This window comes from Hemiscyllium ocellatum, chromosome 7, assembly GCF_020745735.1.
Source record: "Hemiscyllium ocellatum isolate sHemOce1 chromosome 7, sHemOce1.pat.X.cur, whole genome shotgun sequence".
Classification (NCBI taxonomy): domain Eukaryota; kingdom Metazoa; phylum Chordata; class Chondrichthyes; order Orectolobiformes; family Hemiscylliidae; genus Hemiscyllium; species Hemiscyllium ocellatum.
This window is the reverse complement of record NC_083407.1, coordinates 21,575,421-21,690,180: the sequence shown is the minus strand read 5'-3', so window position 1 is coordinate 21,690,180 and position 114,760 is coordinate 21,575,421. Positions and strand designations below refer to the sequence as shown.

The window sequence follows — 114,760 nt, the reverse complement described above, 5'->3', positions numbered from 1 at the left end:
CATCTGAGAGCTTGTCAATTTGGGGTATCCAAATAATAAATTGGGGAACCTTGTCCAGGGGCTGATTCTAACAATACTTGGTTGCATTAATATTGTATATTGTTTAATGCAACATAAATTGCAACATAAATTTGCCTGAAGTGGGAAACCATGTGGGACATTTTCATAAAACAATTCTTTATAATTTTAAAACAGTGTATCCCCAAGAGCACATTCATTAAACATTAACTTATGCAAGTTAATTGGGTAATATACAGTTGTTAATGTTATGTCCTGTGCAGGAAGCTAACTGTTGATGGCCATGAAGCAGCTCCATTCCTGTTTCCCCTTGCACTGCTCTATCAACTGTTAACAAACTTCCTCTTTTCAGTTGTCGTTTAGATATCATTGGATGGCAACAGGTTTTGGAATGCAGTAAAATATACAGAAAGTACATTTGCAGAATTTACTTTGGAGTGGGGGTCTGTTATTTTCTTCAGATTGTAAAGGAAAGAAGTGAAGTACGTAAAAGATAAAATTCACAGCAGAAGGAAGCTCATGGAGTCAGCAAAAGGTCAATCTCCCAGTTTATTTCCCAGTTAATTAGTCCAGGGTAAGTGTTTTTCTTAGCTTTTACATCCCAAACTATGGAGATAATTGCTTATGTTCTTTTTTTCTGGTGCCATAATTCCGAAACTCAAGAAGAAGATTGCCAAAAAAACTATCTTTAAAACAATACATATTTATACGGCACATTTTGGACAGGCACCAGCCATGTTAAAAAAGTTTTATAGCCAAAGAAATAATGTTAAAAAATGCTCATTATTGTATGAAAGCAACAGTTAATTTGTGCATAGGAAACACCCACAATTAGTAGAGTGATAACTATCATATAATCTGTTTTTGTGATTTTGATACAAAGATAAACATTGACAGAGACACTAGAAATAATTACCCTTATGCTGCTCTTCTTCACAAAACACAGAATCTCTTAGATCCCTTCAAACAGGGAAACAATTTACTGTAATTCTCATCTGAATGATCCACTCTTCCAACAAAACTCAAGTACTTCACTAGAGTTTCAGACTTGATTGGCAGTAAAGATATAGAGTCCCGGATAACACCAAACATCATTCCTGAAAACTAAAATTATAGTTCAATTTAGGATTGTATCCTGCTGTTCTAAGCGCCAACTAAACTTCAAGGTTGGAATCAAAATGTTGCCTCATGTTGTGCATGTAGGAAAAGATCTAAAAACGTTTTAATCAACTGAAACAAAATATTAGATCTGAAATTGCATAGCAGCTTCTTGTGCTTCTATAGAAAGGAAAAAAGACTATTGACCTTTTGGGTCATAATCTTTCAGGCATATTGATTCAGGTATCACGTTTAAAATGGCATTACTTGTCTTTTCATAATTCAAACTCATTTTGTTGTAAAGTACTAGCCTTTTTTCATTTAATATTGTATATATGGATTAATTAAAATCAATGGAAATGACTGTGAGGTTTTAGTGGTTTAATTTGTAAATATGCCTGTATTTCCATTCATTCATTTACTGTTTTCTTAGATTTTACCACAAAGATTTTATTTGGTGATTCATATACTAATTAAAACTGAAATTCATGAATATTCAAAGCTACAAATTAAATCTTTCACACAACTTATCAGTTATTGGCAGAGAGTCAAGAACCATTGAGTTCAGAATCTTCTTTAATGAAAGTTGTTAGGCCTCATTATCAACGAGCTCTTTTCAAGAAAATATGACTTTTTTCACATTTGGCTCTCAGTATTTTTTACTTACTTTACAAATTCTCAAAAATGCAGTCTAAATTGAATTAATTAGTAGGAAGAATACAATATTTCTTTGCACTCTATGGATTTGATTAATACAGCAAATAATCATGATAATTAGAATAAGATGCGGCAGGAATCAGTATCTCCTTAATTTATATACTTTATTGAATTTACAAGTCAAAATTTATCTAGAGCCTTTGCTGCATGCATTAACTTTAAGATCATGTAATATTTACAAATTTGTGTTGATTTCGAGTTGGCCATTGTAAATGTGATTATATAAATTTAGAATTGGAACAATTTACATGAAATATGCATGAAATTAGGTATTGTTTGTAGTCAGTCTCCTGTAGTTTTGCACAAGATGGTTTTGTACAACAGTATAAAATGAATGATAACAAATGATCAAGTCCGCTTACATTATTTATGATTTTTGTTTTTCTTGACTGCAATTGGTCTGGACTAATTAAATAGATGAATTCAGGCATAGCATCGCTTGTTAATCTGAATATAATTGAAAAGTAAATGTCCATTGGGACTTTAAACCTGTACGTGCTCAATGAAAGGATGTCCATAAACAAATATATGCATGGATATGGTATGATGAATGATCGTTCACTAGTGACCATGAAATCATGTAAAGCTTTGAATTATTCAATAAACAAGCAATTCTAATCTGACAAAGATCATAATTGAATTTGAAAAATGCAAGGTATGGACTCTAGCTTGGAAAGTATTTGCTAGCTGATGGTAATCTGACAAGTCAAATCCCAGAATTACTCCTTGCTTGCTCAATTTCACAATTTTGCAATTTGGTTACATGGTGAACAGATATTGACGACATTCACCAGAGGCTGCCAATGTACTTTTAAGAAAGGTATGTAATTTTATTGTCCAAAAGAATAGGAAAAAAAGCTATGCATGAAATAATTTGGGGATGTTACAGTTTACTGGGGTAATGCATTGGAAATCATGCTGCACCACTCCGAGAGTCATCACAAAAGTTAAAAGTGATTAACCATTAAATGGTCCTGTATCATTTATGCTAAAAGGATCTCTTCATGTCTTTTTTTCATTAACGAGAAAATAACTCTTTGTAATCAGAAGCTTCCATATACCTACAAAGAGACAAGACAAAATGCAAGTATAATGAATGGGGAAGGGAATAAAGACAGGGAAACACTATTTTGGCACCAGTCCAGATCATAGACGTCATTTAGTTGATTCATTTTGGCTTTCATTCAACTCCTTCTGATTCCTTACTAATGATACAATGTTGTGAATACACCACACCTTAGCTTTTAATTCACCGATTGAGGATTCACCCTTTCAGTGCCTCTGTGGATGGTTTTCTCCTTTTCGTTTCAACAAGGGAATTTCACAGAGAGAAATTTACAGGGAGACAAGGAGTGACAACAGCTACCAGGAATTATTCTATTACTTCTCTACACAGGAGGCAGAGCAAAACATTTGGTGTTTTTTCTTTGTAGGCTAAAATCTAACCAAATTTGGAATATTGTGTTCAAATCTGGGCACCTTATTTAAGGAAGGATCTGAAAGCCCTAGTGAGAGTTCAAATGAGGTTTACCAGAGTAATACCAGGAATGAGTGACTTTATACTGAAGGAAAGATTAGAGAAATTGAATGTATTCTCCTTGGAGCAGAGAAGATTAAGAGATTACCTTACTGAGGTGTTCAAACTTATGAACAGTTTTGACAGGGTAAAGAAGGATATTCTGTTTCCTCTGGTTGGTATGTCAGGAACTAGGGTTCAAAATTTCAAGATTGTCAGCAAGAGAGCTGGGAGTGAGATGAGGAGAAGTCTCTTCAGACAGAGAGTTGTTATGATTTGGAATGCGTACCCTGGGATAGTGGTGGACTGGATTCCATAGGTCGTTTCAAAAGAGAGCTGACTATATATTTGAAAGTGATTAACTTAAATGGCTACAGAGATAGGGCTGGGAAATGGGACTATCTGGGGAGCTTTTTCAGGAATTGACACAGACGCGACGGGTTGCATGGCCTCCTTCTGTACTGTAAAATTCTATGTGATACAAGGCTGTAGCTTCTTGACCAGGAGCCAATCAAGAATTCTTTTATGCTGAACTATTGTGAATCCCACAACTGGCCAATTGACAAATTAATCAAGTGACAGTTCTGTGCTGAATTGTTCTGAACACACAATATATCTAACATTGTCTCCCAGTGCTCAAATAAGGCAACATTGTATATACAGCTCACAATATATTTCAGCAACCTGGTTTTAAAACTGCAAACATCTTCCACAGTTTCTTTGGTCGAAAGCAATATGCTTGGGCATGCTTTAGTTCACAGTCAAAAAAAGTCAAAGATAGTCTTTACCGAAAGCTGTGATAAACAGGGAAACGAATAGCAAGCAGGCCACCACCTTTAATTTATCAACAGCTCCAGAAGCAGACATTTAATTGGCTGTTTGCTGTTGGCAGGGTGCTGTCCTGGGTACCTCTGCTTTTCAAAGCAGTGCCGCCATCTGCTTTTGGCCTTGGCATTGGACATTGACCATTTTCACAGAATCAGCCTTACATTCATGAGTCTATTGTTTAAGTGACTGATATAAATTGTGAATGACAACATCACTTACCTTTCTAAGATCCTACTTCTGCCACCCTACCTTTACTCCTCTCTGTTTTCTATGTTTACAGGCAGCTAAGTGGTCCATTTGTGTGTTGTAAACTCTGATGAAAACACAGCAGATTTTAGAACCATGTGTCAGTGTGCTCACACCCGCTAATCTTTGCACTCCCTTTTGGATCTTCATCTCCAAATTGAATCTACCCGTAAAACGGTTACGTTTCTGTTCCATTTTCAGATGGTGATCTGCCTCCTGGTGCATTTCTAGAAGTTTCAGTTTTAAGTTCAGATTTGCAGTTTGTGTATTTTGTTTCCATTGTGATGAATTATCACAACTGCAGCTTTAAAAGAAAACTGAAAGATTAGGAAATAGATGCCAAGCAGAGTACAGAAGTGATAGATTGACGCATATCTGTTTCTCACCTGTAGCTACACTTTTAAGACCATGTTTTTCAGTGTTGCTGTGAAGAAGTACAGCCAGTGTCTGACCTGAATCCTTATTTATTTGACACTTTTGCAACAGCAGGGACAAAGAAAAAGAGAGGATGGGGGTGGAGAAGAAATAAATCAGAGGATATGTTTAGGGTCTGTAAATCATTGCCTAGCAAAAGTACCCTAAGTATTTACTGACAAGATTAATAGTTCTTGCATATGGCAGGGTCACAGGTTAATGGGTCATTCATCATCCATGTAATCTTTCTTTCAAATGCTACTCAGGTTTTCTGTTCCACTTTGATTTCTTTCATTTGAAGGCATCCACTTAAAACAACAGGAAACATGGCTGCCCCAAATGATTCCATTCAAGGTCAGAATTATGGCTTCGGAAATTCTCCAGTGTAGTGTGATCTGGATTCTGATTTAACAAACACTCTGTCGAAGGGTCTGTGAGATGAAGGTAGCCTGAGATTATAGAGAGGTAAAAACAATAAATGACAATTGTCAGCATTGAAGTTCATTGTCTCAGCTGGCCAATGTAGCAAGTTATGTTACTGCTGTTCATTCATTCATATCAGTTTTATTGTGTTGAAAATTCCAGGTACATCTTATTTGGCCATGGTGTTATTGTGAACTGAAGATAGATTACCTCCTTTTTCATGCCAACTACAATAACAAGATGTTTCTTAATCCTATGATTTAATTTGTAATTGCGCCAGCACTTCTGATAAAAGAATCTGCTTCTGATTGAGAAGCAGATTCTGTAAGGACCAAAGGACATTGGAAGAGCCCAATCATGTCTGGTCCTTTTTCTCACCAGAAACAAATTATCTTGTCATGGGTTTCACACCATGTTATTTAATCTCTTGAGGACTGATTCCACAATATGTCTCCCTATCCCTGAGGTCATAAAATGAAACTCCAGAACACGTACATCATTCATTCTTGACTACTTGCTTTTCACATGGTGACAACTTAATGGTTATATTACCTCACCACCACCTCTCTTGATTTGTCCAGTGTTGCTAAATTATCAGACTTCTCATCTCACATCCAGTATTAATTAAATGAACTATTGTGTTCCATTGAATATTTGAGTATCTTATGCTAATCTTTTTTCTTGTAGCTTTTAAAATATAATACTGAATACTACCTTAATTCTATTGGTTTGGAATATGTTTCATATCTTCACTGTTCATCAAAGGTAAAGCCTCGCTTGATCTTACTGCTTTTGCATTCATAAATCCCGAAACTTACATTGTCTTTTCTCCATTAAAACTAATCCAAATGGCCTTTTTTAGATGAAAGTTTATAATATTATTTGGGAACTTGTGTTTTTTCTATTTTGCAAGGTCTTATTACTAAAGAAGCTGTACTTAGGTACCTCTGTACCTCAGATGGACTGTAAGTGGTGACGTATAAACTTTTCACTATACTCGTTGAGTATATATGACAATAAAGTTAATTAATTCATTCTAAGGGAGAGGTAAATTGTTTTTTGATATTAATCCTGTAAAAGTGTTTTTTTTAAAGATGAGAAACTGATTTTATTTAGCAGTGGGTCAGAAGGGTATTTCCAGGAAACCATGTGACCAAAGCTAAATGACTAGATAAGATACCTGCTGATGTGATGACTGTCTTTGAACTTTTAAGTCTCCAAAAAAGAAATATTAGAGACCAAAAGCAGGTCTAGATCAAAAAGACTGATCCAGAGCACCAAATAAGCAACTTAAAAGTAGTCAAGTAGCTGGAAAATACCATGAAATTTGATTTGAGTTCAGTGAGGAAAAATCAATTAGTGAGTCTGTGTCTGAGTTTTTTGGAAAGAGTCATTAATGAAGAAATGGTGAATGTGTAACAATTTTCTGAGAGGAAATATTTGCAATAGTATAAATTGAGTTAAAAATGTTAAAGTTAAAATAGGAGTGGTACTTCATTGTCTGCAAAGAATATTACTGGGAAAAAAAGATTGATTCCTTTTAATTCTGAATTAACAAATATATCATTGAAGAAACTGTAAGAGAAAGGCAGTATGAGGTCACAGAAAGACAAAGACAATAAGTGGCCTTTATAGATATAACCATTTATTGCATCAGCTGGCCAATTCATTAAATTATGTACTGCTGTTCAATCACTCACGTTAGTTTCACTGAGTTTATTAGATTGCAAGTACATTTTAGTTAGCCATGGTGTTATTGTGAACTGAAGGTACATTATCTTCCACTGTATGTCAGTTACAATGACTAGATGTTTCTTAATACTATGGCTTTCCTTGAAATTGTGCCAACACATTTTAATGAAAATGAATGAGTCTTTGAAACAAAATCAGATTTTGAAAGAACCAAAGAACCTTGAGAGTGGCCAACAGGTGGTGAGGCTGCAACTCCAGGGACAGCATGCCTGAATGAGCAGGAACCAACAGAGAGGAAGAGGTTTCCCACAGGCTGGTGGTTAGGAGGAGGATGTCCTGGGCTCATGATTTGGACTTAGATGTGGGGCGAATCCCTATTTGGAGCCCCACACCAGGTTTCTCTGGGCTATCTCGCTGCATGACAGCAATCCTCCATACGTGGGCAAAATGCCAGCAAAGATGGGAAGCCACTATTAAGTGACTATTTAAGTGCCTCGATTGACCTAGCAGCAGATAGCCAAATAGCCAACTTCATCACCGATGGCAACATGGCACGGTGGTGAGAGATTATTTGACACTACTCACGGCACCTTCTCCCAGCATGACACCAAAGGATCCAGGAAAATATAGCCCTTACTTTCTAAATTTATGGATGCCACATTTGTGTCAGGGGAACTGATGGCTGATGGTCAATACTGAAGGATGCTGCAAAGAATTGTGAAAAGACATTAATAAATTTTCAGAATAGATCAATAATTGGCAATTGTATTTCAGTATTGATAAATGTGAGGTATTATATTTTGGTAAGATAAACGGGGAGGTCATATATTACTTGGAAAAGAAGAATCTAATTGAGCTCCAGGACTGCAAAGTACAAATGCGCACTAAACTAAAAAAAGGCAACACTCCATCATAAAAGGAAAACCAAGCACAAGGCGTTTTTGGCCTTTTTCCAGAAAGCGAGAAGTGAAAAGTAGAGAAATTATAACAAATATGTAGGGAGTTTTGAGAAGTTTTGTAGCTCAGGTTGAGGTTCTTGATGTATGTTTGCTTGCTGAGCTGGAAGGTTCATTTTCAGACCTTTCCTCGCCACACTAGATAACATCTTCAGTGACAAGAGTGTGGTGCTGGAAAAAGCACAGCAAGTCAAGCAGCATCCAAGGAACAGGAGAATCAACATTTTGGGAAAAAGCCCTTCATCAGGGCTTTTGTCCAAAACATTGATTCTCCTGCCCGTCGGATGCAACCTGACCTGCTGTGCTTTTCCAGCACCACACTCTCAACTCTGGTCTCCAGCATCTGCAGTCCTCATTTTCTCCTAACATCATCAGTGAGCCTCTGGTGAAGCGCTGGTGTTATATCCCACTTTCTATTTATGTGTTCAGGTTTCTTTGGGATAGTAACGTAATTTCTTGTGTTGGTGATGTCTTTTTATCAGAGGGTGGTGAGTGGGGTCTAAGTAGATGCGTTTGTTGATAGAGTGCCGGTTGGAATGCCATGTTTCTAGGAATTCTTGTGTGTGTCTTTGTTTGGCTTGTCCTAGGATGGATGTGTTATCCCAATCAAAGGGGTGTCCTTCCTCCTCTGTAGGTAAGGATACTAGTAATAGTGGGTCATGTCTTTTTGTGGCTAGTTGATGTTCATGTATCCTGGTGGCTAATTTTCTGCCTCTTTGTCCAATGTAATGTTTGTTTCAGTCCTTGAAAGGTATTTTGTAAATTACATTTGTTTTGCTTGTTGTCTGTATATGGCCATCTTAATTCATTAGCTGCTATTTTAATGTGTTGGTGGGTTTATGGGTTACCATGATGCCAAGACATTTGAATAGTCTAGCGGTCACTTCCAAGATGTCTTTGATGTAGGGGAAAGTGGCTCGGGTTTCCGGGTGTGTTTTGTCTGCTTGTTTGACTTTTTGTTGGTGAGAATTCAGCGGACTGTCTTCATTGGGTACCTATTCTTTTTGAATACGTTGTATTGGTGATTTTCCTTTGCTCTTCATAGTTTCTCTGTGCTGCAGTGTGTGGTGGCTCGTTGAAATAATGTTCTAATGCAGCTTCATTTGTGGGTGTTCGGATGATTGCTTCTGGATTTCAGTGTTTGGCCTGTATATGTTGTTTTCCTGTAGACTCTGGTTTGAAGTTCCCCATTGGCTGTTCGTTCTACTGTGACACCTAGGAATGTCAGTTTATTGATGTTTTCCTCCTTTTTGGTGAATTTTATGCCAGTTAGGGTATTACTGATGGTCTTGAAAGATTCCTCTAATTTGTTTTGTTTAGTGTTGTCAAAGATGTCATCCACGTAGTGGATCCAAAGTTTGGGTTGGATGGTTAGCAGAGCTGTTTGTTTGAGTCATTTCTGCCTCTGCTAAGAACCCTGATGTCAGAGATTCCATGGGTGTTCCATTGGTTTGTCTGTAGGTTTTGTTATTGAAAGTGAAGTGGGTGGTAGGACATAGATCCACTAGCTTGAGGATGTCCTTGCTGATGAAGTTGGTGGTGTCTGGTGTATGTGTCTTTGGTTCTTCTAATAGTGTAAGCAGTGTTTCTTTGGTCAGATTGATATTGATGGATATGAAGAGGGCTGTTATGTCAAAGGAGACCATTATTTCATCCTCTTCTTTCTTGGTGTCTTTGATGGTGTCAGGAATTGTTGGGTGCAGTGGATGGAGTGGTGTGAGTCTCCTACTAAATGTTTTAGTCATTGGTGTAGTTCCTTGGCTTATTTGTATGTTGGTGTTCCAGGTAGCGAGATTATGGGTCTGAGGGGACCTCCTGATTTGCAAATTTTGACTGGGAATTTGGGACAACACATCCACCCTAGAACAAACCAAACAAAGACATGTATGAGAATTCCTAAAGGCATGGCATTCCAACCGGAATTCTATCAACAAACAGATTGACTTGGACCCCATCCACCACCCTCCGATAAAAAGGACAGGAAATAACATCACTAACCCAAGGAAACCTAAACACATAAATAGAAAGCTGGACATAACACCAATGCTTCACCAGAGGCCCATTAATGATATTACCTAATATGTATCATTGGTTATCATATCTTAAGTTGTCATATTATTAGGATACAAAGTTAATAGAAAAGTGCAGAACAGATTCAGAAGGATAGTATCAGATATAGAAAGTTAAGTTTGGAAAGGGTTGTGTCACTTTTTCCCTTACAAAAGTTATCAGAGGGTTAACCTAATAGAGATTTTTATGGATGTTTTTGATAGCGTTAGTTGCAAAGAGAAGACTTCCACATGTGGAAAAGAGCAAAACTGGAGGTTATCAGCATGATGTAGGGAATTCCTAAATTGGATATTCAGAAGAAAATTTGTTAGAGAAAGCAAAAAGCATTTTGCTAAAAACAGGCAGGATCCGAACAACTAAAAGTAAGGCCTTGCATAGTTTTGTAGAACAGAAAGACCTAGGGGTTCAGGTATGTAATTTTTTGACATTTGCAATGCATATAGACAGAGTGGTTAAGATGGCATTTCGCATATTTACCTTCATTGCTGAGACCTTTGAGTATTGGCATTGGGAAATCATGTTGAGATTGTACAGGATGCTGTTGAGTTGAAAATGTGTTGCTGGAAAAGCGCAGCAGGTCAGGCAGCATCCAAGGAGCAGGAGAATCGACGTTTCGGGCATGAGTCCTTCCTCAGGAATGAGGCTCCAGCATCTGCAGTCCTCACTTTCTCCAGGATGCAGTTGAGGCTTCTTCTGGAGTATCATTTTCAGTTCTGGTTGCCCTGTTATAGGAAGGATATTAAGAAGCTGGAGAGAGCTCAGAAAAGATTTACCTGGAGATTGCAGGGAATAAAGTGAGGACTGCAGATGCTGGAGATCAGAGACAAGAGTGTGGTGCTAGAAAAGCACAGCAGGCCAGGTAGCATCCGAGGAAGAGTAGAATCGATGTTTTCTGGAAGGTTTGAGTTTTATGGAGAGGCTGGGACTTCTTTCACTGGAGCAGAGGAGGTTGAGAGGTGACCTTATAAAGGTTTTTGAAATCATGAGGGGTACAGATAAGGTGAAAGACAGGTAATGTTTTCCTATGGTGGGAGAATTCAAGACTAGAGGATATACTTTTAAGGTGAGAGGGAAAAGTTTCAAAAAGGACATTAGGGGCAACTTTTTAACACAGAGAGTAGTTCATGTATGGAATGAACTTCCAGAGGAAGTGGTGGATGTGGGTACAGTTACAAATTTTAAAACAAGTTTGGATAAGTACATTTGAATAAGAAAGGTTTGGAGGGATATGAGCTAGGAGCAAGCAGTTGGGACTAGCTTAGTTTGGGATTACAGTTAGCACGGACTGGTTGGACACCTTTGTGATTCCCAGTGACAATGTCTGTAGTAAATGGTGGTTGCTGGAAGAACTCTGGCTCAGAGTCAATGAGCTGGAGTCTGAGCTTCAAACATCTGGGAGGGAGAGAGTTACCTGGATACTGTGTTTCAGGAGACAGCCACCCCACTTAGACTAACTGACTCAAATTCAGCTCATGGTCAGGGACGTGAGGGTGTGGCTGAGTGAGGCAGGTAGCGGGATTTAGGAGGTAGAGTTGCAGGAGCCTCAGCCTCTGTCCTTTTCCAACAGGTTCAAGAGTTTTGCTTCCTGTGCAGATGGGAATGGGGACTGCAGGTTTCATTGAGCTGATTGACCACAGCACCGTGGTGCAGGGAGCCATTCAAGTGGGAGGGAGAGAAGAGAAATATTATTGTAATTGGGGACAGTATAGTTGGAGGCATAGACACTGTTCTTTGTGACCAGGATCGAGAGTCCTGAAGGTTGTGTTGCCTGCCCAGTGCTTGGGTTCGGGATATCTCATCTGGCCTGCAGAGGAACTTGGAGTGGGAGGGTAAAGATCCAGTGGTCATGGCCCACGTAGTTACCAATGACATAGATAAAACTAACGTAGAGGTTCTGCTAAAGGAATATGAACAGCTGGGGGCTAAATTAAAAACAGAACCAAAAAAGTAATAATCTCTGGATTACTACCTGAGCCACGAGCTAATTGGCGCAGGATCAATAAGATTAAGCAGGTAAATGTGTTACTCAAAGATTGGTGTGGGAGAAATGGGTTTGAAGTAATGGGACCGTGTCACAAGTATTGGGGAAGAAGGGACCTCATTCGAAGGGACATTCTTCATTCGAGCTGTGCTGGGACCAGAGTCCTAGTGGATCACATAACTTGTTATAGACAAGGCTTTAAACTAAATGGGGAGGGGAAAGGTTCAGTTATAGGGGAAGTTAGAAAACCCAAATTAAAGGAGAAGGTAAGAGTTTAGAACTCTGAAGAGGTTATTCAAATCTCCAGCACAGCCATAAATAGGACAGAGTGAATGGAAAGGTTTGAATCAAACTTCAAGCACACTGGACAAATGACAACGAGAAGAGGGATGGGTAATACAGGACTGAAGGTATTATGTCTGAATGCATGCAGAATAAAGAATAAGGTAAATGAGCTTGTGGCATGGATCAAAATTGGCACAAGCTCATTGTGGCTGCAAGGGGATCAGTATTGGAAACTAAATATTCAAATTATATACATCCTGTTGAAAAGATAAGCAGGTGGGCAAAGGGGGGATGGTTGCCTTATTAGTCAGAAATGAAATTCAATCAATAGTAAGAAACAAAGTAGGGTCAGATGGTGTAGAATCCATGTGGGTAAAATTGAGGAAACGCAAAGGTAATAAAAACATATTTGAAGTTATGTACTGACCTCCAAAGAGTAGTCAGGATCTGGGACGCAAGATGCACCTAGAGATAGGAAAAGCAAAATTACAGTGATCATGGGGAGTTTCAAGTATGCAGGTGGACTAGGAGAATCAGGTTGGTAGTGGATTGTAAGAAAAGGAATTTGTGGAATGTCTACGAGATGGCTTTCTGGAGCAGCTTGTGGTGGAGCCCATGAGGGAACAGGCAATCCTGGATTTAGTATTGAGCAATGAGGCAGACTTGAGGGAGCTTAAGGTGAAGGAACCCTTAGGAGGCAGTGATCATAATACGATTGATTGTTCTTCTGCGTTTTCAGAGAGAGAGGATAGAATCAGAGATAACGGTATTACAGCTGAATAAAGGCAACTACAGAGGCATGAGGGAGGAGCTGGGTAGAATTGATGGGACAGGAGCCTAGCAGGAAAGACAATGGAACAGCAATAGCAGGAGTTTCTGGGAGTAATTCAGGAGACACAGTAGAGATTCATCCTGAAGAAAATGAAGTATGGTACAGGGAGGAGGAGGCAATCATGGCTGACTAGGGAAGTCAGGGATAACATAAAACAAAACAGAAAGCATATAATGTGGTGAAGGGCAGTAGGAAACCGGAGGATTGGGAAGCTTAAAAAGATCAACAGAGGGCAATTGAAAAACGAAATAAGGAGAGAGAAGAATAAATGTCAGGGTAAACTAACAAATAATATAAAGGAAGACTGTAAGAGTTTCTTTAGATATATGTAAAAGGCAAAAGTGGACATTGGGTCACTGGAAAATGACATGGGAGGTATAGTGATGGGGAACAAGGAAGTGGCAGAGGAACTGAACAATTAGTATGCATTAGTCTTCACTGTAGAAAACGCGAGTGTTATCACAAAAATCCAAGAGAGTGAGGGGCAGAGCTGAGTATGGTGGCCATCACCAAGGAGAAGATGTTAGAAAAATTGAATGACCTGAAGGTGGATAAATCACCTGGACCAGATAGACTACATGCCAGAGTTCTAAGGGAGATAGTGGAGGTGTTAGTGGTGATCTTTCAGGAATCGCTAGAATCAGAGGGTCCTAGACTGCTGGGAAATCACATATGTGACACCCCTGTTTAAAAAAAGAATAAAGCAAAAGGCAGAAAATTACAGACCAATTAGCTTAACCTCAGTTGTGGTCTCTGCCGAGGACATGCAGGTCCTCGACCTCCTCCACTGCTATTCCCTCACCACCCAACGCCTGGAGGAAGAACGCCTCATCTTCCGCCTTGGAACACTTCAACCCCAGGGCATCAATGTGGACTTCACCAGTTTCCTCATTTCCCCTCCCCCCACCTTGCCCCAGTTCCAACCTTCCAGCTCAGCACCATCCTCATGACCTGTCCTACCTGCCACTCTTCCTTCCCACCTATCCACTCCACCCTCCTCTCTGACCTATCACCTTCATCCCCACCTCCATCCAAATATTGTACTCTTTGCTACCTTCTCCCCACCCCCCTCCCATTTATCTCTCCACCATGGAGGCTCCCTGCCTTCAGTCCTGCCCAAAACGTCAATTTTCCTGCTCCTCGGATGCTGCCTGACCTGCTGTGCTTTTCCAGCACCACACTAATCTAGATTCTGATTTCCAGTGTCTGCAGTCCTCACTATTGCCTGGTACGATCCTGGAATCCATTGTGAAGGATGAGAGTTCTGAGTACCTGGAAGTTTATGGTAATATAGGGCAAAGTCAGTATGGTTTCATCAAGGGGAGGTCATGCCTGACAAATCCGCTAGAATTCTTTGAGGAAGTAATGAGCAGGTTGGACCAAGGAGAGCCAATGGATGTTATCTACCTGGAGTAAGATAAGGGCCCATGGCGTCAGAGACAAGGTGCTAGCATAGAATGAAGCTTAGCTTTCTGGAAGAAAGCAGAGAGTGGCGATGAAAGGATCCTTCTCAGGATGGCAGCTGATGACAAGTTGTGTTCAGCAAGACTCAGTGTTCAGACCACAACTTTATACATTAACAATCTAGATGAAGGAACTGAGGGCATTCTGTCTAAGTTTGCAGATGATACAACGATAGGGTGAGGGACAGATAGCATTGAGGAGGCAGGGAGGCTGCCGAAGAATTCGACAGGTTAGGAGGGTGGACAAAGAAGTGGCAGATAAGCTGCAACATGGGAAAATGAGAGGTCGTGGACCTTGGTAGGAAGAATAGAGGCATGGACTATTTTCTAAATGGTGAGAAAATTCATAAGTCTAAGTGCAAAGAGACTTGGCAGTTCTAGTCCAGGATTATCTCAAAGTAAGGTAAAAACAATGACTGCAGATGCTGGAAACCAGAGTCTAGATTAGAGTGGTGCTGGAAAAGCGTAGCAGTTCAGGCAGCATCCGAGGAGCAGTAGAATCGAAGTTTTGGGCAAAAGCCCTTCATCAGGAATACAGGCAGAGAGCCTGAAGGGTGGAGAGATAAATGAGAGGAGGGTGGGGGTGGAGAGAAAGTAGCATAAAGTACAATAGGTGAGTGGGGGAGGGGATGAAGGTGATAGGTCGGGGGGGGAGGGGGGAGTGGATAGGTGGAAAAGAAGATAGGCAGGTAGGACAAGTCATGGGGAAGTGAGCTGGAAGTTTGGAACTGGGGTGAGGTGGGGAAGGGGAAATGAGGAAACTGTTGAAGTCCACATTTCTGCCCTGGGGTTGAAGAGTTCCAAAGTGGAAGATGAGGCGTTCTTCCTCCAGGCATTTGGTGGTGAGGGAACAGCGGTGAAGGAGGCCCAGGACCTCCATGTCCTGGGCAGAGTGAGAGGGGGAGTTGAAATGTTGGGCCACAGTAAACTTGCAGGTTGAGTCAGTAGTTAGGAAGGCAAATGCAATGATGGCATTTGTTTTTAGACGACTTGAATCTAAATGCAGGGATGAACTTCTGAGGCTCTATAAGGCTTTGATCAGACCACATTTGGGGTATTGTGCACAGTTTTGGGCCCCATATCTCAGGAAGGATGTCCTGGTCCTGGAGCGTGCTCAGAGGATGTTCACGAGAATGGTCCCAGGAATTAAGTTAAAAATCACACAACAGGTTTATTTGGAAGCACTAGCTTTTGGAGTGCTGTTCCTTTATCAGATGGTTGTGGAGAATAACATTGTAAGACAGAATTTATAGCAAAAGTTTACAGTGTGTTGTAATTGAAATTACATATTGAAAAAGACCTGGATTGTTTGTTAAGTCTCTCATCTTTTAGAATGACCATGTTGGATTCAATTCTTTCATATGTAAATCGCATAACGTTTTTTAGAAGTTACATTCTCAAGTGAACATTAACGATTGGTGCCATGTTGGCCCCGATAATGAAAACCTTAATGTGAGGAACATTTGAGGACTCTGGGCTTATACTCGATGGTGTTTAGAAAGGTGAGTGGGGGATCTAATTAAAAATATAGAATAAAGCATGGTCTGGACAGAGTAGATGTTGGGTAGTTGTTTCTATTGGTAGGAGAGACTGGGATTTGAGGGCACAGCCTGAAAGTAAAGGGAAGACCTTTTAGAATAAAGACAAGGAGAAACTTCTTCAGTCAGTGAGTGGTGAATCTATGGAATTCATTGCCACAGACAGCTGTAGAGGCCAGGTCATTGAGTATATTTAAGACTGAGATAGATAGATTCTTGAGTATCAAGGGGATCCAGGGTTACAGAGAGAAAGCGAGAGATTAGGGTTGAGAAACGTATCAGCCACAATTGAATGGCGGAGCAGACTCGATGGGCTGAATGGACTAAGTTTTGCTCTTATATCATATGGTCTTATGGACCAAGGGGTCTGTTTCCATGCTGTATGAATCTATGACTCTTTAATCTAATAGTGAATGTGTGTAACTCACTACTAAAGGAAATAGTTCAGGTGAATAATATGAATTCATTGAAGGGAGGTCAAATAATTATGTGAGGGAGCAGGGAATTGAAAGTTCTGTTGACTGAGGTAGATAAGCAAGAATAGAAAGACATTATGCCAGGGATATTTAACTTTTCCTTCATTAATGTGGATACCACTAGCATTTGTTGCCCATCCCTGAATGCCCATGAACTGAATCGCTTGCTAAGCCATTTCAGAAGGAAGATACAATCACCATTCTGTGGGTCAGGCCAGACTAGGTAAGGACAGCAGATTGCTTTCTCTAAAGGGCATTAGTAAACTAGATGTATTTTTACAACAATCAATGTTAGTGTCACAGTTACCATTACTGAGGCCAGCTTTATGTTCCAGATTTATTAACTGAATTCAAATTTCACCATCTAGCATGGTGGGATTTGAACCAGCGATCCAGAATATTAGCCTGGGCCTCTAGATTACTGCTTCCCCATTAATTAAGAAAATATCTCAACAGAAGGGTAGAAGGCAATTGACACTAAGCAGGAAATGGAAGAGAAATTAGGAGTGATTAGGAGTAGGATCCAAGAAGACATTTGAGATGGGAGAGAAAAAAGTAAAGAGGAGCAAGATTTCAGAGAATCTAGTGAGTTTAAGCTGAAGAAAAATTTAAAGATTCTAGATTAGTTTGTCCTGTGCAAATGGTGAATTGAATTTCAATAATAGCATTTACAGCATAAATTTCATTGTCTTTCAACACAAAAGGTAAGGCGAGGTTTCTTTTCAGAGTGATGTCATATTGAAAAAAAGTTAAAACATTCCTCATTGGCTCAGATTTATTATTTTCCCTAACATGTAACCAAAAGTGAAGTAAAAATAAGAAATGCAAGAACTATTCAGGCGATTGATCAATGTATGAAGTGTGGAAAAAGAGTATTTTAACAAATCATGATAAAGAGATGATGTTATTAATTTTTTCATGTTGTACTTGTATTTCCTGTGTTTGCTTAAAGGAGTCTTTTCTTACTTCTATTACATCAATTATGGACTTTGAAAACCACAATTAAATAATGGTCCATAAACCTTGTATTTCAAATAAATGATTTTCAATTGGCTTGGCTGGTAGCTGATATATTCATATTGATTCCAGTGGTTTTCACCTGTACAATCTAATTAACATCAGCTTGTGTTCCCAGAAGGTTGCTAAAGCAAACCAGCAGCAAATGCCCTGATCCTACATGGATTGGATAATTTAAAATAATCTCTATAATAACCATTAATGTAGTTAGTTATACAGTTTATTTGCGAAACAAATTTGTGCAAGAAGAGAACCTTGGGCAATGTGATTACTCTGTGAGGATTTTTGTAAGGACCCTCTACACTTGTGGCTTGTCACAGACACGTGACCTCAGGTACTTTCAGTTTATTTAAACAGGAACTGTTAAAATACACAATGGGAAATGTAGTGTCAGAATTGCATGGCTGAAGTTGTGTGGATTTTCAGAGCTGTAAGTGAAACTAACTACTGTAAGATCAGCAAGGAAATACAAAGGTAGCAATCTACAACTTTGAGTTACTGGGTGAGTTGGAATAGCTTTTAGCTTTCTAGTACATAATGCTATGGAAATGGAAAATGATATAACATAGAATTGGAACTTCTTGCAGTCTTGGTGGCAAAGCAGTGAACTAACTACAAAATTAAGCAAAAAAAAATTAAGCAATCGTGTTATCAATCCTGGACAAGGAGTGCCACAAGTTGTAGGACATAGTAAACCTCACCAAGAAGCAGAAAAGCCAATTCGAAGACATTTTGGAGGCCTTGGAGACACAGTTTGAACCCTTTTCTGAAAACTATTTGTCTAAGAACCAGCAGAAAATAAGGCCAGAGTACTGGACGTAAAAGTTGCAGAATGCACCATACAAGAGGAAAATAAAGTGTCTCTAGTGTGGGGAATACAGTGCTGTAGCTTCAACGTGCTGTAGCTGCAATGTGCTGAATCACATTCCACTGAAATGTTTAGCTGGAAACAAGCAAGGCAAGCCTATAAAGATAGCTGCTCGAGAAATGCCAGATACTGAATCACACTGCACCATAATCCAATGAATCACACTGCAGCATAAAACAGGTATTGTCAGATCTAAACATGATAAGTAGCTTGTGACATTTAGAATTAAGACTGAAGAAGTTGCACACCAAGAGAATGTGAAATATCAGATAGACAACAATGCTTTCTGCAACATGACAAGTTATGTGATGGAATAATATTCATCCTAAGAGGACAAATTAAGCTGGCAGCCCGATGGAATGGGAAGAACAAAGATCTGGTGTTCCACACAGTAGACAATAAACAAAACCTACTCATGTCAGCTGAAGCAAATTTAAAGCTTGGACAGGTAACCTGATTGTGGAAGATGAGATTTTCAATGTTTCATAGGCCACTATGCTGTTTAGTGCTGAACAGATTTTAGAAGATTAGAAAGATATTTTCACGTGCTTTCCTGCTTTGTTTTATTCACTTGTGGGTTATTGGCACTCCAAGCTGGCCAGCATTCATTGCCCATCATTAAGTTGCCCTTGAGAAGGTGATGGCGAGCTACCTTCTTAAACCACTGCTATCCACATGCTGTAGGTTGACCCACAATGCCCTTAGGAAGGGAATTCCAAGATTTTGACCCAGTGAAGGACCAGTATTATATTCCCAAGTCAATATTATATCACAGTAAATGAGAGTGTGACGATAACCTAACTCTGGCAGGGAGAGTTCCAGGTCTTCTGAAATCCAGCCTGAAATCTAAGATTAAGGAACTTGAAAAGAAGAGTGTAATCAAGAAAGGGTCACCTATAGACCGATTTAGTAGCATGGTAGCAGTGAAAAAAAAACATGAAGAGCTGAGTTATTTGTTTAAATCCAAAGGATCTAATAAAGTTTTGAAGCGATATCACTATTGCTATGAGCTCAGCCCTTGGTACCACTGGACAAATCAATCCTAGAATGAAATCTGGCTTGATAGAGCAGAAGTTATTTATAAATTTTAGTTTAATGTGGTGGTAATTCCCTGAAATATGTACATTCAATGCTAGAGATTTTAATAAACAAACAGAATTTTAGTACACAAAAAAAACTATCTAGGTACGGAACACAAAACATAACAAAACAAAGTTTTATCCCATCTCCTGACATGGTCCAACCAGAGTTTGGAGAAATTGCCCCTTTTAATGAAATCTTTGACTTAATTAATGGTATTTTGCGGTGAACTGCGAAGTCTCCTTACATGAACATTTGCAAAATAGGTTAGACTTTCTCAACATTCAATAAATATCTTTACTCCCTTGACTAGATGTGTAAGGAAATATCTTTGCTTTTATGATAAAAAAAAGTTCAGAAACTCTATTATTCTGATTCACTTCATGATTCATCAAGGAAGAATTTTCCTGACTGTCTGGAGTTATCTGTCATTTCTTAGTATATTCCAAGAAACCATGTTTTTTTGTACTATGCCAAAGTTTTTGTAACTATTTCCTTTCCACCCACCTTTCATTTCTTTTCTTTTTCCATCATTAACAAATCCTTTGTTTTTCTTTCATTGGGTCTCTGCCTCTGTCAAAAGTACAAAAAGAAAACTAACTTTTCAACACTTTTCAATCTGAAGAAGAGTTCTGAACCATTCCCATCAATCATTGCCCTCCTCCACCTGGCAGAGCTCGTCCTCACTTTAAATATCTCCATTAACTCCTCTCACTTTCATCGGTGTAAAAGGATGGTGATAGGTATCCACATGGGCCTCAGTTATGCCTGTCTCTTTGTGGAGTCCAGTACTAATCTGGCCCAAATCCATAGCCCTCATCGATTTTGCTTCCCTCATGTGCCTGCAATTGGAAAGGTTTCCCTATTTTGCTTCCAATTTCTACCCTGCTCCCACCTTCAGTTCCTACGTTCCCTTCCTCGACATCTCTGTTTACATTTCTTGGGGTAAACAGGTCACCAATATCCATTACAAACCTACTGACTCCCACAGCTACTTTGACTATACAACCTCACACCCTGCTTCCTGTAAAGAATCTATTCCAATCTTACAGTTTTTCCATCTCTGTCCCATCTGTTCCAATGGTGCCAGCTTCTACAAAGGGCCTCTGAAATGTCTGAAATGTACACCTTCTTTCTCAACAGAGGATTCCCCAGTGCTGTGGCTGACAGGACCCTTAGCTGTGTCCAACCCATCTCCCACATGTCAGCCCTCATTTTTTTCTTCACCCACAACAGCAACAGGGTCCCCCAGTCATCACAATCCCACCAGCATCCACATCCAGAGGATGATTAGCTGCCATTTTCATCACCTCCAGTGGGATGCCACTACTAGACACATATTCCCCTTGTCAGCCTTCCACAAGGATCATTCCCTCCAAAACACCCTGGTCCACTCCTCCTCCACTCCCAATACCTCTATGACACTTTCCCATGCCATCGCAGAACGTGTAACACCTGCCATTTACTTCCTCCCTGTCCACTTTCCAAGGTCCTAGAAACCTTCCAAGTGAAGCAGCAATTTACCTACACTTCACTCAATCTAGTCTACTGTATTCACTGCTCACAATGTGGTCTCCTCTACACTGGGGAGATGAAATGCAGACGAGGTGACTGCTTTGCAGAGCACCCATGTCTGTCCTCAGAAATGACCCTACACTTCCAGTTGTCTGCCACTTCAACATGTCACCATCTAGTGGGGTACTGCAATGCTACAGTGAGGCTCAGTGTAAGCTAGAAGAACAGCATTTCATTTTCTGCTTATGGATTCTGCAGCTTTCAGGACTCAATATCAAGTTCAATAATCTTCAGGGCCTGAGCACCTTCTACACACACACACACACACACACACACACACACACACGACCTTGTCATCACATGGGCTACTACCACAACCATCTCATTGTCAGCTACTAATGGTAATTACCCTAGGCTGATCTTTACCAATTCCTTTATCTTTCCAACTGTTGTTTTTGCTTTCTGAACTTCACCTCCACCTATCATTTACTCCTCCCCCATCCCCTAACCCACCTTTAGCATATTTAGCAATCTTTTTGTAGATCAAACCATCAATTCTGTCCCTTTTTTTGTAGACACTGCCAGATCTGCTGAGTATTTCTGGCATCCTCTGTAGTTTTACATAAATAACAAACTTCTCATCACCTTCAATCTGCAAACCATTCATGAAATTCTGGCACAACTTGCAAGCCAAAGGCCTTGATACAAATGTCAGTTACTGGCAAATAGCATTTCCACTGGTCTGGAAGAGTATCAACACAAAAAGCATGAGATAATCTGTGAGCTATAAACTACAGTTGATGATCTGCTGATTGTGGATATGAAAGCACAATGGAATCACAATTACCACAGTCACAACCTAGTGTGACTGCTAGAGAGGCAAGAGAGGAAATAGCAGGGGTGCTTGTGAAAATGTCCAATTCTTCTCTGGCCACAGGAGAGGGGCAGAAGAATTGGAGGTCAGCCAATTGGCACCATTGTTTAAGAAGGGAGCGAGAAATAATCCAGGAAACTACAGGCCAGTCAGTCTAACCTCACTTGGGGAGGGGGGATTACTGGAAGCAATTCTGAGGGACAGAATTAATCTGCATTTGGAGAAGCCCTTGCTGTTTGGGGCTTATATTAATGATTTAGATTTGAATGCAGGAGGGTTGTTCAGTAAATTTACAGATGATACAAAAATTGTTGGGGTACTAAATAGTGAGGAGGATATAGAGGGGCTAGATAGATGGGCTGATCAATGGCAAATGATATTCAATCTGGATAAATCCTGATGCACTTGGCAAACAAGGCAAGGTGGGACCTGAAAGCTGACACCAAAAAAAAATGCAACTGAAGGTAACTGAAGTCAGGTACATAAATTATGTAATAGCAGTGAAAAGCCTTTTCACAAATGCTGGCAAGATGAGAGTTGAAGCAGAGACACAGCCACTACCAATTATGAAGGTAATGCAATGATTTGTTAGACTCATGAACCAGCCCATGAACATTTTGCCTTATTTGCAATCAGACTGTGAAACTATATTTAAGCTCGCTGCTAAGAACATGCAGTGGTATTGAGGCACAGTGGAAGAGGCAGCTTTAATTGAAATCAAATAATGAGCACCAAATGCCCAGGAAGTCATCAACCCATCAAACTCATTGAACATGATGGACAAGCATCTTGTTCTGATTAAGAACCCGCCATGGGTATGATAGAATCTCCAAGAAGGAACATCACTTCAGGAATTCGCAGATACCAGACAACCTGCCAACAGAAACTCTCGTGTGCCATTAAAATATTTGAATGTTTTAGAAATTAAGAATGAAATGTGTGTGCAGAGACTGACAAAAGTGTGATTGACTAGAATTAACATAAAGTTTTGTTCATCGGTGGTAATTTTATGAATGATCATGTATATTTGATAACTTGTAACTGCAAATGATAATTATTATTAACCTATGAGTAATTCTTTTGCCCTGATTATGAAAAGGGAGATGTTTGGCAAAATGTGTTTGCACGGATTCTATACATTATTATCTGCCATAGTCATGTGGTCTTGTAGAAGTTGCTTTCACTCTAGTTTAAGCAGAGCTGCTAAAACTCAGTACATGAAACATTATCCACCCTTCACCCAAGGATGATGCCAAGAATGGAGTTATCAAAATTGGCTGGATAGACTGGAACTCTTTTCTACTGGAGCGAAGGAGGTTGAGGGGTGACCTTCGAGAGGTCATTTATAAACACATGATGGACATTGAGGAGGTGAATAGCAATGCCCCTAAAATGGGTGAGTTCAAAACTAGGGGGCATATTTTTAAGGTGAGAGGAGAAATATTTAAAAAGAATATGAGAGGAAATTTTATTACACAGAGTTAGTGTATGGAATGAACATCCAGAGGAAGTAGTGGATACAGGTACAGTTACTATGTTTTAAAGACATTTGGATAAATATATAAATAAGAAAGGTTTGGAGGTGTGCAGGAAGGTGGGACTAGTTTAGTTTGGGGACATGGTCAGTGTGGACTAGTTGGACCGATGGGTCGGTTTCCACACTCTATGACTCTATGACACCTCTGCAAAGTTAGATTTGAAGTCCTTTCTCAAAGACAATATTCACCTGACACTCATTTTCTGTGCTCACAGTTCTGTTTGGCTTAGTGTCACAGTAGTGCAGTACTGAGGAAGTACTGTACTGTATTGTCAGTGCTGTCATCATTAATATGAGGCATTAAGCTAAGGGCTGAAAATGTGTTGCTGGAAAAGCGCAGCAGGTCAGGCAGCATCCAAACAGCAGGAGAATCAACGTCAATTCTCCTGCTCTTTGGATGATCCCTGACCTGCTGTGCTTTTCCAGCAACACATTTTCAGCTCTGATCTCCAGCATCGGCAGTCCTCACTTTCTCCTCGAACATTAAGCTAAGGGCCCATTTGTCTGCAAATATGCATAAAAGATCTCATAACACTATTTGGAAAATGAGCAGTGATGTTATTTCCAGTGCCCTGACAAATATTTATCTCTCAATCAATATCACAATAACAGATTGCCTTCGAATTACTAAAATGCAGTTTCTGGGAGTTTATTGCGCTCATATTGACCTACATTACAATTCTGACTATACTTCAGAAGTGCTTCATTGGCTGTGAATTGCTTCAGGATGTTCTGTGAATGATGCAATTTATCGAGATTGAATATCATTTACCAATGATCAGCCTGTCCATCCAGTCTATCAATATCCTCCTTACTATTTAATGTCCCGCCAATTAAATCCTACTTTTTATAACCCTTTCCAACACTTTATCCACAACCAAAGTAAGGCTCACTGCTCGACAATTAGGATTGTCTCTTTTCTCCCCTTCTTGAACAAGGAAACAACATTAGCTATCCTCCAGTCTTCTGGCACTATTCTTGTAGACAATGACAACATAAAGATCAAAACCAAAGGATCGGCAATCTCCTTTCTGGCTTCCCGAGAGAATCCTAAGATAAATCCCATCTGGCCCAAGTGACTTACCTATTTTCACACTTTCCCGAATTGATAACACCTCCTCCTTGTGCACTTCAATCCCATCTATTCTAATAGCCTGTATCTCAGTATTCTCCTTGACAATATAATATTTTTCTACTGTGAATAAAAATATTCATTTAGCAGTTCCCCATATCTTCTGACTCCATGAAAAACTTCCCACTAATATCCATGATTGGCCTGCATCTTACTCTGGTCATTCTTTTATTTCTGGCATACCTATCGAAAGTCTTAGGATTTTCCTTGATCCTAAGAACCAACAACTTCTCATGTCTTCTCCTGGCTTTTCTTAGCTCTTAAGTGCCCTAACTGAGCCTTCATGTCTTATCCTAACAGAAGTCTTCTTTTTCCTCTTGACAAGAGCTTTGACTTCTTTAGTAAACCACAGCTCCCTCTCTTGACCACTTCTTCCCTGCCCGACAGGTAGATACTTATCAAGGATATGTAGTAGCTGTTCATTGAATAAGCTCCACATTTCAATTATGCCTATCTGTTGCAATTTCCTTGCCATTCCGATGCATCCTAAATTTTGCCTAATCACATCATGATTGCCTTTCCCCCAGCTATAATTCTTGCCCTGCGGTATATACCTAATCTTTGCCATCACTAAAGTAAACATGACCAAATTATGGTCACTATCACCAAAGTGCTCACCTACCTGCAAATCTAACAGCTGGCCGGGTTCATTACCCAGTACCAAATCCAGTGTGGCCTCGCCCCTTGTCAGCCTGTCTACATATTGTGTCAGGAAACCCTCCTGCACACATTGGATAAAAACTGACCCATCTGAAGCACTCAAGCTATAGCATTTCCAGTCAATATTTGGAAAGTTGGAATCCCCCAAAACAACAACTACCCTGTCAATCTCGCTTCTATTGAGGATCACCTTTGCTATCCTTTCCAGTCCTGAGCGGTGCTGGAAAAGCACAGCAGGCCAGGCACATCCAAGGAAAATCCTTTCCTTTCCTCTACATCTCTGGACCTATTAAGAGGCCTATCGAAAAATCCCAACAGTGTGACCTCTCCTTTCCTATTTCTAACATCAGCCCATACTACCTCAGTAGACAGGTCCTCAGACGTCCTTTCTCCCCCTCTTTTACCGCTTTCCCTGTTCTCAGTGAAACATCTAAATACCAGAACCTGCAACAACCATTCCTGTCCCTGCTCTATTCATGTCTCCGAAATGGCCACAACATCAAAGTCCCAGGTACCAACCCATGCTGCAAGTTCCAGATGCTCCTGGCGATGAAGTAGACATGCTTCAAACCAACTGCCTGCCCACAATTTAGGTTCCCATCCCCCTGCTGAATTAGTTAAAACCATTCCAAAGATCATTAGCAAATTTCTCCCCACAGGTTATTGGTACCCCTCTGGTTTATATGAAGACCATTCTGTTTGGGGAGGTCCCACCTACCCCAGAATGAGCCCCAATTATCCAGGAATCCAAACCCTCCTACCTGCATCATCCCTGTAGCCACGTGTTCAACTCCTCTCTCTCCCTATTCCTCGCCTCACTACCACGTGGCACAGGCAACAAGCCAGAGAAAACAACTCTGTATGTTCTAGCTCTAAGCTTGCATCTGAGCTCTCTGAATTTCTGCCTTAAAACCCCATCTCTCTTCCTACTTTATGAAGATGTGGGTGTACATTTAAAAGAGTTAAAAGCAGCAGAACTACCAGACACAGCACCAAGTGTTCTCAATAAGGTAACAATGTCTGTAACACTGGGTTGAACAACTCGAGCAGTTTGTTGCCTGGAGACAAAAAAAATTCAAATCCGGCCAATCAGTTTAAATTATACCCCCTAAAAAAAACCAATTTCCAATCAAGTTTGAATTGAGTGTATTGACAATCTTAAAAGCCAATGACAATCTGATGCTATGCGATATAAGACCTGGGGAAAATTGAACATTTGAGAGGAGAACTGACAAGCCCAGCATATAAACAGACTGCCTGAAAAATAGCTGTCTTAAAAAGGTACCTTTTTGATCAATAACCTGTGTGGAAGAAATTCCTAACGAAACGAAAAGAAGACACAAGAAGATCCAAATAGAAGAACGAAAGCTGCCTGGTTTTGAGATAAGAAATGTTGTTTCCTAAATGTTAATTGAGAGTTTTATTGGACTAGCATTATCAAAGGGAAGGTAAAAGATAGATGAGAGAAAGAAATTGTTAGTAGTGGTTAGTTAATTATTCTCTGCTATACTTTAAGAAATAAACTCATTAATTTTTACTTTACATAGTTCTTGGCCACTCCGAATTTTTACAGATTACTGCACAGGATAAATCTTTTACTGTGTTGCTGGTTTTTAATTAAGTAGGAGAGTTTACTCTGTGTCGTAACAGTCTGGGGGCTCAGGGTCGTGATCTGAACTGGTTTAGGTGGATTTGAATAGATTTTTGGGAGTATGGAAAATCCCAGCAGATTTAACCACTTGCAAGTTAGTGTTCTAGAACTTTAAATAAAACACAGGTGAGACAATTTGGTTAATTTTGGTGACTTATAGAGTCATAAAGATGTACAGCATAGAAACAGACCCTTTGGACCAACCTGTCCATGCCGACCAGATATCCCAACCCAATTTAGTCCCACCTGCCAGCACTCAGCCCATATCCCTCCAAACCGTTCCTATTCATATACCCATCCAAATGCCTCTTAAATGTTGCAATTGTACCAGCCTCCCCCACATCCTCTGGCAGCTCATTCCATACACGTACCACCCTCTGTGTGAAAAGGTTGCCCCTTAGGTCTCTTTTATATCTTTCCCCTCTCACCTATGCCCTCTAGTTCTGGACTCCCCAACCCCAGGGAAAAGACTTTGTCTATTTATCCTATCCATGCCCCTTATAATTTTGTAAACCTCCATAAGGTCACCCCTCAGCCTCCGACGCTCCAGGGAAAACAGCCCCAGCCTGTTCAGCCTCTCCCTGTAGCTCAAATCCTCCAACTTTGGCAACACCCTTGTAAATGTTTTCTGAACCCTTTCAAGTTTCAGGTAGGAGACCAGAATTGCATGCAATATTCCAACAGTGGCCTAGCCAATGGCCTGTACAGCTGCAACATGACCTCCCAACTCCTGTAGTCAATACTCTGACCAATAAAGGAAAGCATACCAAGTGCCTTCTTCACTATCCTATCTACCTGTGACTCTACTTTCAAGGAGCTATGAACCTGCATTCCAAGGTTTCTTTGTTCAGCAACACTCCCTAGGACCTTACCATTAAGTGTACAAGTCCTGCTAAGATTTGCTTTCCCAAAATGCAGCACTTCGCATTAAACTCCATCTGCCACTTCTCAGCCATTGGCCCATCTGGTCCAGATCCTGTTGTAATCTGAGAAAACTCTGGTCCGAAACATTCCTGCTCCTCAGATGCTGCCTGACCTGTGCTTTTCCAGCAACACACTCTCAACTCTGATCTCCAGCATCTGCAGACTGCACTGTGTCCTAGCCAAAAAAGTATTGTACCATCTATGAGAAGGTCATTATATTTACCTTTACTATGTTGGAGGCTGAATTTCCTCATTGAAGTATGACTTAAGTGGGACATAAACCAAGCACGAACAGTACTATTATGTAACATTTCTCTTGGTGCCCTTCCTCTGCTTTCCAGAAAATTGCTCAGCAACGTTCCAGGCTAAAATGAAAAATCAATGCTGCTATGTTGTGTTTAGGTTCTTAAGTCCTTCATCAAAGCAGATAAGGTTACGCCATAAAATAATGCAGTCTTTCTTATCCCTCATATATCATAGATCACTGGTTAAGTGCTAAGATTAGACTTGTTGAAAACGAGGTAAAAGGTAGAGAACCATTAAAAGTAACAGAGTTTGTTTTGTTAGATAAAGAATAAAAGAAAAAGGTTGGGACTATTAAATTCTGTGTACCCTAGATATCGAGGGATATACAGAATTATATTAAGATAAAAAGGAAGGCTTATGGCAGGAATCAAAACAACCGAAGTTCTAGAGGAGTATAGTTTACAGGGAACTTAAAATGGAGATAAGGAGAGCTAAAAGGGACCATGAAAGGATACTAGCAGGTAAAGTAAAGTCTACTGGAACATGAAGAGAAAAGGAAAATGAAATAAAAAGTAGGGCCCATTAAGGACCATAGCAGGTTCTTTGTGCATGGAGCCAAAGGATGTAGGTAGAGTTCTCAATGAATACCTTGTGGATACACCAAGAAGACATACAACTAGGAACCCTCTCATGCTAAGGTCATAACCGTCCTAACGGCAGAGTTTCCAGAGTTTCTATTTATTTGAGTAACCAACAACACCTGGTTCGCAGTCCAATCCTCTGGTACTGACAATTGCTTCTTCAGCATACCTAAGCAATTCACACCACATTTAGATTCAATCCCTTTTAGCTCATGTCTATATGGCTCCTCCAAGATTTTCTGGAGTTCTACTAGGGACAATGTAGGAACAGAAATCAGGGAGAATTAATACAATTCTCAATTGATAAAATTTAAAGAAATTAGCATGAACAGAAAGGAGGTTCTGAGTGGTCTGGCAGGCTTAAATGTGGATAAATGTGGCCACAGGAGAAGTGTCAAAGAACCAATGTTCAACCAACATGGCACTATTGTTTAAGAAGGGAACCAGGGGTAAAGCAGGAAACAACAGGCCAGTCAGTCTAACCTCACTTGGAATGAAGGGGGGGGGGGAGTTATTGGAAGCAATTCTGAGGGACATATTAATCTGCATTTGGAAAAGTCCTTTCTGCTTGGGGATTATATTAATGATTTAGATTTGAATGTAGGAGGGTTGTTCAGTAAATTTATGGGTGATATGAAAATTGGTTGGGTACTAAATGGTGAGGAGGATAATAATTGTCTGGATAGGTGGGGTGATCAGTGGCAAATGATACTCAATCTGGATAAATCTGGATGCACTTGGCAAACAAGGCAAGGGAATACATGATGAATGGTAGGTCCCTGGAAAGCACCAAAGATCAGAAAGATCTTAGTGTACATGTCCATCGGTCCCTTAAGCTATCAGGATAAGTGAGTAAAGAAGTTAAGATGGCATATGACATACTCACCTTTATGTGTCATGGCATAGAGTTAAAGAGTATGGATGTGATCCTGGAACTGTATAAAAAGCTTGTTAGGCCACAGCTAGAATATTGTTTGTGATTCTAAAACCCACATTATAGGAGGGAGGTGATTGCATTGAAGGGGATGCTGAGGAGATTTACCAGAATATTGCCTGGGCTGTAGAGTTTTAGCTATAAAGAGAAATTAGACAGACTGGGGTTGTTTTGAAAACAACAAATGCTGGAGATCACAGAGGTTTGGATAGCATCCATGGAGAGAGAGTAAGATAATGCATCAAGCCTTCATCAGAGCTGGGATTGTTTTCCTTCAGACAGAGGAGATTGAGAGGGGACATGATTGTCGTGTAAAGTTATGAAGTGCACAAGTGGAGTAGACAGGAATAAACTTGTCCCCGGGTGGAGGGATCAGTGACAAGGAGGCCTAGATTTCAGAGAAGGAGGGGAAGGTTTCAAAAAGGAAGCCACTTTTCATCTGCACTAAAAATATCTTTGAACTAGTGATAAAAATTAAGAAATGGAATTACATGCAGTTTTCAGAGCTTTATGTCTGAATTTTGCCCCTCTTGGGCAATGTTTGAGTTTGGACTCAATTGCATGGCTGCGGAATGCCCTGCCTGCCAATGTAGTTAACTCAGCTACATTAGGGAGATTGAAACAATCCTTAGATAAGCACATGGATGATGATGATGAGTTGGAGATACCGGTGTTGGACTGATGAAGGAGCAAAGCTCCGAAAGCTAGTGTGCTTCCAATTAAACCTGTTGGACCATAACCTGGTGTTGTATGATTTTTAAGGATGATGATAAGATAATTTGGGAGATGTTCGCAGGTCGGCGCAACATCGAGGGCCAAAGGGCCTGTCCTGTGCTGCATTGTTCTATGCTGCTTCTGCAGTGGGCAATCTATGATATAGAAAACAGTTTGGCTTCAAATATTTCTGCAAGTGCATTTGCATTACTTGCTGAGCAAAATCTTGTTCAGATCATCTAAGCAATTATGCCTCCAGGCCCTGCCTGAGCCAGCAAAGCAAAACTGATTCAGAATTGGAACAGGCTGAGGCACGCAGTTTCTGCTTTTGAATGGAAAGATACAGTTGATAATCAGCAATTATGTTTTTCTGGTCGGTTCAGAGGGCAATCAACGATCTGACATAGCATTTTTGGCCAGCTCTGAAGCAGCAGCACTCTTTCAGCACGAGTTCTCAGCTGCAGCTGGCAGCAGATGTCTTTTTAATGCGTTGCTGTTGATGAGGGGGCTGTCCTGAAATCTCTATCTTTGAGCAATGATGGCATAGCTGATGTTGTTTGAAGTTAACAGAATATAATTTTTTCTAGATTTCCTACAGTGTAGAAATAGGCCCTTTGGCCCAACAAGTCCACACCGACCCTCCGAAGAGCAACCCACCCTGACTAGTGCATCTATCACTACGGGCAATTTAGCATGGCCAATTCACCCACTCAGACACAGTGAGAATGCCACACAGACAGTTACCTGAGGCAGGAATTGAACCTGGGTCCCTGACGCTATGAGGCAGCAGTGCTAACCACTGAGCCACCAGGCAGATTCTGTAAAGAATGATTAATCTGATAAACCACCCAAGCAGTAAAAGCAATAATCAAGAACATTACTGAGGTTAAAAATAAAATTAATGGTTTAGATTTAACCAAAAAAACACCTTATTTTTCTGTACAATTTGTATTTAAATCACCTTTAAAACAATGCCACCTGAATGAAGACAAATTATTTGATTCTTTTTGCTGGAGGAAATAAATGGTGCTTTTAATTTGCATATCAACAAAGTAGCAATTGGTATGTAAACAATCACCTAAACTATTCAAAGTAGCTGTATTTTTAAAAAAGTCTTTTTCTTTCCCTCTTTCTGTCTTTCTAACACAAATACTCAATCATTCTCACGTGAAAATTTCTCTGAATAATGATTGCCCAACTTGTCCTTCTATTTTTCTTGAAACAGTTTTGAAAAAAAGAAAGGAAAGTGTTTTAACAATGAAATGTTCCTGATGTATTAGGAAAAACATCACAATCTCTGTCCTTATCTAAGAATCACTGCTGCAGATAAAAATATCAAGAGGAAACCTAGTCTTTTAATCAAAATTTGAATATTAAGAGGCACAAATGACAAGTGAATGATAAATACAATCATGTTATGATGAAATATGTAATGTTTCATTTTATGTCTTTCATTTGTACAACCTAATGTCATTAACAAACAGGATTAAGGCTTTTTACACATATATAAAACGTAATAGGATAGCCATGGAAAATGTTGGACCAATCAATGACAATAGAGGGAATCTATCCCTATATCAGAAAAGGGAGGTGTTATGAAGATGTGGGTGTACATTACCTTTAAGAGACTTAAAAGCAACAGAACTACCTGACAACACCAAGTGTTCTGAAAAATGATGGAATGTAACCTTTTGATGCAACAGTTAGTGTAGCTGATTGCCTGGAGACAAAAATAGATTTGAATTAAGCCAATCAGTTTAAATTATACCCCAAAAGAAAAAAATATCAGTTTGAATTTATTATATTGACAATATTACAAGCCAATGACAATGCTTTGGGGGTATTAGACTGGGGAAAACAGTTGAGAGGAACATCTGCAAACTGCCCAGAGAATAGCTCTCTTAAAGGTACCTTTATTCATCAGTAACCCGTGAAGCAGAATCCCCAAGGAGAAGAAAAGAAGACCAGAATACAGAGAAGAACTAAAACCTGCCTGGTTTTGAGATAAGATGCTTTGTTCTGTAAATCTTCATCAGAGATTTTATTGGACTAGATTGTAGAAGGGAAACATAAAAGATAGGTTACAGGAATGAGTTGTAAATAGTTCGTGGCCTCTTGAATTTTCACAGATTATTGCACGGGATAAATCTTTTCTGTGTTGCTGGTTTAAATTAAGCAGGAGAGTTTACCTCGTGTTTTAACAGAGGAAAGTGAACAAATTGCTTGAGCATTAACAGATCCCCTTTGTATCCCCTTTGGCCACAACTTGAGATCCCAGACGATTGGAGAATAGCTAATATTATCCCACTGTTTAAGAAGGATAATAGTGATAATCCTGGAAATTACAAGCTTGTGAGTCTGACATCGGTGATTGGGAAATTAATGGAAAAGATTCTCAGGGACAAGAACAACATGCATTTAAAAACAAATGGACTTATTAGCAATAGACAGCATTGTTTTGTGTGTGGTGGGGGGTATCTTGCCTCACAACTTGATCGAGTGTTTTGAGGATGATTGATGAAGGAAAAGTGGTTGATGTTGACTCCATGGATTTCAATAAAACATTGGACAAGGTTCCTCATGGTAGCCTGGTACGAAAGGTTAAATCACATGGTATCAGGAGTGAGCTGGCAAGATGGATACAGAATTACTTTGGTCATAGGAGACAGAGGGTAGCAGTGAAAGAATGCTTTTCAGAATGAAGGATTGTGACCAGTGGTGCTCGACTGGGATCAGTTCTGGGATATTCGTGATCTACATAAATGATTTGGAGACAAAAGTAGCTGGTCTAATTAGTAGGTTTGCTAATGATACAAACATTATAGCTGTTGCAGAGTGAGGAGGATTGTCAGGGGATACAGCAGGATATAGATTTGTTGGAGGCATGGACAGAAAATGGCAGATGGAGTTTAGTCTGGACAAACATGAAGTGATGCATTTTGGAAGGTCAAGTAGAGGTGGAAATTATAAAGGGAATGGCAGAACCTTTAGGAGTATTGATATGCAGAGGGATCTGGATATGCAGGTCAATAGATCACTGAAGGTAATAGTGCGGGTAGATAGATAATAAAAAAGACTTATGGCATACTTTTCTTCATTGGAAGCAACATTGAGTGTAAGAATAGACAAGTTATTTTTCAGCTTTATAGAACATTATGCTGGTGTAGTGATAGTGAAATGTTGAGTACAGTTCTGTTCATCTCACTCCCAGAAGGATATGGATGCTTTGGAGAGGTACAGAAAAGGTTTACCAGGATGTCGCCTGGGATGGGGGATAGACTGGCTTTGTTTTCACTGGAATGCAGAAGGTTGGAGGGGGTGACCTGACAGAAGTTTATAAGATTATGGATGGCATAGATAGAGTGGAAAATATGAAGCATTTTTTTAGGGTGAAGGGGTCAATTACTAGGGGATACAGGTTCAAGGTGTGAGGCGGGAGGTTTAAAAGAAATATGAGAGGAGAGTTTTCACACCAAGGATGGTGAGTGCCTGGAATGTGCTGCCACAGGAGGTGGTGGAAGCAGACACAATAGCAGCATTCAACAAGCACCTGGACGAATACAGGAATGGGAAGGGAATAGAGGGGTATGGATCTTGTAAGTGAAGACAGTTTTAGTATGGAAGGGCAAAATATGGTGGCGTAGGCTTGGAGGGCCGAAGGTCATGTTCCTGTGCTGTTATGCTCTTTGTTCTTTATTCTTTAATCTGGACTTCATAATTAGGCTACTAACTACAGTTAGTAATGAAAATCTTGATGGATAATTCTGTTTGCAAAAGCATATAGAGTGGTTCTATTGATTCACTTGATTTAGTCTTTTATTAGATTAGATTAGATTACTTACAGTATGGAAACAGGCCCTTCGGCCCAACAAGTCCACACCGACCCGCCGAAGTGCAACCCACCCATACCCCTACATTTTACCTCTTACCTAACACTATGGGCAATTTAGCATGGCCAATTCACCTAACCCGCACATCTTTGGACTGTGGGAGGAAACCGGAGCACCCGGAGGAAACCCACGCAAACACGGGGAGAACGTGCAAACTCCACACAGCTTTGAACCCAGGTCTCTGGCGCTGTGAGGCAGCAGTGCTAACCACTGTGCCACCGTGCCGCCCACAAAATGTTCTCATTACTGATTTCTCATATTAGGTAATTTTCAGAAGTAACATCTCTGGATTCTAAGCTTACTTATCCAGTCATAGTCAGAGAATCACCTACAATGGCTTCTATTTCCTACTACTACACCATTATTTCTCTGGTGGTCAAAGTATCTATCCTGAGGTTTCTATTCTGACCCAGAGAATGTCTTTTGACAGTATCTTTGAAATTACAACCTCTGGACACCCAGGCACAGATGTAACCATGAAGAACTCAGCTGTTTAGCTTTTATTTTACAAAACCACCACAGATATACCAAATCGCCCAAATGACCAACACTGTCCACCAAGGTACTGATGGACACTGTGTGTTCCCTTTCCAAGAACATCTTGGTACTGATGTAGCCAAGAACACATCTGTGTTTTTTTGAGATAGGAGACAATTGATTTAAAGTACAAGATAGGAAGAATTCTTAAAGGATAATGTAAGAGGACAGTGATAGATACTTTCAATCAACTTCTTCAGATGTGTTTTTATACATCAATCAGGTGGAACTTGAACACAGGCCTTTTAGCTCAGAGGTTGGGACACTATCACTACACCACAAGGGCCCCTCAGCTCTTTTTCCCCTTTTTGTCTTACATCCAGAAGGGTAATTGCACACACATGGTCGGCTGTTTTCCCATCACCAAATCACCTGTGGTACTTTTCACCTGTTATTCTCCACAGCCACTAAATCACCCGTGTTTTTTCCAATTAATCAAATTACGTGCAGAGCTCATTATGGCCAATGCAAGAACTCGGCTGTTTAGTGTTTCCTAGATCCAGCAGTGCACTTACACACAACTAAATGGTTTTCTTCTTCCCATTACCAAATCATCCATGGTACTTTTCATCCATTAACAATCACTTGTAAGAACACAACTTTAAGTAGATAGTCCCCTGTTCCCAATCAACTCTGGGATGTTCTGGTCAAGGCTTGGGCCATCATTGTGCAGTGGTAATGTCAATAACTCTGAGTCAGGTGGCCAGAGTTCAAGTTCCATCTTCTCCAGAGGTATGTAGTCGGTTGGAGAGACAGTTAAAAGTGATGAGGAATTTGCAACAGCAACAGTATGTGATGGATGGCAGTTTTAGGAAGAGGGGAAGTCTCAGACACAGTCACAAAGATGGGTTAACTCCAGGACGGGTAAGAGAGATAAGCAGCTAGTGTAGGAGTCTTTTGTGGGTATACCCATTTCAAACAGGTATGCTGTTTTGGAAAATGAATGGGATGATGAATTCTCAGGGGAATGTAGCACAAATAGCCAAGTTTCTGGTGTTGAGACTGGCTCTGATGCAATGAGGGGTACGTCAGCTTCCAAGAGATCAATTGTGTTAGGGGATTCTGTAGTCAGAGGTACAGACAGATGTTTCTGTGGCCAGCAGAGAAAAAGCAGAATGGTGTGTTGTTTCCCTGGTGCCAGGATCAAGGATGTCTCAGAGAGGGTGCAGAATGTTCTCGAGTGGGAGGGGGGCCAGCAGGAGGTCATTGTCCACATTGGAACCAATGATATAGGAAGGGAAAAGGTTGACATTCTGAAGTGAGATTACAGAGAGTTAGGCAGAAATTGAAAAAGGAAGTCCTCAAGGGTAGTAATATCTGGATTACTCCCAGTGCTACGAGCTAGTGAGGGCAGGAACAGGAGGATAGAGCAGACATATGCATGGCTGAGGAGCTGGTGTATGGGAGAAGGATTCACATTTTTGGATCATTGGAATCTCTTTTGGGGTAGAAGTGACCTGTACAAGAAGGACGGATTGCACCTAAATTACTAATATAGTGGCAGGGAAATTTGCTAGAACTGCTTGGAAGGATTTAAACTAGTAAGGTGGGGGGATGGGACCCAAGGAGATAGTGAGGAAAGAGATCGATCTGAGATGGGTACAGCTGAGAACAGAAGTGAGTCAAAACAGTCAGGGCAGGCAGGGACAAGGTAGGACTAATAAATTAAACTGCATTTATTTCAATGGAAGAGGCCTAACAGGGAAGGCAAATGAACTCAGGGCATGATTAGGAACTTGGGACTGGGATATCATAGCAATTACGGAAACATGGCTCAGGGATGGGCATGACTGGCAGCTTAATGTTCCAGATACAAATGCTACAGGAAGGATAGAAAAGGAGGCAAGAGAGGAGGGGGACTGGCATTTTCGATAAGGGATAGCATTACAGCTGTGCTGAGGGAGGATATTCCCGGAAATACATCCAGGGAAGTTATTTAGGTGGAACTGAGAAATAAGAAAGTGATGATCACATTATTGGGATTGTATTATAGACCCCCTAATAGTCAGAGGGAAATTGAGAAACAAACTTGTAAAGAGATCTCAGCTATCTGTAAGAATAATAGGGTAGTTATGGTAGGGGATTTTAACTTTCCAAATATTGACTGGGACTGCCATAGTGTTAAAGGTTTAGATGGAGAGGAATTTCTTAAGTGTGAACAAGACAATTTTCTGATTCAGTATGTGGATGTACCTACTAGAGAAGGTGCAAAACTTGACCTGCTCTTGGGAAATAAGGCAGGGCAGGTGACTGAGTTGTCAGTGGGGGAGCACTTTGGGGCCAGCGACAATAATTCTATTCATTTTAAAATAGTGATGGAAAAGGATAGACCAGATCTAAAAGTTGAAGTTCTAAATTGGAAAAAGGCCAACTTTGACGGTATTAGGCAAGAACTTTTAAAAGCTGATTGGAGGCAGATGTTCGCAGGTAAAGGAACGGCTGGAAAATGGGAAGCCTTCAGAAATGAGATAACAAGAATCCAGAGAAAGTATATTCCTGTCAGGGTGAAAGGGAAGGCTGGTAGGTATAGGGAATGCTGGATGATTAAAAAAATTGAGCGTTTGGTTAAGAAAAAGAAGAAAGAATACATAAGGTATAAACAGGATAGATCGAGTGAATCCTTAGAGTATAAAGAAAGTAGGAGTGTACTTAAGAGGGAAATCAGGAAGGCAGAACAGGGACATGAGATAGCTTTGGCAAATAGAATTAAGGAGAATCTAAAAGATTTTTACAAATATATTAAGGACAAAAGGGTAACTAAGGAGAGAATAGGGCCCCTCAAAGATCAGCAAGGTGGCCTTTGTGTGGAGCAACAGAGATGGGGGAGATACTAAATGAATATTTTGCATCGGTATTTACTGTGGAAAAGGATATGGAAGATATAGACTGTAGGGAAATAGATGGTGACATCTTGCAAAATGTACAGATTACAGAGGGTGTCTTGAAACGGTTAAAAGTGGATAAATCCCCAGGACCTGATCAGGTGTACCTGAGAACTCTGTGGGAAACTAGATAAGTGATTGCTGGGCCACTTGCTGAGATATTTGCATCATTGATAGTCACAGGTGAGGTGCCGAAAAACTGGAGGTTTGCAAATGTGGTGCCACTGTTTAAGAAGGGCAGTAGAGACAAGCCAGGCAACTATAGACCAGTGAGCCTGATGTCGGTGGTGGGCAAGTTATTGGAGGGAATCCTGAGGGACAGGATGTACATGTATTTGGAAATGCAAGGACTGATTCAGGATAATCAACATGGCTTTGTGCATGGGAAATTATGTCTCACAAACTTGATTGAGTTTTTTGAAGAAGTAACAAAAGATTGATGAAGGCAGTGCAGTAGATGTGATCTATATGGACTTCAGTAAGGCATTCGACAAGGTTCCCCTTGGGAGACTGATTAGCAAGGTTAGATCTCATAGAATACAGGGAGAACTAGCCATTTTGGTACAGAACTGGCTCAAAGGTAGAAGCCGGAGGGTGGTGTTGGAGGGTTGTTTTTCAGACTGGAGGCCTAAGACCAGTGGAGTGCCACAAGGATCGGTGCATTGTCCTCTACTTTTTGTCATTTACATAAATGATTTGGATGCGAGCATAAGGGGTACAGTTAGAAAGTTTGCAGATGACACCAAACTTGGAGGTGTAGTGGACAGTGAAGAGGGTTACCTCAGATTACAACAGGATCTGGACCAGATGGGCCAATGGCCTGAGAAGTGGCAGATGGAGTTTAATTCAGATAAATGCGAGGTGCTGCATTTTGGGAAAGCAATCTTAGCAGGAGTTATACACTTAATGGTAAGGTCCTAGGGAGTGTTGCTGAACAAAGAGACCTTGGAATGCAGGTTCATAGCTCCTTGAAAGTGGAGTCACAGGTAGATAGGATAGTGAAGAAGGCGCTTGGTATCCTTTCCTTTATTGGTCAGAGTAATGAGTACAAGAGTTGGGAGGTCATGTTGCGGCTGTACAGGACATTGGTTAGGCCACTGTGGAATATTGCGTGCAATTCTGGTCTCCTTCCTATCGGAAAGATGTTGTGAAACTTGAAAGGATTCAGAAAAGATTTACAAGGATGTTGCCAGGATTGGAGGATTCGAGCTACAGGGAGAGGCTGAACAGGCCAGGGCTGTTTTCCCTGGGGCGTCGGAGACTGAGGGGTGACCTTATAGAGGTTTACAAAATTATAAGGGGCATGGATAGGATAAATAGACAAAGTCTTTTCCCTGGGGTGGAGGAGTCTAGAACTAGAGGGCATAGGTTTAGGGTGAGAGGGGAAAGATATAAAAGAGACCTAAAGGGCAACTTTTTCAAACGGAGGGTGGTACGTGTATGGAATGAGCTACCAGAGGATGTGGTGGAGGCTGTTACAATTGCAACATTAAAGAGGCATTTGGATGGATATATGAATAGGAAGGGTTTGGAGGGATATGGGCTGGGTGCTGGCAGGTGGGACTAGATTGGGTTGGGATATCTGGTCAGCATGGATGGGTTGGACTGAAGGGTCTGTTTCCATGCTGTACATCTCTATGACTTTATGTTTGAACAGGTTGATTAGTAAATATCTTCTGGCTGAGCCTTGGAGCTCTTGTGGCACAGTGATAGTGTCCCTACCTCTGAGCCAGGAGACCCGTATTCAAATCCAACTTGCTCCAGAGATGTGTCATACCATCCTTGAACAAGCTGATTAAAAAATATCTTCTGGATGAGCTTTAAATGCATCTGTATTTCTAACTCTATCATACATCTCTCTAGCAATAAGTGCAAATGAAGTATATAATCAGATGTATAATGGGAATATTGTTAAGCTACATGAAGGTCAAAGGCTGCAAAAAAATCACAATGTCCACATACCTCTGGCACTGAGCATGGTCTGCTTTCAATATTATACACAGAATGTTAAACGATTAACTGTAATCCAACCCTGGTTCATTCATCCTCTAAGCGAGTATCACTTGCATTATCCCTGGCCTAACAGGTTCAACGATGGGTAAAAACAATGACTGCAGATGCTGGAAACCAGATTCTGGATTAGTGGTGCTGGAAGAGCACAGCAGTTCAGGCAGCATCCAAGGAGCAGTAAAATCGACGTTTCTGGCAAAAGCCCTTCATCAGGAATAAAGGCAGAGAGCCTGAAGGGTGGAGAGATAAGCTAGAGGAGGGTGGGGGTGTGGAGAAAGTAGTTTAGAGTGCAATAGGTGAGTGGGGGAGGGGATGAAGATGATAGGTCAGGGAGGAGGGTGGAGTGGATAGATGGAAAAGAAGATAGGCAGGTAGGACAAGTCATGCATTATTCTGTCATGCTCCCTTGGAAGACCCTCCTTGCCAATGCCTTGATCCTTAGCTTCATCTTCATCTGAAGAATTTGCTACCATTCCTTCATTGTGTCTTTATCCAAGATATCCTCACTTTGTAAGCTCCAATTATGATGGTCATAATGATGTGGAATCATTTACTTTATAAGGCTCTGCCGGTGTAGTCCACATGTCAAAATCTTATCTTTGGGAGTTCTATAGTATGTTGCACTATGGCCTTGGTGGAAGTGCGAGCAGTATTGTATATTCATTCTGCATTGGTCTGAGGATCTCTGAAAGATATCAGCCATGTATGGAGGATATAGTATTGTCTCTCAACAGCCATGATGTTATGGCCCAAGGACTTTGGAAGGAGGTATCTGTTACTTCCTCAGTGTGTATACATCATGCTGGTTGCCAGGATATCTAGTGCAGACCGTACTGAATTAAGTACCAATAGACATATATAATTGGAGCATTGCTGGAGTGAAAACCTTTTCTGTTCATGAACTCTACAGGTTTGTGCTCAGGTCTATGATGTCCTGTAACTGGGGATGGGTCATTGTGCTGGACTTGGATACAGGGGATGTGATGACCACTTTCATTTGGGTCCATGGCCACTGTGTTTGTGTGTGGTCATGAGCCCACTATGGTCAGTTTGGGGACAGAGTCTGGGCCAGGAGCAGCACTATGGCCTGTAATTTCAGTCCCTGGCTCTAGACTCAGTACATAGACAGTGTGACCGCAAGGGAGATTAGTGACTTTCCCTCAGAATCTCACCACCTCCAAGGACATGCAAAATGACTGAGCACTGAAAAATCAAAGCATTAGATCTTTAAGGTATTTCCTGCATAGATGCATGGGATGCGTATGTGTGCCAACATGCAAAATGACCTGGCAGAAACAATCAAGGCCAAAGTGTTGAAGAGTTAAAGTGGTGTGTGAGTTAATCCAAGAGCAGGCACAGTGATGTAGTGGGGCTGATTATTTGTTGATGCCCGACTTTCGAGAATAATTGGTAGAGGAGAAAGTTGCCCAGACAACATACAGGACGTTCTTCTTAAGAAGTAATTTAGTGAAAACCAGGATAAATATTCAGTGAGTTGCAACCATCAGGTGCTCACTTTGGTTTACGTCTTGGGAATTTGAGCCATGTAGAGTCTTGGTAGAGGAGAGGAAAATTGAAAGTGTTATATAAATAAGGTAAAGCTAGGGCTTTAATGAAATGTAAATACACAGAAATAAAGTAACCTCCAATGGTAAGATTTTGAACTTGTCATTTGAGGGGTAAATTGAACAAATGTTCTTGATGCCAAGAATCTGAGTTTTTCATTCTCAGTGTACTTTTCCACCTTTTTAGCCATTTTCGCCACATCAGAGAGGGAAAAATTCCCCCAATGGCATTGAGTCTAAATCCAGTGTGATGTCAAAATTAATTTGCAAATACCAAGAAATCCATATTTTTAAATCGATGCATGTTTTGTGGAATTCTTAGAGTGGAGAGTCTTTTTCTTGTTGACAAAGTACTTCAGGTATTTGCTGAGTGTGAACGTTGTGGATGTGTGGAACCTCTGCAGAATTATAATGCTCTCTTGGACAAACAATTTCCTGGCTAGGAGTACAATTTCCCCAAACAGAAGTGATTGAATACTATTACTTTATTTCTCATTCAAGAGAAATGAAATAGCATTACTTTTGCAAATACAAAGCAACCCCCACGTGTGAAGCTGTAAAAATAAAACAAACTATATTTGATTATTCCTTGAAGGTACCTCCAACGTATATTATAAAAGTCCTCATCAATTCAAGTACCAGCTAATTCAACTGATCTCCAGTCAGTCTAAAGAGTCCTATGACTACCACGTACATTAAGAACTCTAGCTGAAAATCTCTGCTCAGCTTTTTCTGTGAAACTAGGGGAACTGCAACATTTGGCAATTAATAATTAAACCCAAGACCTCAATCCAGAAAGACTGTTCACCTTATCCTCAAGCAGAATGAAAAAGAATGTATGCGATGTAAGTAAGGCCACCTAATTACAATACGCCTGGTTATTTTTGTGGACGAACTGTATTCATTACATTCAGTATAATGCTCTCAAGTAGCACATTTATCCTGCCTGGATCCAATCCGTGGATTTCTGTCCTTGTTACCAGATGTTTATAATTATAGTCTGTTCTTGCTGAATCGAAGTGTCACTGGTAGTTTTGGACGTGCGATCTTCTGTAATTCCATTATAATTTTCAATTTTCCATGGTGTAATGTGTTCCATGGATTCCTTTTACCAAATCCTGCCAGCTGTGCTTTCATGTTGTTTGACACAAATCTGTAAAACATTAGCAGTAATTCTAAAAAATCTTCTCGTTTCGCTCGGTTGGAGTGATTTCTTTACAAGCTCCTTATCTACTGTATTCCACAGTTCTTTTCATTTACAAACAGCGATTCTAAAGCCTTTGAAGAGAAAAAATTCTGTACATACAATTAGGTAGCAGCAAAAATCTTTCTCATCAAGAATTTTTTTATTCCTCTTGTTGGAATTAAAATTATTCCATACCAATTGAAATGATAATTTACCAAATTTTAAAAAGCTAGTCTTTTCATCGCAATTTACATCTCAATCAATTACTCCATTCCAGTTTGTGCAAAGCAAATTTTCTAATGTATTTAGTCAGGAAGTCACTGTTAATCAGGCAAATAAACAATTTCTTATTTAAAATGATTACTTAAAGCAGTCTTACTGGTAGAGTCATAGAGTTATGCAGCACGGAAACAGACCATTTGGTCCAACTCGTCCATATTGACCACAAATCCCAATCTGACCTAATCCCAGTTACCAGCATTTCACCCATACCCCACTAAACCCTTCCTATTCATGCACCCATCTAGATGCCTTTTAAATGTTGTAATTGTACCAGCCTCCACCATCTGTTCTGGGAACTTGTTCCATACACACATCACACTCTGTGTGAAAATGTTGACCCTCAGGCCCGTTTTAAATCTTTCTTCTCTCACCTTTAACCTATGCCCTCTAGTTTTGGGCTTCCAAACCCAGAGGCCTAGCCACTGATACTTTCATCCCACGCAATAATTTTTTAAAACTGTATTCTAAAATCTAGACTTGTAAAAATAAAAAGATGTTGCAATACTGTTCTGCAGAATTTTAAAAGCAGAAGTACGTTTTCACATTCAGTCATTAGTTTGTAATATCTGACATTGACAGTGCATTTACCTGAGGGCTTCTGATCATAACTCTGACTGGACTAACAGCAGCCATCAGAAAAACACAAAACATCTCCATGTGCCAATAACTTTCACTCTACTTTGTCAACAATATTATCCCTGCCTCCCCGCCTCTGCAGTGAGAGCAATATGGTGAAGTAGACAGAGCCAGTAGCATGGCCTATTTGTCTCAGGACCCTTGGTTTCCCTCACTTATTTATCAGTCTGGATAATAGTGTAGACCACTATGTCCAAGGAGTTAAGGCATGCTGCAATATGGATTGGCACAAACAGGTCCCAAAAATGAGGAAGAGGAAAAGATTAACATGCAACAGAGACCGCCACCAAAGAAACAATGGACACTCTCCACATTTCTTGGCTACACTGGGTATATCAAAACTAGAGAAGCACCCACAATGACACAGTCTGCCCTTTATAAATTAGGTTGAAAATCACACAATACCAGGTTATATGGAAGTATAAGCTTTTGGACCGCTACTTCTTCATCAGGTAGCAACTTTGTCCACCCCAGTCCAGCACCAGCACCTTTATAAATTACACCATCTCACTGACCCCGGAAGCTCAGGAGTGTCCTGAAGCTTTCCAGGGCTTTGATGTTTCTGATTTAAACTCTCTCCCAAAACAAACTGCTCCATAATAAGATCAGCATTACTTCCATCAATACGTTGTCAGCTTCATCTGCAGTTTTCCAGGAAAACTGATCAGCAGTGAGGGTATGTTATGAATTTATTTTGCTTTGTGATTATTTCCAGAATTTTTCTGCACAAGATTTAGATCTAAAAATCTCGGACTTCAATTTTGTTTATTTTAGAACCTTATTCCCTCTTAAGTAGGATGTTACAGATTCACAGAGCACAGAAGAGGTCCTTCAGCCAACAAAGCCCTCTAGTAACAAATCCAACTAGCTATCCTGTGATAATGTTTGCATTCTTTAACTTTATCTATCTTTTCTTCTGAATATTCAGTTATGTATGAATATTATATGAAATAATGTTCATTATTTCATGGCTTTATTGCAAATGGCACTTAAAGGGCAGGGCAGATTTCCCTGGTATTTTGGTCAATACTTATGTCTCAACCAACATCATCAAACTTTAAAATTATTATTACACACTATAACAGTTAATGAGAGCTTACTGTGGACGACTTGGCTTCCACATTTCCTACCTCTTGGCTACATTACAATAAGTGACTGCATTTTTGATGGACTCCAATAGCTTTGAAGCATTGTGGAAAAACTAAAGGCCAGAATTCCATTCTGCAACTTATTCTCAATTAATATCCGATAAAACGTTTTTATTCAGGAAATTGCAGGTTCCAGCAGGGGCTGTAACAAATTGCCGGAGCTGACATATGATAAAATATCACACCACTGTTTTGAAATCCCGCCAATGTTTTGTTCTCTTATCCAACTGGCTATTTTCTCTGTGTTAGGTCAAACTGAGCATGCTCTGATAACATTTGCACTTTTTAAGTTAACCTATCTTCCTCTTTCTGAATAATCAACTGTTCATCATTTTATGACTTTATTCCAACACAGATTACTAGACCAGTTGGGAATAGGAACTATGATAGATTTTTCACAATCCTAAGCCAGGAACACTAACAAAATATTATTCATCCCAGAAGCATGGCATTCCAACTGGAACTCTATAAATAAACACATTGATTTGAATCCTATTTTCCATCCCCTGAGAAAAAAAACAGGAAATGACATCACCAAAGGAAATGATTTCACCACAGGGAATAACATCATCGATTCAAGGAAACCTAAACACACAAATAGAAAGCGGGTCATAGCGCTTTATCTGGAGGCTCACTGAAAATGTTACCTAGTTGGGTGACAAAACTTCTGAAACCAAACTTTCTAGCTTTATTTCCATGAAAAATAACCGTGAGATTTATTGTAGGGCTATGGGGAACGACTGGAGAAGTGGTACTAATCTGATAGATTTTCCACCGAGCCAGCACAAGCACAATAAGCCAACTGTCCTTTCTCCGAAGGTAAGATCCCATGATTTGGTCAGATATGGACAAATTACTTGCCACAAAAATTTTAGCCTCCTGTAGCCACAGTATTTATACGACTGATCCAACCAGTTTCTGGTCAATGTTAGCCCCAGGATGTTGAAAATGGGGGATTCAGGAATGGTGATACCTTTGAATGTCAAGCTCTGACAGTTGATTCTATTTTGTAGGAGATAGTCATTGCTTGTTACTATTGGGGCAGGAATGTTGGGGGCAGCAATTTATCAGCCCATGTCTGGATCATGTCTTGCTACACATGGGCACAAACTGCACCAATATCTTTTAGGGCTTCCAAACCCATACCAGCACGAGGGTGATGAGGCAAATATATCTTTTGGGTTCACAATAATGGCCTTGACCTCAGAAGATCTTTGTGTTGTGCTCATGCTTAAGGCATTCCCAAATGCAGAAAAAGTTCCCCTCAAAAACAACACGGGGGGGAAGGAATTGCAAATTACAATTTTCAGTCAAAGTCCTTTTTTTTAAAATTCTCAGCTCATTCCCACCTCCATGGGAGATAGCAGTACTGTTCACATGCGACACAAGGTACATCAGAATGGTGTGTTGCCCCCTTGGTGCCAGGGTCAAGAATGTCTTGGAGAAGGTGCAGAATATTCTCAAAGGGGAGAGTGACCAGCAGGAGGTCATTGTAAATGTTGATACCAATGACCTAGAAAGAGAAAGGGATGAGATTCTGAAGAGAGATAATAAGAAATTAGGCAGGAGAATAAAAAGCATGTCATTAACGGTGGTAATAATCGGATTACTCCTGGTGCCATGTACTAGTGAAAGTAGGAATGAGAGGATAGAGCAGTTGAATACATGGCTGCGGAAATGGTACAGGGGGCAGGGATTTGCATTTTTGGGTCATTAGAATCTCTTACCAGTGATACTTTGGAGGCTTTAAATCAGCATGGGGTGACTGGGGGCAAGGGGGTAGTGGTTTGGGGTGGAACCCAAACAGATAATGAGAAAAGAGCTGAGTCCGAGGCTGGTACAGTTGAAAAGAGGAGCAAATCAAATAGTCAAGGGAGGCAAGAGCAAGGCAAAGAATAAGATAAGACTGATAAATTAAACTGCATTTATTACAACGCAAGAAGCCTGACAGGTAAGTTAGATGAACTCAGGGCATGGTTGGGAACATGGGATTGGGATATCATAGCCATTACAGAAACAAGGCTCAGGGAAGGGCAGGACTGATAGCTTCATGTTCCATGGTACAGATGCTATAGGAAGGATGGAAAAGGTGGCAAGACAGGAAGGGGAGTGGCATTTTTGGTTAGGGATAACATTATGACTATAGTTAGGGAGGATATTCCTGGGAGTATGTCCAATGTAGTTATTTGGTGGAACTGAGAAATAAGAAAGAGATGATTATCTTATTGGGATTGTACTATAGGCCTCCCAATAGTCAGTGGGAAATTGAGAAGCAAATTTCTAAGGAGATCTCAGACATCTGGAAAAACAATAGAGTTATAATGGTCGGAGATTTTAACTTTCCAACCACAGACGAGAACTGCTATGGTGTTAAAGACTTCGATGGAGAGGGATTTATTAAGTGTGTATAAGAAAACTTTCTTATTCAGTATGTGGAAGGAGGACAACTTAAACCTCTCTTAGAAAATAAGGCAGGGTAAGTAATTGAGGTGTCAGTGGGGAAGCACTTTGTGGCCAGTGATCATAATTCTATTAGTTTTAAAATAGTTATGGAAAAGGATAGACTTGATCTAAAAGTTAAAGTTCTAAATTGAAGTAAGCTCAATTGTGATGGCATTAGCAAGATCTTTCAAAGTTGATTGGGAGAGGCTATTCACAGGTAAAGCGATAGTTGAAAAGTGGGAGCCCCTTTAAAAATTAGATAATAGAAGTGCAACAGCTTGTTCTGTTTGTGTGAAAGGCAAGGCTGGTAGATGTAGGGAATACTGGGTGACTAGAGAAATTGAAGCTCTGGTCAAGAAAAAGAAGGATCATATTGGCAGGAATAGACAGCTGGGATCAAGCGAATCCCGAGAGGATTGTAAGCTCAGTAGGAGTATACTCAAGAGGAAATCAGGAAGACAAAAATGAGACATGAGATAGTTTTGGCAAATAGGGTTAAGGAGAATCAAATGAGATTCTCCAAATACATTAAAGACAAAAGGAAGATTGTCCATGTGTGGATACACAGGAGATGGGTGAGATATTAAATGAGTATTTCACATCAGTATTTACTGTCGGAGAGGAATACGGAAGATAGAGAACTTGGAAAATAAATAGTGATACCTTGAAAAGTGTCCATATTATAGAGGAGCAGGTGCTGGACATCTTAAAATGCATAAAGTTCGATAAATTCACACGACCAGATCAGGTGTATCCCAGAACTTTGTGGAAAGCAAGGGAAGTGATTGCTAGGCCCCTTGCTGGGATATTTATATCATTGAAAGCGATAGGTGAGGTGTCGCAAGACTGAAAGTTGGCTAATATGTTATGATTGTTTAAGAAAGATAGTAAGGAAAAGTCATGAAACTACAGATTAGTGAGCTGGACGTCAGTAGTGTCAAGTTGTTGGAGGGGATTCTGCGGGATGGGATTTACATGTATTTGTAAAGGAAGAGCTGAATAGGGATATTCAACATTGCTTTGTGCATGGAAAATCATGTCTCACTAACTTGATTGAGATTTTTGAACAAGTGACAAAGAAGGCTAATGAAGGCAGGGCAGTGGACGTTATCTATGTGGAGTCAAGAGTGTGGTGCTGAAAAAGCACAGCAGGCCAGGCAGCATCCAAAGAGCAGAAAAATCAACATTGCAGGCAAAAGCCTGATGAAGGGCTTTTGCCCGAAATGTCGATTTTCCTGCTTCTTGGATGCTGCCTAACCTGCTGTGCTTTTCCAGTACCACACTCCTGACTCTAATCTGCAGTACTCACTTTTGCCGAATTGTCTATATGGACTTTAGCAAAGCATTCAACAAGACTGGTTAGCGAGGTTAGATCACATGGAATCCAGGGAGAGGTAGCCATATGGATGCAAAATTGGCTTGAAGGTAGGAGACAGAGGGTGATGGTGGTTATTTTTCAGACTGGAGGTCTGTGATCAGCACTGTGCCGCAAGGATCAGTGCTGGGTACACTGCTTTTTATCATTTATATTACTGTGGGGAAAATAATTACCAGTCTTGGAGTCAGAATCAGGATTCAATGACAGAGTTTATTGTATAAAGAAACCGAGGATCCAGAGACAGAGAGAGAGAGAGAGACATCCGCCAACATGGCTGTCAGCTGTGAGCCTTCTCTCACCCTTGGAGCACGTGTCACAATATTTTATACATTTCATGGTATAATGGTCCAGATATCAAGTCATTGTTTCAACAGCATGGTTTGTTTACAGAAAACATCACAAAGTCATTGTCAGTTTCAGCAGCTACGTAGAAGTTCATTGCTGCAATAAATGGTCATGATTGTTCTTCTTGAGAAGGAAGATCGTTTCCATTACTGCAAATCGAAGGTATTAACACTTGTATACAAGCAGTCTCAGATAGTTAACATTTCTACTGAAGGTGGTGGCTGGACTCAGACAGTTTGGCAGGCAGTAGATGTACTGATGTGTATTCATTCCCCCACCCGCCTTAAACTAATTCTCTATGCTCTGCGTCTACTGTGCTGGTATCCTGTTGGCCTCAGACAGTGTCTGTGCATGCTTCGTTGTACTTTTCCATGTAATGCCTTAGCAGCCATCTTGTGTGCTAAGTGACCAATTTATGGCTCAGCAGCCATTTTGTGTCTGTGTGCCCCATGTCAGCATGCCCTGGAACTCCCAATTCAATATAAATGATTCGGATGTGAATATAGGAAGTATGGTTAGTAAGTTTGCAGATGACGCCAAAATTAGTGATGTAGTGGAAAATGAAGAAAGTTATCTCAGAATACAATGGGACTTTGATCAGACCGGCCAATGGGTTGAGGAGTGGCAGATGGAAATTAATTTAGATAAATGTGAGGTGTTGCGTTTTAGTAAGGCAAATCAGTCTTAATGGTACAGTCCTGGGGAGTGTTACCAAAAAAAATAACTTTGGAGTTCACAGTTCTTTGTAGATGAAGTCACAGCTAGAAAAAATAGTGAAGATAGTTGAGTATATGAGTTAGGATGTCATGTTGCAAGTGTACAACACAATGGTTGCACCACTTTTGGAATAGAGTCGTAGAGTGATAGAGTTGTACAGCACGGAAACAGACCCTTCGGTCCAACCATAATGCATTCAATTATAGAGTCATGGAGATGTTCAGCACGGAAACAGACCCTTTGTCCAACTCGTCCATGCCGACCAGATGTCCCAACCCAATCTAGTCCCAAATCGTGAAGGGCATAGATATGGTGAATAGCCAAGGTATTTTTCCCAGGATAAGGGTGTTCAAAACTATAGGGCTTAGCTTCAAGTTGAGTCGGGAAAGATTTAAAAGGGACCTAAGGGCAACTTTTTCACCTAGCGGGTGGTGTATGGAATGCGCTGCCATTGGAAGTGGTGGAGACTGCTAAAATTACAACATCTAAAAGGCATCTAGATGGGTATATGAATGGGAAGCATTTAGAGGGATATGGGCCAAATGCAGGCAAATGGGACTATATTAATTAGACATCTGGTCAGCATTGACAAGTTTGACTTAAAGGTCTCATTCTCTGCTGGACACCTCTATAACTCAATGCAATGTCCCCATGATAACGGGGAGGGTGAGCGGAGTAGTAGTGAATTTAATATCAAATGGAAGCAATTTACAGGTTCTTAAAAAAGACATACCAGGCTAGAAACGTTAACCCGGCTTCTCCTTCTACAGATGCTGCCAGTTTCCCCAGAATTCTCCGTGCTTGTGTAAAAGCAAAATACCGTGGATGCTGGAAAACTGAAATAAAAACAGAAAGTGCTGGAGAAACACTACGTGTAACAGCATTTGTGGAGAGAGAAACAAAGTTAACGTTTCGACTCCAAAAGAGTAATTCAGAACTGAGAAGTTATATTAACTCCGTCTAGCCACACAAATTGCAAGAGGTTCTCTCACACTTCCGGTTAATAAAAAACCTTCATCCGAGTCTGCTTGGGTTGGGGATTTACATTAAGATTCTCCTGATCATCCGCCATAGTTTTGTTTGTCGAGCATCCAGGACTGCAGGAGGCAGCACCGGACGTGCCGTTAGCAAATCAGCCGAACATTGACAGCTGGGTGGTACCTCCTGAGCTTTCAGGAACTTCTTGGCAAACGGTGAGCCTGTGACTGAACAGGACAGTTGTTATTTTTTTCACGTTGCATTTGCCGTGGATAAACTTTGGCGTTCTCTGTGCGATGTCTGAAGTGATCAGATAGTTCATGGGATGGTCGCTGAAGTAAATGGAATGTTGACCCAGATTGAGGGACAAATGGATACTTTGTGAATTGTAACAACTTTGTGACCAGCAGCGGGTAATTTTCCCAGTGCTACTCTGAAACTGCTACTATTACAATAACTATTGTATCCTTTACACAGGACTGCATCCTTGGTTCTCGCCTTATGCAGTCCATACATTTGTTTCGTGATAACGGCAAAGGCTGTAAATGTCTTAACTTTTGGAACAGTTGCGCGGACTTTCGTGGCGGTTTTAAACAGCAGGATTTGGAGTTGAACAATGTTTTCGTCCTACTTCCCTCCCCATAGATAAAGTGCTCCGTTGGATTCAGGATTCAATCGGTCTGATACAGCCAACTGGACTGCTGTTGTAGTCGCTGGCTGTCCCGTCACCTTATTGTAGGTTCAAACATGACGTTCAGGCGTGGAAAAGGTCGCAATTAAACTGCCTGGATCTCAAAATTGCACTTCCACCGCCCCCCCCCCCCCTCCACTTCACCCACCCCACCCCCCCCTTCACCCACCCCCACTATTGTAAGTCTTCCTTCTGATTGTCTTCCATGGACTCAATTGTAATGCTTAGATCCATTGAGTCAGAAGGTTCATTCCAGAGGTTTCGTCTTGCATTTGTGTAGCGCTTTCTGTGCCCCTTTTGTCATCTCAAAGGACTGTACAACCAACGAAGTGCGTTTTGAAAATCCGTAATCGCTGTTGTAATGTGGGAAACATGGTAACATGCTTACAGCATACTCTCACCATAATATGATAATAACCAGTTACTATAGATCAGTAGTGTCGATGAAGAGTAAACATTGGGCAATACTCCTTCAGATTAGTGTCATGCTTTTTTGAACATCAATCGGAGCCGGCAGATGTATCCTCCGTTGAATGTATCGTCCAAAAGGCTGCACCTCTGGCAGTACCCAGGTCGCTCAGCACTGAAGTATCAGATTTGATTTTTGTGCACTGGCCCTGAAGTGGCATTTGAACCTGGAACACTGACTCAGGCAACTGGGAAGGACACTCAAGCACAAATATCTGTGCTGATGCTCCAGTGCAGTACTGAGGAATGTCAGAGATGCCATTTTCAAATGTGGATGTTAAACTGAAGTTTAGATCAGAGTGGTGCTGGAAAAACACAATAGGTCAGGCAGCATCTGAGCAGCAGGAAAATCGACGTTTCGGGCAAAAGTCCTTCATCAGGATTTTTAACTGAAGCCCAGTTTCCGTTTACAGTTTGATGTATAGTGTCCCAAGGCATTGTGTTGAAGAAAAGCAGAAGACCGTTCCCTGAGATCTTGGTCAAACTTATCCCTCAAATTGACATTACAAGATGAGCAGGTTATCTGGTTATTGTATTACTGTGGATAACGTAGTGCTATAAAAATCTTCCTGTTTTCCTGCCTGGGTGTCATATTCATGGATAATGCTACTGCGTGCACATGTACAGATTTGGAGTGTTGTTTTCCAAGTTACAGATTGCAGCAAAGGACCATTTATTTTAAAAATATAAAGGTCACCAGAGCTAAAGAAAAAAAATTATTTGGGAAGAGTCCTTGTGACTAGCCTTCATAGTGTTGATGATATTTGGATATTTTATGAATTGTACTTGCTGTGCTTTTATAGACCCTGTGTATTTTACAGCTATTGACTAGTTCAGATTTCCCTTCAGGGCTGCCCTTTCCTTACTATTTTAGAAAGTGTTTAGTAATTTAGTTTGTTCAGTATCTGTTACTTGATGCACTGTGGCTTACATTTTAAAAGTTCTTGAAACAGTTTTTATATGTTAACTCATGTCAAAACTCAGCTCCTGATCCTTGTTGCTGTTGGCATATCAGTATAAGTCCAGCTGCATGGTACACCCCACCTCCTTTTTGAAAGCAACCTCTTCTTTCCTCCATAGGGTACCAGATCTAGAATTAATCACTAAGATTTGTAATCACTCACTAAGATCTGAAGCAGAAATGACATGGGCTGTAATTCACAGAACATAGAACGCAGATCATTACAGCACAAGTACAGACCCTATGGTCTACTGTTTGTGCCAACCATGATATCATTCTAAACAAATCTGATCTGCTTTCCCATGGTCTGTATCCTACTATTTTCTATCTGTTCATCCATCTGTCTAAATGCCTCCCAAGTGTTACTATCTAATCTCCATCTACAACGCCCCTGGCAGCATGTCACAGGCACCTACCACCCTCTGCATAAAAAGAACTTTCCTCACACATCTCCTTTAAACGTTTCCCATCTTACTTTAAACCTCTTACCCCAAGCATTTGATATTTCCACCTGGGTAAAAGACTCTCGCTCTTCACTCCTTTCATAATTTTATATACTTCTATCAGATCGTCCCTCAGTCTCCAGTGCTTTCGTGAAAACAATCTGACTATGTGCAACCTCTCTTTATAGCTAATGCACTCAATCCAGTCAATGTCTTGGTAAACCTCTTTTTGAACCCTCGAAGGCCTCCACATACTTCCTATAGTGTGGCAACCAAAGCTGCACACTGTACTCCAACTGTGGCGTAACTGCAATCTTAAAAAAAACTGTTGGTTACAGCTCATTTCAAAAATAACTTGGAAGTCCTTCTTCCCCTTTTAATATTTGTGCTAGAGTACAGGGCAATGGTTACAATATTGTGCTTTAAGACCATTTGGCCTCTAGATCCTGCTGAACCATTTAATACAATCATGGCTGATTGTCCACATTCCTAACCTCTCCTCCTATCTCTTGATTCCCTGAGAGATTAAATACCTGTTTCTCAGTTTACAATGATGGAGTTTCTTCAACTTCCTTCAGTTGACCATTCTTTACGTTTACAACCCTCTGAGTGAAGAGATGTGTTGGCTGAAGTGTTTTTGTTGTGCTCATTAGGACAAACACAAGAGTGCCAACTTCCAATTGATCACAATAGTTTCTACTATAAGAGGAAGTGGTACTGATTGGTTAACAACTTGACTTGTGTTGAGGCATTGCCACAGAGAAAACAACAGGAGCGATAGGCTCCCTAAGTTCCAGTAAAAACAATGACTGCAGATGCTGGAAACCAGATTCTGGATTAGTGGTGCTGGAAGAGTACAGTAGTTCAGGCAGCATCCTCGGATGCTGCCTGAACTGCTGTACTCTTCCAGCACCACTAATCCAGAATCCCTAAGTTCCAGGCTAATTCTAAAAAAAAAGGCAACACATGAACATATTCCTCCTTTGTGTAGAGAATGAACCTCTTTGGATGCATGCCCCTGCAGGAGAGTGTACATAAGTTTCCATATTAATTATTTTAAATTGGCTGTTAGTGTAGCTATTACTACACACAGGGAAGTTCAGTAAGTATTGCCCAGTTGCAGAATCACAGTTAACAGATATTTTGCTCTGCAAGCATAGGTTGCAGTGTACCAACTACGAACAATTGAAGGAACATGTGGTTTGATTTGACCAACCGATCACTGGGACATTTGTTAAATTACAGATTTGAGACAGCCCAGGGAATCCCTTATGGATGCAGACCTGTAAGCTTCTCTCTTGGTTCATCCTGGAGATCATACTCTTTGGAAGTCTGGAATAAAAACCTCTTACAGACAGTTTTGTTTAATTTTAGTCATCCTCTTTATTCGCTAATAGCATCACTGTTACAACATAGCACTGATACCTATAACCTAAACTAACTAGGTTCTAATAACCCAGGAGAGTAGGATACCAGCTCTTCAAGTGCCCCAGCAGGCTACTCTGATGTACTGATACAAAGTGGCTTCCTTCCTCATTCCTGAAGAAGGGCTTATGCCCAAAACGTCGAATCTCCTGTTCCTTGGATGCTGCTTGACCTGCTGTACTTTTCCAGCAACACAGTTTCAGCTCTGATCTCCAGTATCTGCAGACCTCACTTTCTCCTCCTGGCTTCCTTTATACAAAAGTTTACAAGAACCTTGCATGTTCTTAATTAGACAGATAACAGTGAAAGACAATAATTCATAAGGTCTGTGTGTGCTTGACTGATCACTTCTACAGGCCTAGAGCTATCCATCAGGTGGGAAAAAGAAATCCAGTCGAATTAGACGTCTGCGGCGAGATAAGTTCCTATAAAGAAGTACCAGTCTAAATTAAGTGGGAAATGTCATAAAGTAACCTTGCACAGCTTGCATATTTGATATCATTGTTTTATGGAATGGCTCCTTAGCAAGGAGGGCAAATTTTTGATGATAAGATGGGTTCCCGACAGATTGTGTCAGAATCTCTTCAATGTTAGGTTTGGAATAATTTAAGCTGGGAGCAGATTCCTGCTTTTTGTCTTAAGCATTGAATCATTCTGTACCTGAGGCTGAAATGTTACTGCAAGGTTGTATCTAAAATGATTAATTAGTCTCAAATTAAACATGCCTTTTCAAGTTTGTGATTCAAATTCAAATAAGACATAAGATCTGATTAGTTAGAATTGACTGGGGCAGTCTGTAAGATATGTAGAGTGGTCTGCAAGAATAGCAAGTTAGCTAAGGCTTCATCAATATTATCTTTTACAGAGTTTGTATTTAATAATCAGTAATGGCTGCCCAATATCATCATAAAATCCCAAAATGCACTTAAATTCAATCCATTACAAACAAGCACTAAGGGTTAATTTTCTACTAAAATAGTCTCTCTCTCGTGTCCCTTTGAACTCTCAAGTCAGCAAAGATTTTTTTCTCTCTTTCTGTGTCTTATTACCCCTTGCTTGTATTTCAGGATCAGAATCAAACGCTGTCATTAATTTCACAAGGGAACAGCTGTGAATATTATCACTTGGTGTCCTGTTCTCACAGATTCACTGATGCTCAGGCAAATGTTCTTAATTGTCTTAGAGCATCCTGTTGTTATCACTTGGTGAGCTTTTGCATCTTTTAAGTTCCCCCCTTTTTCTGAGCCTTCCTGCCTGCCTATTTTCTAGTTCAGTAAATGTGTTCTATAATTCAGCATTACATTTTAGTCTAAATGTTAAAGACAAGTTTTAAGGCTATAGATTTTCTTACATATGCCCTACATACCTGATAATAGTGCATCTTTATTGGGACAATGGTTATCCTGCTCAGAGTGTTTGCTATGTATCCTGCACACTGATAAATAGTCACTGATAAATAGTGTAGCCTTAATAGCTACACTAAGACCCAATTTAGAATAATCAATGGAGCCTTTAATATTAATAAGGAGACTTATGTACAGCCTCTAGCAGTAGCATAAATAGGCACTAGGTCTCTATCTTTGGACCTGAGAAGAACCATTTTGCTGCAAATTGACACAGAAAAGCAAAGTATCCCCAAATGTGAACAACAGATTAAGCCAGCTGTTACTATGCAATGGTTACGCAAGTTGTATTTCTGACTTGCAGGATACTGCTGTCAATCCAAAAAAACTTTCTGCCTTTTGCACAATTGTGCTATGTCACGTAGATATTTCAGTGCTGGTTGTAATGATTGTAACGAGGTCAGCCCAGGTGTACCTCATAGAATGATTCCCTGATTAGACAAGAGTAACAGCCCTAATCAGAGAGCATTGGTTGACCAATAAGAACAGGAATGTCTGTTTTTCACGGTGTCCGACCCCTGCACACACACAACATGGGGGGAATAAACGCTACCGCTGTTAGGTAGTATGGCAGGTAAAAGAAAAAAAGGAGAGAAAAAATTAACAGGAGTGTCAAGGGTTCTGTTCACACTGAGAGCTGGCTCGGAAGAAGCTGGATCAGTGTCATGTACTATACACGTGTGAATGAAGGGGGACTTGGTAACAGGATATTGGCCTTCATAGAATCATTTCAGATGCTTTGGAAGAGTTGTTTAATAAGCAATGTGATAGCGAAGGAGATATATTCCTGTACATTGCGAGATTTACATGTGGAAAGGTATAAGAAGGCTTGAGTGGAGAATTAACACAGGCAAGGGGGGAAAAAAAAGGAAAATAACAGGAGTGTCAGACATCCTGTTCACTCTCATAGCTGGCTCTGAGCGAAGTGGATCAATGTCAAGTCAATCGGGAGGGTCTCTTTTTTCCTTGGAGCATCAGAGACTGAGGCGTGATCTTACAGCAGTTTATAATATCGTGAGGGGCACGGATAGGGTGAATAGCTCAGATCTTTTCGCCAGGGTAGGGGAGGCAACTTTTTCACACGGTGAGTGTTGCACGTATGGGATGAGCTACCAGAGGAAGTGGTGGAGGCTAGTACAATTGCAGCATTTAAAAGGCATCTGGATGGTTATATGAAAAGAAGTGTTTAGAGAGATATGGGCCAAATGCTGGCAAATGGGACTAGATTTATTTAGGATATCTGGTTGGCGTTGAAGAGTTGGACTGGAGGGTCTGTTTCCATGCTGTACATCTGTATATTTCCATGACTCTATGACTCTCCATGGGCAAATAAAAGGTGACTTGGTGACTGGCCTCTGTGGAGTTATGTCACTAGTCTGTTGTCATGGTTTCTAGAAGTGACTTACATTAATGTGTGAGATATGCAAATATAGTCAACATGGGGTCCTACTTGAACCATGCATGAGCTTGGGGAACCTATTGTACCTGTTTTCTTTCTCCATAGCAATACTTCAGCCAGTCAGAGTTGGCTTGCTAGTTCCCTTTTTTACCCCGTAGTGTAAATTCCTTCGTTATTTTGCATTCTTGCATTTGTTCTGATGACTACAATCGAAAAGGTTTTGGCAATAGGAGCGTGACATTGATATCCTTGTTGTCCAGAATGTTCCAGGGATGAGCGTAGGGCCAGGGAGATGGTGTCTGCTGTGGACCTGTTGCACAGGTAGGCAAATTGAAAAGGATCAAGGCAATCTGGTAGGCTGGAGTTGATCTGAGCCCTGACTAACCTCTCGAAGCATTTCATAATTATGGAGGTCAGAGCACTGGATGGTACTTATTGACATACATTGCATGATTTTTCTTTTGGCACCAAGATGATTGTGGTCATCTTGAAGCGCGTTGGGACTTCAGGTCATGGTAAGGAAAAGTTTAAGATGTCAGTGAATACTCCCATCAGCTGGTCCACACAGGATCTGAGTGCACGGTTGAAGACTCCATCCGGTCTGTTCACTGTCTGTCAGTTTACTCTCAAGAAGACTGATCTAATGTCTGTGGCAGTGACTGTGGGGTACTGGTGCAACCGAGGCTGTTGAGATAGGTAGCATTATTCCACTGATCTGTTCAGAGTGAGCGTAGAATGCATTGAGCTCATTGGGTAAGGGTGTACTGTTAACCCGCTATTCTGTTTGACTTTGCTTTGTAGCCCATTATGGTGGGAAAGTTCAAAACTTGGGTGCATATTTTTAAGGTTGGAGAAGAAAGATTTTAAAAAGGATGTGGGACAACTCTTTTGCATAGAGAGTATTTAGTGTGTAGAATGAACTGCCAGAGGAAGTGGTGGATGCAGGTACAGTTACAACATTTAAAAGACACTTGGATAAGTACGTGAATAGGAAAGGTTTAAAGGGATATGGGCCAAATGCAGGCAGGTGGGGCAAGTTTAGTTTGGGACTGCAGAGTCATGCAGCATGGAAACAGACCCTATTTGTCACCCTTTTCAGCAATATTAAAGATCTGTATTACCAAGCGGCTACAGAAGGTCCTCCTAATCTCCATCCTGAATGAGCATCCCCTTATTTTAACCTTCATGTTTTTAGATTCCTAATCCAAGGGAAGCAATGCCTTGGTGTCTAAACTTTCAAGGCATTGCAGCAAGTCCAGTCTTGTCTTTGCTTGATCAGTGTGCTTATACAAGTTCCAATAGTCTTGAGAATTAGCAGCATACACCCACTTGTTTTAGGACAGCTTTGCATTTTGGTTGAACTGTGGATGTAGTTTCATGTGAACGGAACAAAGTCAATCCACAAGAATGTACAATCTTTTCATATCAGGAAACATTTATTTCTGAGGTGAAGCCCAACCCTAATTGTATATCTCCTACCATAAAGATATTTCACCACTTCAGAATGAGTCAATAGAAACGTGAGTGAAAAATCATGGTGTCTTCATGTGTAAAGCTGAGTCATGTGGTAAAATTCCATTGTTGAAGTCATTGCAACATGTTGGAATGCCTTTTGCTCTGTGTCATGAGTTGTAATAGTAGTGCATCATGAGTAAACATGTATCCAGTTTTGTTTCAAAATAACAGACATTAACTAAAAGTGGCTGTGCCTTTTATTGTTTGCATCGGTTTATTAAAAGGATGGTCCTGACTATTTGACATGTAAAGAATGCTTAGCCTTGTACAGATCAGTAGCGGAAGGGAAAATGGTCCACAGCATTCAGCACCTGATACTGCACAGGGAAGGGAACTTAAGCTACATCCACACTTTTCTCACCCACTGCCCATTCCCATCTTATAACAATTGAAGCTTGGAAGAAGAGAAAACCTTTGATTTTTAAACTGATCTAATGTATTATTTGGAAAACCCAGCACTGGATTGCCATGCTAAAGTAGAAGTGTCAACATCTTGGAAAACTTTCAGGTACGGTAATTAACTGAATCAGCCAGGATTAATATGCACTGCCTTAAATCACTGCAGCACAATTGTGATTATCAATGGCATATTGATAATGGAATATTTCAATAGCATTATTCATAATTTTCTACCTCCAGACCACTTTTACATTCCATTTGAGTCTTACCCTCCTGATTACTGCTTCAGTTTGATTTGTAATCTCAGTCCTTATTATTTATCATATTCTACTTATTTACCTGTACATTGAGATTTCTTTCCAACACAATGGACTGGCTTGTATGGGGTAAAGAAATTTTTTTTTTGTTACCTGACCTTGTTACAATGGAAGATGAAATGAAGTAATCTAATTCACTCAAACTGGCTTGGACTTCTGTTTTGTATCAGCTAATTGGTACTGTTGCTTCTGAGTTGGAAGGTTATAGATTTAAACTTAATTATGGGACTTAGTGCAGGGTAAATAGAGAGTGGCTATATTCCCTCCAGCAAATAGGCACATGGCAAAAGAGTTAAAATTAATGGGAAATTGTTCTAAAGCAGATATAAGAAATATTTTTCTGTGGTTGACAGAATCTGGAATGCTGTACCTGAAAAGATAATAGAAATTAATTGCATAAATCTTTTAAAATTTAAACCATTTAATATTTTTAATTGGCAGTGGAAGAGATACTTGAATGTGAGCAGCCTACAAGATAATGACCAAAAAATGTGTGATAATATGGCATTAAGAGATTAGAGGGGCATGTAGACAAATTAACGAATGGGCAAAAACTTGGGTGACAGGTAATAATGTGGGAATATGTGCGGTTATGCACTTTGGGAAGAATAGAGGAGCTAAATATTATTTAAGTAGAGAAAGACTGCAGAAAACAGAGTGATTTGGGAGTCCTTGTGCATAAATCATACGAAACTAGCAGACGAGTTCAATGGGTAATAAAAAAGGCAAATGGAACATTGGCCTTTAATTCAAAGGGAATAGGGTATATTAGTGAGGAGATATTGCTAAAAACTATACAAGACAGTAGGCAAAACGGAGCGGGAATGTTGTGAACAGTTTTGGGCACCTTATCCAAGAACAATAATGATTAACGTTGGAAGCAATCCAGAGAAGGTTCACTAGACTGGTACCAGGTATGAAAGGAGTGTTTGTAGGGGAGATTGAGTAGGTTGGGCCTACTCATTGGAATTCAGAACAATGAGAGGCTAGCTTATTGAAACATACAAGATTCTTAAGGTATTTGATGCGGGAGATGAAGGAAGGTTGTATTCCACTTGTTAAGAGCATTGGACCCAGAGGGCAGAATCTCAGAATAAGGGCTTACACATTTCAGACAGAGGAGGAGGAATTTCTTCGGAGGGTAGTAAATCTGTAGAATTCTTTACTGCAGACAGCTGTCGAGCTGGATTGTTAAATTATGTTCAAGGCTGTGATAGACATTTTTAGTCAGTTAAGGAACCAGAGGCTATGGGGAAAAAGCAAGAATATAGAGTTGAGGATTATCACATGAATCATGATCTCATTGAATGGCAGAGGTGACCCAGTGGACTGAATGACATGTTTGTGCTCCTGTGTCTTATGGTCTAAGCTGAGGGTGTAGCATGGTGGTAATGTCACTAAGCTAGCCTCATGGCAACCATGTAGCTGCTACCAATTGTCATGAGAATGCATTTTGTTCACTAATGTTGCTTGGGGGAGGAAATCTGCCATTTATGCCTGGTCTTGTCTACATGAGACTCCATATCCATTAGGCAATTAGGGATGGACAGTAAATGCTGGCTGAGCTCATGATGCCAAAAGCATTTTGGGTTTAGATAAGTGTGAACTTCTCCACATTTAAATTAATTGCTTTGAATTTTACCTGTCAGACCTGAAATACTTGAACCTCTGACAGTTCGGGAGCATGCAGCATGTTAATATGTAGCTCTGGTAGTGTATGTTTGTATTTTCCACTCGTGACTACTGCAAGGCGTTTAGTATTTCCAGCTTTTGTTCCATGCACCATGCCGCAGAAGGTCATTTACGTGAATAAATAATTGTTCCCATCTGTTCACTGTATTGCTGTCTTTTGGTTGCTGTAAGCATATTTGACAGATGCATATGGGATTATGTTACCTAATCAAATTGGTAGCACGTGGCACGTTAACCCTGAGTCACTTCCTCTCTGCATTATCACAGTATCAGTTAGCTATCACCATGACAAAGGTGAATTATATACAAACCATGTCCAGCTCATTGTAGAGTGAATAACAACACTAGCACTAAAACAGCAATTCTTTATATTTATATTTCAGTCTCTAGCTTTTCTGGTAAACATATAATCTGGATTACCAGTTCAGTGGCAAAGAAATGGTTCTCGTTGCTGACCACTGTGCATAGAGATCTGGTGATCTCTCTGGTGTGAACGTTCCCTTTCTCATCTGCAATGTCAAGGTGATCTCCAGGTGTCTTAATGTCAACAAACAAGGTAAGCAATAAATTGCAGTGAAGTAGTTTAATTGATAGCAAATCAGAATCTTAAAAGCTTTTATTTTTAATTTAAATTTTCAGATGGAAATATTATGATTGACTTTCACAAAGTCACAGGATTTCTTAGCAGCGGCAGTCTATTCAGTCCGTCAAGCCTAGTTCATCGTTCTATCATATAATTGCTGACCTGATTGTGGCCTTAATTCCTGTCTGTTCCCTCCATATCCCTTGACTCTGTCTAACTTGGCCTTGGATGTATTAATTGCATTGCTCTTTGTGGAAGGGGAGTGTTGACAGGAGAAATAAGCAAGAAAGCATATTGTCTAAATGGTAAGATATTTCAGAGGTCTGAGGTGGAAGAGGGATCTGGTTGTCCTCTTGCATGAATCACCAAAAATGTAGTATGTAGTTGCCAGAAATAATTAGAACTATTAATAGAACGTTATTGTGAAGAGAATGAAATTCAAAAACCAGAAGTTTTATGTTTTAATTATGAAGAACACTGGTGAGACCACAAGTGGAGTATTGGTTTCATTTATCATTGTCACATGTACCTATGAACAGTGAAAAGTTTTGTTTTGCATGCAGTACAGGCAGATCATACCATGCAAAATGCAGTCACCTTATTTAAAGAAGGATAGAAATAGATTGAAGACATTTCTGTGAATGTTTACTAAACTAATACCCAGAATGGGTGTTTATCTTATGAGGAAAGATTGAACAGGCTAGCCTTGTATCTGCTGTATCTCTGAAGACTAATGGGTAACGTAAAAGATCCTAATGAGTGTTGCCAGGGGAGATGTGGAGAAGACAGACAGTTTTATTTTTCTGTGTGAAGGTTGGGTATTTTTGGAATACTTCCTAAAGGCAGTAGAAACAGTGTCACTGAATAATTGTAATACAAATGAGGGAATATATTCTTTAGGAAAAGGGGAACAGGTTATCCAGGATAGATGGGAATGGATTTGAGGTTACAATCAAATTGACCATGACCTGGTTGAATGTTGTAGCAGGCTTGAAGTGCTGAATGGCCTGTTCCTGATTCATATGTTCATAAGTAATTCCAAACACTCAAGACCCAGTCTGAGAGAAGCAATTCCTCTTTTCACCTACACCTTGAATGGGGGATGTCCCCTGGTTACAGATTCCCAAACAATAGGAAATATCCACTCAGTAGCTATCCCCTCATTCCCCTTCGAATCTTTTATGTTGCAATAGGATCATCTCTCATTCTTCTAAACGCCAGACGAGCACAGACCCAACATGCTTAGTTTTGACTCATAAGATTTATTCTAGGAATTAATCGTGTGATCTATCCTTCTTTTTCCTGAGAGTTGTGCATCTTTGGAACTCCTCCTCGCAGGTATCTGTTGGGGGCGGAGTTGTGTATATTTAAGGCTGAGATAGATTCTTTATCAGTCAGAGAGGTCAGGGTTACAGGGAGTGGGTGCAAAAGTGGATGTGAGGAATGTTGGATCAGCATTGATCTTATTGAATGGCACAGCAGGCTTAAGGGGCCGAATGGCCTCATCCTGTTCCTATTTCTCATGGTCTTATAGTCTAACTGTCTCTATTACTTTAGTATCTCCTGCTGAAAACCTAAAACTGTACACAACTGTCCAGATGGCCCCAGCAATTTACAGCTGTAATAAACTGTACGTTTATACAAAATTTTATTTGCAATTAAGATTCAATATTCTATTTGCTTTCAAAATTACTTGATGTAATTGCATACTCGAAGAATCATGTTTAAATCATGAGGTCTCTCTCTGCACTGCCCTTTTCTGTAGTTTGTCTCTATTTGGATGTATTCTGTTTTTCTATTCTGCTGGCTCATATTTACGAGGAGAAAGTGAGGTTTGCAAATGCTGGAGAGTCAGAGTTGAAAAGCGTGGTGCTGGAAAAGCACATTAGGTCAGGCAGCATCCGAAAAGCAGGAGAGTAAATGTTTCAGGCATAAGCCCTTCATCAGGAACCTCCCATTTACCACAATATACTCATTCTGACATTTTTCCCCACTCACTTCACCTCTCCAAATTTCTTTACAGGCTTTCTATACTCTCCTTGCTATTTTCTTTAATACTTACAATTTGCCTGGTAAATTAAATTTGGTAATGTCAGCCCTTCATCTAACTCATTAATGTAGATCATAAATAGTTGAGGTGACAGCTCTGATCCCTGAAATGGTCTATTTGTTACAAATTGCCAACCTGAAAAGGTGATCCATTTTTCCTAGTTTAGTTTGGGAACATGGTTGACATGAACTGGTTGGACTGAAGAGTCTGCTTCCACGCTATATGACTCTATAACTGTTTCCTTTGATTTAGCTGATCCTCTAACAATGCTGAAAAATCGTGTTCCAATATATGTAATCTTATCTTCGGCAGTAATCTTAACATTATCAAATTCCTTATGGAAATCGTCCTCAAAGAACTTGTCAAACATAATTTACCTGTCATTAATCCACATTGACACTAATAGAAAGAAGCCGAATTCTGCAAATGCTATAAATCTAAAATTTAAATTTTAACATTCTGGAAATTCTCAGCAGGTCAGACAGCACCAGTGGGCTGAAGTAGAATTAATGCTCAAGGTTAAGATACCCTTTCATCAGAATTTTAATTTGATGAAAGATAATGTTGACCCAAACATTAACGCTATTTCTGTCTGCAGATTTTGAGTACTTTAACTTTTTTTGGGTTTGTTTTTATTTAACAAGTTGACTCATCCCTTTGTACTGTATGTTAGCAGATTGGAAAACTGCAAATGTAAACTTTCTAGAATCTAGAGAGTTTTGGAAAATTACAGCTTGTAGCCTCTTCCTTTAAGAACCAAGGATGTTGGCCATCAATTGGGAACTTGTAAGCCTTTCATCTCCTCAGTTTTCCTGGTAATTTTTCTCCAGTGATTGTGATTTAAGTTCCTTTTCCCCATTTACTTGCCAACTGTTCTTGAGACTTTATTGTGTCTTCTACTGTGAAGACAGATACAAAATATTGGTTTGAAATATCTGCTGGTTCCTTGTTTCCTGTTATTATTTCTTCAATCTTAGCTACTAAGGGTGAATGCTCATTTTAGTCACTCTTTTCCATTTATCATTGCAGCAGCTTTCACTGGCCTTTTTAAAAATTATTTCATGTAGTTTTCTCAAATACCCTGAAATTCTCTCTCTTTTCTTTCACTCAGCCATCGCAGGTTTCAAAAATAGAACATAGAACATAAAATGATACAGCACAGAACAGGCCCTTTGGCCCACGATGTTGTGCCGAACATTTGTCCTAGTTTAAGCACCTATCCATGTACCTATCCAATTGCCGCTTAAAGGTCACCAATGATTCTGGCTCTGCCACTCCCACAGGCAGTATATTCCATGCCCTCACCACTCTCTGGGTAAAGAACCTACCCCTGACATCCCCCCTATACCTTCCACCCTTCACCTTAAATTTATGTCCTTTTGTAACACTCTGTTGTACTGGGGAAAAAGTCTCTGACTGTCTACTCTATCTATTCCCCGATCATCTTTTAAACCTCTATCAAGTCACCCCTCATCCTTCGCCATTGCAATGAGAAAAGGCCTAGCATTCTCAACCTATCCTCGTACGACCTATTCTCCATTCCAGGCAACATCCTGGTAAATCTCCTCTGCACCCTCTCCAAAGCTTCCACATCTTTCCTCATGTGAGGCGACCAGAACTGCACACAGTACTCCAAATGTGGCCTTACCAAGGTCCTATACAGCTGCAACATCACCTCACGACTCTTAAATTCAATCCCTCTGCTAATGAACGCTAATATACCATAGGCCTTCTTGCAAGCTCTATCCACCTGAGTGGCAACTTTCAAAGAGCTATGAACATAGACCCCAGGATCCCTCTGCTCCTCCACCTTACTAAGAACCCTACCGTTAACCTGTATTCCGCATTCTTATTTGTCCTTCCAAAATGGACAACCTCACACTTGACAGGGTTGAATTCCATCTGCCACTCCTCAGCCCAGCTCTGCATCATCTCTAAGTCCCTTTGCAGCCGACAACAGCCCTCCTCACTATCCACAACTCCATCAATCTTCATATCGTCTGCAGATTTACTGACCCACCGTTCGACTCCCTCTTCCAATTCATTAATAAAAATTATAAACAGCAGAGGACCCAGAACTGATCCCTGCGGAACTCCACTTGTAACTGGGCTCCAGGCTGAATATTTACCATCTACTACCACTCTCTGACTTTGACCATTTAGGCAGTTCTCTATCCAGTTGGCCAAATTTCCCACTATCCCATGCCTCCTGACTTTCCGCATAAGCCTACCATGGGGAACCTTATCAAATGCCTTACTAAAATCCATATACACTACATCCACTGCTCTACCCTCATCCACATGCTTGGTCACCTCAAAGAATTCAATAAGACTTGTAAGGAAAGACCTACCCCTCACAAATCTGTACTGGCTGTCCCTAATCAAGCAGTGTCTTTCCAGATACTCATAAATCCTATCCCTCAGTACCCTTTCCATTACTTTGCCTACCACCGAAGTAAGACTAACTGGCCTGTAATTCCCGGGGTTATCCCTATTCCCTTTTTTGAACAGGGGCACAACATTTACCACTCTCCAGTCCCCTGGTACCACCCCCGTTGACAGTGAAGATGAAAAGATCATTGCCAAAGGCTCTGCAATTTCCTCTCTTGCTTCCCACATAATCCTAGTATATATCCCATCAGGCCCAGGGGACTTGTCTATCCTCAAGTTTTTCAAAATGCCCAACACATCTTCCTTCCTAACCAGTATCTCCTCTAGCTTACCAGTCCATTTCATACTCTCCTCTTCAACAATACGGTCCCTCTCATTTGTAAATACTTAAGAAAAGTACTCATTCAAGACCTCTCCTATCTCTTCCGACTCAATACACAGTCTCCCATTATTGTCCTTGATCGGACCTACCCTCATTGCTATGTTGCTATTCTTCTGACTTATAAGAAATCTTTGTAGCAACATTAATATAAACTTTGAAAGGTTATCATTTCAGAGTTTTTTATTGTAATGGAGAAATTTGATATTCTACAAATGCGAAATGTAGTTGTTAAGGGCCAGTGAGTATGATATTAGCAATAACTATGAAGTTAATATGCCATTAAAACTCGTTGGTTATACACTTACTACAATATAAATAATGTGACCTTTTACAGAAAGCGTCAAAGTGTGAGTACTGGAGGTTTAGGTCAATTTCTAATTGTTCGCATTTTAGGACTGTGCCTGAAAAGCATATTCTCTGGAGAAGGAGTAGAATCACAGCCATTATCTAATAATTTCTGGGTTTAACTCTGTACATGCAGACTTCAGAAGCTGCTGAGAATATTATTGGAGTACTCCTCTTTACAAAGGCATATGTACAGGACTATGAGAAACAAATTGTTACTAGTTTTCCTTAAAAGGAGGAACTCACATGTAGATTGTGTTCTTTGTGACTTCAAAACATTCTAGGTTACTTGATATCCAATGAGGTGGTTTTTCTTAAGTGTATGCATGACAGGCGTTCTACATTTGTGCGATATCACAAATGCTCCTTTACAATGACAGAAAATTTTAGAACAGCATTACTTGTGTTTCGTCCTTTGGGCTAAAACATTTTTGCTGACAGAGTTTGGAAAGTGGATTGATTTGGGCTGGAATTGCAATGACTGCTTTAAAAGGAAGGCATCAACTAAGAAGAGTAAGTTTTTTTTTCTTATTTAAACCAATCTTTTTGTAACTGAAATTGAAAATTCAAAAATAGAATAACAATTAAACGGAGGAAGGGCTTTTGTCCAAAACGTCGATTTTCCTGCTCCTCGGATGCTGCCTGACCAGCTGTGCTTTTCCAGCACCACACTAAATTCAATGGAGTATCCTGTCAATGGATTCACTGCAAGTACAAAAGTGGAAGGGGGAGGGAGAATGAGATATAATTACAATCATGTTGGGTGTTCGGCTAGAAAAAGCTGGCAATATGAAATTCTAGCATCAGAGAGTGTGGTTAGAAACTTGGCAGTATTGCATAGTTTGATTCCAGCTTTGTCTATTTATAAAAGGTGTAATAGCAAATGACCACATCGAACAGAGTCACAATGGATTTATGATGGGGAAGTTGTATTTGACAATCTGCTGGAATTTTCTTTAACTAGTAGAGTGGATAATGAGGAGCCAGTGCATGTAGTTCACTTGAATTTTCAGAAGGATCTCGATAAGGTCCCACATTAGAGAATAGCATGCCAAATTAAAGCATGTGTACTGAAACGCATTGAGAATTGGTTGGCAAAGGAAAGCAAGGAGTTGGAATAAATTAGATAATTAGACCCAGATAATATTCTGAGCACCCAAGCTCGAATCCCACCACTGCAGATCAAAGAATTCGAAATCAATTTTTAAAAATCCAAATTAAGTGTCAAATGATAACCATGAATCCATTGTCGATTGTCAGAAAAATCTCTCTGGTTCCTTAAGGAAAAGAAGCTGCCATCCTTTCCTGGTCTGGCTTACATGTGACTCCACACCCACGGCAATGTGGTTGACTCTTAACTGCCCTCTGGACAATTAGGGATGAGTAATAAATGCTGGCCCAGCCAGCGATGCCCTCATCCCGAGAATGAATAAAGAAAGAAATGGGACTTTTTCAAAGCAGTAAACAGTGACTACTAGGATTCATTGCCACAGAAGGCTGTGGAGGCCAGATCATTGAGCATACTTAAACTGAGATTATTAGGTTCTTGAGTATCAAGGGGATCAAAGGTTACAGGGAGAAAGTGGGAGAATGTGGTTGAGAAACTTATTAGCCATGATTGAGTGACCAAGCAGACTCGATGGCTGAATGGCCTAATTTCTGCTCCTATGTCTTATGGTCTCAAGATACTAATCACTGCTTGCTGCTCAGCATATATTAATGATTTGGAAAAAGAAACTGTGTCACATCTCCAAGGTTGCAGTTGATGTAAAGCTGGGTGGGGAGGTGAAAAGAGAATGCAGAGATGTTTCAGTGAGATTTGGACAAATTGAGAGAGTGGGAAAATGCATGGCAGATGATGTGTAACCTGTATAAAGATGAGGTTATCTGATTTGGTAGAAAAGTAGGAAGGCAAATTATTATCAGAATGGTGATACATTGGAAAAGGGAGAAATGCAGTGCGATTTGGGTGTCCTCTTCCACTATTTGCATATAGGCACAGTAGACAGTGAAGAAAGCAGATGGTATTTTGGCCTTCATAATGAGAGAATATGAGTACCAGACACCCAAGGTGTCTTGCTGCAACCGCATAAGGTATTGGTAAGACCACATCTGGTGTATGTGTGCAGTTTTGGTCATTCTTGTCTGGATGTTCTGGATATTGAGGGAGTGCAAATCAGGTTTATCAGACTGATTCCTGGAATGGCAGAACTGACATAAGCGGAGAGATTGGATCGGTTCAGACTATATTCACCGGAGTTGAGAAGAATGAAGGGGGACTCTCATGGAAACCTAGAAAATTCTAATAGGATTAGACAGAGTAGACTCAACAAGGATATTACCAATGAGTCCGTAGCCAGGGATCACGGTCTAAAAATAAAGTGTAGGCCTTTTAGGGTGGAGATGAGGAGGAATTTCTTCATAGAGTCCTACAGCATGGAGGCAGGCCCTTTGGCTCAAACCGACCAAAATGTTCATCCACACTAACCCCATTTCCCTGTACTTGGCCCAAATCCTTCTAATCCTTTCCTATCCATGTATTTGTCCAAATGCCCTTTAAATGTTGTTCATGGACCCACCTCAAAAGCTTCCAATGACAACTCATTCCATGTGCATGCCACCCTCTGTTTTAAAAAAAAAAGTTACCATTCTGGTTCCCTTTTATCCTTTTCTCTCTAACCTTAAACTAATGTCCTTGATTCCCCAACCCTGCAAAAAAGACTGAGTTCATTTATCCTATCCACGCCTCTCACAATCTTATATCCTATCCACGCCTCTCATGATCTTATACAAGGTCCACCGTCAGTCTCCTACGCTCTAAAGTCCAAGCTTATCTAACCTCTCTCTCTATAACTCGAACATTGAGTCCAGGCAACATCCTTGTAAATTTCTTCTGCACTCTTTCCAGTTCAACAACACCTTTCCCATAACAAGATGAGCAAAACTCAACACAATACTCCAACTGCGGCCTCACCAATATCCTGTACAACTGCAACATAACTTCCCAACTTCTATACTCCGTGCTCTGACTGACGAAGGCCAGTGTGTCAAAAGCTGCCTTCACTACCCTGTCTACCTGTGACTCCACTTTTAGAGAACTGTGAACCTGAACTCTAAGATCCCTATGTTCCAATTCACTCCTTAAGGCCCTACCATTCACCAGGAAACTCCTATCTTGGTTGACTTTATAAAATGCAAGACCTCACAATTATCTACATTAAACTCCATTTGCCATTTCTTGGCCCACTTTCCAAGTTGATCAAGGTCTTGCTGCAATTTCTGATAACCTTCCACACTATCCACAATACCGTCTATTTTAGTACCATCAGCAAACTTACTGATCATGCGTTGTACATTCTCATCCCAATCATTGATATGGATAACAAACAGCAATGGGCCTAGCACTGACCCCTGAGGCACGCCACTAGTCACAAGCCTCCAGTCCGACAGGTATCCTTCCACTATTATGCTTTGATTCCTACCATCAGGCCAATTTTGTATCCAATTTTCCAGCTCACCTGGATTCCATGCAATCTAACCTTCCAGAGCAACCTACCATGTATAACCTTATCAAAGCCTTTACTGAAACCCATACAGACTACATCTACCACCCTGCTCTCTTCAATTCCTGGTCACTTTATCAAAGATCACTTCTTCATCTAGAGAGTGGTGAGTCTGTGGAATTCTGTCCCAGGGAACTGAGGCCAAAACATTGAAGACTTTCAAAAGAAATATTGAGGTACAATTCTCAAGACTAAAGGCATCAAAGGGTATGGAACAAAGTGGGATCAGGGTACTGAGTTGGGGATGATCAGCCATGACCATGTTAAATGATGGGGCAGACTCAAAGTACTGAATGGCCTACTGCTATGCCTCTATTCAGTTTCCTTGTTCAGCTATTGTTCATGAAGGAAATTCTAGGACTTGGAGGAATGCAGAAGTGCTGGAGGGATGTAGCATTAGAGGTGGAAGAGGCATTTCCATGATGAAATTTGAAAATGGGAAGGATAATTTTCAAATCAAGGTATTTAAACAGAGCTGATGTAGATCAGTGAGCAAAGACAATGGGCGATCCAGTGTATTGAAATAGTTTAGTTCAGAGATAACAGATACATGGATTAACCTGACTGGTTCAGATTAAAGGGGAGGGTGCAGGAATAGATAGATCATTTTTTTAAAAAAATGGATCTTTGGATTGTTTTGGGAACACTCCTGTTGAATTAAATTCTCAGCACTGAACTTTAGGAAGGATGTCAAAGCTTTGAAGTTGGTGCAGCAGAGGTTACTGGAATGGTGCCAGAGTTGAGGGACTTTGTTGCAATGGAAAGACTGAAAGCTAGGCTTGTACTCCTTAATGCAGAGGAGGTTAGATGGAGCTGTTCACAATCATAAATGATTCAATCAGGTAAATGAGGAACAACTAATTCCAGTGACAGAAGAGATGATAACCAGAAAAGCCAAATTAAACAGACTGGCGAATGAGCCAGAGGTCTTTAATAGTGTGACTTGTGAATGCAGTGCCTGAGAGGGTGCTGGAAGCAGGTTCAGGAGCAACTTGGAAATTAGATATTTTATATGAAGGGGAATGGATTGGTAAAACCATGGGGAAATGGAAAGCAGCGTGGGATTAATTGGATAACCCTTCCAAACCATCAATACGGATGTAATGGGCTGAATAGCCTCCCCCGGTGCTGTATTGTCGAGAGTTTCGACTGAATGTGAGGTTGAAAGGCCAGAACCTTGGTGTTCAAAATCAGCAAGTTCTAGAATGTAGGCGAAAAAGCTGTGAAAAGGTGGATTGAGGCAGTTTGAAGGGCTCAACAGATGATTTGTTCACTTTCGGTTCCTTCCCACTCACCCATCCTGCAACACTGGCCTCCCGAACCAGCACAGACCTGAGCGTACTGGCCAAATAGCTTGCTTGACTTCCCACTGCTACAGAGGTGAGAGGCTTAAAGCAGTACGTGTGCTGACCTTCAGAAATCCTGAAAAGAGCCTCTGCCAGCTCCCTGTAGTAAATTCAGCTGTTAACCGAACACTGCCTCTCTGACACAGCACAGGGACAATGTATGGTGGTATGGTTGGGTTTGAAAGGGGGACATCGGAGGGTGGATGGAGTGAGGGTTTGGGCGGGCAACATATTTTAACAGGAGCAGGAGAATCGACGTTTCGGGCCAGAGCCCTTCATCTGGCCCAAAACGTCGATTCTCCTGCTCCTCAGATGCTGCCTGACCTGCTGTGCTTTTCCCGCAACACACTCTGGACTCTTAATCTCCAGCATCTGCAGACCTCACTTTCTCCTAACCTATTTTAACCAGCAGACCTCATGAAATGCTGCTGATCTGAATGCTGTAAACAGTGCAGTAACCTGAACAGAGAGAGAGAGAGAGAGAGCTTTGAGAAAAATAAATACTCCCCAGTGGCATGTAGAGTCTTGTCAGCTTAAAGCAGTTTGCTTGTCAAATTTGTAACACACACATTTCAGTCTTGTGTATTAACGTTTAATGACCAAAATGTGGCAGTTGTAAATGAAACATTAGTCTACAGGACAAGAATGTCATTTGGTTTTGTCAGACAGGTCCATGTGGAAGAATAACTTGCACCATGATTAGTGGGGCAGGACAACATTTCAACAAGCCTAAAACAAAATTTTCTAATGCCTTTACATTAGTGCTAAGGATATGATCTATCATTTTAACACTGGAGCCCAATGAGTATGAATCAACAGTGGTTCCTTTCATCTCTAGTTCTCCTGCATTGCAATGTATAACTTCTGCATACACCGCCTCATTTCCTCCCCTTAACTTGCAAATATTTTTAACACGGCTGTTCCTTTTTGGCTTGGTGCACAAAAGGCTGCTGATGACATTGCCAATTTGTTCCCTTCCATCACTAGAATCCTAAGCATTCATGTCCGGGCATTGCTCCTATTATTTAGTGTGCTAGTTGATCCCATATATATGACCTGACTGATTTGGAATTTGGCTCTATTCATAATAAACATGAGAACATAGAAATAGGAGAAAGCACAAACAGAAATTTCTGGAAGAACCCAGCATGTCTGTGGAGAGAAAGCAGAGTTAACATTTCTGAAGGGTCACCAGACTCAAAATGTCAACTCTGCTTTCTCCCCCATAGATGCTGCCAGAATTTCTCCAGCAATTTCTGTTTTGGTTTCAGATTCCAGTATCTGCAGTTCTTTGTTTTATTAAAGCAGGGGAAAGTATTAGAGCCTCTCAAACCTGTTTTCTCATTCATTAGGATCATTTGTGATCCCATTATCATTCATGATCTGTGACCTAACTCCATTTATTCCCACTCCTCCTGTTTTGCCTCATAACACTTTTGTCTTTGAGACATCAAAAAATATAGATTTAAAATTGACAATTAAATATCATTTGCTGGTTGCTTAAGCAATTTCCAAACCTCTGCAAGTAGAAGTGATTCCTTATGTTGACAGCTCAACTGTGTGTAACTTTCTTGACTGCCAACAAGAATAGGACTTGGGGGAGGTGAATGTGCAGGATTGGTACATGGAATTCATTTGGTTGAAGTCACAAATAGTGAAACAAGGCTACCCTTAAAAGCGGAGCAAAGATTGAAAGAAAAGTGAATACAATCTACTCTTCTTTTAAGTCAAAAGATGGTGCACCGCTTAAGATGGAGCTCAGCGGCTGGGATGAAAATATCTGGACATTTCAAGGTCTTAGTTGTTCTGAGGAATAATTCAGCTATACAAAATGCTGGTGCGGCCAGACTTGGAATGTTGTGTACAGTTCTGGTCGCCCCATTACAGGAAGGATGTGGAAGCATGGGAAAAGATGCAGAGGAGATTTACCAGGATGTTGCCTGTTCTGGAGGGAAGATCTTATGAGGAAAGGATGAGAGACTTGGTTCTATTCTCACTGGAAAGAAGAAGGCTAAGGGGGATTTGATAGAGGCATACAAGATGATCAGAGGATTAGATAGGGTAGACAGTGAAAGACTTTCCTAGGATGATGACGTCAGCGTATACAAGGGGGCATAGCTACAAATTGAGGGGTGATAGATTTAAGACAGATGTCAGAGGCAAGTTCTTTATGCAGAGAGTGGTATGGGCATGGAATGCCCTACCTGCTAATGTAGTTAACTCAGTCACATTAGGGAGATTTAAACAATCCATAGATAAGCACATGGATGATGATGGGATAGTGTAGGGGGACGAGCTGAGAATAGTTCACAGGTCGGCGCAACATTGAGGGCCGAAGGGCATTGTTCTACGGTTCTATAATTCCAACTTCCAAATTGCATCTGCCTTCCAGATGATTGACTGACTAGTTTAGCTTCGTTTTCATACCAGATGAAATCTCAGCATGATGTCTCTTTTGGCGATTAGAATTTGCATTTGAACAACTGCACAAATGGTGAAAATTGTATATTCCCTTCCTACTTCCATACTGTGAGGCTCAAAATGATTTCTTAATCTCAGTCTTTTGATTTTCTTGATGCTTCTGCACACTCTCTGTTTTTAAGTGGACTTTGCCATTTAAAAGGCCAAAGATTGAACATGTGTACATAAAATATGTATTGTGTGTCTGAGTGACACTTTTGCAATAAAATGAAAGATGCTGATTTAGAGACAGGTAGTTGGGCTTGGAATAAAACAAAGCGCTAGAGAAACTCAGCAGGTCTAGAGTTAACGTTTCGAGTCCAATATGATTGAAGTTGGGTGAGTCTGTTTTAGCTATAAAAGAGGTGGTCTCTTTCCATTTACATGCCTTCTTCAGTTCATATAGTTCCAATCGCCATTTGTTATGGATCCCTGCTGATGGTAATCCTGGACAAGTCAGATTCCCAGAATAACACCTGACTTGATAGACCAAATTTTTTCTGTCGTCTATTGATAAATAACATAAAAGTTTACAGTACAAAGTGGAAAAAATGAACTATTTTGAATTGGGTTAATTACAATAATCAGAATAATTGAAAGCTTTTACCCTGAACAGCAACCTTGCAGGCATTCATCTTTTATCTGTTCTTGTCAAAAACACTGAAGAGGACATGCAACAGGGAACCAATTGATTTTGTAGATTGAGAGAAATTTTGAATTACAAAATCAAAAGGATCACAATGAAATACATCTAAATTGCATATCAATTTAATGCCATATTTTCTACATTCTCAAAGTTGAAAGTTCCTTCGGTTGTCTCCATACCGTGAACCCTCAGTGTAGTATTATTATTTGGGATTTAGGTTCAAAGGTGGAGGGGAAATGGACTGACTTTAATACTGTGAAGTTCTGATTTGTTCTATTTTCAAAGAAAGGTCAAAGTCATTTTGAACAGTCAGCTGAAGACAGCATTTCCAAGAAATCATGTGATTTTAGCTAAATGAATAGAAAGCCCCTAGAAATCTAGTAGCTAAGGTGTTTCCTGACCCACATTTTATAACCCAGTATGAGAGAGAGTGCAAGCGAGAGAATGAAGGACCCAATCACAAATTCATCCAGAGAAAATGAGATCTGTAACAGCAGTGGTGCAGTTAGTTTAGCGGTCTCCAAAATAGTCAGGGTGGGATGGAGGAAGTCCTGAGTTATAAGAAGAAAACACAAGAAACTGAAGGCATTGATGGTATCAACGGAAAAGACAAGTTTGCGGAGCCCATGTCCAAAGTTATACGCCAGCATTTTCAGTTTGTCTTTAGATTAACGTTTGTACATTTCAACTTGTGTCATGCATTCCAAATCAAAAATGAGTGATAACCTGTTGTTTTTGTTCTAGAACATTCTGTGACATTTTTCCAGATGGTGTCATCTGGCATGTGAGTCCTGTATTTTGTGGGAAAACATCATGGTTCCTCATCTGCTATCTATTTGGGTAATAACCTGGTGGTGACAGGAGCGTTATGCAAAAGGGAATTGGCCAACCTGTGTGGAGGCAGCTCTCCCAGTCCAAAGCAGCACCACTGGAACGATACAAGCATGGCTGTTGCATCTACGAGGGATACATGTATCTTTATGGTGGTCGGAGGCAAACTGGGATGAGAGATTTTTGGAGGTACAACATTGGTAAGATGTCGGATTTTTACTTGATTTGATTCTGTAAATACTCACTGTCTTTGATGTCGCTGGCATCGGGTTTTGGCTGATTGCATCTAAATAAGAATTGACTGTTAACTAATTAAAAACCAAAAGAACTGTGGATGCTGTAAATCATAAATGGAAATAGCAGTTGCTGGAAAAGCTCAGCAGGTCTGGCAGCAGAAAGAAATCAGAGTTACTGTCTCGGATCCGGTGACTCTTCCTCCGAACGGAAGGGCCACTGGAACCGAAATGTTAACTCTGATTTCTCTTCACAGATGCCGCCAGACCTACTGAGCTTTCCCAGCAACTTCTGATTTTGACTTAACTAGTTCTACACAAGCATTGGAGGTCAGACTGGGAGTTTAGCTTGTACAGATGTAGGTAGGTAGAGTGATGTGTGGTGAATGGGTACTTAAACAGGAGATAGATATATATCCAATGTTATTATAGCTGAAGGTTGAATTCCCAGTCTTGTGTGGGATGTGGCAAGTTTGGGAAAGATTGCCAGGGTGATAATCTCCTGAATGATCAGAGACATGGAGAGCTACCAGTGAGTTACTTATAAAGTCATAGAGATGTACAGCATGGAAATATGCCGATCCCAGAGATCTGTGGATGCTCCGTGGTTGAATCGACTTTCAGCTGGAACAGACAGGGTTTTTCAGGAAATCAAGGTCCTTGTACAGAATGTGGAATGCAGACCCAAGACCGTCTTTGACTGTATTGAATGTACAAGTCAAATAGAGTGGTGCTAGAAAAGCACAGTCAGGCAGCATCCGAGGAGCAGGAGAATTGACGTTTCAGGCATAAGCTTTTCATTGGAAATGTGGGGAGGCCCGAGAAGGCTGAGAGATAAATGGGAAGGGGTTCGGGTTGGGGCAATCAGTGGATGGAAGTGGGGGGAGTGATGGTGATAGGTTGGAGAAGAGGGTGGAGCGAATAAGTGGGAAGGAAGATTGACGGGTAGGACAGTTCAAGAGGATGGTGTTGAGTTGGAGGGTTGAATCTGGGATAAGGTGAGGGGAAAAGAAATGAGGAAACTGGTAAACTCTACATTGATCCTGTATGATTGGAGGGTCCCAAGGTGGAAGATGAGACATTCTTCCTCCAGGCGTCAGATGGCTAGAGTTTGGTGGAGGAGGCTCAGGACTTGCATGTCCTTGGGGGAGTTAAAGTGGTTGGCAACCAGGCAGTGGGGTGGACAAAGAAACTGCAATGCTGGATTCCAAAGTGGACAAGTAGGAGACTGGAAGAACACAGCAAGCCAGGAAGCATCAGAAGGTGGAGAAGTCAATGTTTCAAGTATAACCCTTCAGGACTGCGGATGGATGTAAGGGAAGCTGCAGATAAGACGGGTAGGTGGGGGGGCAGGGTGGTGAGGTGGGGATAGGTGGAGGGTACAAGCTGGTTGGTCGATTAGAGGAATGGAAGGAAGGGGGAGGGGCTGGGAAGGAAGTCAGGTGATGAGAAGAGAGGTTATTTGAAATTGGAGAACTCAATGTTAAATGTCCCGAGCTGTAGATAGCCCAGACGGAAGATGAAGTGGTCCTCCAGTTGGCAGTTTGATTTGTTGTGGCAATGGAGAAGCCTAAGGATAGTAATGTCAGAAAGGGAGTAGGAAGGGGAACATCGAGTAGACTCCACAACCACCTGCTGAAGGAGCAGCACTTTGAAAGCTAGTGCTTCAAAATAGACCTGTTGGACTATAACTTGGTGTTGGGTGATTTTTAACTTTGTACACCCAGCCCAACACCGGCACCTCCAAATCATAGACTAGATAAGAAGTGAGTTTAGCAAGGCAAAATGAAATATGTTTTCATCAGTGAGCCTGAGAAATAAGACCGGTGAGCTGAGGGGACACAGACAAAGGCAGTATGATACCATTGTCATGACCGAGACTTGGCTGTTTGGCAGCTTTCTCTTTACAATCAGACAAGTTGGAGAGGAGGATAGAAGGAGAGGTGGGTTTGCAATATTGATCGAGAAATCAAGTACAGCAATAAGGAAGGATGATATCTTGAAACGTTCATCAAATGAGGCCAAATGGGTGGAAATAAAAAAACAGAGGTAAAAAAACACGCTGTTGGATGTGTGCTATACACCCCAAAACAGTCAGGGAGAATTAGAGAATCTAAAAAATGAAATTCAAGAATAATGAGGCTGTAAAGTCAAACTGAAATGGTTTTAGTGTTCAATGTAGGGAGGAAACAAATGCTTTATTTTCTTCCAGGAGAATGTTTTTTGTGTGTTCACCAGTACTTAGAAAGCCCTGATATTCAGAAATGAGCCCAGACATACCAATAGGGGATCCTTTTGGTGATAGTGATCGTAACTCATGTACATTTAAGATAGTTAAAGAAAAGGATAAATATAGGCCAGAAATACATGTTCTAAATGGCAGAAAGGCTAATTTTACTAAGATGGGACACCATTTGACCCAGGTAGACAGGGAGTAGCTACTTGCAGATAAAACTGTTAGAGCAGTGAGAGGTATTCAGGAGAACATTGCGAGAATATAGGGATAAACTTGTTCTCATAAAATCAAAGGCTGGGACCAAGAACAGAGAACCCTGAATAGCAAAGAATATAAAGTTTAGAATTAAGGAAAAAGAGAGATTTGTGGCAGATACCATGGGCTCAGTACAGCAGACTCCATGGAGGAATATAAAAAAGTGGGCGGGGGCAGCGGGGTCTTAAAAAGGAAGTTATGAAAGCAAATAGAGAAAACGCTGAGAAGGTAGAATAAAGGTAAACCCTAACGGAGTGATTAGGACCGAATTTGGACTATAGATGCGCGGGTAGGTATAGTCCTCAATTGATACTTTGCATCAGTCTTCACAATGGAAAATGATGATTCAGGTGTACTCTTCAGGATGGAGTACTATGAAATATAAGGAGAAAGTATCATAAACTGAAAGGAGGTGAAAGCAGATTTAGTAGCTTTTAAAGTGCATAAATCTGCAGGCCTGAATGAAATGTATTCCAGGCTATTGACAGAGGCAAGGGAGGAAATATCAGGGGGTATTTTTCAAATCCTCTCTGGCCACAGATTGGTATTAGAGGAGTCATAGAGTTATACAGCACAGAGATGGACCATTTGGTTTAACTCCTCCACACCAACCAAATATCCTAAACTGATCTAGACCCATTTGCCAGCATTTGGCCTATATCCCTCGAAAGCCTTCCTATTCATGTATCCATTTAAATGCCTTTAAAATGTTGCTTAATGTTGTAATTATACATCCCTCCACCACTTCCTCTGGCAGCTCGTTCCACCCTCTGTGTGGAAAAAGTTACCTCTCAGGTCCCTTTTAAATATTTCCCCTCTCACCTTAAACCTATGCCCTCCAGTTTTGGACTCCCATAACCTGGGGAAAAGACATTGGCTATTCACTCTATCTATGTCCCTCATGATTCTATAAAGTCACCCCTCAGCCTCCAACCATCCTATTCAGCCTCTTTCTATATCTCAAACCCTCTAGTCTTGTGTTGTGAAACTTGAAATGGTTCAGAAACGATTTGCAAGGATGTTGCCAGGGTTGGAGGATTTGAGCTATAGGGAGAGGTTTGAATAGGTTGGAGCTGTTTTCCCTGGAGCATCGGAGGCTAAAGGGTGACCTTATACAGGTTCCTGAAGAAGGACTTATGCCCGAAACGTCGAATCTCCTGTTCCTTGGATGCTGCCTGACCTGCTGCGCTTTTCCAGCAACGCATTTTCAGCACCATCCAAAACCTTGTCAAACACCTTGCTGAAGTCCATATCAACAATATCTACGGCTCTGCCTATATCAATCTTCTTTGTCACCTCTTCAAAAAAAACTCAGTAAAGTTAGTGAGACACTATTTCCTTTTCACAAAGCTATGTTAACTATCCTCACTCAGTCCTTGCCTTTCCAAATGCATGTAAATCCTGTTGCTCAGAATCCCCTCCAACTTAATCGCTACTCATGTCAGGCTTACCAATCTATTGATTCCCTGGCTTTTCCCTGCTACCTTTCTGAAACAATGGCACCATATTAGTCAGGGAAGGCATCAGGGTGAGAACCAGTTCAGTCAGTCGAAGAAGGGTGTCAGTGGAATTCAGGGTGAGGACCAGTTCAGTCATTCAGGGTGAGGACCAGTTCAGTCATTCAGACTCCTCCCTCCCCTTCCTAGACCTTTCCATTTCTATCTCGGACTGTCTCGGACTCCTCCCTCCCCTTCCTAGACCTTTCCATTTCTATCTCGGGCCGTCTCAGACTCCTCCCTCCCCTTCCTAGACCTTTCCATTTCTATCTCGGGCAACCGAATCAACACGGACATCTACTATAAACCGACTGACTCCCACAGCTACCTAGACTACACCTCCTCCCATCCTGCCCCCTGTAAAAACGCCATCCCATATTCCCAATTCCTTCATCTCCGCCGCATTTGCTGCCAGGAGGACCAGTTCCAATACTGTACAGCCCAGATGGCCTCCTTCTTCAAGGACCGCAGATTCCCCCCAGACGTGATCGACGATGCCCTCCACCACATCTCCTCCACTTCCCGCTCCTCCACCCTTGAGCCCCGCCCCTCCAACCGCCACCAGGACAGAACCCCACTGGTTCTCACCTACCACCCCACCAACCTCCATATACAGCGTATCATCCGCCGTCATTTCCGCCACCTCCAAACGGACCCCACCGCCAGGGATATATTTCCCTCCCATCCCCTATCAGCATTCCGAAAAGACCATTCCCTCCGTGACTCCCTCATCAGGTCCACATCCCCCACCAACCCAACCACCACTCCCGGCACCTTCCCCTGCAACCGCAAGAAATGCAAAACTTGCGCCCACACCTCCTCCCTTACTTCTCTCCAAGGCCCCAAGGAATCCTTCCATATCCACCACAAATTCACCTGCACCTCCACACACATCTTCTATTGCATCCGCTGCACCCAATGTGGCCTCCTCTATATTGGGGAGACAGAGAACACCTCTGGGACACCCGGACCAACCAACCCAACCACCCCGTGGCTCAACACTTTAACTTCCCCTCCCACTCCTCCAAGGACATGCAGGTCCTTGGACTCCTCCATCGCCAGAACATAACAACACGACAGTTGGAAGAAGAGCACCTCATCTTCCGCCTAGGAACCCTCCAACCACAAGGGATGAACTCAGATTTCTCCAGTTTCCTCATTTCCCCTCCCCCCACCTTGTCTCAGTCAAATCCCTTGAACTCAGCACCGCCTTCCTAACCTGCAATCTTCTTCCTGACCTCTCTGCCCCCACCCCACTCTGGCCTATCACCCTCACCTTGACCTCCTTCCACCTATCGCATCTCCATCGCCCCTCCCCCAAGTCCCTCCTCCCTATCTTTTATCTTAGCCTGCTTGGCACACTTTCCTCATTCCTGAAGAAGGGCTCATGCCCGAAACGTCGAATCTCCTGTTCCTTGGATGCTGCCTGACCTGCTGCGCTTTTCCAGCAACACATTTTCAGCACCATATTAGTCACCCTCCAGTCTTCTGGCACCAAGCCTATGGCTGTCAAAGATACAGATATCTCTTTCCTAGCTTCCCTCAAATTTCTGGGATACAACTGATCAGTCCCTGGGGATTCATCCTCTTCTATAATATGAACTCTTTTCAAAACATCACTATTTATTTCCCCAAGTTCCCTAGCGTCCATGTCCTTCTCCACTGTCAATACTGATGCGAATTATTTAGTATCTCGCCCATCTTCTGTGGTTGCATACAAAGAAAGCCTTGTTGATCTTTAAGGAGCCTATTCTCTCCTCAGTTACTTGTTTGCCCTTAATGTATTTTGTATAATTTCTTTTGATTCTCTTTAACCGTTTTTACCCGAGCTATCTCCAGTCTCCTTTTTGCCCTCCTGATTTCCCTCTTGAGTTTACTCTTGCTGCCCTTATAGTCTTCACTCAATCCGAGCTGTCAATACCAGCCTATGCCGCCCCCTTTTTCTTGACCAGATCCTCAATTTTTATGGTCATCCAGCATGCCCTTTGCACTGACCAGAATAGACTTTGGCTGAAATCTCGTTAACTCATTTGTTGAAGCCTCCCACTTTCCAACTGTCCCTTTTTACCAGTGAATGGCCTCCCCCAAGCAACTTTTGAAAGTTCATACCTAATACGGTAAAAACTGGCTGTATTCCAATTTATAAATTTTACTTTTAGATCAGGTTTATCCTTTTGCACAACTATTTTAAAACTAAGCGTTATGATCACTTGCCCCAAAGTGGTCCTCCCAATATCTCATTCATTGCCCTGCCTTATTTCCCAAGAGGAAGTTAAATTTTGCTCTTTCTCTGGTAGATAAATCCGCATGTTGAATAAGAAAATTTTCTTGACACACTTAACAAATTCCTCTCCATCCAAGGACTGGGGAATTACTAATACCTTCCCATTATCTTAGGAAGGGGTAAACCAGGACATGACAGACCAGTCCATCTGACTTCAAGCGTTCAAGGGTTTATCTACATTTAGATAGTCATGGATCAGTTGGGGTAGTCAGCATGGGATTTCTTAAGGGAAGGTCATGTTTGGCAGATTGGATTGGATTGAATTTTTTGAGGAGATAACCAAGAGTGTTGATGAGGATTATGAAATTGATGTGATCTACATGGACTTTGATAAGGTCCATCATGACAGACTAGTCAAGAAAGTAAGATTCCATGGGATCCAATATAAAGTTGTACTTTGGATTCAAAATTGACTGAGAGGTAGGAAGCAGAAGGTGATGGTAGAGGGATGTTTCTGTGACTGGACATATGTTTCCATTGGAGTTCTGTAGGGCTTTGTGCTGGGACCTTTACTGCTTATAGTATACATCAATGGTTCCAACAAGAAGTCTGTGGATGACACAAAATTTACTAAGTTATGTGAGGTGATGCACTTGTGGGAGAGTTATCAAGGAAAGAGATTGCACTATGAATGGTAAGATCCTAAAAAAATACTGAAGTTCAGTGGGACATTAGTGTGTGTATCCACAAATCCCTGAAGGTAGGTTGAAATAAAACGAATGTTTGCATCTGCCTGCTTGGACAGATGCAAAACATCCTGTGGCACTATTTTCAAGAAGGGCACAGTCTCTAATCTCTAGGCCAAACTTTATCCCTCAATCAACTTCGGGGAAGAGGTCATCTGGTCTTTATTACATTGCTGTTCATGGGAAGTTGCTGCGTGCAAAAACTGCTGCCAGGTTTTCAACATTACATCCATGATTCCACTTCAAAAGTATTATAAATGTGGACACTGGTTTTTTAAAAATTGGAATTTTGTAGATTTGGAATGATGAGCTAATTAAAATACTTGTGCATAAACTGGAAAAATGAAACGATTACACCAAAATATAATCTTATATTGTCAAATTGGCTCGAAGTGCTTCATGTACAATGAACAGTCGTGTCAACAAAACTGCATAGAGATTCAGTGTCCAAGAGGTTTCATCAAAGGCAGTGATATAAATAAGTGGAGAATTTTTTTTTTGATTGGGACAAGATGAGAAACTCCTCTTCTTCAAAGGGTCCCGTGTAATATTTAACAGGCCCTTGACCTGGAAAATGGAACCTTTTAAATGCCTCATTTAATAATTTATTGCATCCAATTACAGGTAACCTTGAATCCAGCCAAAGCACAGCAAATATTTAGCAGCAAGTATTCTGTCTGCACAGAGCTGGTGATCTGAGTCATAACAGGTGGTTGTATGAAAAATTTAGGATATTTACAAATGTAAAGAGAAAGTTTCAGCAGAAATTTTACTTTGCAGAATTAAGCAATCAAGTACTAAAAATATTTGTTAATTTTAATGAAATGACGTAGATGTTTACAGGACAAGAGGAGACCATTCCACCCATCATGTCCATGCCAGTCAACAACAATCCAACTGCATTAATTCCATTTTCAGACTTGGCATGCTAAGTAAATATCCAAATGTTGCTTAACAGTTACAGGAGTTTCAGGATCAACATCCTTTCAAAGTCAGAAGCCATACGACATTAGGTTATAGTCGCAACAGGTTGATTTGAACTCAGACTTTCAGAGCGCTGCTCCCTTGTCGAGTTGGGTTTCAGGTTACTTCACCTGACAAAGGAGCAGCGCTCTAAAAACTAGTGATTTTAAATAAACTTGTTGATTTGTAACCCTGGTGTCGTGTGATTTCTAACTTTTGTCTAGGTAAAAACAAGGGCTGCAGATGCTGGAAACCAGATTCTAGATTAGAGTGGTGCTGGAAAAGCACATCAGGTCAGGCAGCATCCGAGGAACAGGAAAATTGCGTCTATTCCTGATGAAGGGCTTTTTTCCGAAATGTCGATTTTCCTGCTCCTCGGATGCTGCCTGACCTGCTGTGCTTTTCTAACTTTGTCGAACCCAGTCCAACACCGGCACCTCCACAACATCCTTCCAGATTCCCTCAACCTTCTGAGAGAAAAAAAATTCTTAACTCTCCTCTTAGCCATATTACTTCTCATCATAAATTTGTGTCCCCGATTATTGACTATTGTAGTAACTTAAAGTACCTTCCTATCAATCTTACCCATGATCTTATATATCTCTATTAAGTCCCTTCTCAGCCTTTGCTGCTCCAAGGAATATAATCTCAACATACGTAATCTTTCCTCATAGCTTAGACGCTCCAGCCCAGTCAGCATTCTGATAATTCTCCTCTATACCCTCCCTGCTGCAGTCATATCCATCCTATAATGTGGTGGCCTGAACTGCACACAGCACTCCATTTGTGGCCTGGTCAGCATTTTATACGATTTCATCATAACCTCTATGCTTTTGTATTCTACGTCTTGGCCAGTAAAGGTAAGTACTCCATATTCCCTCACAGCTATCTTATGTGGTGATTGTGACAAGGTCAGCTAGGTGGATGTCATAGAATATGAGTTCCCTGATGGGTGCTGTTAACCTGGTCCAATCAGGGAGCTCTGGCTGACAGATCACACCTGCACACACACAACATGGGTGCTGGAGAAAAAAATAAGCACTACCGCAGTTAGGCGATTATGTGGGGGTTTTAAAAAAAAAGGATTGTCAGAGATTTAAAAAAAACAGGTTTGTTCTGCTCCTGGGCTTGGCCAAACTGGCCATAAACAGGCCCAGGCAGCGGGCTGTGGAGGGGGTCGTTAGGGCCAACTGCCTGCCCCTCTTCCGCGGTTACGTTAGAGCCAGGTGTCTCTGGAAAAGGAGCACGCGGTATCCACCAACACCCTGCAGTTGTTCAGGGAGAGGTGGAGGCCACAGGGAGTGGAGTGCATTATTTCCCCCGCCAACTCTATTTTGATTTGATCTCTGCCCCTACCTTCACTGTTTGATCACACAGCATTGCCCTTTGACGTGAAGGGCACTGCTTGTCACTGGGCACTCGGGTGTTTCTTTTCCTCCTGGTGGTGGAAATTTGAATAAAGATTCATGTACCTTGTGTCTTTCACTGTGTCTCACACCTGCACACACTCAACAAGGGTGCTGGGAAAAAAATAAGCACTACCGCAGTTAGGCAGTAGTGTGGGAGTAAAACAAAAAAAATGTAAAGACTGTCCAAAAAAAACAAAAAAAGAATAAACAGGATTGTCAGAGGTTCTGTTCACTCTGAGAGCTGGCTCTGAGAGAGGTGGATCAGTTTCAAATACATTGCATGTATAAATAAAGGGTAGTTCATACGTTTATAAGATACAAAAAGAGAATTCAACCATGGCTGATATGCTCCTCACCCCATTTTCCTGCCTTTTCTCCATAATCCTTCAACCCATTACCAATCAAAAATCTGTCCAACTCCTCCTCAAATTTACTCACTGTCCCAACATCCATCACACTTTGGGGTAGTGAATTCCACAGATTCGCAATCCTTAGTTTCTCCTCAACTGTTTTAAATTTGCTACCCCTCATCCTAAGAATGCCTCACAAGAAGAAGCATCCACTACATGTCTATTTTATCCAATTCTTTATCATCTTGAATGCCTCAATTTGATCTGCCCTCATTCTTATAAATTCCAGAGAGTATAGGCTTAAGCTGTTACTGATGGGATACCAGCCTCTGTGGAGTTATTTCAATCTAAATTCTGGGATTTGTGGATATACACACTGATGTTCCCCTGAACTTCAGTCTTTCATTCATGTTGTAATCCTTTTTCTTGATAAACTTCTGTAAGTACATCCCCTCGCAGTGTAGCACGTACTCAGAGGTGCAATGGTGTGTCAGCCTTGTGCTAATTTCTTGAGTGGGACTTGAAGCTAGTGACTCAGAAGCAAGGGTGCAACTCACTGAGTCATGGCTCACTCTCCAGACAAATCATAATGTTAAACTATATTTACTGAGAAAAAAGAAGTGGACTTACAATATTTATATGGGCCTGTTTTCTGAATACATATGGTTGGCAAATTAATTTGATTGCAGAAGGGAAATTGGAATAATTATATTTACAGAGCAAGAAATTGAGGTAATGTCCTAAAGTATTGAGAAGTTAAAGACTTCTTGAAGCACAGTTTAGTAACTTGGCACATTTTAGAAGCATTAGAGGATACAATTTCAGAATAATCATATAAAAATACATCTTTTTATTTTCTTAAGGATTCTGCTTCTTAAGCTCCCAGCTGTGATGTGCACTGTAGGAGTTTCCCCATTCGGGTGTCACCTCACTACATTAACCAGGGGCAGCACAGGAAGTTGTTGTGCTGCAGGGTATAAGGTGTAATGTTCAGCTCTGCCTCTGTGAGCCTGACACCGCAGTGTTGTGGGCAGATTTCAAAAGTTCTGCCAGATTGAGTAATTTGTGAGCAGAGCGACTAAGCTGTTTTAACGTTGCAGGTGCACTGCTATTCATGGTAAGAACATACCAGGCCCTCCCCTGAAATGTGGTTCAGTTCTTTCACTTAGTTTTGAACCTTTTGATCAAAGTTACTGGGGCTTTTCAAAAGGCCCTGTACTTAACCTTATCAAAGGAGCTTCACTGAATGACATGGTTTTGCCTTGCAGCATACCTTCATGTTGTGTTTGGTTTGGTTGATTAGTCTTCTATACATTGTAGCCTGCAATTATGTGTTTTCACACTTCGTAGAACATAGAACATAGAAAAATACAGTGCAGTACAGGCCCTTTGGCCCTCGATGTTGCACCGATCCAAGCCCACCTAAACTACACTAGCCCACTATCCTCCATATGTCTATCCCAATGCCCGTTTAAATGCCCATAAAGAGGGAGAGTCCACCACTGCTACTAGCAGGGCATTCCATGAACTCACGACTCGCTGAGTAAAGAATCTACCCCTAACATCTGTCTTATACCTACCACCCCTTAACCTAAAGCTATGTCCCCTCGTAATAGCTGACTCCATACGTGGAAAAAGGTTCTCATGGTCAACTCTATCTAAACCCCTAATCATCTTGTACACCTCTATCAAGTCACCCCTAAACCTTCTTTTCTCCAATGAAAACAGCCCCAAGTGCTTCAGCCTTTCCTCATACGATCTTCCTACCATACCAGGCAACATCCTGGTAAACCTCCTCTGCACTCGTTCCAGTGCCTCCACAACCTTCCTATAGTATGGCGACTAAAACTGCACACAATACTCCAGATGCGGCTGCACCAGAATCTTATACAACTGCAACATGACCTCAGGACTCCGGAACTCAATTCCTCTACCAGTAAAAGCCAGTACGCCATATGCCTTCTTCACAGCACTATTTACCTGGGTGGTAACTTTGAGAGATCTGTGTACATGGACACCAAGATCCCTCTGCTCATCCACACTATCAAGTATCCGACCATTAGCCCAGTACCCCATCTTCTTGTTACTCTTACCAAAGTGAATCACTTCATATTTAGCGACATTGAACTCCATTTGCCACCTTTCTGCCCAGCTCTGCAGCTTATCTATATCCCGCTGTAACCTGCCACATCCTTCCTCACTGTCAACAACTCCACCGACTTTCATATCATCCGCAAACTTGCTCACCCAACCTTCTAGCCCCTCCTCCAGGTCATTTATGAAAATGACAAACAGCAATGGTCCCAAAACAGATCCTTGCGGAACACCGCTGGTAACTGCACTCCAAGATGAACCTTTGCCATCAACTACTACCCTCTGTCTTCTTCCAGCCAGCCAATTTCTAATCCAAACCTCCAACTCACCCTCAATGCCGTACCTCCGTACTTCAAACTTTTGCATCTCTTTAAACAGCAAAGATAAGTAAATATAAAAGAAATGTTTAACTGGGAGAAGCATGATCAGACATTATGGTTAGGGAAGGTTTAAAGCAGGGGACCAAATGAGGTGAGCATCATTGAATCCTGATTTGGAGATGCCGGTGTTGGACTGGGGTGTACAGGAGGGTTCCCTCCCAGTTGGGTGGTCCAGGACATTCAGTGGTCCAGGACATTCAGCCTTGGACCTTCGGGTGACCATCCTCCAAGGTGGACTTTGGGACAGGCCGCAGAGGGAAGTGGCCGAGCAGAGGCTGATAGCTAAGTTCGGTACCCATAGGGAGGGCCTCAACCGGGACCTTGGGTTCATGTCACATTACTGGTGATCACCATTGCACTACACACACACACACACTCTCACATACACATGGACATAGGTACACACAGACGCGCACACAGACACCCACACACACTCTTATGGACACACTCACTCCCACATGCACTCCCTCACAGACATAAGACACTCTGCACCCACTATACACACACACTTTCTCACACTCACAACCCCCACCCCAGACAGACACACAGATAGACAAAGACCCACATGCACACACATATTTTGTGGGGTGAATTTGTACTTGCTCAAAAACTGCATACATTCATGTAGAACTCTGAGCTCAAAAACTGCATGAATTTATGTAAAACTCTGTTATCTCACTTTTTAGATTAGAATCGATCTAAACATCAGGTCATAGACAGAAAACACAGGGGGCCAACACCTTCAACATATTGTCTAGCTATCACCATTGTTAACAGCTAACCTGAGAATGCAACTTTAAAAAAAGGGTTTTGTGATTTACACAAGAAGTGAAACTATCACTGTATTCTAACAGAATCAATTTTTCAATGTATAATTTCAGTTACATCACACTGCAAATTTTTGCTATAAATTCTGTTACGATCGAGCCCTCCTCCTGATGAAGGAGCGTCACTCCGAAAGCTAGTGTGATTCCAATTAAACCTGTTGGACTCTACCCTGGTGTTGTGTGATTTTTATCATTGAATCCTGACAGTGTGGAAGCAGGCCATTCAGCCCATTGAGTCTACAACGCCCTTCCGAACAGCATCCCATCCAAGCCCACCCTCAGCAACTTATCCCGGTAACCCTGCATTTCCCATAATCCACCTATTCTACACATCCCTGGATTCTATGGACAATTTAACAAGGTCAATCCACCTAACCTGCACATCTTTGGACTATGCAAGGAAACAGGAGTGCTCAGAGGGAACCCATGCAGACACAGAGCAAATGTGCAAACTCGACACTGTCACCTGAGGCTGGAGTCGATTCTTTGTGCTGAGAGGCAGCAGTGCTAACCATTGAGTCACCATGCTGCCCCTTACAGACAGAGGGTGAAGCACTTGCACAAGGGAGGGCTCTGGTGGAGCATTCCAAAAGGCTGAAGCTGAAGCAGCAGTGAAGGGAGACTAGGGATGCAAATCGTAAATGTGTGTTGAAGCACAGGGTTGAAGTCGGTTACAAACCATGGAAAATACAGGAAGGTTTGTAGATGAGAAATAGGATTTTGGAACTGATATGGTGGGAGATGGAAATACATTGAAGGCTGGTTTATTGAAGATTTATGGAGGTGGGAAGCTGAGTGCTTGGGAGTTCTTTGTCCAGTCCTCTGGATTAATTCTTTGGTAATATAACCACTAGGTTATTGTATTCAATGCTGAGCAAATGCTATTCAGGGTTAGGAAGGTGTAAGCATAATGCAGCTATTGAAAATACCAGTTTCAATTCTATTATAATTTCCCATTAACTTCTAACTTATAACCCAATCACAATCCTGTTATTTTGGTTTTGCTTTGCATGGCTCTATAAAATTTGTAATAAATTATCTGACTTATGTCTGGAAATAGTCTGCAACATTTCTGGTATCTTTTTTCTCAATCCTTACGCTGTCAACAATATGAGTTTTTTAACAAGGTGCCTGGTCAGAGTAATTTTTAGACACAAGGTAATCTTCTGCTAACTTTTAATCATTCTTAATCCCTTCTCTCTTGCATTGTCCCGATGTGACCGATTCCCTTCTTTCCTGGCATTTGATCCCTAAACACCCCAAGCTTCATAACTGCAATTATACTAAACCCTTCTCTTCCTAATGGAAATGTGTTGCAATATGGTTAATACCTCTGTATTTTTCAGCTCAGAATGACTGGGAGGAGTTGGACAGGGCAGCTGGAACTGCACCAGAAGAGTTGGAGGAGCCCTCGTTGGTAGCCCATGAAGTAAGAATGCAGTAGATGCAATCCAATGCTTTTGTTGCAAGCAGAACAAATGTTATATCAGATTGGATGCTCTCAGTGTGTATCAAAACCTTATATGACCAATTTAAAATATGTCTGCACTCTGTACTGAAATAGCTTTTTGAACCACAGATGCGACGACTGCAGAGTGGCCAGATGTGGTTTTGTACCCATTGTTTGTTAAGCAGTGTGATAACATTCTCATCGCTGATGGCATGAGGAAGCAATGGCTCAAGGCGTATGTACTTTCTGAGAGAAAGCAATGTCTCATCAGCTGTACAGGTCAACTGCAAGTGGGTTGCATTTGGGATGGTCACAGTAGAAATTTCTCACATGGGCCGATTAATAGAGTGAACAAATGTTTGTCATTCTTATCTTCGTTGTCATAGAAATCTCAAAACGAGCAAGTTGTTGCACCGTGGGAGAATTTATGAACATTAGAAGCAAAAGTAGTCGATTCACCACCCCTTGAGCCTGCTCCATTATTTAGTAAGATCATGTCTTGTCTGATCTGACTATAACCGCAAATCCACAATCCTGCCAACTCCTGATAACCTTGAACTTCCTTGCTTACCAAAACTCTCATTGCCTCTAGCTGGAGAAAAAAAAGGCATCATTTTGTTTTAAATGGGTGGCTCTCCTTTACTTTTAAGCATTGACTCCTAGTTCTAGATTCTCCCATAAGAGGAAACATTGCCACATCTACCCTGTCAAGATCCTTGTTTCAATTAAGTCGCCTCTTATTCTTCTAAATTCCACAGAATACAAGCCCAGCATGCCCAACTTTTCCTCATAAGACAACCCACCCATTTCAGTTTAGTCTGGTAAATCTCCTCTAAACTATTTCCAAATTATTTACATCCTTGCACAGATAAGGTATGTAATACTGTACATATAGATAAGATGTGGTTTCACCAATGCCCTGTATCACTCAAGCATAATCTCCTTACTTTTGTGTTCCCCTTGCAATAAACCTTAACATTCCCCAATTACTTGCTGTACCTGCAAATCTATATGATTCATGGACCAAGACATTACAGCACCCTATCTCAGAGCTTTGCAATCTTTCACTATTGAATTATTGTTGATGAGAAATTTCATTTTGATAGCCAACGTCTAAATTCATCTCAATACACTAAACCAGATGGAAGTTAGAGAAAGCTGTTCTAAACTTCTGGTTAGTTCTCAGCTAGAGTATTGTCTCAAATGCATTCTTGATTTGGGATCTGAACGTTAAGAAGGATGCAGGATAGAGACAGGATACAGAGAAGATTTACCACAGAGATTAGATTAAATTAGATTCCCCACAGTATGGAAACGGGCCCTTCTGCCCAACAAGTCCATACCGACCCTTCAAAGGGTAACCCACCCAGACCCATTCCCCATATTTACCCCTGGCTATAGGCAATTTGGCATGACCAATTCATCTAACCTGCACAGTCCAAAAATGTACAAGTTAGGTGAATTGGCCATGCTAAATTGCCCGTAGTGTTAGGTGAAGGTATAAATGTAGGGGAATGGGTCTGGGTGGGTTGCTGTTCGGAGGGTTGGAGTGGTCTTGTTGGGCTGAAGGGCCTGTTTCCACACTGTAAGTAATCTAATCTAATCTTTTGGATTGTGGGAGAAACTGGAGCGCCCGGAGGAAACCCATGCAGACATGGGGAGAATTTGCAAACTCCATACAGTCGCCCGAGGTGGGAATCAAACCTGGGTCCCTGGCGCTGTGAGGCAGCAGTGCTAACCACTGAGCCATCATGCCACCCAAAAGCAAACCCAGTCACAGAATTCCCACTGTGTGGAAGCTAGCCATTTAGCCCACACCAACCTCCAAAGGTCATCTTACACCCAGACCCAGCCCGCTTATCCCTGTATTCCTCATAGTTAACCCACCTAGCCTGCACATGCCTGGTATTGAGATGAGAGACTTCAGCTAAATGCAGTGATGAGATAAGTTGCAAGTGTTGTCCTTGGGAAAGAAAAGGTTAAAACAAGATTTAGTGGAGGTGCTCAAAGTGCTAAGAGACTTGACAGAGCAGATGGGGCTTGAGGAACTCTTGGCTCGATAGCCAGAAGATATGGGTTTAAGATAATTGGCAAGAAAAGTCACAGAATCATAGAAATGTTATATTACGGAAGGAGGCTGGTGTCAGGCAGTATGTTCCAGACCTTAGTCACTTTGTGTGTAAAAGCAGTTTCTCATAGCATCATTGCTTCTTTTGCCAGTGGCCTTAAATCTTTGCCTTTTGTTCTTAATCCTCATGCCAGTGGGAACAGTTACAGTCAGGAGTACGTTAGGAGAAGTCCTATTATGCAGCAAGTTTTGTTCTGCAGCTGTTTGAAATGAAGTACCTAAAAGTGTGGTCAAACTAGGTTCAGGAGTAACTTTCAAAAGGGATATGGATATGTGTTTGGGGAGACATGGGGTAAGAACATGGAAGTGAGATTAATTGCATTGCTCGCACACAAAGTAGTCACAAATAAAATGGCTATGTGATCTTCTGTGTTATATGACAGGGTGACATACCTTATTTTCCTGACCAGATCTTTTAACTTTGAACAAGAATGCTTGTGCTTTGAAAAGGCAATTAACCTTTAAAACAATTTTTATTAACTTGTATACCATCGTAGCTTTGAAATCTTCTGTGTTTTGATTTGGAAGGGAATGATCTATGTGTTTGGTGGAATGATGGACTCTGCATATACCCAAGGGAGAACACCTCTCTGGATCTACAATATTGGTAAGAAGAATACATTGTAAGTAGTTGTAATGCAAAAATGTGTTTGGCTTATATCCTCTCAGTCTTTGTATTCTCGTTTCGCAGAGTAAAATTGTATCCGAAGATCTAACCAGTTACAAGTGCTCATTAGGTTATAAAGTATTTTGTGGTGACCTGGAAGAAGAAGGAGAATAGTTTGGAATCAGAAATTATGGGAAAGGTACAAGAAAGGAACTATAAGCCATTGGAAAATAGATGGAAGCGCTTTACCAATTAGGTTTTAGCAACATTCATGATTTCACAGTAGCTGCAATTTGTCTGCAATAAATGAGGAATTTGATTTTTTTTTAAATCACAGTTTTCCCTGCACTTGTTAAATCACCTTGCAGGCACAGAGATAGCTGAGTGTAGCAAAGCCATGTCACTTTGATAGTATTGCAGCTATTAAGTGTTTGACTCACCTGGGAACTATTTTACCATCTATCTGAGCTACAAATTAACAATCAAGTATTTTCATTTTATGTTTTCTAAAACTGTCAACATTCTCTTGAAATTATGTTTTATTTTGCACAATACAAGTTAACTGGTTTGGTAAATATTTGGTAGTGTGCAGAAACAGTGTAAGCTTTTGAGCCAATGTCCACTTCAGATGTAAGGATGTGATTACACTGAAGGACGTGCAGAGGAGATTCACCAAGATATTGCTTGAGACAGAGTGTTTTAGTGAGAAAAAGTGACTGAATAAGCTCTGGCTGTTTGCTTTCTGTATGAGCTGTAGAAGATTGAGGGCGTTGACAGGGTGAGCAAAAAGCAGCTGTTCCCCTGAGTTGAAGGGTCAGTAACTAAAGGGCTTAATTTTATTACATGAAAGAGAGGGAGTTTAGAAGGGATTTAAGGAGATGATTTTTCACCGCAGGGCGATGGAAATTTGGAGTGCCTCATCTGAGAAGGTGGTAAAGGCAGGAAACCTCACAACCTTTAAGGAGTACTTGGATGAGCACTTGGAATATCATAACATTCAAGGCTATGGGGCAAGTGTTGGAAAGTGGGACTAGTGTAGATGTGTTGGTACAGACCTGATGAGCAGAAGAGCTGTATGACTCTATGACACTACCAGGTCTGGGTGGACAAGTGGCTGCAATGTAGGACTTTCTCTTTCTCTAATAAACCCCAACCCCGTCCCTACACTTGATCCTCGGAAGGACTTTGGGGTTCACTGTTTTGTCGTTTGTCAGCCGTGCTTAAAGCCTTCCTCAGCATATGTGTTTTTAAGTCTCAGTTGCATGAGAGCTCTCAGAGTAATAGCGAGCCAACCTCCTGTTCCTAATACCATCCAACATCCTGTCCCATCAACACAAGGGAGAACTTTTTAAAAGTACTGCAGTTCTTCATTCTTGGAGCAAACACTTCTTCCCCATTTGGTTGACCAAGTTGCAAATAAAACACCACTTTCACATTTAATTCATTTAAAAATCACACAACACCAGGTTACAGTCCATCAGATTTATTTGAAAGTACAGGTTTTTGGAGCGCTGCTCCTTCATCAGGTAGCTAAAGGGGCAGGATCATAGGACACAGAATTTATAGTAAAAGATCAGGTTGTAAATTTGCTTCTTGAGCTGGCAGGTTTGTTTTCAGACATTTTGTCACCATGCTAGGTAACAACAGTGAGCCTCCGGTGAGGCGCTGGTGCTCTGTCCTGCTTTCTATTTATGTGTCTTAGTCCGTTAAGGTGGGTGAAATCATTACAGGTTCTTTTTCTCAGCGGTTTGTAAATGGGGTCCATATCGATGCGTTTATTGATGGAGTTCCAGTCTGAATGCCAGGAATTCCTGTGTGTATCTCTGTTTACCCTGTCCTGTCTGTCTGTCCAATGTGGTGTTTGTTACAGGCAGAAAATTACCCACCAGGATACACAAACATCAACTACGCTCAAAACAACATGACCCACTATCACTAGAATCCTTACTTACAGACAAAGAAGGACACCACTTCGACTGGGACAACACATCCATCCTAGCACAAGCCAAACAGAGACATGCATGGGAATTCCTAGAGGCTTGACATTCAAACTGGAACTCCATCAATAAACACATCGATTTGGACCCAATTTACCAATCTCTGAGAAAAAGAATCAGGAATAATATCATCCACCTTAACAGACCAAGACACACACATTGTAAGCAGGTCATACAGCACCTCACTGGAGGCTCACTGAAGATGTTACCTAGTATGGTGGTGAAATGTCTGAAAACAAACCTTCCAGCTCAGCGAGCTAACTTACAACCTGAATCTCAACCTGAGCAACAAATATTCTCAAAAATCGCAGTAATAGATTAAAGTATCATACAACCGATGCAACATATTGACAAATCTAGATTGCAGTTAAGTCTTTAATCGCTTAGAATAGGGATGCAGGTTTCGATGGCTGGTGAGCTAAATGGTAAGTTGGATGCTGGAACATTCCAGCAACTTTCATGGTCACCTGCTGCTAGGCTCCATTTGCTATGTTAGCATTTGAATTCAGTCTTTTAAATGCTTATCCTGTATCACAGCCTCTAGGTGACCATACCCAGCTGTGATGAGTGTTGATAATAAAAAATAATGGGTAAAAATGAATAAAATATTTTTGTTTCATTTAGGAATACCATTTTCATGGATGCGTGCAGATTGACTCTAATTAGTAAAATTACATTCAGCAAATATCGATTAAACTATATTATAATTTAATTTAAAAACCGGACTGCAGGTATAAAAGCAGGTCAGAGACAAGGAATTCTGAGTTGAATAACTCACCTGACTACCCCAAAATCTGTCCACTGTGTAAAAGGCACAAGTCAGGATTGTGATCAAGTTCCTCCAAATTGCCCAGGTGAGTGCAACGCCACCACCAATGCTGAAGAAGTTTGTCACCATGACGCCTGCTGAATTGCACTCCCCGCAACTCCAACACCCACATCCCGTTAACACCTTCAATTTTGGCTCCCTCCATCACTGACTCAGACTTAACTGCAGAAATTTACATTGGCAGTATCTTCGAAATTTCTGGTCTTTAACATCTGGAACAATAAGGTCAGAGGTTCTGTGGGGATAGCACTGTCTGCAAGTTCCCTTCCAAACCACACACAGTTCTGATGTGGAACTATATCACTCTTCCTGGGTCCCAACCTGGAATTTCATTCTCCTAAGAGCACTGCAGTTTAACTTAGCCCACTTTGAACTGAAGCAGTTCAAGAAGGCACTCACCACTACCACCTTGAGAGCAATTAAGGATTGTCAATAAATGCTGGTCGAGCCAGCAAAGCCCATGTTCAATTTATGAATTTTCTTAAAAACTGGAACACATTAGAACAAAGTGAGGTTCAAAAATAAAATTGTGACCATCTCTCTCTCCCCAGATAAAACACATTGGGGCATGTCAGTCAGTGTAAGTTGTTGTAGCCAGCAATCTGGCATCATGAGTAAATATGAATCCACAAAATATCCCAATATCTACTCTCATGTGGATTCTCTAAAAGGTCTGCTTTTCAGTTTAAATAAACACCATTGAATAACTGAATCTCCAGAAGCACATTTCATCTTTCAGTCAGGTAGGGTTCAAAACAAAGAGAGAATTCTTCTGAATTTGTAATTGTGCTGTTTTTCTGCAGTGATTGGAAAAGGAATAAGTTCACAAGTGAAGGGTTGTTGAAACACTAGCCACAGGGTAATTCTGTGCTTTTCTCAGAGTAACCTCTTTGAGATGTTGTAGCGATTGAAATAATGATCAAAGTGATATATGTGCTTAATCTCAAAAATTTGTGTTATCCCAGCAGCACTATTAATTGTAAGTGGTCTCTTCCCAGTATAATCCACTGTTTAATATTATATGCTTTGTACATAAACATAAAGAGAAAGCAGAATTTAGGAGTTCCAATGTATTGGGGAATTCCACAGGCTTGTACTTGGGAGTGCTTTGAATCCCAAGAACTTGTGGAATCTTGTTTGCTTCAATTTGACTTTTCTCTGTAGGCCATTTTAATAAAAGACTTTGTTTTCCAACTAATAAACTCTGTGAAGTACCCTCTTGTGGTTCGTACAAGTAGTTGCACATCATGTTAGATTTAAACGAAGGTTTTATTTTTAACAGATGGTGAGAGATGGACTTGGTGGCACCAGACATTTTCAAGTGAAGTCATGGTAAGAAATGCTCCTCATTCTGTGCAAGGGAGAGTGCTGATATTTACACTTATTTTCCAAAGAGAAGCTAAATCAGTCTGCCATCTGTCAGCAAAGAAGGCCCAATATTCGAGCCAATATTTCACCCATAATCAGATTTTTTAAAAAACGGTCTAGTTCTTACACATGTTTCTGGGAGATTGCCGTGTGCACATTGCCATCTTTCCCGCATTGTAGCAGCCACTACCCTTTGGAAAAGGACTTCATTGGTTGTAAAATGCTTTAGAGCATCTGGTGGTGACAATGGCTACCATGTAAATACTGACCCTATATATTTTACCTGGTTGAAGAGTAGAATTAGCAGGTCATTTCACCAATCGTTTAACAGTGATATCCTTCTCTACATGAATCACACAGTCTACACCCATTCACCTACTCGCTCCCCACTACCTCCGTTTTGCACTTGCTCAAACATCTAATTTCCCCCTTTGCAAAATATTGCTGTGTTTTCCTTCAGCAGTGGTTTTTGAAAAGAGTTCCGCGTTCTCTGTGTACTGGATTGTTTTTCTAGCCTTTCATTTGATTGTGTTGCTTTTTAAAAAAAATCTTAAATGTGTCCTCGTTCGTCATTATCCAAGCAAACAATGGAACCAGTCTTTCACCTTGTCATAACTTACTTACACTTGAGTACTTCTATTGTGCCACTCCTCAAACTCTATTTTTAATTCATTAATGGTGTGTGGCATCACTGGCTTGACCAGTATTTGTTCCCCATCCATGGCTGCCCTTGAGAAGGTGGTCGTCAGCTGCCTCCTTATATTGTTGCAATCCATGTGCTGTAGGTAGACCCACAATGCCATTAGGGAGGCAAATCAGCGTTGTAGTGACTTGGAGGTGATGGTGTTCCCAGACCTGGTGTGGTGGGTGAAAAGGCATCAGGAACTGCAATGCCAGACACGAGTCTCCTGTAAGTGAGAGAGACAGTTTACTTCAGGGGATGAAGTTTGGTGCCGAACCTACGGAAGTGGCCCTGCATGAGAAGGAGGCATGATCGACGCAAGGTGATGGACAAAGCTCTGGTTGGTGAGGCACTCCTGAACAAGCACATTGACCACGCAAAAGCTTCAAATGTGCAAATGGGGCAGAAGCAAAACATACCCAGCCCCTCAGAATATCCGGAAAGGCTGTCTGAACACGTAGGGTTCTCCTCCTCTGTCTAATGTTGAAGAAACCTCAAAGTCTGAGATGGACTTGGCAGATATCACAGCCTCGACACCTTCGCCAACTGAAGAAGAGGATGAATTTCCTCTGAGATGCTCCAAGCACAAAAGATGAGTTACAGTCCGTTCCATGCCACCCTTAACTGAGGGAAACATTCCTGATGAAGGGCTTTTGCCCGAAACATTGATTTCTCTGCTCCTCAGATGCTGCCTGACCTGCTGTGCTTTTCCAGCACCACTTTAATCTTGACTCTGATCTCCAGCATCTGCAGTCCTCACTTTCACCAAGGTGGAGGAACCAGTCCCAGTGTGAAAATACCCCAGCAGTGGCTACAAGAACTGTACCCAATGGAGTTTAGAAGGATGAGGTGGGGATCTGATTGTCAGGCTGTTCAGTATTCTGTAAGCCTCAGAGTGGACATTGGGAAGATGTTTCCGTTGGCAAAAGAGACAAGGACCCAAGAGCACAGCCTTAGAGTAAAGGGAAGAACCTTTTGAATGGAGATTAGGAGGAACGTCTTTAGCTAGAGAGTGGTGAATCTGTGGAATTCATTGCCACAGAAGACTGTGGAGGCCAGGTCATTGAGTATATTTAAAACAGCGATTGATAAGTTCTTGTTTGCCAAGGGGATCAAAGGTTTCGGGGAGAAAGCGGGAAAATGGGGTTGAAAAACATATCAGCCAATGGGCCAAATGGCCTTATTTCTGTTCCTGTGTCTTATGCCTTTATAAAAAAGACCTACGTCCCGGGATGTTGGGGGGGGTCGGAGGGGGGGTGGGGGGAGGGTTGTGGTTGCAGTGATTGTGACGAAGTCAGCAAGATGGACCACAAAAAAGCTGAGTTCCCTATGGAGCTGTTAATCTGATCCAGTCAGGGAGCTGGGGCTGACAAATATAAACAGGAGTGTTGGAAGATCTCTTAACTCTCCGAGCTAGTTCTGAGGAGGCCAAACCACTGAAGTAATGTGTACATGTAAATAAAGGGTGACTTGGTGATGGGATACCAGCCTTTGTGGAGTTATTTCCCCAATCTTTCCTCTCGCTCTCCACTTCCCTGCATGACCCCGTGACTGGCAGCTATTCTCGTCAACACTCCCACTCACTGTCCCATGTCGGCTAACTGACCCTCTTGCTCATCGCCTTGCTCCTGCTCGTCTCCCTCTCACTCTCTGCTTCCCTCCACAACAGTCTGATAGGAAGTACCTCTCTCTCACTTCCTCTCTGACTTGCTGACTCTCTTCTGAACCCGGGCTCAGAGTGTTCAGGAGAGGGAATTGGCAAGTGGTAGAAGCAGTAAATAGGAGAATTGCTGAGATGGAATATCTGTGGATGAAAATTCAGGGCTAATTGTCTACCCAGGGTCTGGAGAGTAAGTTGCAAACGAAACATGAGTCTGCAAAAGGATAATTTAAGTAAGTGGGGAAAGAAATTGGCAGATGGAATATTTCACGTGGGAAAATGTGATGAAAATACAGCACAAAAATACAGAAAAAATCTTTATTTTTACCTGAAGTGTGATTACAGTGTTGAGTGGAACAGGGGGATCTGGGTATTCTGGTGCATGGATCAGAAAAATACAATTCTAATATTTAAAACAAAGATGAGGATAATTCTTTTCTCTGGGAGAGTCATTACTTTATGGAATTTGTTCCCCAGAGTGTGGTAGAGGCAGGATCATTGAATATTTTTAGGGCTGAGTTGGACTCATGATTGAGAGGGATGCCAAAGTTTATAGTGAGTAGATAGGAAAATGGAGTTGATGCCACAATTGGACCTTATTATATGGTGCTGTAGACTTGAGGAACTGACATTGTCAGTGTTATCACAGATGCTCTTACCATCGTCCAGCGTTAATATGATGCACTTTCATCTCAGTAAGACAACCTGATCCCCCTTTAATGTTAACAAATATGCACTAAAACATGTCATTTATGTTCAGTTCAACAGACAGCCCCACATGATTACAGTTGTAAACTTTGTATTTGTAGCATCTTCCATTGTTTTGCCTTGCTTGATCTTTTCAATTCTGTCTTAAGGCAGTAAATTCCACACTAATAGGTAACAAATCACCTCAAAGTACAATTTGTAATTACTCCTGTGTGTTCACAGGCCAGTGGGAAGTGCCAGATCATCTTCTGGGAGTTGAAGCACTAACTGGTGCATTTGATGTGAAAGTAAATTGGCCTGTTGGATAACTGAAGTAGCCGTTCTGATTGCCTAATTCCAATTCCAGTTGTGCACAAGTGTTGTAGGCTTCCTTTATTCCTTCATGGGAAAATGGCTTCACTGTCAAGGCCTGCATTTGCCTTTCCCAATATGTCATGGAACAGAGTTGCTTGCCAAGGTCATTTCACAGGGCATTGGATAGCAATCTAGGCCAAACCAAATCAATTTGGAGATTTCCTCACCTTCAGGGGTTTAGTGAACAAGATGGGCTTTAACAATTGTTGTTTTTATGATCACTGTTACCAATAGAGGCTTTGGATTCCAAATGCAGAAGTTGCATTTAAAATTCAGCCTGTTACTGACATGGGATTTGAACCACCACATCACAGTGCATCGGATGACTGAAAAGTTATGAGCATACAATTAACAATAATATCTTCTGTTTCTTCAGAAACAAGTGCCCAAAAATAGGAAGGGCCACACTGCTGTGGTGTTTGAGGCTCAAATGTATGTATATGGCGGTTATGTTGATATAAAGGGGCCCTCACAGGAGTTCTGGAGCTTCAGCTTTGGTAAGTGAGAAAATGAGCAATTCATTCAAATTATTTCAAGAATAGATCTTTTCTTTGGGTGTAACATTCAATATTCAAAACATTGACCATAACTCGTGGGGAATGTTTTTACATGCCACTTTAATCACTTATCTGTTGGGTGTTAAGTGGTTGCTTTGATTAGATTAGATTCCCTACAGCGTGGAAACAGGCCCTTTGGCCCAACCAGTCCATACCGACCCTCCAATGAGTAACCCACCCAGACTCATTTCCCTCTGACTAATGCACCTAACACTACGGGCAATTTAGCATGGCCAATTCACCTGACCCGCACATCTTTGGACTGTAAGAGGAAACCGGAGCACCTGGAGGAAACCCACGCAGACACAGGGAAAATGTGCAAACTCCACACAGACAGTCGCCCGAGGCTGGAATCGAACCTGGGACCCTGGTGCTGTGAGGCAGCAGTGCTAACCACTGAGCCATTGTGCCGTTCTTTCTGTTCCATTTTTGTGTGTCTGGAATTACATATAATTCTTTTTGCTACCGGCAACCTTTTGTCCACAAATAAAACTGTCTTATACTGTGTATGGAGAGACCCTCTCATGAGGAGAGGTTGTGTATGGTGGGCCTGTACTCACTGGAATTTAGAAGAATGAGAGGCAATCTATATCGAAATGTACAAGACTCTTATGGAACTTGACAGGGTAGATACGGAGGTAAAATGACAAACTACAGTTTTGGAAATCTTAAACAGAGTTTGCTTGAGAAACCCAGCAGGTCTGGCAGCATTTGTGAAACGAAACTGAAGTTAATGTTTTAGGTCCAGCGACTCTCCTCCAGAAGGGCGTGTTCTCACAGTTCAGCTAAATTTAATATGTGCATTGTGATTTTTTTTGTTTTGTTTCCTCTCCAATTTTCTCCCTGCATCAGCCTCTTCTCCTGGCGGGGTTATTTTATTCCTGCATGCAGGGGAAGCATGAATTCCATTGCCATTTAGTAGCTCATGTCATTATTCAGCCATGTAAGGCTGTGATGAGCATTGGTGTTCACCAGATCTCAGCCCACTCTTCCCCTCCCCTGAAATCCATCTGCAGGTGCCTCCTGTAAGTTGGATTTCTGGAAAAAACAAACCATGAGTGGGAAGCCTGGTCAGTGCAGTGACATGAAGCGCTCCTTCCGAAGACCAACTGAGATCAGTTCACTGAGCGCACAAAAAGGGACTTGAAACCGTCATCTTGCTGGTCTAAAAGTCTTTGCTTTTCATGAGGTAAACTCGGTGAGCCATACCTAATATTGTGTCCCAACTGAAAGCACAGCCTGAAAGGGTGGATTGGGTGGAAGACCGAGGAACAGACTGCAGTCTCACTAATGTTCTAGTTGGCAATGGTGCTGAGAAAGAATCACATTTGCCTCAGCCCTCTGGGTTAGCAAAAGTGTGTGTGTGTGTGTGTGTGTGTGTGTGTGTGTATGTATATATATATACACGGTACCATCCAGGCACATGTCACGAACACTAGCATCACGTCTGTCGAATACAACAGCTATGAGGATGGCTTTAAGTCATTGCTCTTACTCTAGAGGTTCACACATCATGTTCCTCCCTTTAATTAACCCTAAGTTAACTGTTTATTTGAGTTTAATTATTTTTCTTTGCATGTCGTGCAAATGGTACTGCAGCTAGCCCACCAGTTGACCGCAGCCTCTTTAGTTGACATGATGGGATTGAAGCATGTGTTAGCTGCGCAGAAAGAATATAAATGAAACCACAGCAAGATAAGGGAGTGCAACAAATTGACTAAAAGGACATTTAGTACTAACATCAGGGAGCTCTTTTACATTACAACTGGTCAACACATGCAGTATCCTTTGGGTGGAGTTCCATATGGACTCAGTTCAGAAATGGCTGCAGTCAGCAAGTGAGCTGGGCTGTGCTGGCCACGGGATTTTCTGGGGATGGTCATTTGAGAACGTGCTGCAGTATGGTAATCTTTTACTGCTAATGTAAGATTGCAACGGATCTGTGTTGTTCAAATACAAAAAGGTTAATAACTGTAAGTTGGTGCATTTACAAATTACTGCTGCATTCACTGTCCTAAAAGAAAACTTAAAATATCAACAATCCCAGCAGACCCAACCTAAGTTGATTTGATCAGAAAGGAAAGCACTGGTAATGTCACTGTGCTGGCAATCCAAAAGCCCAAGTTAATTTTCTGAGGAAATGGAACTGAGTTTGGATCCCACCACAGCAGATGGTGACATTTTAATTCCATTTTTAAAAACTGGAATTAAAAAGCCAACCTAATGCCAATTGTCATAAAAGTTAATCTGCTTCGCTATTGTCCTATAGGGAAGGAAATCTGTCATCTTTACCCCCTCAGGCAGCGAGTGACCGATCTGGTTGATTGAGCATTAATTGCTGATCCAGCCAGTGGACTGTCTCTCCCATCACCAGGTTTTAGAAAAATGAGAAAAAGCAAAGCTGTAGCAAAGGGAGATAATATCTTTACAAAAGAAATAAACTTTGCAGTTTTGCATCTCAATTTCAGTGTTACAAAAATGCGTCTTTCCAACAGTTGCCAAAGATTGGTGCCCGGTGTTTACTCCTTGTGGGGACGTAGGTCCGGGACCTCGGTACAGTCACTCTGCAGCTGTCTACAAGAGAGGAATGTACTTGTTTGGTGGACTGGTTGGCCTTGTCGAACAGAATGACTTTTGGAAGTGGGACTTCAGCAGTTGCATATGGTCCAGGATCAGAGCACGGTAAAGAGCGACTTCGACACCTGCATGTAGTCGTGGTTCAGTGAGCAGCAACTGGGTCTAATTGAATAATTAATTAATTAATTCTAAAGATTACTCGTAAAATTCATCCTCATCTCAAACCCAGCCTGGGCGGCATGGTGGCTCAGTGGTTAGACACTGCTGTCTCACAGCAACGGGGTCCCAGGTTCAATTCCAGCCTCGGATGACTGTCTGTGTGGAGTTTACACATTCTCCCCGTGTCTGTGTGGGTTTCCTCCCACAGTTCAAAGATGTGCAGGCCAGGTAAATTGGCAATGCAATTTACCAATTGCATGGTATACCTACCATAGTATTAGGTGCATTAGTCAGAGGGAAATGGGTTTGGATGCGTTGCTCTTCGGAGGGTCGGTGTGGACTTGTTGCCCCGAAGGGCCTGTTTCCACTCTGTAGGAAATCTAATCTAAAAATCGTTTGTTGTCCTGATGTCTGAAACTCTGCTCCAGACTGATCCTGGTCTCTTGCACATCACCATTGGTAACTGTGCCTTAATCTGTCAAAGCCTTTATCTCTGGGATTGCACCCTCAGCCTTCTCTATGGCTCAGCTACACAGCGTATTGGTTGATTGAGTATGACGCAACAAAATTCTGAGGCAAATTCTCTGTGCAGTTTTGGCTTCTTTTTTTTTGGAGAAGGTTAAAATATAGAATTTTAAAATTCTACAGTGTGGAAGTAGGCCATTCAGTCCACACTGACCCTCCAAAAGGCATCCCATCCAGACCCAACCCCTACATTTCCCATGACTAAACCATCTACCTTGCGCATCCTTGGACTCTATGGGCAATTTAGCATGGCCAATCCACATAATCTTTGAAATTAGGAAGAAACCAGAGCACCCAGAGGAAACCACACAGACACAGGGCAAATCCACACGGATAGTTACCTAAGGCTGGAATTGAACCTGGGACCCTGGCACTTTGAGGTAGCAGTGCTAGCCAGTCTGCCACCAACCCTATTGGAAGTGGTTCAGAGGAGGTTTACGAGATTGATATCTGGAATGAGCATAGGTTAGACAGTCTGGGTTTGTTTTCATTCGAGTTTTGAAAAGTGAGGAATGACTTGATTGAAATCTACAAGATATTGAATAGTTTTGGCAAGGTGGATTTGAAATGGATGTTTCCTGTAGTGGGTCAGAGTGGACTTGAGGGGATAAATGGTCTAGTTCTGCTCCTGTTTCATATGTTCTCTACCCATTGTGCCTGCTTTCAGTGAGACCTTAGAACCTAGCTTTCTGATTAATCCTTTGGACATCTGTTCTGAAGCTGCTTCGGGGGAGATGCTGGCATGGTGAAAATGTCACTGAACTAATCTAATGGCTCATTTAGTGCTCTGATGCTGCAGGTTCAAATCTCACCACGGCAGCTGGTGAAACTTAAGTTCATTTAACAAAAATCTGGAATTGAAAGCTCATTTCAGTAGTGGTGACCATGGAACTGTCAGCAATTTCTCTAAAAACCCATTTGGCTAAGAAATGTGTTTTAGGAATGTGAGAACAGGAGTAAACCATTCAGCTCCTCAAGCCTGACCCACTATTCAATGAGATCGTGGCTGATCTGTGGTCTGACTCCATGTACCTGCCTTTACTTAATACCTTTGCTTAACAGAACAATAATCTATCTGGGATTTAAAATTAACAACTAACTTTAGGGAAACAAATCTGCCATCCTTACTTGACCTGGCTTGCACGTGACTCCACATCCACAGCAACATGGTTGACTCTTGGATGCCACTCAGTTCAAAGGCAGTTCAGGATGGCCATCAAGTGTTGGCCTTGACAGTGATGCCCACATTCCCTCAAAGAATAAAAGCATATGGATCAATGCCAAGTTTTTGTTGTCTCAATGTCAATGTACACATGAAATACCTACAAGAAAGGTGCTATACAAATGCAAGTTGCTGTTGCTTTTGCAACTTTACGAATTAGATTCCTCATGAGAAACTCTGCACGTTTTGGAACATAAAAATGCTTTTAATTCGGTATAGCTTTTAACTTTTTTGACAGATTCAACACTATCTCACTTAAAATATCCTTCAATTCCTTTTGTTCTTTTAGCTTAAATACATCTGGTCACTAGACTCACTTACACTACCTGCTTCAATGGTCATTCCTAATAACATACTCACTGAGCCGTGGGTCTTTTTGGGAAGTGGTTTTGACTGTTCCTTTTCTTATCTCCGCCTTCACACTTTCACTCTTTCTTTCCATTCTATTGGAACCACTTATAGAGTGCACTCTTAGCTGGCATTAATTTTGACAAACCCATTCATAGTCAGGGACACGTTCACTGGAGGCTTTGCTGCCTTACAGGGAAAGAAACTTCATTGTCCCGAGCCTTTCTGCATGATTTAATTTAATCAATGGGGAAATATAAACATTTGTATGACTGCCAGTGCATTCTAGATATCAGAACCTTTTTTCTTCTCTCACCATATTCTTCGATGAGGACAGCTGCTAAACCAGGGTTAACACCATTTGATTTACTTTGCAAAGCTTGTTCCTTATGCAGCTGCCTGATCTCTAGTCTCTTACCTCCCTTCCTTAGTGTGATCTGTAGCTGAACACAACTCCCTGCGTTCTATCCTCCCTCAAACATAGTGTGCCGAATACAAACCACAACCCACGATTGTTGCAGGTTTTTACTAATCCATCAGCATGCCAATTGTGAATGTTTTCAGGACTTGCTACTGAAGGCTGAACGGGGCTGAGGCTATTTTCCCTGAAATGTCAGAGGCTGAGGGGTGGCCACCTAGAGGTTTCTAAAATCGTGAGGGGCATGGATAAGGTGAATAGATGAAGGTTTTTTTTCCCTAGAGTGTGGAAGACTAAAACTAGAGAACATAGGTTTAAGGTGTGAGGGGCAAAATTTAAAAGAAACCTAAAGGGGCAACTTTTTCACACACAAGGTGGTCTGTGTGGACTGAGCTGCCAGAGGAAATGGTGGAGGCTGGTTCAATTACAACATTTAAAAGGCATCTGGATGGGTATATGAATAGAAAGGGTTTAGCAGGATATGGGACAAATGCTGGCAAATGGGACTAATTTACAATATCTGCTCAGCATGGACAAGTTGGACCGAACGGTCTTGTTTCCTTGCTGTACAGCTCTATGACTCTCAGCTAATTTGTTCTTGATTTCTCACAGGTCTGGACCTCACCAGTTAGTGGGTCATTCAGCTGTCGTATACCAGGACAACATGTTAATCTTTGGTGGAGGAAGGAACCACAACAGCTCGGACAACAGCCTGTGGAAATTCCAGTTGAAAACACAGACCTGGGAGAGATTAAACCCAGCAACAGACACAAGCCCGCCTTCAAAAATCTATCATTGTACAGTCGGAGTTGGTCCTAGCTTTCAGGAGAAACCTGTTGATGAAATCTCCTGCACAGCATCGACCCCAAGCTTCATCCGCCCGGATAGTAGCATCAGCTTGCACAATGCATACAATGGGGAGCGCCTGGCTGCCCTAAAAGGAGCCTGCTGCTTGAATTTTTCCACACAGGCACCCAGTTACTGCAGCCCAACACCAGTCAAGGTCAGGGGAAAAAACATTTATTCGAACATAGAGATGAAAACATTTAGTATGCGGTCTTCTGAAAGCAGTGAAAACCTTCTGAGTCTGGCTGCACCCGAACCTACTGATCCTGAGGGTGAGTGGTGTTCAAATAATGGGCCCTGCTTTCCAATTCAGCCGAAGGAGCTGCCTCCTACAGATGGCAGTACCCTGGAGTATCGCGAAGACAGTGCTCTGGGAGAATCCGGGACACCTTGCCTTGACCAAGGTGATGTAACACTCCATCCGAGCAAAAGCCTCCCAGAAGTCCTCTTGATTGTAGGTGGAAAGCCATTATCTGAGAATGGCTGCATTTCATTATGGCAGATGAAGCTTTGTGAAATGTTTTTAAAGTGCTAGTTCTTTTAAAAAAAAACTTGCAAGTTACCCTATTATTGTTTTCATCAACAGATTAATTAACGTTTTTGTTTCAGGGCACACTTAGTCATCGAGAGGTGTAACATTGAGAGCTTTATTTGTACGTTTTTGCCATTGTGGTGATTTAGTAATTCAGAACAAACATTTTCTAAAGAGTTGTTATATTTTTATAGATTTTATATAGAATTTGACTCTTATAAGCTAGAATGTGCAAACTGACAAATTTGCGCATTTTTTATCAAACTTTGTATGTATCAGAACAATTCCTGATATGAATCTGACAAATATGCAGAATGTGTTTGTAGATTTTGACATGCCACAGTGTGGAAGGTGCGCCCATTAAATACTCACAATGGTCTTCCATTTATACTGAGCACCGATGGTTAGAATTGGGAATTCCTGTATGTTTGCATAAAACACCTGACTGATGTTGAAGCTGTGATTAAGATTATTTTAGTGGAATTGCGCAAGCTGTGGTCAATTTAAAATAAAAGGTTTGCCAAGAAGTCTTGCTTGTAAAATATGGCAAGGTTCTTTGGCATTCTAAGTAACACTGCACAGAGCCAGAGTGGCTATGGAGGGACATCGTGGTTAGGAGCAGGCTTTCTACTTCTTGGCAATTGTTCCATCTGCTATTCTTAATGCCAGGATTTTTGCTGGGCTGGTGAATAATAGATTTCACTTTCTGTTTCCTCCCTCTTCATTTTCTGACTTCCACTTCCAGATGTCAACTGCTTTGCTTCGAGCCCGGCATTCTTCCAAAGCAATGTCTTGCATTACCATTTATCTTGTCCATCTGCACAAGAAGATTCTACACTTGGTACAGATGCTTAATTTCAGGTGCTTTGCTCCCCTTGGTAGTGAGAAGCCACCGAGTGTTCCTAATTTTGATTTACTGTTCTGTCGTTGGATGATCTCAAGCAGGCAAAGCCATAATTTGTTGCTCATTCCTAATTGTCATGGAGAACATAGCAGAGAGCCATTGTCTTAAACCAGGTGCAGACCACAACCACAGCGCAATTAGGGAAAAGTCCTATTACCAAGTCCTACTGTGCAACATTCATCTAACTCTTCAATCTCCAAAGAAAATACTCATTCACCCAGCCTAAATGCTGTGGTAACTGAGGCTGCTAAGCTAGGACGAGTACACTGTCCTTCTAGCAAGATGAAATAAAACAAAACCTGAGTTATAGTGGAAGCTACTTCAGAAGGTGCAACAGAGATTTGGTTATCCCACTGCTTCCTCAGAGGAGCTTCAATGATGAGAGAAAATATAGAGCAAAATTCAAAATGTAAAAGCAGACAGTGCTGAAAATGCAGGCAGCGTTTGAAAGGAGAAAGGAGGTTAACTTTTTTTTTAAACAAGATCCTTTGCCTGAGTTCTGGTAAATACTGGTAGTTGAATGTTCAAAACCAGCTTGTAAACATCAAGGTAGGGACTTTTAATGGTCTTGGGTGGCTGACGTGGATGCTTGATTTGGGCTCAAGGACCACCTCGCAATAAGATAAAGTAACAAACGACATCACTAAAGAATTCATATTAATTTAGCTAACATTTGTTTATTTTAAAATGTTACAAGCTATATATGTGTACATATATTTATTTATTTCACTCCATAATTATCCAATATATAACCATTTTAGGTGTATTATTTCATCTTCTAATCTTCATTCACATTTATACACTTAAAATCATTAACATCATCACGATTATTCTTTGGGCCTTGAAATTTTTGTGCCGTAATTGCTGAAAAGCTAGAGTCGGTTTTTACGTGAGGTCCATGAAAAGTGATGGGTTTCAAGCCTTAAGTCAAGAAGTTGATGTTTACATGATTATTTACAGTAATATGGATCATCAGAAGTTTGGTTGTTTTGTTGTTGCCCATGATAATACTTGTACCGTTAAAAGCAGATAAAAAACGTGTAGCAATGAGTTAAACAGTTGATGCATTTTAACTCGTACTGGAAAAACTTGCATACTGCAGACTGCTTTCTGTAATTATTTTTAAAACCATTGTGCCAGTGTACTAAGTGTATTAGTTTTTGTTGTTGAAACCTTTAAAGGTGTCATTGAACGTGGTGTAATTCGCTGTTAAGCCGCAGTGCTACAACTGTGGTTAGTGTCTTTGGGAACTGGGCCTCCCCACTGATGGAGAGTCAAGATGAAATGGTGATCACAAACAGGGAAAGTAGAGTCAGTAAAAGTAACGAGTTGCTTCACTGAGAACTATCTTTTAATCACCAGCTTTAAGATTGCAGTGGGTTGTTGTGTGTTGAGTGGGTTGATTGGCAATGCTGGGTCTCTTAACAAGGAATGGGGGAAATCTGAGGAACTTCAAATAAGTTACAAGAGATTGTATCTATGGGGGAATAGGGGAATGTATCTATGATACAGTGATCATAAGCGGACTCTGGAAATTGATCTAAAGGGGCTGGAGGGTTTTTCTCACTTCCCATCGTTGTTTATGTGGAGTGGGATGGAGCACAATACCAACCATTGGATTTTGAGTTGGCAAGTTGGGACAGTAATAGACTTGTCACCCACTGCATTAGAGTGGTTGGGCACGTTTATGGTGCAACTGGCAAATTGTTCTCACACCGTTAGAAATCCCTCATAAGGCAGAAGCTTAACCAAACAATCCTGAAGACAAACAGAGCTAAAATTATCATCTTTAACTCATTGCCTGGATTTTTTTAAATGCATGGTTCATTTTTAAAAGTATTATTTTGAATGTGGTGTCTAAGCCCCTCTGGATGTTTTAGAGACAGTAAAATAGAAAAAAAACTAAAGTGGCATGGGAGTGGAAGACAACTAGAACCAAACTACAATTAATGTGCTGTCCATTATAATTAGGTGTTAAGTCACATGTGCATTGTTTATTTATGGTCACTTATTCTTAAAATCAGTGTTGTTTTCAGTCCCATCAGAATCCTGTGACCTATGAGGGTGCTGTATGTATTCAGTACACACAATGGAGGCATCTATTGATCACCCCCCAGCCCCTGCAAATGGCTAGGGCACCGTTGTAGCTCCAGTATCCAGCCAAACTGTAGCAGGTGCTTGAATGGTGGCCCAGACCTGTCCAAATGCCTGTCAGCGGGATTTGGATCTGCCATGATTCTGTAATGGATGTGGTAGACGTGGAAATGCCAGCTGGAAAGGTGCGAGAGGTAGACCAGATCTCAGTCTTGTAGTTTATTGTAAATAACCAATTGAGTTACATGCACCATCACTTTCTGACCTGCCCCACTATGGGAGGGGCACACCCTCTGCCTCCAGTCTTATAGCACCAACCATTTCGACTCCTCTTAGCAACTAAACTTTTTAATGTTTCTAGTGCCTTTGGCTAAAACCATTTAAATTCAAACCATTATTGGCCTTTGCACCTTCTTTTTATAAAAAGTACTTTGGACATCATTCACTTAGTAAATTGTTTCACAACAAAGGAGGGAAGAAATTTGTTGTAGCCTAAAACCATCACTAAATGTTGAGAGTCCTCATCACACCTAGAAAGTTGGCATACATTGAAATCCTCTATGCATGTGTGGTTGGAAAGAGGTGAGATGGAGAGTGTGCAAAGGTGTTGATCGGATCCTAAGAATGTAGGATGAGGAGTAGGCCATTCAGCCCCTGAAGCCTGTTCTGCCATTTAATGAGATCAAGGCTGATCTGTGACCTAACTCCATATACCTGCCTTTGACCCATATCCCTTACTCCCTTAACAAAAATATGTCTATCTCAGATTTAAATTTAACAGGTGATCTAGCACCCACTGCCATTTGTGGAAGAGAATTCCAAACCTCTACCACCCTTTGTATGTAGAAGGGCTTCTTAACATCACTCCTGAATGGTCTGACCTTAATTCTCAGACTATGCCCCCTAGTTCTAGAATTCCCAACAAATGGAAATAGTTTATCTTTATCTACCTTGTCTTTTCCTGTTAATACCTTGAATACTTTGATCAGATTCTCTCAAAATCCAGCCTAATTTGTATAATCTCTCCTCAAACTTAACCCCTGACATCCAAGCATTATCCTTGTAAATCTATGTATACTCCTTCCAAGATCAATATATCCTTCCTCAGGTGTGGTGTCCACATATGCTCAGAGTAACGACAAACAATGTGAAATGAGTAGTGTGCAGTTGGGATATGAGTGGAGTTAATGACACAGAGTTTGTGTTTAACCAGAATCGGTCACGTGTCATCTGGGATACTGCTGTTTATTAACGATGTGCCTGAGGTATTATCAGGAGTTAGTTATGTGGAGTCAGAGCTGTTACTGAGAGTAGTGACCCGGTTTAACTGGTATTAATTAATTAGATTCTGGGTGTTGTTTATGTGCAGTCACATATTACTGAGAATAGTGACTGAATGCCGAGGATATTAATGATATGGAGTTTGGGTATTAGAGGTTAGTTACATGGTGTCAGGAATATTACTGACAGTGACTGGGATTAGAGGAAATATGGTGGGTTAGAGACATATAGTCTTAAGTATTACTAATGATTGTGATTATAAAATACAAGCTATCAGAAATAGAATTTTATATTGCAAAAGTTTATATACGGATTGCATATTTAAAATTTACATAGATAACATTTCTAATGTTAAATCCAATGTATTTGTCAATCTCAAGTGCTTGTAAAAGTAGAGATGGATGGACTGAAGGTAGTCTCCAGTGTTCTGCCAAGATATTAGTTTACAGGCCAGGTGATGTGAAAATGACAAAGTTATTGCACTATTAACTTTAAAGTCTCAGTGAATTGAGGTTTCTTTTATACTTTTTTAGCCTCATAAGTTCTTCTTGGAAGCAATTTTCCTATTTTTAATCTTACAGTACATACAGCAGGATCTAAATAGTTGGAGTGCAATAACGGGCTGGTATGCCATATTGCCTTTGTTGAGACTCCTCAGTCTCTTGCCACACTAACCATATCCAATAGAACTCAGGTTATGCTTTTAGTACATCATTCATTCCGGAGCCTGAGATTATTGGCTCTCTGAAAGAGATATCAATTTCATGTTTTACCTCATCTTTTCCTTTGATTAAATATAAGTATATATCCGATTCCTTCCTGAGTTGAATCTGCGTCCACCAGACCTCAGAAAACTAGCCAAAGTGTCAAACCAGGCACGTGATCCTGAGCCAGGTGACAGGGGCAATGATGTACTGAATGGGTTGCTGTGTGTAGGAGTTTAGACTGGATCCACTGCAGTGCAATTTACTGATTTAGCTAATGAGTTGGAAAGGTTGGCTGCAGACTGTTATCAACGTTACTGTGTGGAATAATTGCTGTAAGTCTGGTTGAGAAAAAAAGTCTATCTTCTTACTGTGTACTACTGCACAATCCAGCAGTTTGGATTGTGGAAGTTATTGCGCATTTACATCATTTGTACAAGGCCCATGTCAGGTTGGAGGTTTCCTACAATACGCTGACTGTGCATTACAGTCTGCTGCTGTCATTGGGAATCCTTGAGCTCTGCTTTCAGAATTCCATGGTTCGATAGTCTTTGCATCTACATCTGTGGCATGAACCCAGGAACCACAGTTTCTTTGTTATGTCACAAAGGGAGGAGAGAGAATTTGAACGAACAAGCCTGTGTTAGCACAGGAGTGTTTAGATTGACTAATAGCAGAAACGCCAGTTTATAATCAGTGTTCTAGAATGAGACTATTGCACTTTTTAAAAAAAAATTCATTCATGGGATATGCACGCCACTAGGCCAGCATTTATTAGGCAGCCTTAAGTGTGGTGCAAATAAAACCAATATAAATTTCTACAGGTTATTTATTGTGCACAATGATGCTGGTTCACTAATGTATCAAATATTGCTTACTTAGTGGAATAATCCATTTCTTTCCATTAGTTTTACACAAAAGGCAGAGGCTAGTTGATAGTTAAACTTGTCTAACTTATTTTTGAAATTTAAGTGATGCCTCATGTCAAACAAAAGCTATAACGTGAGCATTCAGCTCTGGAATTAAAACAACGAAAGTGTGTGTGTGTGTGTGTGTGTGTGTGTGTGGTTTTACTTTAGATATGTACGATGCAAATGTTTACCAAACAAGTCAGAAAACAAAATAAATGCAGTGATAAAAGCAGCTGTTGCTCACACTGAAGCGTTGGATTTGAAGCTTTACAGTAGAATGCTGTTTGTTTGTATTTTACATCTTTACCCACTTGTGGAATGTTTATCATAAATAAGCAGGCGCCTTCATGTTACAAATAAAGCTAATGTTTACAATTAAATTTGCTTCTGGTCACTTCCTTAAAAGCTTCAAATTGATTGTTGTTAAAATATTCTTTTTGAAGCCCATTGTCACAGAAATTTGCAAGTTATCATTACTGCAAGAATGCTTAGTTGTATATTGAACCTCAAGGCTAATCACACTAAACATAGAAAATGAGTCCCTGAACCCACGTTCCCCCAGGATATCATGGAATCAGAATCCCTAAAATGTAGTAAGAGACCATTCAGCCTACCAAAGAGCATCACACCCAGCCCCCAATCCTCTCCCTGTAACCCTGCATTTATCATGCTAGCCTGCATTTTCCTAGATCCTACAGGGCAACTTAGGATGACCTAATTGGCACAACTTTGAACTGTGGAAGGAAACTGGAGCACAGAAACATGCAGACACTGGGAGAATGAGCAAACTCCATACAGTCACCCAGTAAGAAATCAAACCTGGGTCCCTGGCACTGTGAGCCACCGAGCTGTCCCCTCGACACCATTGTTCGCGTACTGGCTAAAGCGTTTGCTTAAGACTTGCATTGTCCAGACTTTGAGTTAACCATGTCTTACGTTAAATTCCTCATGTATCTCCAGATTCACTCATGCTCTTAAAAGTTCAAAGCTGCTGCTTAATTCCTGGTCCAACAGTACATGGCTTTTGAAATTTT

The 114,760-nt window shown here is 41.1% G+C and overlaps 1 protein-coding gene across 4 annotated transcripts; it reads left to right on the top strand.

The window, feature by feature from the left end:
* Positions 1-542: 542 nt before the first annotated feature.
* Positions 543-114,065, top strand: si:dkey-3d4.3 (leucine-zipper-like transcriptional regulator 1). Of its 4 annotated transcripts, none has more exons than XM_060827028.1 (9): positions 50,570-50,755; positions 61,439-61,611; positions 75,566-75,852; positions 90,212-90,294; positions 92,972-93,050; positions 97,159-97,208; positions 101,025-101,145; positions 103,701-103,887; positions 107,067-114,065. In XM_060827028.1, the coding sequence occupies exons 3-9, from the start codon at positions 75,690-75,692 to the stop codon at positions 107,833-107,835; spliced, it is 1,452 nt and encodes a 483-aa protein (XP_060683011.1). In that variant the 5' UTR covers positions 50,570-50,755; positions 61,439-61,611; positions 75,566-75,689; the 3' UTR covers positions 107,836-114,065. The 4 variants fall into 4 exon arrangements, with proteins under 4 accessions (XP_060683013.1, XP_060683011.1, XP_060683014.1 ...); XM_060827029.1 differs by lacking the exon at positions 50,570-50,755 and adding an exon at positions 59,101-59,155; XM_060827030.1 differs by lacking the exons at positions 50,570-50,755; positions 61,439-61,611 and adding an exon at positions 543-592.
* The last annotated feature ends 695 nt before the right edge of the window (positions 114,066-114,760 follow it).

Excerpts from the sequence above, each read along its gene's own strand:
- si:dkey-3d4.3 (XM_060827030.1), top strand. The coding sequence starts at position 75,690 with ATGCAAAAGGGAATTGGCCAACCTGTGTGGAGGCAGCTCTCCCAGTCC. Across the intron at positions 97,209-101,024 it reads CATTTTCAAGTGAAGTCATG|AAACAAGTGCCCAAAAATAG; the intron begins GTAAGAAATGCT and ends CTGTTTCTTCAG. Across the intron at positions 101,146-103,700 it reads GTTCTGGAGCTTCAGCTTTG|TTGCCAAAGATTGGTGCCCG; the intron begins GTAAGTGAGAAA and ends TCTTTCCAACAG.